The 143,543-nt window shown below is 39.4% G+C and overlaps 7 protein-coding genes across 8 annotated transcripts; 4 read left to right on the top strand and 3 right to left on the bottom strand.

The window, feature by feature from the left end:
• Positions 1-18,843: 18,843 nt before the first annotated feature.
• P2RY8 (P2Y receptor family member 8) lies at positions 18,844-19,917 on the top strand. Its single transcript, XM_066571560.1, has one exon. The coding sequence runs from the start codon at positions 18,844-18,846 to the stop codon at positions 19,915-19,917; it is 1,074 nt and encodes a 357-aa protein (XP_066427657.1).
• A 14,351-nt stretch (positions 19,918-34,268) lies between these two features.
• Positions 34,269-59,713, top strand: ASMTL (acetylserotonin O-methyltransferase like). Of its 2 annotated transcripts, none has more exons than XM_066545174.1 (13): positions 34,269-34,390; positions 35,391-35,522; positions 37,303-37,350; positions 37,983-38,047; positions 39,046-39,107; positions 41,029-41,137; positions 44,966-45,386; positions 48,320-48,482; positions 50,232-50,416; positions 52,123-52,252; positions 53,330-53,473; positions 53,980-54,102; positions 59,389-59,713. In XM_066545174.1, the coding sequence occupies exons 1-13, from the start codon at positions 34,298-34,300 to the stop codon at positions 59,601-59,603; spliced, it is 1,890 nt and encodes a 629-aa protein (XP_066401271.1). In that variant the 5' UTR covers positions 34,269-34,297; the 3' UTR covers positions 59,604-59,713. The 2 variants fall into 2 exon arrangements, with proteins under 2 accessions (XP_066401271.1, XP_066401270.1); XM_066545173.1 differs by lacking the exon at positions 59,389-59,713 and adding an exon at positions 56,285-57,470.
• A 3,179-nt stretch (positions 59,714-62,892) lies between these two features.
• SLC25A6 (solute carrier family 25 member 6) lies at positions 62,893-68,293 on the top strand. Its single transcript, XM_066545175.1, has 4 exons — positions 62,893-63,078; positions 64,247-64,733; positions 65,434-65,574; positions 65,988-68,293. The coding sequence occupies exons 1-4, from the start codon at positions 62,968-62,970 to the stop codon at positions 66,143-66,145; spliced, it is 897 nt and encodes a 298-aa protein (XP_066401272.1). The 5' UTR covers positions 62,893-62,967; the 3' UTR covers positions 66,146-68,293.
• Positions 68,294-69,202: 909 nt separating this feature from the next.
• On the bottom strand, positions 69,203-84,992 carry LOC136571225 (granulocyte-macrophage colony-stimulating factor receptor subunit alpha-like). Its single transcript, XM_066571561.1, has 12 exons — positions 84,969-84,992; positions 80,290-80,407; positions 79,982-80,118; positions 78,837-78,957; positions 77,424-77,553; positions 77,157-77,332; positions 76,086-76,225; positions 74,366-74,398; positions 73,369-73,498; positions 72,681-72,774; positions 71,957-72,038; positions 69,203-69,299 (listed from the first exon to the last, which is right to left on the bottom strand). Exons 1-12 carry the CDS (start codon positions 84,990-84,992, stop codon positions 69,237-69,239), a joined length of 1,248 nt encoding a protein of 415 aa, XP_066427658.1. The 3' UTR covers positions 69,203-69,236.
• Positions 84,993-88,741: 3,749 nt separating this feature from the next.
• Positions 88,742-97,554, bottom strand: LOC136571407 (granulocyte-macrophage colony-stimulating factor receptor subunit alpha-like). The gene is made up of 8 exons (XM_066571784.1): positions 97,403-97,554; positions 97,136-97,311; positions 95,653-95,792; positions 92,766-92,804; positions 91,656-91,785; positions 90,319-90,415; positions 89,752-89,833; positions 88,742-88,952 (listed from the first exon to the last, which is right to left on the bottom strand). The coding sequence occupies exons 1-8, from the start codon at positions 97,552-97,554 to the stop codon at positions 88,878-88,880; spliced, it is 891 nt and encodes a 296-aa protein (XP_066427881.1). The 3' UTR covers positions 88,742-88,877.
• Positions 97,555-104,045: 6,491 nt separating this feature from the next.
• Positions 104,046-109,208, bottom strand: LOC136571226 (granulocyte-macrophage colony-stimulating factor receptor subunit alpha-like). The gene is made up of 8 exons (XM_066571563.1): positions 109,076-109,208; positions 108,808-108,983; positions 107,943-108,082; positions 107,294-107,332; positions 106,425-106,566; positions 105,790-105,880; positions 105,132-105,213; positions 104,046-104,234 (listed from the first exon to the last, which is right to left on the bottom strand). The coding sequence occupies exons 1-8, from the start codon at positions 109,201-109,203 to the stop codon at positions 104,157-104,159; spliced, it is 876 nt and encodes a 291-aa protein (XP_066427660.1). The 5' UTR covers positions 109,204-109,208; the 3' UTR covers positions 104,046-104,156.
• Positions 109,209-129,847: 20,639 nt separating this feature from the next.
• On the top strand, positions 129,848-142,920 carry LOC136571227 (interleukin-5 receptor subunit alpha-like). Its single transcript, XM_066571564.1, has 10 exons — positions 129,848-129,950; positions 130,276-130,430; positions 130,565-130,712; positions 131,264-131,372; positions 131,461-131,648; positions 133,669-133,805; positions 135,316-135,460; positions 139,294-139,381; positions 140,553-140,640; positions 142,840-142,920. The coding sequence occupies exons 1-10, from the start codon at positions 129,848-129,850 to the stop codon at positions 142,918-142,920; spliced, it is 1,242 nt and encodes a 413-aa protein (XP_066427661.1).
• The last annotated feature ends 623 nt before the right edge of the window (positions 142,921-143,543 follow it).

The following is a 143,543-nucleotide window of genomic DNA, read 5'->3' on the forward strand; positions in this document are numbered from 1 at the left end:
TAAATTAAATAACTAGATGGAAAAAATTGTGCTACTCTACACTGAAAGAGTTTGGAAACCAGCCTCTCTTCTCCTTATTAGAAATAATCTCTTCATGTTTCAGTCTAGTGGGTGAGAAAACTGTGCTTGTTTTTTTGGCTAAAAGTGTAGTGTTTCCAATTCTGAAGTTCTCATTGCAGTTTCCACCAGTTATGAACACCCACATCCCCAGGAAAAAAAAAGGAAAACACCTAGTCTGGGGTCTTCTGTGTTGTTTATACACCGTTTAAAATGTTATCAAGTATTTCTTAACCTTTCTCTTTGCTTAAAAGCAGATTGTTTCAACCACTACTTCCTTATTTCTCCTCCCTTCCTCTTAACTCTTTAATAGAGGATCTCTATGTGTGCTTTTCTTCTTCATTTCCAGTCTATGAATAAGTTGATCTGTGCATCCTTCCAACCAACTGGGATTATGAAAACCAAACAAACTTTAGGGTAGCTTTTCATCAGAACAGCAAGATAGAGTTGAAGAGTTTGCTGGGAGTGGGGGGAGAGGTGGTGTCAGTCTTTTACCACTGAAAATCTTGTAGTCTTCCCATTCATCCTTCTGACAGTTTTATTTTGACAGCCTGCATCACAGATAGCATCGTATTGTCACCACACCATGCTGAAAATGACTTGATCATCTGCTGCTTTCCTCAAACCTTGTCCTTCACAGTGATGTACCCCCATAGCCACTGATAGGAGTTAGTCATGCCAGCAATGACAGGATGTCACAAGAGATAGCTGAGGTCTCATGCTGGCACAAGAAGGTGTGTGCGATCTTCTCCATGTATGTCCTGTGAGCCTTGTTCTGTTAAAAAAATATTGGGTTGATCTTTGCTCTGAGGCCAGCCTGAGCCTTGTTGTAGCTCCATGAGCACAGCTTTCATTCTCATTGGAGTCCCTTTCTCTGGCCTGGCTTCCTAGGTATTTCCCGAGTAATTGCCACCCTTGGCAGAAAATGAAGTCAGTGTAAGTATGGGATCTTTTTACTGTTCTTCTCCAATTCCATCCAGGAAGTGGGAATGTGTAAAGGATCATAGCAAAATGTAGAGCAAGTTATACCCCTGTAGGCTGAAACTCATCATCATGAGATCATCCATCTAAACAATGCAGGAATTCACAAATTTTTGTTCAACTGGAAACAGCTCTACTTCACCCCTGCCTGTCACAGGGGGAAAAGATACACGCACACTCAGCCAGGTGATTTGCAGTGAAAGCATCACACACACCTACCAAACTCACCCTCACACACTTCCACAAGCACCTTATATCTGCCTGGGGAATGGTGCTAAAACATGGAGTTGAGCCAGGCAGCTTTTCTATGCTGAATGTCTTTCTTAGTCTGCTGGGACAGGATATCCGTTCTCAAAGAGTTTAGCAAGACATTTTACCGTCATGATCTAGAAGACTGATTGAGTGGCAGTACATTCTGGAAGATCTGCTAGAGTTCTTGAACTAGAGAAAAGCAATTGGCACTGCAACAAAAGCAGAAAAAGGAAGTATTTTTATTTGACTGCCACTGATTCTTACAATAGAGGATGAAGACCATTCATCCACTGTGGCACTATGCTCAACAACACATGATTTAGATAGGAGCATAAGAGATTCTTCTGCAAAAAGGGCAAAATCCCAGGAGGCAGAGCAAAGCAAATGTGCATTTGTGACTCACATTATGCCTAGCATCAATCCTCTGCCTGTTCATGTGCCTGACTTACTTGCTGGGATCCACTGAAATCCAACACTGAAGGAGAAAATTTCCATCGCAGGTGGAATTTCCAATTTCTGATCTTTATGCTAGCACTGACAAAGGCTTTAGGAGCCTAAATAACCTTTTGTTGTCACTCAGTGCTAAGTCTCAAGACTGAGATCTTCAGCTGCACACCTTTTGCTAAAGGTGCCATTATAAAAGCTGTGAATCCCAAAGACTGAGTCCTCAGAAGCCCATATATCCTAATAGCCAGCCCAGGCTGCAGGCCTGAAATCACAGTTGTTGAATGGGGGGAAGACTTTTCCTTATGCTGCATCAGTTTGAGAACCTAGTAAACCATAAACTGCCAAAACACTCTTTGGAGTACGTCCTCCATGGGATACAGAAGGAAGCAAGATGTCAATGCCATGTGCCCTTTAGTCCTGTGGATACTTAGGGCACTCCCTACAGACTATGGATGTTTACCTGGCCTAATTGGAGCCAAGCATTCTTGCAGAAATGCATTAATCATAATGTTATTTATCTACAAGTTGTCTTTACTCCTGCAGCTGAATTTGTTCCAGGTTGTATGGTACCACTGTGACATAAATTCCATAGGTGAGAAAAACAAACTCTAGTGTTTGTTTAGTACTAGAGAGGAGAAGACATCCAAAATGCAGTTCCTATTTCAATGTAATTTATATATTTTCTGTGAATCAACTAATAGAAAATCCTATTGCTTAATGGGGAGGTGGGGGGGAGAGTAGATTTAAATCTCCTCACTCTGATGAGAGAAATAAATTCATATCTCCCACTTCCCCATTGTGTGATATGTAGGAAGTGTAAATAGTACTCTTTTTGCTGGTTTGGATACTTCTGGGTTTTATGAGATAAGACAGAGGCAAACATCTCCCTGCAGGAAAAATTTCAGGGTTAATACATGGTTGTATCTAGAGATCTCCTTGAAATCCTCCACAAAGGGTGTGGAGGGTTTCACACACTTCCTCTGAAGCTTTCTCAGAGACTAAGGTGTTTCTGTCTAGTTTTCTTGCTGCTCGGTATCCTGGTTTTCTGTATTTCATGGTAAAATGCCTAACTATGAGCTGATGAGGTGGGGACATCTCAGACCAGGCCATGGAAACTCCTTGGCAGTGGCAGGCAGGTGTAAAAACTTACATTTCTACAACCCAAGGCAGAGTAGGTGTGGATGATGGTGCACTGGGCTCTCTCTGTGGGTTTACACTCTGTTATAACTCCTCTAGGTACTTGCTGCTCTCCTGTGTCTCTCTTTTTCTTTTTTCTTTTTTTTTTCTTTCTTGTGATTGAGCAAATCTAACCACAATCTCTTTTTACACCCAGTTTCTAAAGAAAGTCTTTTGCCTGGTTTTCAGCTGAACTTTTGCTTCAGTAGTAACAAGAACGAGACATCAGAAAACCAGTATACAAAATAATACATTGATTCTGTAATATGAGGCATTCAGTCATTTGAGAACCAGAGAATCCTACAGTACCCTGCAGTTTGTGGAGATTTTTCCTCTTAGAATATTATTATATTATTATAATTCATGCAAAAAAAAAATCCACTACCTCTAAAGAAATACTTATTTTATTTTGATTATTGATTTAGGAAGTCTCATTATATCATCAATTAAAGTTCGAGGAAGTGCTCAATTTCAAAAGCCACTTTAAATGTTCTCCTTATGACTCTTGTAACATTTACAAAGCAAGACACTAATATGCCTTGAGCCATCAGCAGCAAGGTAACTGAGTTGTGCAAAAAATGTTAGTTATTTAAAGAAAAAAAAAATATGAGATTAGGAAAGTGACTTTTTAGAAGGCATTGAGCAAGTGAGAGAGAGCACTGGAATTTAAGATGTTCTGCTTATCATCCTCAAGAACATACCTACAGTCTTGCCAACTCTTGCCAATGTGGTCAGCCCTCAGAAGAGACCTGATTCTTAATCATCTACCTCTCGTAATTGCAAGGAGGCTTTTTCACAAAGAGATGCAAAGTAGTCATTAACATTTTCATCTCCTTATTGACATGGCTCTCTGCAGCAACAGTAATGAGGAAGCTCACTGTGAGCGCTGCCTTCAGTCCACTTCATCCCAGCACTTTAGAAGTGGTTTTGGAGTGCCAGATCCTTTTACACAGTTCAGTAAGGAGGCTCCTGGCTCTAATCTAGAAAGTCATATTGCTTTGGATATTGTGGCATCGTGGGGAGGCACTGACATACTGGTCAAAGTATTGCTGCTACATTCTCATTGATGGTTTTGGCAGGAGACAAACTGTGTTGTTTGTGTTTGCTTTTGCTTTGGCAGAGGCATACAGGGAAACTAGTCAGGAATGCCACTGCTAAGGACTGATTCATAAAATATTTGGATGCCTTCTGAGGACTTAAGGCAAAATTAGCATATTTTTCAAATATTGCTTTGCATCAGGTGTGTAAAGAAATGGGGGGAGAAAAAAACCCCAGAAAAAACTAGTATTAATACAAATGGCAATGGCAATGAGTTGGAATGTGATGCGACTTAAAAATAGGGGACTAATATAAACACCTGTTCAGACGAAAAAGTACTCTGTCTTGTGATTGATGTGACCATTTCAAAATATTTCCTGTTGTGATTGTATAACCTTAAAAAGAAAGGATAAGTTTGACCTGGTGAATGCCTAGGTCTTCTCTTTCTGCTGGTCTTGGTAAAGGGATTTCTTTTACCTTAAAGAAACTGGAACAAAAGTAAAAGACAAGCCTTGAGGGTTTTGTGTAGGTTAGTTTACATCATGCTGTAACAGAATGCTCTAAAAACTATCAACCTACGCAGTACAAACACAAGTAACTTTTATATGTACTTAATAGTACATCTAAGAAGCATCTGTAGAAATGGTGTGGGAGCGAAGGAGGGCTGAACTGAGGAAACTGCTTTTGAAAGTTGTTTTTTTGTGTGTGTGCAATTTTTTTTTTAAAGAATTTCAGAGAATGGAAAGAGGAACCTACACTGAGAAGCTAGGCCCAACTTGTCAAAAACTTTCCCCACAGCCTGTGGTGAAACATCTTTTATCACTTCACTCTTATCTTTAGTATGTTGGCACTATGGTTTGCTCGCCTGCATGGACAGATGGATGGATGGGGCTAGAAGGGATTCTGAGAATTTATTTTGTTTTTCCAGGCTCTTTTATGAAAATTTAATGCACAACCTTTATTAAACCACTATCCTCAAGAAAATGGATCTATTTTAAAGCTTAAAACTCCTTTCCTTTTCTTTCTCTCTCTTTCTCTGTATATTTGTATGATGATTAGGCAATATAAGAGAGAGAAACACACAGAGAAGAAGAAAGGAAACTAAAGTTGCTCTCCTGAAAAGTATTGCCATTAGGTTTTTATAAAAGTCTTTCTCAGATGTTGAAATAAAAAGGACTCAGGTCTGTTTCTTTCAGTTCCCTGAAAAAGCTTCAAATCACTGGCATTTTCCTTCATTTGCTTGCCAAACCACATTTAACCCTGCCACAGTGCTCCGTGGCTGTCACAAGCACGGGTGACTTCATCTGTCATGACCCACCAGGCTCCCCTCTGCTGAGCTGATGCCACACAGAGATGCTGGCTGGATACCACGTGCACATGCAAAAAGTGGCCCAAGGTCCCAGGGCATTTCAGCAGGGCTGGGGAGAACATGGAGTCTTGGCAGCTCTGTGGGAAAATCCCATGAAGGCTCTGAGCCCCTGATCTTCTCAAGAGCAAGCAACAAGTCCCAAAACAGAGCTGAGAACTAAGCAGTAGTAAAAAATAGATCACTCCACTGTTCTCAGAAAGAGAAGTGAGAAAGTAGTTGGTGCTGATGTTTCTTTACTGTGAGCTGGGGAGCAGGCTGCGTTTTCAAAAGGCCTATCCTATCTCTACTCCCACGTAGCTGAGGGCAACCTTGGGGTTTCAGAAGAAAAGGTGGCACACATCCCAGCTGTGATGGCTGGGATCACACCTCAGCCACTGCCAAAGCATCAGGTGTCTGCCAGCAAAGAAGCTTCCAGCAGCAATTCTCCTTCACGATCTGTGGCACCACAACAGAGTGAAAAAGAGAACCAAAACCTTTTGATAGGGAAGCCCTCATGAGAATACAGGTTTCAAGATTGCCATTTGCTAAAAATTCTCAGTTAAAGAGTTCAAGTTGTAGAAATTTATCTGCAATAGTCTATAGGCCAAAGCTCTTTGGTGCCTCGATTGGGAAGGGGAGACCCCAGGTGAGTGCTCCTGCTGCTGTGGACACTCAGGATAGCCAAGACCTGAGCCAAAAGCTGCTAATCCTCATCTTCTGAGGGCCTCCTCACTAGGTCTTGAACAGATGATTTCCACAAGAAATCATATTTGATGTGCCTGAAGACACACATTGCCAGAGTGCATTTTCCTAGTTTGGTTAGGGGTACTTGAAAGGTTTTGTTATTTCCATATTGTTTGCTCTCACAGCTGATTTTTCTATCCCAAGCACATTGCTACCACATTTACCATCCTCGTTATGTGATTAATGATGCAGTCATCCAGTCACAGCCTTCAGCCCATGGAAATTCTGTCTTGTGTAACAATCCTGAAGCAACATGGCCCATTTTGGAAGCGCTGTATCAGTGTGTGCCTTAGCCATACCATTCCTAACAATCACTTTCTGTCATCAGACTTCTCAGATGCCTAAATTAGGTCAGATTCCCAGCTGAAAACCAGGGCAATCTGCCTCAGCATTTTTACACCTTTCATTTAACTGTTTTTTTATGTATCTGGGTTTTTTTGTGGCTCACTGTTTTATGTGATGTGCTTCACACACTTGACACGTAGCAACTGTTTGTCTGGTTCCTTCCTGGACTTTATTGACACCTTTTCCTGTCCTTTTTACTAAGATTGCAGGGGATTTAATAACATTCCCACCACTAAATATGTGCCATCCTGAACTCTACACTTTTCTGTGTCACTTGGCTCTCTCTAATTTTTAGTTTAAAAGCTATAACATTCATTTTCAGTAACAGAAAATTGCCCTATTTTAGTTTAGGTCAAACCATATTTTCTTGATGGCACCATCTGCACCAAACATTTCCTTTATTCTTAAGTGCATCTATATCATTTTTCTATGCATCTGCTGTCAAGTTACACACTGAAAGTTCAGGAATGTGGTAATATTTCAGAGCACATCACTTAGAGATCTCTAGGTCTCTTAACAGCCCAAATTTTGTCTCCAAAGAACTCTCTCCTAGTGCTCTAGTGTTATATGTATCTTATTGAAGCATAACGGTACCAGTCATCACAATTGCCTTAGAGCAGAGTCTAGCTGGGGTGCTTGATGGTGATACAGAACTGTGAGGAGTTTGATAGTGAAACAGAAAGGGGAGGAGTGGCTGATAACACCAGGGTGCTGAGCTGTCAGCCTGCAAGACCTGGACTGGCTCCCCACACAAACCAGGTGCAGAACACTTGACTTCTGCCTGTGATTATTTCATAGGTAGCATTCATTACAGTAATGTATCAGCATATATCTGGCTATAGTTAGGGCACTTGCGTGTTTCTCCAAGCAAAAAGAGTATGTTAGACAAGGATAGAATCCTATTTCTCTCTTATTTATGTGTTTGAGTTAATTAAGTGCAGAGAGGATGGGAGAGAAGACCGAACCCTGAATACCATGGCACTTGCAGTCAGGTTCAGCTGAAAAGCTGAACTTTTGACTTCCTGTCTTGCCTGTACTTGAGGATATCAAGAGGAGTGAAGCAGATGTAGTTTCAGGGTGCTATTCCTGTTGTAGCTATTTGTATTAGTGTGGTCACAAAGATACTGGACTAAAGGTGAAGCTTTTCTCAGAAATCTTTTTCCTTTTTTTTCCCCATTTTATAATCTCTGCTTCTTGCAAGTTACCAGTCATACCTCTAACTGGTATCAGATTGCCAAGCTGAGGAGAAATCAAGAAAAAAGTGTTAAGTCACAAAGAAATAATTGTGTTGACTCTTTGCTCCTCCTTTTGTGCATTTATGATGCTGCTTTTAAAACTAGGTCATATCTGCTCCTGTAGTCTGTTGTTTCTGAGGTTCCTGTTACCTGTGCACTTTGCCTTTGGGCAGCTGAGCTCTGCACTGTTCAGGCATTTGTGAGTCCATTTTGTGCCCTGCTCCAGCCACAAGCAGCGCAGCTGTTATTGATACTCAACATAAGCTGTGAGCTTTTGCAGAGAAGACAAATTTCAGGTCTTTCCACATGTGAACAAAGTGATTTTGCACAAGCTGAAAAACAATGATCTTGCTTCTACCTACGAAGCAAAGACCTCCGAGGTGCTGTGCATACAACACACAGAGCTGCCTCAGACTTCTCTGTGAGCTGCATGAATACCAGACCTACAGGACTGCTCTGAGAGAAATGCTTCCTGGTCATGCCATTGGGCCTCCAGAGATGATATCATCACAATTAAAGGCAGAATCAGCCATTGTAGGATTGACAGGGGTAGCACGGTCAGGACGGACAGAAACGAGAGATCTCTGAAGCCAGGTCGTGGAACTTGGGGTTTATTGCAAAGGGTCTGGGTGCAGGGCCCTGCTGGGAGCTGCCAGCCACAGCTCGGAGCAGGCCCGAGAGAAGAGAGGGGTAGAGAGAGGATGAGAGGGTAAGAGAGTAAAAGCATAAGAGAGTAAAAGGGTAGGAGCGTAAAAGGCAAGAGCTAAGAGACAAGAGGTAAGAGTAAGAGCATAGAAAAGTAAGAGCTAAGAGGCAAGAGCTAAGCGAGAAAAGTTCTTGTTACAATACAATAAATCATCTTCTGTGTTGAATATTCTGATTCTCACTAACCAATCTAGTACAATATACAAATCTTATAGCATTTCCATACAGCCTATAAGAATCACTACATTACTATACTGTGCTACATTCTAAACTCTAAAAACTACTCTTTGGACCCCTTCTGCCAAGCTGGCAGGGTATGCTCGGACTCTTGGACTTGCCTGCAAGCAGAGGGTCTTGTTTCATCAAAAGGGGATTACCTTCAGTCCGGCCACACCATTGTTTTCCAGTTGTTCAGTAGCTAAGGTATCTCAAAGCTTGCTTTCATTTCAATCTCGCTTATAGTTTCTATATTCTCAAAATCTTTTGCCAGGCAATCATATTTATAAGGCTTTCCTGTTTCATCTTCCCCGACAAGCCATGACTGTAGCTTGAATACTACTGAATGGTGATGATATTTTGTTTCAAAAATGAAGACATTTTCTCTAGCAGAGAACCACAACCACATATGTGACCATATACACGAGCAACTGAACATCACTCTGGAAAAATACAGCTCATCTATAGCTCAGTAGTACAATTCACGGTTCACATTTTGATCTGTGACGATAAGCAGTAAAAGAAACTGGGCAAAGGAAAGAGTGACTGTGCAAGGTTCCTCATGGAGATGACCTGAGGTGTGCCCCAACCACCAGTCCCTTCAGGCCAAGCTGGAAAGGAAGCATTGTCCAAAGTCCTAGGGAATGAGCTCACATTTCCCACTGCCTTGGATTGCCTGCATTTCTGCCTCCTAGTCATTTGTCAGCCCAGGCACACCTCTCCTCCTGAATTACATGCAGTCATCTATTTTCAGTGGGTAGGACAAAAGGCACAGGAGAATGGCTGAATGCAATATCAGTTCCAGTCATACCAAAGTGCCTCCAGCAGCCTGGTTTTGTATCAAAGCCTTCCAGTAAGATGTGCAGTTTGACAGGAAGCAAGGCTCACTCTTTCTGTATATCTGGCTCCTCTTACCCTTTCGGGAGCAGAGAATAAGATATGCAAGAAGCTGCACAGAGCACATCAGTTTAGCTCCTACAGAGCCCCTGGTCTCATATTTTTCAGCCAAGACTGTTTTCACTAGCACTGATGAGGGAGCTACTCCAAACTGACATGAAAATCAGGAGAACACTGAGTCTGCAGGAGTTCACTGCCAGAACATTGCAGAAGGCACCTGGGGGGAGAGCAGTGGTCAGCCCATTCCATGGTCTGCCAGTAAGGGCTAAATGTCATGTGCTGATCAAGTACTGAAGTAGGAGCAGAAGACAAAATAATTTTTATTGTGAGTCTTTATGATCATGTAAAACTGACTTGTAGGCTTCAACACACAGGTGGAAGAAGATGGATACAGGTAAAACAATGTGTTTGATCTATTCTGTGCCAATTTATTTTTACACAAAAGCTGACCTGGTCATTTAAAAGTAGCAGCTGGGTGATCCAAGTGTGAAAGGGGTCAATTATGTTTTAGTGAACTAGCTCAGATTCTGACAGATTCCAGGCAACTGTGGGCGTCCAGGAAATCAGGATCTGAATCAACAGGATGTTTAAAACAGGCTGGAATCAGCTTCAAACACCTGCATTTACTGTGGAAGTGGCTACGTATGCAAATACTGCAGTCACTGGAGATCTGCCCAGTACAGTAAACACTTTCCAACTCACCCTAAAATAGATACTTAGATTTCTATGGATGATAAATCCATAGCTGTAGCAAAGACCAGGCAGGAATGGCCACCTATACCCAAATTCTGCCACTTAGTACTGCTGTGGAAAGAGTTTTGCCTATTCGTATAGATCTTAGTTAACAGGAGGAACAACAATTCATCCTGTGTTTTTACCAGTCACCTGTTGTAATGAATGGATCCAGTACAGGCTTATTGAAGACATCTATTTATTCAGGGGGTAGAAAGATGAATCTACTGAGACCAGGTAGTGGAAGCAGTGGAAAAAGACACATCTGCAGGCAGCTTACACTCTCAAACAAGTTATTTGATACACCCCTACAAATATTACTTACAATTTCTGGCCCCAATATTTATATGGCTGTTCGAATTACTCTACATTGTTTGCTCAAAACATTTCCCAAATACCACACCAAATTATCCTTTCAGGTACTCCTGCAAAAATTCATGAGCTGTCCTGTTTATGGGCTCAATCACAAGCTAAATCATTTAGCAGCTACAGACTGTCATATCCTTACTGCAAATATGAAAAAAAAACCCCATAATCTGAGGGTTTGTTTTTTTTTTTAAATTTTTATCTCTAAAGATAATCTTCAAGAGCACACAGCAACTCACCTCAATTCCTTTGTGGACTGATCAGGAGAGGAAACACTTGAAGAGAACTTCGCAGAAAAGAGAGGTGAAAAGATAGAAAGTAGAGATTTCAAACAGAATATATATACACATATATATGTGTATAGAATAAAACCATATGTGCTTTTACGTGTGTATACTTATATATATTTGTTTGCTGCAAAATGCCAGTTTGAGCACACAGATTCAGTGTAAGACCACCAAGTTTCTGAAGATTGAGGGATTCTCTATTAGGAATCTGTCAAATTGTCTACCACAACTGCCTTGTGCTGATAAACTGTTAAATTCTTTTCCTGGAATTTGAGGTTGGAAGGGAAATGATTGATTACACTTTTTCCTCTGACTCTCACAACAGCTATGTGAGGCAATTACTTGTAGAGGGAAGTAGTTGATGACCAGAAGCCATTGTCTGTCAATCCCGGATACAGACAATATTTAAAACTTAAAGTTATAAAGGAAACCAGTTCATGTGTTATTTAAAGTTCAACTAGATGAGGCAATTTCATCAAAGTTTTATAAAAACATGTGCCTTCATCTTGCCATAAGTCAAGGCCAAGGTACCTTCAGGCATGCCCTCTGGCACAGGATAACTCCACACTGTGCAGGATGTCTGCCAGAGGAGTTAAAGGAGGTTTACAAGCTGATTGTTCATAGCCCTGCACCATCTGACAAACTCTGTGGTGCGTTTAAGTGAAGGTTCCTTGCCAGGAATCAGCAGTTTCAGGAACTGCTTGCATGGCTCTTCCTCCCTGTGCAAGATAGCATGGTTTCACTCAGAGGAAAGTTACCTTGTGCTGTGGGGAAATACAAGTGTGCGTATGGGCAGTGATCACAGAGGCCTCTATATCCTACAGAATGAATTCTTGAGTTGATATGTTGAACTCTTCTGTTGCCTTAGCTTTGCTAATCTTTTTTAAAATATCAGTCTTCAAAAAAATTAAGCTTAAAAAGTCTGCTTATGTAGGAAAGATCAACATACACATAATATTCTAGCTATTAGCCCCTAAATTGGAACCTCTTCAAATCCAGTTTAGGATACTTATTCTTACTGAAATTTAAACCAGCATACAAAATTTATCAGTAGTTACACAACTTGGGTTTCAACTGATCTAAGGTTTTGTGCACAACATTTTTATAGGCTGACTTGTGCACTGGTAAAGAAAACTGCAAACTGATTTATTTTGTAATCTAAGTAGCACTTGAACTGTAAAATCATACTTCAGATGCTGAGAGGTTTTTGTCAATACTGGCCCACAGATTTACTATTTCCAAGAACCTGACTGCTACAGAAATAAAGTTTTTTCAAGACCACATTGATGAGTTTTGCTCTGAGCCAGCTCATAGACACAGATGACAGTGGCTGTGTTTATGCAAATCTTACCTAAATTAGGGTGAATGTTGCTAACACCAGCAGAGAATCCTGACCTTGCTGATTTATATTTCGAAAAGGTGAAGGTTCAAGTGAACTAAAATCAGCACAACTGCATAGTCCAGGACAGACACAGGAAATTTGAAAGTAGATAAGTACATTTAATTTTACTACTTAGCTAGTTCTGAAGATTCAGTGCAGTATTTGCTTGCGGAGTTTCTTTGCCTCTCATCTATATTTTTTAATTTCACGGAAACAAATTTTTGGTTCAATCTTGGAAAGTGCCTGCTTTTACTCTGTCAGGCTGGAGAACAGAAGCACTCCCTAGTAGGCAGAAATGACAGCATTATTTTTATTCACTTTTGAATAAAGCAGTTTTTCTCTAGAATGATACAGCTAACAAGCTCTAACACGTATGCACCCCTTTACTACATGAAAGCTGGTAATGTTTCTATATTTTCTTGCTGAAAAAAGAGAGGGGTTTTTACCTCTCAATGTGAAATCCTTGTGGAGAGAAGACACTCTTGTTTTACCTTGCCCTGATGGTTTGAGGTCAGAGCTATAACCACCATAGGGTTTACTTTGACTGTGTGTACTAAGATAAAGACTGACTGAAGGTAAGCTAAAACATCAAATACTCCCTTTGTGAAAACATAACTAAGGCTTGACAACAGTTTCTGACCTTTGTGATAATGATACTCAGAACAGAATAATAGGAAAACAAATCAGCTAAAAGAACAAAGAAGCCCAAATACAAAGAAATTTCTTAGAAGATTTAGGTTCACATCTTCACTGAGTGAACCAAACTCTTGGCTTTTAGAGATGTAGAGATGTAACACTGCCAGCTAAAATTTGCATGAAAGTTTTTTGCAAGGGTGAGAAAGAACCATCATTACAAAACCTGCAGCCCCTTTCGGTAAGGCCCATGTTCTGTTTAGGAAACATTCAGACAGCAATGGACTCATTTACATTGCTCAGTTTGGTGAACTTGAACATTTGCAGAAGTGTTTCTCTGAATCATATGAATGGTGCTTTAGGAACTGTACTTGAGAGGTGTTACAAAAGGGCACTTTTTCTTCTTGTTTTTCATAGTAAAACCCCTTACTTTATTTAAATATCAAAGTGTTTGTCACTTTTCCCACAGCTCAAGATTACTGAATCTTGGCTCTTTACTTTCCTGACTCCTTCTTCTCCTCACACTCAGTCTACAATAGAAATTAAGCATTTGTTTTACGGGCTTTTACTCATCTCAGTAGTAATTCACACAATCCAGGAGGGGTTGAAAACCCAGCAGAAACACTCCATACTGAGAACCCCCAAGGTGTCTGTAGTTTTATCTACCATTAGGTAGACATAAACTATCCTAGCCCTTTAGCTCTTGTTACTGCTTTTTAATCAAACCAAGTAAGCAAAAAATAATGTAAAATTAAAATATACTAAAACGCAGTCTTTTAAGAAAAAACAAAATACACTCTTCAGCTACACTTGCATTGATGAAAAACTATTAATAGGGGTTTTCTACGTACTTGCAATAAAATCTGTGCTTTTACTTTGCTTCATTCTAAATCTATTTGAAATTGAGTTGAAATTGCATTTTGGCTTGTTTTTCCAGTAAACATGCCATCCTGCATTCTTCAGCTAGAAGGGTGTCTTTCTAAAAGAGTAACAATATCAAAAAATTTATAAAATCGGAACTTTTTTCCCCTATGCAATAGTGCTTTGACAGGTAATGAACCAAAAATTATGAAACGCAATACGTTTTGAAAGGCTTTCTGCTGCGGGATATATTTTAAGAGGTATTTTTCCAGCTTAAATCACAAAGCAAATCTCATTTTTTTTTATAAATCAGCAATTTTCATTTTGACTTCACTCAAGGGCTTTTCAGTCTTCTTCACAGGTGTGCTTGACACTGAGAACAGGAAGATAATAGATGTAAGAGAGAAATCACATCAGCTTAATTTAGCAGTTCTCTAAAAATAGAGACATCTCTACTGTTCCTCTTCCACAGCAAAGAAGCAACACATATCTTGTGATTTTTTACTGTTTGATTTTCAGTACACCCTTAAATGTTTTATTTATCAACTTTTGTCAATTGAAGGGAATGAAATCCCTATTCCTGTCAGAAAAGCATTAAGCAGCTGTCACCTTAGCTTATGGTTGCAGTTTGGATGAAAACATGATGCCACTGAATTTCCAAGTAAGTTTTCTGTGCAGAGTGCCACGAGCCAGTGAGTACAAAGAGTAGCAAAAAAAATCCTACATGGATTTAGTGAGCATTACTCCAGAGGCTTAGTACTTAATATGAGACTAATATTCATCCATCGACTAAATGTTTCAGAAATCAGGCAAGCAGAAAAGCTTAACATTTCTCCTTCTATGTCACAAGCTTGAGGACTACTGTAAATGTCTCCAAGACTGGATCATGTCACTTGAAGAATCCTTATTTAGTTTTTGTCTCAGTATGTCCATTGGTCTGTCGTATTTTAAATATAGGTCTCCCAAAATTAAAGAAAAAGCATGTATTTCTAACAGGGAAATTTATGTAACAGAACTATATTTTGAAAAATTATGCATATGAAACCATAGCTTAGGGTGGATGTTTTAAAATCCGTGCAAGCTTAACTGATTTGAATTCTGTTGTAAAGCTGAAGTTGGATGGAAAAAGCTCATAAAATGTAAGAAGAGTCTAATTTTAAACCTCTAAAGAGGGATTCTTTTCTCTCTTGATGTATTACATTTACAAATTAAACCACAAGAGACAGACAGAGACTACGGGTGCAGTGGGGGAAGGACACAAGTTACCCTGAACCAGATGAAAATGTAAACACAGCATTAACTAAGCCCCAACAGACGCAGGAATGGGAGTGGTACATTGTGGTTCCAGCAACTTAACCTGCTGTGGTAGTTTCAGTCTAGCCAGCAGCCAAACACCACACAGTCACTTGTTCACCTTCCCCACTAGGCAGGGTTGGGGAGAGATTTGAAAGGGTAAAAGGAAGAAAAATTGTGGGTTGAGAAAAAGACAATTTAATAAGAAAAACAAAAGCCATGCACACAAACAAAGTAAAACAAGGAATTAATTTGCTGTTTCCCATGGGCTGACAGGTGTTCAGCCATCTCCAGAAAAGCAGGGCCCCATCACATGAAAGGCTTACTTGGGAAGACAATCACCATCACTGCAAATGGTCCCCCCTTCCTCCTTCTTCCCTCTACTTTGTATGCAGGTAATGGAATATCCCTTTGGTCAGTTTGGGCCCCTGTCTGTGTCTCCTCCCAGCCTCTCGTGTACCCCCAACCTCCTTGCCAGCATGGCACTACAAAAAGCAGTGTGGTGGCTCTGTGTAAGCACTGCACAGCAATAACAAAAATATCTCTCTATTGTCAACTCTGTGTTTAGCACAAATCCAAAAAACAGTCTCATACCAGCCACTGTGAAGAAAATTGGCTCTATTCCAGCCAAACCCCACACACCTGGGCATTTAAAAAGCAAATCATTACAAGTAAGGGTGAATTAGAGCAGGAATTTCTTCTAGTCCAGGCTTTCCTGACAAGGAATTCAGGATTAGTGTCAGAGAATCTGGCAAAAGGAAAGATGACATTAGGGGGAGGATTTTCTGTACTCCACATTTCCTGAAGAGGCTATCTGCCCTCACAAATGACATGCAACATCAGTCTTGTGCGCTTTGCATGCCCACTCTCCCCTGCAGAAGACTCTAATGGAACCACCCATCATTCTTCTGCTCATTGTGATGGACATCTTCATTACTAAAAACGATGTCAAGGAGACCTACCCTTTTTGGAAAGCTCTTGTATGCACATAATCAGTAAGTCTGGTGTCTTTCAACTCCAATTCAAGAGGTGCCCGCATTTGGAGGCACTTCTGTTTTACTGACAGTAGTGTTCCATGAGTGCATAAAATTCGCCTTTAGTCAGGCTGTGAATGCTGACACTGTTTTGCATTTGGCAGCATCTAGGCATGCATTTTTTATCTCCTTCTTATCAAGATGTTCTCTCAGAAAAAAAGCAAGTACAGAAGAAAATACATTTGAGATTAACACAAACCAAAATGTGAAACAGATAGCTTTATGACCAGTGTGATAGATTTAATGGAAATTTTTACCTATATTCCTACCTTCCCAAGTTCCTGTAATTTCTATAGGAATAGCATCTAGGGGCCAGTGATAGCAAATATCTTTCACTTGCTCTATATTATTAGAGCTCTGTGGTAACTCTGATATAGACAACAATTTTCTGTTTGTTTTGAGAAGTATAGAGTTGTTAGGCACAAAGGGATGCTACTTGAGCAGGATTTTTGAGGTAATAGACTTAATAAACATTTGCTATGCTAAGTCACAGACAGATGAGTTGAAATAGAGAGCATTAAGGCTTTCTTCCCAGAGTTATGTGACAGTGAGTGCTTTTTCAAGTTAGCCTGAAAAATGAAGAATTAGTTTCAATCTTGATAGATCTCCCCTGATAAGATTTGAATTTCATTTGCAACAGATTTGGCTCAAAGGGCTTTTTGCAATTGTGCCCATATGATGATCACTTCACTACCTGAAACATGCTTGCTCTGTGTCATGTGCATGATATATGTCCATCTCTGATTTCTTTGAAATTCCTATTATCTTGTTCCTTTATCTAGAATTCCAACAACTCAGCTGGAAGCAACATTAATCAATACAACTTTCTTGATACTGACTCTCACCACTTCTGAATATTTTTAGGTGACATTTAAAGCACTATTGTCAAATGTATCAGATCAAGAAATAACTTTAATAAGCCCTCACTGAGCTGCTTGCTGCTGTAGCTGTACCTTTTTCTGGATCTGCACTTGGGTTTTTCTCAGTTGATTATCTCTTTACTGCACTGCAGCCTTCAGTAAAGACTTCACATTTGCCAGGTCCCAGGAATCATCAATGGTTCAGAAAACAAGTTTTTCAGTTAAAGCCTCTCTTAGAAAGTACATTTTTTTTGTCAGAATTATTATTTCCAGAAACTATAGAGTTTCTCAGCACTGTGGGATGAGCTCTTTGAAGACTGACTGGTTGCACTGCTCATGGCCTATGAACACACAAACTAAAGCTCTTTTTAAACAAGATATCAGGTTAAGTGACACCAACATGTTTTTTTAATCTAACCTCCTACAGCAGGGCTGTCTTGCAACAAGATGCTTGGAATAAACCATGCAGGTGATGAGAGTCCACAAGCAGGAGTGTGTCTGAACCCACTCTCTGCCTGTAATTAAGAAGTAGAGATGTGCCCACAGTTATTGGCTGACTTGGCCTGTCACCTCTTCAGCCCTTATTGTAAGTCTTTGCAGAAACTACTGTAAATCTATCCTCTGCCTTTCTGGGTATTTGTTGCCATTTCTTCACTTTTTCAGTGTTGTACTTTTGTGAAATTGCCTCCCTGTACTCACAGTTTAAGGAAAGCAAGCACACACATTGAGGTGTGTGTTCTGTCCTGCAGCTGCTGAATGCTTCCATGCTGCTTAAAATAAATACACTAAACCATGAGCTATTGCATCTGCCAAGAAAGATCTATGAAAAGCAGACAGTGAAAGCATGGGTGTGCTTTGCAGACTGCAAAACTGAAAGTAATCTTGCAGAATTACAGATTATGCAAATAAAACAGCTACAAACAGAATATTTTTAACTAACTTACATTTTGCAGAAACTGAAGCTCAATAGTTTTTTTTTCTTGGTAGAAGAGGGCTTCTCCAGCCTGTAAACCAGTCCAAGCAATTGCAATCTGTCCCTGGTTCTCATGTTTCTTTCCTTATATTCTTTTTTTATTATAAATATAGCAAGAGTCATTGAATGCATGTTTTCCATTCCCTAAATTAAAAAAAAGCAAAAAGAAATTAAAATCCACACCTTATTTGAAATGGATCACAGTTTACTTGTGGGGAAAAAATGTCAGAAGATACTGTGCACTACAGAAATCAAGGTTATGACATCTAGAGTAGATGCAATGGATTTAGCTCACGGACAATCTATGGACTAGTGTTCTCATGCAGACATCAATTGAATGTCAACTTGTAATATGTGATTTTCCTTATGTTGCAGTCACATAGGAGGTGTGATAATGAATAGACTACAGAGCAATCCATGTGAGAGCGATTGATGGGCCAAGGTCAATGGTGTGAGGTTCAATAAGGCAAAATGCCAAGTCCTGCCCTTGGGTCAGAAGAACCCCACACAGCACTACAAGCTTGGGGCAGAGTGGCTGGGAAGTTGCCCAGTGGAGAAGAACCCAGGCGTTCTTCATAATCAGTGCTATGATCTAATTGACATGGTGATGTTTGCTCAAAGATGCCATGATCTTGGATGTCTTTTTCAAGTTTAATGATTCTGTGATTCTAAGTGTCAGAAAACCATTCACCAGGGAAAAGATAGCTGCTCCAAGATAGGAAGAAGTCAGATTGGCAAAACATTATGGTGATTTGAAGGGAGGCAAGACTTTTCAGAAAGTAATTTTAATGGATTGAGTGCATTCAAGGAAAATCTGTCAAACTAAAGAATTTTTTTAGTTGATTAATACATGATTCATGTCCTAAATTTCTGCTTTGACATATTGCTTTTCTCACTTGACATTTCTCCTCTAGGTTTTCAAGCCAAGTGTTCATGATATGATCCAGCTGGCTTACAGGGATCAACAACCTACTTATGAAAAATGGTTAAAAACGAATCCCACCTGGACGATTTGACACTGGCAATGCTCCAGAATAAAACAGTCTCCATCACCCTCCCAATTGTGTATACAGTAGTGGCTTTGGTCAGCATCCCTGGCAATTTGTTCTCCCTTTGGGTGCTCTGTTGGCGCATCAAACCCAAAACACCTTCTGTTATTTTCATGATCAACTTAAGCATCACGGACCTTATGCTAGCCTTATGTTTCCCCTTCCAGATTTATTATCACCTCCAAAGCAATCACTGGACATTTGGCAAGACTCTTTGCAGCCTTGTGACAGTGATGTTCTATTCCAACATGTATTCTTCCATACTGACCATGACCTTTATCAGCATGGAGCGGTACATGGGTGTGGTACACCCCTTGAAGTCAATCAAGTGGAGAAGAAAAAGATATGCCTTGGCTGCCTGCCTAGCTATGTGGTTTGCCTTGCTACTAGCCTTCTACCCACTAGAAACTACAGACCTGACCTATGAAGTGAAAGAATTAGGGATTATAACCTGTTTTGATGTCCTTAAATGGAATATGCTGCCCAATTTTGCAGCTTGGGTAGCCTTTCTCCTCACTTTATTTGTTGTGCTGTTCCTGATCCCTTTTGTTGTAACAGTTGGATGCTACATTGGTATCATTAGGAAGCTAATTCAGACATCAAGCAGATACGGCAATAAGCAAAAGACTAGATCCATATACCTGGCGATAATTGTCCTTCTATCCTTCATCACTTGCTTTGCCCCCAATAACTTTATCCTACTTGCACACATGATCAGCCGCCTATTTTACAACGGCAGTTTGTACCCTGCCTACAAGCTCACCTTGTGCCTCAGTTGCTTCAACAACTGCATAGATCCTTTCATTTATTATTTTGCATCAAAAGAATTTTACCAGAAATTCATGCAACTGTTTCACCCTACGGTACCGCTCAGCGACAGCTTGGAAAACAGAAGGGAAAGTTTATTCTCTGGCAGGACCATGTCAGCCAGATCGATGTCAAGTGGACCTATGGATGGGTTAGAGGGAGTAAGGATCAATTTGGAAAGGCAGGAAAGTGTTTTTTAGCTTTAGATATTCCCAGAAGAAAGACACCTGCAAAACTCACAAGTAGACACAGAAAACATTTCCTTTTGAAAGGCCATGCTCAAAATACCTTGCTCCAGTGACAGAACTCAAGCTGTATTTAAATTGCATTTCAGGATTTTCTGGTCATGGAAGTGCTAAAGGAACTGAATTTCTTCAAGAAGGCACTGAAGCAGGGTTAACCTGGAAATAGCCTTGCTGCATAAGACCAAGGGACAGGTTTAGAACAGTTACTCTCAGGTTGTACTATAGTTAACCAAAGACTTGCAATTCTCAGTGAATGTAAAACATTACTGTACATGAATTACAGCATACACCAAAGCTGGTTTGGGAGTAACACAGTTGTTTTTCTAAAGAATGTGCCAAGCTTTGTTTTTGTATATTTTGTTATATGTGCTTCTCTGTTGTTGTATTTTTATAAAAGAAAGAATAAAAGTAGCATGGTATTTTACCATTAATGCATAATGCAGAGCCACTGTGAAATCACCACAACACTCACCCAACTGGTTTTCAAAGTCAAACCAAACTGACACTTGAAAAGGTTAGGTTGACTCACATTATTTATTTATTTCAATCTTATACAGCAAAACGTCTCATACAATGAAAGGAAAGCTAACAATGTTTGCAAATACAGCTGCACTTCTTGAAGTTATTCATTTCTCAGGACTATGGGGAGCACTTTATTTAAAGTAACAGACCTTCCCACATTAACCTATTATAGTACCAATGCTGCTTGTATGGGGTTAGTATCAACTGGTCATTTTCACCAATGTGAAAAGGCTACACATAGAAGAACCATCCCCCTCAGCAGAATTTAGCTTTACATAGCGCCTGGGGAGTGATGTTTTCTTCCTTACAGAGATGGTGTAGATTATAAACCAGATTTTCAGCTGCATAAATGAAAATTCAACCACAGACTGGAGAGTCATTCTGTGCCAGCAGAAACCAGATGAAAACTTTTCCTGATGGCCAGATGTCAGAAACAGACTTCTTTCAGGCAGGCAAGAAGAAAGAAGAAAAGAAAGATGAAAATAAGGCTTGAGAATGGGAGTTGTACAAAACATCCTGAAAATAAGTTATGGCAGGTAGGTTGAGCAGTCCTGTGTTTGGAGCCCTCCTCTGAAATATCTTTCTACAGCTTGTTTGCATATTGTGTGCCATGTTTAATCCTTCTCACTTCGCAACAACTTCCTGCGTGCCTGGAAAGACAACTGCTACAGAACATGCACTGGGGACAGACAAAAGAGAATGTTTTCCTGTAGTATTTACAGCTTTTTACCTACATTTGACTCTCACTGACAGAGGAGAGACGCAAACCACCTGAGAAGACCAGACAAGACCCCCTCACAAGCAAGAAAAAAATACACCATATCCTTTTGCTGCGTTTTGACTTTTTGACTCCATCCAACCCTGAGGAGGAAACCGTCTGCAATGTTGTAGATAGTTGGTTGAGACATCTCATGCTGCACTGCTTCCGGAGCTCCTGTGCCTAATTAATAGGCAACGCCCAAGGCCCTTAAAATTTGCCATTTTTCTTTGGGTATCTCATGGTTCAAAACCAATTTTCCACCACTAATTACCATGAATTTCTTCACAGTGGAGGGTGGAAAACCACAACATGCACAGTGAGATATTTGAATGTCCTGTCTTCTGCTAAAGTATTATCAGTTTTTGGAGCAGAATAAATGTGAGTGGACCTAGTTTACAAGCAATGTGAACATTCAATGCTTTGTGGCATTTCACAGTGCTAGTTTTAATTGATCTGCACATTTCCTGTGTACAAGGCAAATCTTTGCCTGGAAGCTACCCTTCACTATTCACTTTCACATGATTCCAGCTTTCTCACTATCACAGTTGTTTAATTGTTTTCTGCATTTTGTTGTGGCAGAAAACTTTTTAAAGTTTATACTGAAATCTCCCTCCTTTTTTTTTAACATGGAAATACTTTTACATTGAAAACCTTTACTTCTCCTACATCTAATGCAGACTTTGACTCTGTTTTATCTTGAAAATGGTCCTCAAATGCATAGTCCCTCCTAAAATATGCTGCAAAGTGCCTGAACTATAACTGACACAAAATAGAGCCAAAAGGGCAGAAACCTTGCACTTTGGACATCAACTGCTATATTTTGAAAAATGGTGAATTGCTCCTTTTTCAAGTGAAAAAAGATGCTCACAATGGACTGAAAATGTTCTCTCCAAACTCATGCATCTCTTCATAACCCTTCATCTCTCTTCTGAAAATGTTTAAAAAGGAACAGGAAGGAAGCCTCATTTGAGTACACTTCATGCCATTTCACTAACTAGCTTCTAGTTAACTCCTGTTGGGTCAGTGAGATTGTTCCTTGAGAAAGGAATGTAAAAATGCACGCATTAACAATCCTTTGAGTCCGATGGCATATACTGTGAAGTCTTGGAGAGTTCTTATTTGAGAGGAAGAGAATAAATTATTATTAAAAGAGGCCCATCATGCTGTTCTTTCATCCTGGAAATATATCCTTCTGGAGCACCATAAGAATAATGGCTTCTACCATACTTGATCAGTAAGTTGAAAACCATATACATGTACACATATAAATATAAATTGCAATTTGTGAAGTTATTGAGAAGTTCATGTCCATATTATGTTCAATTTGGGGAATATGGGCCCTGGGCAACTTGCTTACTTGTAAGCATTACTATGTAGTTAATGTAATTTTACTGAAAAGAGAAGAATGTAAAGGCTTCTGTTTGTTTTCAAGGTTGGGAGGGAGTTTGTGTTTAGTGTTGTTTTTTAATTACAGTATATAAATTTAATCCATGAATGTGTTTGGACTTTTTTGTAATATAATGATAATAAAAAAGAAAAAGAAAAGTACATGATTTAAGATTCATTCCTGTGTTTTTACCTGCCATGCGTGAAAAACTTCCAAGCATAGAAGAGGGCAAGGAAACCAAGTTATGAAACAAAATTAATCTATTTCTCATTGTTATTGTGGATTTTTTCTTTTTTTTTCATATTTCTTTACAGAATATATATATTAGAAGTTGGCATTATCATAGACACTTCACACAAATTTGAAAAGTATCAATACTTTAATGAGATGTTGTCTAACTTGAATCCTTCTCCTTATGCAATAGGTGCACTGATACATATATCATATATTTTTTTAAAATTTCTATGCATTTCTGAAGGAGCCTAGCAGTCTGAGCCTGTCCCACCCCCAGTCTGCAGTAGGGCATTGGAGGAAACTGGGAACAGACAGTCAGAGTCAGTAGTCATGGAACCATAAAATATGTAAAGTTGGAAAGGACCCACAAGGATCATCAAGTCAAGCTCATGGCCCTGCACAGGACCATCCCTAAGAGTCACACCATGTGCCCAGGAGTATTGTCCAAACAATTCTTGAACTCTGTCTGGTGCTGTGATCATATCCCTGGGGAACCTGTTCCAGTGTCCAAATACCCCCAGGGTAAAGAATATTTTCCTGATATTCAACCTAAACCTCACCTGACACAACTTCAGGCCAAGCCCTTCAGTCCTATTCCTGGTCATCAGAGAGAAGAGATCAGTGCCTGCCCCTCTGCTTCCCCTCACAAGGAAGTTGTAACTGCAATGAGGTCTCCCCTCAGTCTCCTCTTCTCCAGGCTGAACAGCCCAAGTGGCCTCAGCTGCTCCTCATACAGCTTCCCCTCTACACATTTCACTATCTTTGTAGTGCTCCCTTGGATGTTCTCTAAGAACTTCATGTCTTATATTGTGGCACCCAGAATGCAAGGTAAGGCCACAGCAGCACAGAGAAAAGCAGGACAATTACCTTGCTCAACCAGGTCGTGATGCTGCGCTTTCATGAATGCTCCCTAGACTGACTATGTTCCATTTTGAGTTCATTATCTGTTTGGCTACATATATGCTGATACATGAGAGGGCCAGAGATTATCCTGAAGTCAACTCATCACTTTTTGTCATTTTTTCCAGTTCAAACAGTTTAATATAACATGAGGTGTTATCTAAATTGATACCCACCAGTGTGTTATTTCTCTAAGGTGATGGTTAGGGTATGTGCTTACCCAAAGATGGGAGGGATTGAACAAATGTTTGTGTGTGAAATTCAGTGTTGGTAAGTGTGAAGTAATGCACACAGGGAAACCCAGTCACAGCTTTGTGTATAAAATGATGTTGCTTGTCAGTGACTACAGTGGATCATAATCCATAAGTCCATTCATCAGCTCAGCATCATAGAAATCCACAGTTCACCCATTCCTAGTTTACTCTCTGCACTTCTGGCCTCTGGCACAGAGAAGATCAACAAGGACTAGGAAAGACCAAGGTAAGAGCACATGGTATCCTCTAAGAAATTAATTTAAAATCTTAGAAGTCAAATAGTTTGGGACTGCTCATCTCAGAAAAGAGACAATATAAGGTAGGTAGGAAAAAGGCCTCCAAAATCTTCAATGGAGTTGCCAAAGCTGATTTGGATGACTTACACTGCCTTTGTCCAATAATTGGTGAACAATATATTAAGCTAATGAGATCTAGGCTTAAAACCAGATCAAGTTCATATCTCTTCTTACAACACATAGTATAATTAAAAAACACTTTGCCAAGAATGATTTGGATGCACATAGTACACTGGTCCAGAGAAACTGGAAAAGAGCATGGAAAAGAAATCCATTGTAGGTTATTAAACAGGAAAACCACCACAGGCCCAGGAAGACCTCAAGGATTAAAATTGTCAAAAGCTGGAGGAGTAATAAGAGGAAGTCATAGTATGTGATTGCCCTGTTCTCCCTTCTCTTGAAATGCCAGTGTTTGAGACAGGACTCCATAAACAAGACAGCCCCTTGGCTCCCCTCTGGTCCATCTAACACTCCCAGTTAAGCCCTGCCAGAACTACCTTGGAGCCTGGCCTCTTCCACCCTGCCTGCTGGAGGGCTGCCAGGGGGATTCAGCAGGAAATTCAGCCTGCTACCATCGTGGAAGAGGCTATTCCATAGTCAGGAGAGCCTGGAGCACAAAACATCTGTCATTTAGTCCTTTTGACAAATCACAGAATCACAGGATGACTGAGGCTGGAAGAGACCTCTGGAAGTCACCTTGTCCAGCCCCCCTAACCGAGCGATCTCTCACAATCAGGTAAAGATGAACTTGTGTCTTGCTCTTCAAGAAATCTCTCCAGGTGCTTGTAACAGTTCATTCATTTTGCTTCAAAACACATAATTATTAATTCAATTTCTGACATATTGGTCTCATTTTTTCCATCACCTATCTCTCTCAAAGGCTGCTGCTGTTGAAGCTGACTACCAGCAGACCTGCTTGTGCATTTGAGGCGTGGCAATTCACTGTTGCTGGTTTTTTTTAACTTCTCAGGCAGCAGTCTAGTCTACTCTTTAACACTCACAGCTGTATTAGTGAAGAACACAATTCTCTGGCATAAATTGTCACAAATACATTAGCAAATACACTCTAGTGTACCTTTTCTGCAAAAAAAAAAAAAAAGGAAACAAAATCTTTTTCAATAACCTGATAAGTTCCTCTAAAAAAGCTAATTTAAGATGCTATGACCTGGAAAAGTCCATTAAAATAATCAGTTTTATTGGTAAAATTTTTAGATGTATCTAAAGTCACAGTTCTTTTAAGTGCCCCAAATGAAAATTCTAATAAAAAATAACTCTTACAAGAATGATTAGGATATAAGACTTGGTTATTGTTCTTAGCAATTAAATCCATCCTGGAGGAAAAAAAAAAACAACCTAGAATCTTTTATAGGAATAAATATACTTTCTTCATTTATGCCACAGTTCATAGTTTCAAAAGGAGTTACTGAGAGCAAAATTTCAGTCATACTATTAATTTTGATATATTTGGATTACTTTCATTCTGGATTAAGTTTTTGCAAGTAATTGTTTTCTTCTTGAACATATAAAGTGTATTTATGTAGTGCATAATCGAGTACAGCATAATGCTTAGTTGAAATATCTTTTTTAAGCTTTCTTTTTTATTTGACAAAGAAACCACAACCCTGCATAACTGAAGTCTGGACTGCCACTGAACTCCTGGTCTTTCATGACTTAGTTGCAAGTCTTCTAGCATTTTTCCTTAAAGTCTAAACAGCTGGAATATATTATCAAATAAGGACACTCTCAAGCATCTTTAATTATAAAACACGAAGTTCAGAGCTGCCAGACAAATTACCTTTCTAGCTTTTAGCATAAATAAATACCTCAACTCCTTTCTCGACTATCTTATCTCAGGATGATGTCTTGCAGTCGGACTTTTTCTTCTGCGGAGATTTTCAGCACAGGGACACTGATGGTTCTCTTTCCCCAGTTTCTGCACCACTGCCCACATGACCTGGCTCTGGCATGCCCCAGTTTGCAGAAAGAAAAGTGCCGTTGTCCTACTGAGAGCTTCCCAGGCTAATTGTCCTTTGGAGCTTTTCCTAGTATGTTCCACAATCTTAACTGCTGCTGTTGGGTATGGTGAAGTACCAGGAAAATGGAGATATGTTTTGTTGAGTGCCTTAAATCTGAGGAAATTTAAAGGTTTTTCTCCTCTGCTGTGTAGCTGAGAAGCTTTATCAAAGGAGAAAGGACAACAGACTTCTATGAAGTATAAGTAGAAAATGGAAGAAGGGTTAAAGAAGTAACTTCTGTGGCAGCTGAGCAGAGAAATACTTTAAGTGTCTGCAGAGAGACACAGGAAGTCAGTTTCTGCACTAGGCTATCTGCAGTTAGAGAATGTCTGTAAATAGTTCTTTCATAAACAGCCACTTTCATTTTAGAAACATGGCGCCTTTTCAGCAGAAAAGCTGGGAGCAGCAGTAAATCTCCAGATCTCTACTGCAAGGAAAGAAATGTGATTAACAGACATACAAACACTATCAAGATACTGAACAAACATCTCACAGAGTGACTCGAACCTCTGGAAATGTGGGCTTGCCATGCACAAAGGTGTAACTTACCTGATCAAGTGTTGCCTTAAGCGTCTTATTGTTTGGAAGCATTCATGATGACTGGTGACTGTCTCCTTCATTTCCTAAACAATACCAGCTTTGGTTTTTGATTGCATTCAGACATCCGATGTCAGCAGATCTCTCTGTAGACAAACACTACAAAAGAAATAGTGGTATCCCACAGCTGTTACCATCTTCTTCTTGACAGCTGTTTTTGAATTTTGACATCTTCATGCTTGTAACAGCAGGTTACAATAATATTCCTGAGGATCCCTGCAAACACTCAAATAGGCTCTGGGTCTTTCTTATCTCGCCAAACTCGCACAACTCCAGAAAATAAAGGAAAATATATAATTTAATGTATAAAATAAAGTATCTTCCTGTTATTTACCTCTGAAAAGAGTCTGTCCATCTTCTCAATTAGAAACTCTCTATGAAGTACAATGGCTTTTTCTCTCTCAAAAAGTTTCAGCACCACACGTCTGACTTGGTTTCTTCAGTTCCTTATTATTGTCAACATGCTGGTATTTTTTTCTTTTCCCTATTTCATCTTACATTCCATAGTATATGCAGAACTCATTGGTATCCCACCCCATTCTGATGAGTAATGGAAATTTCTCTGTACGCTTTCACATTGTGTCCATAATTTGAGCTTTTTTAAACTCCTAAATGAGTACAAAAATAAGTTAAAATACAACATCTAATTGTTCTTCACTTGATTCATCTGATAAAATTGAGGTGATAGAAGACAGAAGTCTGACTGTGTTCATTTCAATATTCAATAAAGGTATTTGTTTCATAGGGCAGAATTATTCCTGTTCTTAAAACCATGAAAATTTGCTGAAGGAGCCTTAAGATCTGTGGCAATCATATCTTAGCACTTCTTGGCGTGCTTATGATATCTCTTTATCCCTCCAATCTCAATGCATCTCTTTCAAGATATTGCTAGACATATTGCCATTCACATCAGCTTTTACTGTCCCTAAAAGTACACATCTGCACACACACAAAGGATCCATTGCTCAGCCTGGAGAAGAGGACGCTGAGGGGAGACCTCATGGAGGTTCTGAGGTCCTCTTGCCTTCCTCTTGAGATCAAGAGGAGGGACAGGTAACTGACCTCTTCTCTGTGGTCACCAGTGACAGGGCCCGAGGGAATGGCCTGAAGCTGTTCTGTTATGTAATCCTTAAAATTAAAATTAGGAATGTGAGCGTTTGGGGTGTGTGGCCTTTAGTTACTAGAAGTTACAGCATTTTGGAGGTACTTGAAAGTTCGGGTTCATGATCAGATACGTAGGGAAAAGACAGGACGCACTGCCCTCCGGTGGAGACTCAGATAATATATAAGAGCTCCAAGATGCTCTTCACCTCGGAGCCTTGGAAGTTTTTTTCTGGAAAAACTGGGATTACAGTGAGCCAATTAATATTCTCTTTTCACCTTATTTTAAGTTTCCCTAATTTCATGCCGTTTTCTTTGCAGCTGTCATTATACTGTACAAGACAGAAGACTTATTTTCCAGTCCTAGGCAACTATATATTTGTATCTTACATCACATTTGTGTACATATATTTTTTTTAATAAGCACACACACATAGATAACATGCTCATAATGCATTTATAATAGGTATATTAGGTATATGCAATTTCCCCAAAAATATTTTATGTACTTGTTTATGTATTTTTCAAATTTAAATAATACAGAACCAGTGTTTTTTATAGTCTGATACATAGCTTCTATTTGTCTAGAGGCTATGTAAGTGTTAATTGAAGTGAGATTGGGGAAATGCTGAGATTAGATTTGCATGTGCAGCAAAAACCAGACATATGACTTCAAGAGAGGCTCATGGATTCAATATAATCCACTGGCTGTCAAACATACACAAACACACAGATATCTAGGGATGCTGTCAACAAACACTTATCCTCCTGTCCCAGGGACTACAGGGTTATTAGACTCTGCCTAGTCTTCCCTTCTGAGGCTGCTTGTTGGCCTCAAGCTCACAGCATGGAGAAAGAAAGCTGCAGAGCAGAAGCTGCTCTCTGCAGCAGACATTGGCTGTGGCAACGGCTGGGGAAGTCAGCACTGGCACTGTGTGTAACTGTAATGCTGTTTCTATGTCGTGTAAATCAGGATGTGCTTGCAGCACTCCACTTTATACTGGAGGAGGATATAGCACTTATTTGATATCAGGTAGAAACTAGCCACACTATCTTGTGTGGCTGCTGTAGACTTGGCAGCTCACCCTCTTGGCCAGCACAGGCAAAAAATCTGTCATACTCTGCTCCTCTTATGAGGATTTAGTTGTCTTCACATTGAAATTTTTTTCAAGGCTTTAGGTTTCTCCAATTTACAATATGTTTTCTGTGGCAGAGGCCAAAAGCAAAGTAGTTTGTTTGAATTCCTAACATTCTTTCTTCAATTATTCTTGGAATGACACTTTTTACACTATTTAAATGTGCTGTCCAAGGATGACTCTTTGGGGCTTGGATAATGATTTCTGTAGTTAAAAGTTGCTTTGTGAATGGCCATGTCCTCCCCCTGGGCATTGCTATATCCATGTAGCAATGGATACAGCCTTTATCCTATAGTGTATTTAAATCTTATTTGATCTGACTTCCTGTGGTCTCCAAAAATGTCTCTATATGATTGTAGTACTACTCTACTTCAAATAGAAAGGAAATTCTGGAAAATGGTCACCTAAAGACATTGAGATATTACAGGCTTCCAAGCTGGACAGAAGAGGAGAAAGGAGTATTTGGACCTGAGCAGACAAATTGATAGGGATTCTTAAAATTGGCCTATGAGAACACAGAGCTAAGCAATAAGACTGTGAAAGAAATCTAGGGCATCTGCTCTGAAAGTACTCCCTGAGTCTGGAAAAATCTAGAATACCCCTTCATAAACCAAAGATCTAGTTGAACATGTAAAACTATCTTAAATATACAAAGCAGGTAACTCTGCTCAGAAGGCTACTGGCTAAATACAAGCTGTATATAAAAAGACAAAAACAAAACATAGGACGGGGATTGTTAAATGACACCATGATTTTAAACAGAGTTACTGATGATTAGCTGATGAAATCCATCTGCAAACAACTAAAGATCTTTTCCCCTACAGTAACAGAAACAAGATGTATTAATTACTTCACAAGTTACGCAGACACATTATACTATGGCAAGGATTTCACTGGCAGAAAAAGGTCCATTGAAAAATGTAAGTGTGAGCTTTTTGAATTGATGAGATTATCCTAGAAAAGTCAAGCTGCCCTGTGAAAGGTGAAATGCTCATTCCCTTTATAGCAACTTTATAGCTAAGCCCAGAGGGTTCACTAATTTCCTCACAATGGTAATGCATTGTTCCCCAAACAAGATGATCCTGTGCTTGCACAGGTGGCCTAGGCAAATAATACATCTGGGTTGAAATACATACACTCATCACAATACACACAAAAGTAGGCATAAGAACTTAATCATCACAGTGCTTTTTACATGCTTGAAGGTGTTATTGTCATAGCCACCAAGTAAATGCATAGACAGAAAAGCAGAGAAGTCCAGAATGAAAGTATTGAGGTCTCTGCAGTTCAGAGCTTTAACTGCTGTTTTGCTTCTGCTCAAAATACTTTGGATATTTGAAAAAGTCAATAGTTTCATAACCAACCTTGGACAAGCTTAATCTTTGACTAGCACAGTCAGCCACGACACAAACTTTTCTGATAACTGCTGGTGTCATTGATCTTCCCCTTGGTCAGCTCACTGCAGCCTCACACTCGCTGTGCCTGGCTCGCGAGGCCGGAGGGGAGCAGTTAACACCTCTCTGCCAAACCTCTCCTAGCTGTGGCAGCTTATGTGATGTGGTTTAGCTTTTCTCACAGGGTTCTTTAGTTTGACATTTGGAACAGCAGAAATAACACATAAAGATGGCAAATGAAAATATGTATTTCAGCAGGTTTGTGGTTTTGTCTTGTAAATAAACAAAATCACCATTTGCCATGTAAGTTTAACAGAATGACAGATTTAATAATTACCACTCCTTAAAAATAATAATCCAAGGGCCACATCTCATTTTCTTCAAGTAAAAAACTATTTTGGTGGTCTCTAGTTTTGGGCATTTTCTTAACTTTCATGGAAAACATATAGAAAATCCACATATTTCCCATTTATTTGTTTAAGTTTCAAAAGGTCTGTTGTGCAAAGCAGAATTCAGTTAAGGGAAACATATTAGGCTTGTTTTACTCTTGAGTTAATGGGATGCCACACCTAAGAAAGAGGAATTATGTTGGGTGCATCTCTAAAGACTCTACAGGTGTCTAGAGACAGATCTGTCTTTGTTCCTCTCTCTCAAAAGAAGCTGCCAGGAACAACTGTTCTTTCATCTCAAGTCTTTCCTTTGCTTATGCACACAGATTGGGATGGAGTCACAGCTTCCCTGCTCTGTTGCTGTGATAGCCAAACTATATTGGAAGACTGAATAAAATGAGGAAAAGAAAATTTGGCTTGTTAATTTGATATATAAACCTTTGCCTTATCATCTTAGTCCTCTGGAGGGTCTGATTTTAGTTTATTATGCTTGCTTATATTCAGCACAAAGCAAGGCATAATATAGAAAGACAACTAGATAAGAAATATGTCCCAGGTTCTAGGAACACCCATAAAATTGCAATTTCCCTTTTTTGGTTAGTAATGCAGTCACATTAGAGATGTACATATATTAGGATTTACATTTACTTTAAACTTGCAGAGTTGTAATATTTTTTCCCAGAAGAATAACTCTTTTCCAGTGTGTGCCAAGAAACATAAGCTTCTGCAATCCTTTTCCTTTTATTCCATCAAAAATTATATTGCTATCATAAGAAAGATACTATGGCTTTCATTTCTGCAATATCTTTCAGACCTGTCATTTGCAAGGAGCAGTGTCACACTTCACAGCCCTGAAAAAGGAATAGTGAATTTGTTCTGACAAGCATACACTATTCCTTTTTCACGCAGACCCTATTTTCCTTGCTGACTCTCCAGATATCTCATAACTATATTCAATAGTATGGATATGCAGAACACAGCTGTTTACATTCACAGGTGTACTTAATCTAATTTTTTTTTATTTCTGTTTTCAATTCAGCATAATTTCCCTAGGTTCATTGTATTTTGTAATAACTTGAGAAAAAATGTCTTTAAATTTTCAATTCTGCTCTCAAGTCACCATCACCACTTTAAAAAAAAATTAAAAATTGAAGTTCAAACCTTAAATCCTGGTAGCTAGGATGATATACAACCTGTCAGGTTATGGTGACAAATGGCTGATACCCATGCACCAGGACAGGAGCAGAAGGCCCAAGCCTGAGGGGAGCCCCAGCAGCTCCATGAGCCCAACAGAGTCCCCTGTCCCAACCCCTCCAGGTGCCACAGGAGCCCTGTCATAAGTTGTGCTACTGGGGGATCAACATATATGATAGGTAGGTAGGGGAATGTGTGTGCATACAAAAAAGTTTTTCATCCTGATCAGCCAGAGGCGAGCAAAGAGACTCCTGGTGGTGTTTGTGCCTGTGTGAGCTCTTAGTGTCCCTGTCCGTGTTGCTCCAGGAGGTTTCCATGTCTCCAAGTAGACGTGCCATCCAGTGTGTGCATGTCAGCCTGCTGGCAATGGAACTCACGCTCAGCCCTGCTGCTGGGGGCACCTGGGGCATGGGGCTGTGGCAGTCTCACCTCCACTGGGCTGTCAGATTTGGCAACCCTTAACACAAACCATGGAACAGAATGGGAGAGGTTGGAAGGGATCATCTGGTCCAACTTCCTTGTTCAAACAGGGCCACCCTAAAGCACATTGCACTGGATTGTGCCTAGATGGCTCTTGAATATCTCCAGTGTGGGAGACACAACAATCTCTCTGGGCAGCCTGTCTCAGTGCATGGTCAACTGCACATTAAACTTCTTCCCCATACTGAGGTGAAAATTCCTGAGCATCAGTTTCTGCCTATTGCTTCTTGTCTAGTGCTTGGTACCACTGAGAAGAGCCTGGCTCCAAAAATGAGACACATGGTCCATGAGACAGGTGTCAAAAGATCCAAATATGCAATGCAAACTGCTGTTTTAATGACTTCACTTTCTTCCGAGCCAACTGAGAAAGCATGCAGCATCACACTTTTTGACAGTAATCTGAGTTTTTATGTTCTTTTTCTACTACTTTTTCACTTAAAAGGCCAAATAGGGGACATTTAAAGTTTGATGAAAATGCAAAAGGTGATGATGAAAATAGAGTCACAGCATCATAAATGGTATGGGTTGGAAGGGAACCTCAAAGATTCTTCCGAATGTCTAATCTAAATTTTCCTTCTCTCAGTTTGTATCCATTATGTCCCATCCTATCACTACATGCCCTTGTGAAAAGTCCCTCTCTGGCTTCCCTGTTTTCACTTTTCAGGTGCTAAAAGATTGTTATGAGGTCTCCATGAAACTTTCTCCAGGCAGAACAACCTCAGCTTTCCCAGCCCTCTTCATAGCAGAGGTGCTCCATCTCTGATCGACTTCATGGCCTCCTCTGGACTTGCTCCAACACTTTCATGTCCTTCTTATGTTAGGGTTCCTTCTGAGCTAAGAAAAAGTGATAGCACCTCTTTTCCAAACACTTCATGCCAGCATTAGTGGAGCAGAAGGGATGGGATGTTAAGCATTTTGTGAGCACTGGTGAGGCCACCTCTCGAGTACTGTGTCCAGTTCTATGCCCCTCCATTCAGGAAGGACACTGAGGTGATGGAGTGGATCCAGATAAGGGCAATGGTGAAGGGTCTGGAGGACAAGTCCTGTGAGGAGCGGCTGAGGGAGCTGGGGTAGTTAAGCCTGGAAAAAAAAGGAGGCTCAGGGGGGACTTTATCACTCCCTGGAAGCACCTGAAAGGAGGCATTAGCCAGGCAGTGGTCGGCCTCTTCTCCCAGGCAACCAGCAGCAGGACAAGAGGAAATGGCCTAAAGCTGTGCCAGGGAAGGTTTAGGTTAGACAGAGGGAAGAATCTCTTCACAGATGGGGTGATTGGATACTGGAATGGAATGCCCAAGGAGGATTTGGAGTCACTATCCCTTGAGGTATTTAAGGAAAAGCTGGACCAGTGCCATGGTCTGTTGGTGGTGTTCAGTCATAAGTTGGACTCGATCTCAGAGGTCCTTTCCAATCTGACCGATTCTGCATTTCAAGGCTGCTGTCAGCTGGTGCGCAGGGGATGACCGGGACAGCTCTAACCCTTCCCTCACGGCAGGTTAGTCTCGGCGCCACTTTCCCCACACGCGGCCGCCCCGTGCCGCAGCAATCTGGCCCCGAGCTTCTCCGCCCCGGCCCGGCCCAGCTCCGCCCCGCGGCCCCGCCGCCACATAAAGCAGCCGCCGCCGCTTCCCCGCCCCCGCGCAGCGCGGAGCAAGGGCTGGGAGCTGCCGTCCGCCGCCATGGTGTTGAACCCGGTGCTGGGGAAGCTGGTTAGCAAGCGGGTGGTGCTGGCTAGCGCCTCGCCGCGCCGGCGGGAGATCCTCACCAACGTGGTGAGTGCGGCCGGCGGCCGCTGGCCTCGCACGGGCCGGGGGCTGCGGGCGGCGGCGGCCGCCAGCGCCGGCCGGGCCTGCGGGGCCCGACGCCTCCCGGCCCGCCCGCTCCGTGAGAGCAGTGGGAGGGGAGCGGGCAATAAAGGAGAGAGATGTGTCCTTTCTGAAATGCACTTGTGCAGGGCAAAGAAGGCCGTAACCTGTCATTGAGACTGTTCAGCCCCTGCGGAGGAACGTGTGAACCTCGCTGGGCGGGCTGCAGTAGACTTTTGAATAGCCCTTGGGTATTACCTGTCGAACTTAGTTTGCTTAGTATTACTGTTCTTAATAATTCTCCCGATACATTGAACTTCAGCGGAAGAAAAAAAACTTCAAAATTCGGATGTGTGGAAAAGCACCGGGGTTCAGTTGTGCACTAAGTTATTAGAAACATAGCATGCCTGCTGAGTGCAGTAAATGTACAAGTGTAGCCTAGAGGCAAAAAGTTGGAAGAATAGTTGGGCATTGTTTGATGACACCAAGCAAAAATTGTCCGATTTTGTTTTCTTTTTTCATGTGTGTAAGGGCACATGAACTGCAGTAAAGCTCCTGTAAGAATGTGCACTGCTGTTGCATGGGTAAAGTGCTGTGCAATTCAATTATAAAAATCCAGTAGTATGTTTTTTATTCTGTTTATGAAGTGTGTAAGCTTATACTGTTAGGTTTTATATTAAAAGAATAATGAAATTACAAATGTGATTAGATTCTAATAAATAAGGGCAAAATCAAATATACACACCAATTTCAAAGTTCTGATTGTTTTGTTTTAAATTCCTTCTAAGAGATATGTATGCACTAAACACTGGTAGAAGCACTGGGGGTTTTTTCCGTGTATTTTTGGGGGAGGGAGGTGTGTTAACATGTAAAAAGCAGATGTCAAATTTGGTATTCGCTTAATATGCCTTGGGGGCAATGTTTAATAATGAGGTCAGATTGACTGCATCACTTTCCTGTGTTACAGGGCCTGCGGTTTGAGGTGGTTCCATCCTGGTTTAAGGAGACACTAGAAAAGTCATCTTTTACAGCCCCTTACGAGTATGCTGTGGAAACAGCAAAACAGAAAGCTCTTGAAGTAGCAAACAGAATGCATGTAGTAAGTTACTAACTATTGCTGCAACGATCTTTTTGTCTTTAAGTGGTGCATGTTACTTGTTACTGTGACTTAATTTGCTTGCACTGCTTAAGTGATCCCTGAGGTTTGTTTTTTTCTCCACTGAAGGCTAATGGATGTTTTCCTGTCATTTGTGAAAGATGGTGTCTTGAAATTGCCTAATCAGAAGTCTAATGCCTGCAGTTCAGGCTTTCCACAAACTGAAGTGGCCTGCATCTTTTGTCAGCATCATACCTATTCTTGTGTGTGATGCATATTCCATTTTTTTTTTGAACAGTCAGGTGTGTGGCTGACCTCATTCCACGTATTTGATGTATTTGTTGATTGTGGAGACAGACTCCACAGAAAAACACTGATGTGCTTCCAGTGCTTTCACTGAAGGAGTGACAAGAATAGCTCAGGAGTTGTGAGTATAGAGGTACTGGAGGAAAGCAGAAAAAAATACTATTCTTTCTTTGCCCAGAGTGTTTTAAAACAGAATTGGCCCATCTAATTTTAAGAAGGGAGAAGTTGATATAGAGTCTGTTAGACAAGGCATCCATTTTGTATCCTAAATTTTATCGAAACCAGTGGTGCAACTTATACTTTTGGTGGTGTTTGACTTATGCCCTTGGCTGTGATCACTGTTTGAACACATAAGGCTCACCAGAGGCTTGCTATATAAGGCTTGCTACCAGAACCTATTTAAAAGTTGAGCAGATTAAATCTCACAAAACGGACCATAATATTTTCTTAATAATATAGCTCTGAAAGAGAGAGGTGTTTGCTGATCCTATTCTAGCAGCAGAAAAGGAATGTTGAACACTTTAACAATGTTGCCAGATGTCACCATTCTTCAAAGCAAATATTGCATGATCTCCAGTGTAAATCGTTACCCAGTTTTCTGTTAACTACCTTCCAGACAATGGTACAGCATAGGAGAATGGATTTTAAACCCAACCTCAGTAAATTACTTACTTTGGGCTTTCATTGCAAAACACTGTACTGGTGATAATGCTGGTTCAATGGATTTCAAAATGCTTCTTCATACAGGAATTAGTAGAACTAATTCTAGATATCATTAAACAATTTAGAGCACATCAAGTCTTTGTCTAGAAGAATTGCTTCTCTCTAAATGTTTTATTATAATGGTCACACAGATGGATTTCATGTCATGCTATGGTAAGTAACAGCAGTATGCCTTATAATATGCAGGTAAATCAAAACTTAGCTATAAGGACAAGTACTGTTTAAAGCAAAGAAAGGTTTACAAGGAATTTTTATATATCGCTACCTCTCATATTTTAAAAAGTAGATTGTGTTCCCTTATAAGAGAAAAACACTGTTGCTAAAAAAAAGGGATTTACTTTTCAGTAAAATTTTGCTTGGAGAAATGATCCTCGAGGGCTGTATTCTCTGGCTTCCATGTACTAGGCACTTTAAAGGAATTGTTTGCCACCTCGAAGACCAGATTGACTTTTGAGAATGCACTTTATTTCCTAGATGCATTTAATCATCAATAACATATATTGATGCATTTATTCATCAATAACATATTTGGGCAAATCCGTTGCTTGAGAATGGTGTGCTCAAGCCTCATTTTTATGGTGATATAAATATTTACTATTTTGCAAACAGTGCAAAAGGAGAAATTAACATCTTGTTTTCAGGGCAGTGTAGAGCCCTACTTCTAAACCAGTCAACTGCTATTGTCTCACCTTATGTCTTAAAAGATTTTGTTCTCTTTGTATCTTCTGACAAATGCCTTCTTATGCTTTTGCAGAAGCATATGAGAACACCTGATATTGTCATAGGAGCAGACACTATTGTGGTAAGAAGTCTTTAGTAATTTAGCATTATTTTAATTTATGACAAGTGTAGAAAATCCTTGTATCTTTAGGTTTAAGTTTGAAAACTGCCTTCACTGTGAAGTTATACGTGCATTATGATACATGTTTTTGGGATGTGTTGATGTGGCTTTTAGGGCTTTTTTTCCCCAACAAGGTAATTTTTGAACTCTTGAGAGCTAGAAGCCTTGCTGCTGGTTTTGGGGACACTAATACTGCCATAAATATTGCCTTGGATCTTCTAATATGTAATGGAAATTCTGTTCTCAGGTGACTTGTCTGTCAGGAAGTCCAGATCATGTGAACAGTTCTGTGCTGTGCCTTGTAGGAGGAGGTCACTTTGTATCTGACCTCTTCACAGAGACAGTGAACTGTTAAGGGCAGAAAAAGTTGAATTATCCTTTTGTTTGAGAGGTGCAGCCATTGGAGGGTAGAGTATGGCACTCATATGCTTGACACTAAATTACCTGTTCTACCAAAGTATTTGTGCTTCTTTCTCTACTACATAGACTCAAGTTTGAAGCCCTGGCTGAAATAATTATATGAATATCATTTCTGACCTCAGTTTCTGAAAAGTGAGAAAAAGCAGCACACTCATTCTGTTTTTCTCTTTTAGTCTGTGGATGAGCAGATCCTGGAGAAACCAGTTGATAAGCAAGATGCCTACAAGATGCTATCAAGGTCTGTAGTTTTAAGTAAGATACGAAATTTGAAGACGCAGTTTTTCTCCATCACTTAGATTCTTAAAAGGGTTCCACAGAAGGGATACAAGCAAATTTTTTTGGGTTTTGTTTTGTTTGTTGTAAGTTTAGTAGGTCAATCTCTTAATTAGGGATATGAAAAGCACTTAATATTTAGCTTTTTAGAACTCCAGAAAAAAAGGCAGGCAAGATGATGCATCTTTGCACACATCCAAGGTGTCAAGTGAAAATTTTCACAGTTTCACCTTACAGTTTGATGTGGAATCTCGTGGGGGACAGAGCATGTGAGATGCATCTGATCTCATCCAAAAGTATCCTGGCTAATCTTTACAAGATTATTCCTTAAATAGTCTCTTCAAAGATTCTCAATCCCTTGCTATTATACATCTGTTGCTCACACAGCAGATAATAAAGTCCTCAGAACTAATTGGCCACAGCGTGGCACTCTGGAGCCACTACAGGAGAGAGCCAGGAGTAAGGGAATCTGGGCTCTTCCTCTGCACTCTGCTTGCCATGGGATCTCTGAGGACCAGTCTGGATGAAATGAGAACATATGCATTAGTTCCCTATTACATGTTTAGTCTGAGTTACATCACCTAGCTATTTATTGCCAGCTTTCAGTGAAGAAGGCCCTAACAGTAGGATTTATGCTAACTGGGCTTTTCTAATGCATTTGAAATAGTCACTTTTCTAAAGTACACTGAATGAGCTGATACCATGGACTACTCTTATACAAGTGGTATTTTGGAGACTTGAAATGACTGCAGCTTTTGGTAGTGGTTTTTTATGTGGTTATTTCTTTGTGTGTTCTGCCATTATATTTTCAGCAATACTGAAATAAAATTTATTTCTTTAGGATGCATGTCAGATCCATTGAGTGATACATTAATGTAATGGTCTGCATCTCAGGCTGTAGCAATATGATCATGTAGAATATTTCATAAGACTGTTGCTTAATGGACATTTTTTGCCTGACAGGTTAAATGGGAAAGAGCACAGTGTTTTCACAGGTGTGGCTATTATACACTGCCACAGTAAAGGTATGTGTCATTTTATTACAACCCAATATTAGTATTAAAAATTACTCTCATGATAGCTTTTACAAGTAAAGAAACAGGATGAAAATGTTTTGTATACAGTCAGAATTGGTTTTCTGCTCAAGAACTACCTTATCAAAATATAAATTAAAGTCTCCCCACAAAAGCCAACCTTCTTCCTGTACTCAGTTCTCACACAGAAGGGAAAGTGACAAGACAATGGAGTTCAGAAATACTGTCTCTGAAAGCTGTGAGACTAATTGAAAGGCCAGTGTAAGTGGTGGAATATTCTAAATTAAATTCAAGTAAGGTACTACAGACTGTGAGACTGAGCTCAGTGTGATCCATATCAGCTTCATTCTGTGTTGTGCTTAGACCAGTTGAGGCTTAATGCCTCAGGCTGCTAAGAAGCTGTAGGGAGCGATACACCAATGTTCCTTATCACATAATTTATAGAGAAAGTGAGTCATTTTTATGGAAACTGTACCATTAATAGTGTTTGAAGGGCATTGTCTGATAATTGTGCCAATAATCTTTTAGTAGAGCTTTTGCAGACATTTCACTGGACATAGTCTTTCTGTACACAAATTAACAGTTTTTAATCTTTTCTGGTGTGGTTGCTCTTAACTCCTGTAAGATGGAATTAAAGTTAGTGATGCAGTACTGCTAATATGCTAGAGGGAGAGCTGCTGCAAAAGAAGTAAAACATGATACCAAGGGCGTGTTCCTGTGAGCAACCCAGCAATGTAATTAACGCCTTTAACTGTTTACTCTAGGAAGAATGTTAAGTGCACCCAGCTGTAGTAGTGATACTATAACAGCACATCTCATTTGAAGTGTACAAATTTGAAATGCATCACAGTCAGATGAATAGCAATATACCTTTAGTCTGCAGATTCCCCAAGAGATGCAATTAATACAACAATTCTGTAGAATTACTATAAACTGTATTTACAGTTTATATTTATATTGTGGTTTTTAACTTGCTAAAGATGAAATTTTTTACTAGAATTTGTTATCAATACTGAAAGACATGGTAGTCTGTCTTCATATGCACCAATTTTCTTATTTTGTTTGGGCTTCACACTATCACTGTTAGAAATTGGTTAGCATTCTTCCTTTGGCCTGTACTGTAGATATTTCTTACTCCTCCTCCAGCATTGCCACTGCTACCAGAACTGTGGTAGCGGGAGATGCTTGGTGTTTATAGAAAAGAGTAGAGAGAGCTAATAATCTGCAATGTGCACACTCATCTGTGCAAGGCTGTTACCTTTTGAACATGTTTTGGAAAAGCTTCTGTCTGCAGTGACAGCAGGGTCACAGTGTACCACATGCAGCAGGGTCCATACCAGGTTTGCAGTACTGTATTGCACCTTCCCTCATCCACTTCCAGCTACTGAAGTCTGAAATAATATTGTCATCTCTTCAGAGATGGTAGGAAGATGACAGTGGTGGTTCTTGATGGGACTGCTGGATACCAGGTCTGAAGTGCAGGTGCAGTTGCACGTACCCACTTTTATGACTGCTACATGTTGAACTCTGGTATGTTGTTAAGAGTTCTTTGACAACACTCATAAAGTTGGAAGGGTGGCTGTAACCTTCTTTGTACTCAGTGCTGGATATGTGTGCCAGCATCCATAAATAGCTTTGTGTAAGCATTGGTAATTTAAGAGTATATTCCACACAGGAAGAGCAGTCTGTTATCGCTGAGACAGGACTGCAGAGGTTGAAAATGCAAACTCTTACTGTTTTGGGAAAGTTGAGTCCACTTACCCTGAAGAACATTATTAGTCATTTCATACATCTGTGCAATATATTTAATTTTTCTCAAGCAAAATTGTCAAATGATTAAGAAATGCAACCTAGATGTTATGCTCTCTAAACTACAATTCCTGTTTCTAATAAGACCCTTTTCTTTCTGTAGACAATCAGCTAGAGATGGAAATCACTGATTTTTATGAAGAGACTAAAGTAAAATTTTCTGAGCTGTCTGAAGAGCTCTTATGGGAGTACATTCACAGTGGGGAGCCAATGTAAGTAAGACCTTGATGCCGCCACACAACACTTGAGAATAGGCCTTAGGGTACATTACTAAGCCAGTGTAAAACATTGTCCCATGTTCTGTGAAATTTGTTCTATGTGTATGAGAAATTATAGTATTGGTAATGCAGGGCACTTACTCTTTTGTTCTTGTGTAAAGCTGTCATTTGTCCAGTGAAAGTGAGCTACCTTTTTAGAACCCTAATGAATTTGAAAAGTGAAGACTTGAAATACTCTGGATTAAGCAAGCACTTGTGCAATATACAATTATCTTTCTGTTAGCAGAGGCATTCAGGGATCATCAATGCCCAAGACAATGCATAGTTCATTACAAACAGGTGAAAAGAGTGTTGGATAATCAGGGCATCATTGAACTGTGTTGGGAGAAAGCTAGAACTTGGTGTATTTAGTTTATCAAAATCACTGCTCTAATGCAAGGAGCACCAGCTTAGTTTTTACTTATCCTTGTGAAAAGTGAAATTGCAGTTTGTGTGTTGCTGTGTCAAAATTGCAGTTTGTGTTTCTGCTACACTGGTAATTTAGTTACTGATCTATACAGGCAACATCAATACAGGCAAAACAATACACCAGACAGCAGTTATTCAATGGAAGAAATAGGATGAGAACAGAATGCCTAGTTACTAGTCCTAAGATGAAGTTCACTAGATTGCTTAAAAAAAAAAATTACTTATTTGGAGACAACAAGGGAAAGGAATTTGTCTTCTTTTTGTGTTAGCTGGGCCTGCCTGAAGGCATAGTTAGCACTATGGACTGCATATCAGGTGATCTGATGTGAACTTTTGTCCCTGTAGCTTCAATTCTGACCATGTAAGAAATTGTGGTGGTTTTTACTCATTTGTGCTGTAAAACAATAAAGACAAGTTTACTGGGGAAAAGAAAGCACTGTGGACTTTGGATATACTTCAATGCTTATGTGCAAATGAGGTGTACTTTGTGAACATGTAAGGTTCACACCTTATTGAATAGACTGATTTTTAAATTGGATTATATGGAGAGAATGTTTTGGCAAGACTGCAGCTTGTAATAAATTCCAACATGGATTTTTGGAAGGTGATGTTTACTATGCTGGTTAGTCTGATCTTTAGATTTAGTGGGCCATAAAGTTGCAGTTTGGAGGAGAAATGACCATGGATTTTTCGGAAGAATATGAGGTTGAAAATTATATTGGAACATTCTGAATATTTCCTCTGGAAGCAAATAGCTTTAGCAGTACTTCGCTGCACCAAAACGGGTCACAAGCAGTGCTGGATTGTTCTGTGCATTCTCCTAAAAAAGGAGTGTGACGTCAAGGGTTTCTCAAGGACCAAAGGTTCAGAGAATGTGTTTTATTGTTCTCTGAGGCTGAAGCAAAATTGATCTTTGTTTATATAATCCTGTTTATATATGTTCCCGGTATGTTTATATAATAGGAAGCACTTGTTCCGACTTTGCAAAGGAACTACTAAACACAGTGTCCTATAAATTTTGCAAAATTCAGTAAGGAGAAGTATGTCACATTTCTTTTGGTTATTTTTGTTCCCTCCTCCATGTCCACCCATACAGTTACACGATTCTATGCATATAGGTTTTTCTAAACAAAAAGTGATCATTCCTTTTTTTTAATTTACATGGCAAAATAATTTTCTGAAATAATGCAAGACTTAATAATCACATGAAAAAATAAAAGAAAAATGACTAGTTCTCTTGTGGGATAAATGGAGTTCTTTTTCTAGCAAGAAAAAGTGTACCAAATGCAGTTGAGTCCATACCTAGATATGCAATACTTTATTGAACCTTCCTTCATCCACTTCCAGCTGCAGGAGTCTGAAATAATCTTATCATCTCTTGAGAGGTGACAGGAAGATGACAGCGATGGTTCTTGATGGGACTGAAGAAGAAAATTGGCATATAGTATTTAAGTCAATCTCTGGTGACAGAGAGTAATACTAGAAATACATAGCTGATGTAAAGTATGGGTAAGGAAGGAGGTGAAATTGCTGTCTCAAGGTAGTCTGTGATGAGGCTATAAAAACCTCAACTTTTGGCTTCAGAAAGTTGTTTTCCTTTTGGTTTTATTCCTGTTCCTCTTTCTAACCAAGGATTTTCTCCTTGCAGGCACTGTCTCTTTCCTTCTTTTTCTGTGTATCTGTAGAAAGAAGGCTGTACCACAGTAATCCTCACTGTTTTGGGCTTGTATAATGAGTAGACTTTGACCCAGCTTTTTATTTTGTAATCTTTCCCTTATGAACAACTTTATCTGTCTCTGTTTACAACTGCTAGCCTGAAAACTGCTGTGATTTTAGTAGCTCTCCTCTGATGGCACTGAAACCAAAGGACTCTACTGCAGTCTGGGAAGGAGGTGATGACAGAGCCTTCAACTCTACAGTTTCACATTTTACTGTGAAGGAATAAAATACAGAATATAAATACTCTTTTCAGGATCCAATCCCAGAACACAAAGTGTTGTAGAAAAATAAATGTGTAGCCATTTCTGTTAATCTTCTTGCTGGGAGTATGATACTGCTGCTTTTGATGGTTGTAATGTTTTTTGCCTACCTGTAAGTATGTACCAATACTATAGCTTCATTGAAAAATGAGAGGACATTTTAGTCATTATAATATTCCTAATGAAGTTGATGTAAATCATAAGAATGTTATAAAAGAAAAAATAATTTAAACAATGACAAAGTTATAAGGTAGTGCTGACAATGCAAGATTAAAGGAAAATCCCTATTCACAATTTATAGCAATTCAGAAAATCCTACTTGCTGGTATACTGATTCTTTTGATTGTTTTAGTATGCTATTAGAAAGGGAATCCGGAGGCAAGTACTAAAAATAAAGAGCTGTTTCTGATCAAATCTAAGATGAAAAAATTAGCAATAATTTTTTTGTGTAGTAATCTTCTTTCTCAAGCAGTTTGTGTAATTCCATACTACCTTAAGTTAATAGATCTGAGACTGACTGACCTTTGGTTTCTAAGCTTGCTGAGGTAGGCTTTCAGATTCTGCTGTTATGTAGGAAACGTACTTTTAACTGCCTTCTTCCTTGTATGAGAACAGTAAAATTGTTATTTCCATTCCAATCTGTGGAATTTGCATAATTACACCTAAAGACAAATTAGATTTCCAGGGTTAGTTTCTGTGCCTGTACATTCCTGTGCCAAATTGCCAGTATTACCATGACATCCAAGAGCAGAGTGTTGTGAACCACAACTCTATTCTGTCTCAGATGGTTGCACAAGAGATGGATGGATAGGGCTAAATAGAGTAGTGGATCTTATTTGAATGGGTTGCTCTTTTCCAAGGAAGTCCTGTCTTCCCAATCCCCACTTTAGGTATTCCTATGACTGAGATCTGCAAGATGCTTTCTGTAATAATTTGAGTTCTAAAAGGTCATCTTCATTGAGCCTAAAGGCTTTCCAGCCTCTTGTGGAATTGGGTGAGGGTCATTATGCATCTGGTGACCCGGTGGCAGTGTTGCTCTTGGTAACACTGTTACCTTTTTGGTATCCACGACTTGGTAACCTATGACAACACACTGACTGCAGTCACCTGCTGCTTAGGTGACTGCTTCCGACAGTGCCAGTGCAACATCAGGACCTTTGGCTCCTCACCCTTAGTAGGAATACTGATCCTTATAATTATCTTGTGATTTATAAATTGAAGTGTTGAGCCTACCTAGTAGATTTAATCTGCCTGTAACTTAGGTACACTAGTCTTTATTCCAGCCTCTGCAGTTCTGGTGTATTATTAGTGTTCTGTGATATCTCTGCTCTTAACTTTAATTAGATCTTTGTTGGTTTTGCTTTCTCTTCCTCAGGGACAAGGCTGGTGGATATGGTATCCAGGCCCTTGGTGGGATGTTAGTTGAGTATGTCCATGGAGACTTCTTGAATGTGGTGGGATTTCCTCTGAATCACTTCTGCAAAAAGCTAGCAGAATTGTACTATCCGCCCGCTAAACATGATGTACAACATAAAAAGTATGACTCTATCCCTTCTGTGGACACTTTTGAGAACCTAAGTGATGGAGAATCTTCAAATTTCACAGAGCACAAAGTTGCTAGTAAGTTGGACCACAGTGGGATGTGTTCCTCAGGAGCTGCTTACACTTCTGAAAATACTTCTGCTGTCAGAACTGGTTTTACAGTACCTTTGGAAAATCAGAATGGAGTGTCACAGAGTGCATCAAAACTTCCATCCAAAATTCTAGAGCTGATGGATGGTTTTAGAGCTTCAAAGGTAAGGGAAAAAAAACTACTCATTACATGGTTGTCTGATACATTTGTTTCACTGGACTTCAGTATGTAACAGGTATTGTGAAATATTTCAGCTGGGGGAGGAATGTATTAATAATTAGTAAAAAAGGACCACTGACTTCTAGAGAATCTTAAGATAGCTGAAATTTCTGGTGCTGTGCAAACGTTGTTGGGTTTGTCTTTTTGTATTTGTTTTTATGCGTTCTATGAAATTTCAGTTGCCTATTGGATAATTTTATCCTTTGAGTTGAGAGGGAAAAGAAGTTGCAGATTTTTCTTTTTTTACTGATCAGAAGAGCACAACCAAGCTGGAATTATATACTCTTCAAAAAAAAAAAAAAACAAAAAAACAAAAAAAAAACATTTAATGTGATTAACTCACCTAACTTAAAACTGTGACAAGATTTGTATATATTATATTTCCTTTGTAACTTTTAAGGCTTTGCATTAGAATTCTGTGGAAGATCTTAATTTTTTATTGCCTCTTCAGAATATTGTTTTTAATAACCTGTTTCATGTTCTGGATGTGTTTAACTGATAATATCCATGCTGTATCTGATGGAGGCATACTCATAACAGCTCACAAACAAGGTCACATGCTCTGTGTTTCAGCCAGGCATGATGAGAAATGCATAACTGGACATTTTAAGTACTCACAGATTTTCTACATAGTTCCAGTGTGGCAAAGATAATAGTGAAGAAGAGGAAGAAGAAATGAACAGTGATCATTCTAATAGATTACTGGTCTCCAAGTTATTTGTGTTTTAGAAAGATGTGGGAAAAAAGTGCTAAAGTGGCAGTGAAATGCAAACTTGGAGCTAAAGATCCAGCAACTCGGAGGTGAATGGAGGTGGGCACACCAGACAGTGAACAATAGTTTTGCTGAAACAGTGGAGAGTTGTGCTCAGCTCTGAAGGAAGACTGTAGTGTGATCATGTGGTTCTGTGGGTGTGCTGCTTGTAGGCATACAAAGCTGTCCTGAGAGGTTTGGAATAAAGTGGCTTTGAGGGTGCTGCATTTGTGAACTTCTTGTGTATGTATGGGGAGTGACATATTTGAATGGGTGAGATGATGCTTAGCATTTCTTCCATTTAAGTAAAAACAAATATGAATAATCATCAGCATGTGGCTGTACATTACTTTTACTGTTTACAGTGATGTGATTCTGAATAGTTTTGTGCAGTGAAAGACAGTGGAAGCTGAAAATAAAAGAAACAACTCTACTTTCTCACTACTCCTGTGTAAAGTCATAGTATGAGGTACTGAATCACATGTTGAACTAGTGGGATTTTTTTTCCCACTAAATGGATCTTTGTAAAATTAATTACCAGTAGCAATGAATTGCAATCTGACAAAACTCATCATGTTTCCATTTGCAGAATAGGTATAAGTACACAAAAGCATTTATTTCCACAAAAACTCAAGTTTTTTTCATCTTGATTCTTGGATGTTGCTTCAAGAACTTTTTATAAAGCAGAGTAAAATCTCCCACAGGTGAAGGCATTGCTGCCTATTTTCCTGTGAACTGCTCTGTTGCAGAAAGGAGGAGATCGGGGTTAAATACTTGCAAGTTAAAAATCTTTGAAGTTTACTATGTTCAAAATTTACATGGTCTGATCTGTACTCACATCTTTTACATTTTTTCTTCTTTAATTCTTTTTTTTTTTTTTTGAACTGAGAATTACTGGATGGGTTGGTCAGCCAAGTTTTCTGCCTTATCTTCTCACCTTCTTTTTCCTGTTCTAATGGTTTCCAGTTGGTATGAGTCCAAAGACTGGGCAAATCTCAGAAGCCATCTGGTTGTAAACTAGGTGTAATTGGCTCAGTATTGTGAAAGCCTGAATTATAATAAATCCCAGCAATATGTTCTTATTAAAGTTGTTATAAAATAGAATAAAAAGATGTGAAGATTATAGAATATAAATACATGCAGTAGCAGACCTACGTCTCAAAGTTAATCTTTTTCTCTCTTTGATTTTTATTAAACAGAATGTCAAGGCGCTTCTTTCCTTAATTACCTTTAGATTTAAATTGCATTATAGTTGCTTGCAATTGTAAAGAAATGGATTCTGTGATTGCTGCATTTGCCTCCACTGTTGTGCTCTCCACAAGTTCCTTGATTTTAGGTATTTTACCTGCTTCAGAATACAGAAACTGTAGAATTGCAAATTAATTTTGAATGGAGAGGTATATATTACTATATTTAATTAACTTTAGTCTCTGGTTTGGTTAGCATATCTTGAAAAAAGTTCAGCTAAGGATTTCAATTTAAGGCAGCCATTGCCCATGACCTTTTCTTCACCATGAAGCACTAGCTGTTCTTTTTTCCCCATCTGTACACATCCTGTTAAGATGTGCTTGTAGTACAGTTGTCCTATGAAGTCTTATTCTTTCTGTTCTTAGTCTTTTTGGGTTTTTTCCTTAATTTTGATAAAATAAAGACCTGTATTTTAGTAACTGAAGCTGTTGCACTATCTTAGTGGAGACTTTTGAGTTCCTTATGCTTTGGGTCTATCAAATTTAATTTTTCATTATTTAATAATAATTTTTATTATCAAAATTTGGTATTGGTTCATATGCTTAAGAATGTTCCATTATGTCAAACAGCCATATAGATGGGCAAGTGCTAAATATATAAATAAAGTGGGTCTTCATACACAATATTTAGGCTGCATTCCAGAATACTGTGAGTTCCCTTCTCTCCCAAACACCATTGTTAAAAGTTCTGTTACTTAGCCAAGATACTGAAACCCCTCTGAGAAGGAAGGGAGCAATTTTTAGGAGGTTTTTGAAATTGTGTTGCAGTAGTTTAACGGTAGTTGTGTAGAATAATTGTAGGCAAACAATATAATTCTTCTGTTTTCTGATTGCAGTCTTTTAAACACAGCATGATAACAATTTCTTACCTACACATAGGCTCTGTTTGTAGCCTCTAAGCTGAAGATATTTGATCATCTGAAAGATAAAGGTCCAACAAAGGCTGTGGATATTGCAAATGATGTTGGAACCTCTCTATGTGGAACTGAAAGACTCCTTGATGCATGTGCTTCTCTTGGATTACTGGAGAAAACACCACAAGGTGATTAATTTACCCTCTGTGCAACTGTATATACTACTGGACTGGAAGAGATGCTTTTAAGGTCACGGGTTCTGACTTGATTTTGTGGGTAACTTGGATTTGGGGCAGAGGGAAATGGATTCCTTTGCTTTCATTATTAGTAGCTGGAATTGTTTCATGTGGTGGAAGGCTTTATGTAATGAACACATTCAAGTCTCCTTTATGGAAACCTTAGATTGTTTTTGCTCTCTGGACATAATACTGACCAAATTTCTAAGAAAAGATTGCATGGACAGTCCCAGGGAACAGTGTAATAGCTCAGATCTGTCATCTGTACTTGAGTCACACCAACCCCATGCAGCACTACAGGCTGGGGGGAAGGTGGCTGGAAAGCTGCCCCAGGAGAAGGACCTGGAGGTGTTCAAGAGCAGCTGAACATGAGCCAGTGTGTGCCCAGGTGCCCAGTGAGCATCCTGGCCTATGTCAGCAGTAATGTGGCCAGCAGGAGCAGGGCAGTGACTGTGCCCCTGTGCTCAGCACTGGTGAGGCCACAGCTTGAAGCCTGTGTTCAGTTTTGAGCCCCTCATGACTAGAGACACTGTGGTGCTGCAGCGTGTCCAGAGAAGGGTAATGGAGCTGATGAAGGGTCTGCAGTGTAAGTCTGGTGAGGAGTGGCTGAGGAAGCTGGGGCTGTTAAACATAAAGCAAAGGAGAGTCAGAAGAGACCTTATTGTTCTCCACAACTGCGTGTGAGGATGTAGTCAGGTGGGAGATGGTCTCTTTTTAAAAGTAACTAACAGCAGGATAAGAGGAAATAGCCTCAAGTTATGCCAGGGGAGATTTACATTGAATATTAGGAAGAATTTCTTCCCTGAAAGGATGGCCAAGCATTGGAACAGGCTGCCCAGGGAAGTGGCTGCCTCACCATCCCTGGAGGTATTTAAAAGGTGTGTAGATGTGGTACTTGGGAACCTGGTTAAGTGGTGGACTTAACAGTGCTGGGTTAAAGGTTGTACTTGATAACCTTAAAAGGCTTTTCCATTGAAGTGATTCTGTGTTTCTATCTAAAATGATTGTCAAATTCCATTTCCTGCTGCATCAGTGCCGTCAGTCTTCAGCAGAGGGATCAGGCTTTTAAGGGGGAGAGTTCTGCAATCTGTCCCTCTTTGTGGACAACAACTTAAATTTTAATGCTCCTCGTTGGAACAGCTCATGAATGTGTATGTAAAGGAGGGAGTCAGTATTAGGATTAACTTTTTCAATCAACACTATGTGGTTCTAAGTTTCCATGTGTATCATTTACATAGTAGGACTTGAAATAATTAGGTGTAAAGAAAAGAAAATAAAGGAGTCTTTTTAACTCTGTTAGAGGACAAGACAAATGAAAAAGACCCAAAGACAAAATGGAGAAAGCTTAAATTCAGGAAAGAAGCAGTCATAATCTAAACAAAAATAGTCAAGAATGAGGAACTTCTAATACTATCCCTTGAATATTAGGTATCTAACTGAGGTGCTCGGGTTTAAAATAAAAAAAATAAATCAGTGTGTAGCTATATTTTCCAGCATCTGAATTCTTTTTTGAAACTAAGTACTTGCTGCTTTAAGAATGACAAGACTTTGAGAATTACTTTTTGTGCAAAAATTTTAGTAATAGATCATAAGATCATCAGGATTACTAGTTATTTATGAAGGAAAACATGCCTTCAGATTTTAAACAACAGTTGCAAAGTACTGAAACAAAGCTGGTTACAACTGTGTTCTTCCCATAAGGTTACAGTAATACAGACTCAGCGAATACCTACCTGACCTCAGATGGTAAATACTCACTTCATGGCTACATTATCCATTCTAATGACCACCTTTGGCCTCTCTTCACAAACTTGGAGTCTGCTGTCAAAGAAGGGAGCAGGCAGCATCATCGAGCCTTTGGAAAGAAAGCAGATGACCTGTTTAAGGTAATATAAACTCTTACTAGTATCAAAATCAGCTGTCTGGAGCCCAGAACTGATCTAGGAACAAATGGAGATAGAGCTATCTGAAGAAAGTTTGTTAGTCTCAGAAATGGTAGAAACACAATGCAATTCACCAGTCCCAGGCTTCTGTTCCCTTTAGGCTGTGAAGTAGTGGAGCAATCACAGAGTATATTGGGAAATTTGAGTGCTGACAAGAATTCTCCAGATGAAGTGTTGCCCATCCCATGGACACACTCTCAGAACAACCTCTGGGCCTGATTAATTTAAGTTTGTGTCCCTTTTATAACACCAGATAGTACCTTACCACACATGTACTCCTTCCATATTGCATGCCAGTCATAGTGATAGTGATGTGCATCCAGTTTAGGTTGTGCTGCTTAGTCAAAGCTTGTTTGTGTTGATGCAGTGGACAAGGGATCTAATTTCCTTTATGATGTTGTGTAGTTTTGTATAAGCTTCAAGCTGATATCTATTACTGATAAAATTGTAATCCTTCTGCCTTCTGTTTCAATCTGTGGTATTCCTTTCCCAATGCTAGTCCAAGTGGATGTGATCAGACTGGAGAATCACTTAGGGGTGTAACTAGCCTAACTTGTCAGTTACCCATGTGGTGAAGCAGGTTGACAGGCATAAATATTTGTGCCTGTGTAAGCAGAGAGCTGCTAGTGTGAGCAGGAGAATGTCATTGCCAGCACTGCTGGCTTAAATTGTACTTCAGACTACATTCTGAGGTCCTTAATTTGTATTAAACGTCAATAGTGATGGTGATGAAGGTGGTCTCCTGAAGGACATGTCTACATCCCTCATGTATTGTCAATGGAACAAAATAAGGACTTCTGGAGACTTAAAAGCTCTGCTAGCTTCATGTTAGTACTTAAATAACTGGAGGACAAAAACTCCATTGGAAATCATTCAAAGGGTCTTTAAAAGGGAGTCAAGATACTTTTTTTAGGACAGTTGTTGGAGTAGATGTCTAAATTTGTATACAAATTAAGTGGTTTAATTAACCACTGGAGCTCATCCTTTGTTAAACATCTGGGTTATCAACTTTGCTTGGGTGATGCTTGTGTCCAGTTTGGACCTGAGCTCCATATGTGTACAGGATGGTGTGCCTGAGCAGAATCTTTGGGCTGCCTGTGGCACTATGCACACCACAACCTGGAGATTCTGCCACTTCATGGTAGTTGCAAAGCCAGCCATAACTGGTGAAATCTGTACAAAGGTGAAAGGTAAAGGGATTTGTGTGTTTGTGTCCTTGAAAAGGTAAAGGTATGAGTTTCTGCTCCTGAATGCTTGCTTGTTCCCTAATCAAAAAAAACCCAGAATGATCTTTAACGTTTCTGTTTTATGGTATAGTCCAATTATCTAGTTATTTTTCCATCATAGGAGAATACATGTTTGAGTGAAATGAAAGCAATTTTTGAGGATATCAAGAAGGAGCACTAGAATTTTTCTTTCATTCTCCTAAATCTGTCCTTTCAAGGTGTCTGTGTGATCAGAATTCTTGAGAGGATGCAAAAATCTGCTTATTACTACAGCAAAGGATTTGGATGAGCAAATAGTCAGTGGCACTTTTAATGGACCTTTTCATTTTGGGAATTCTGATGTTCACCTACTGCCTTGCTTGTACATAGTTTTAATTAACTCTGAAAATAAACTTTAATTATGCTGCTTTTCCCCCTTTTTAGGATTATTATCACAGCCAGGAGGTAAAGCAACGTTTTATGGCTGCCATGCACAGCATTGCTCACCTGACAGCAAGAGATGTGGCTACAGCATTTGATCTTTCACAGTTTAAATCTGCTTGTGATTTAGGAGGTATTGCTTGTAATTGAACTTGTATACAGATTAAAGGGAAGTGCTTGATTTCAGTTCTGCATTTTATTACTTAAAAGACATGTATATTTTTACTAGAACTGCAGTAATATTATCTGTTGTTTTTCTGATACTGCAATGTCAGTGCAGCTAATTGAAAGCAGAGTTACCTGAATGGTATTAGAATAGCTTAAGATTAGTGAATGTTTGTCTCAATCAGTTACACAGTTCAAGGCAGAAAATAAGATAGTGGCTCAGATGATACAGCATTGAGGTGGGAGTGTAATTTTCAGCAGTGTTGTTGCTCTCCTTAGGCACATCCAAGATCTTCAAAAGTAATGCAAGTAGTGAGCTACCACTATTGCGGTGTCAAACTTGAAACACTGCACTGCTAAAACAAAAGTTTTGATTCTTTTCTAGTGGGTTTATTTTGTGTATTGTTGTAGTTATTAATATCTAATATATCCATCAAAATGTTGAAGACCAGTGATATATCTGAAGAAACTCTGCTTTTTAGCACTCCTTTTTTTTTTATAGGAAACCCTGTGCTTGGACCTGCACAGAGGAAGTGTTATTGTATAGGGAAAGATCCACTGAAGGAAGAATAATTTATTTAGTGCCTGAGGAGGTGGACAGTATCTTAGAGGAATTAACCCAAAACTGGTACAACCGTTGCCACTTGTGCAGAGACTTCAGAACCTCACAATCTTTACTATGCTGGAGAGTGTCAAATTTCATCTATCAGTGCTTTGTAAATGCTAAACAGTTAGAGGTGTTCTTCTTCAGCAAATAGAAGTATTTGCCTTTTCATTTACATTTTGATACTCCCCAGAAAAACCCTGAGGTACTGATATCAAAGGTCACATTTGCAATTCTGTGTCAGTAAGGAGTCATGCCTGCATTCCACAGGCTTTAAAACCTTGCTCTATCAACCAGGAAGTCTTGTTCATTGTTGAGCTGTCTACCTCTGGTTCTGATTGGATGTCTCTATTTCACAATGTTATATACAGCCTTGTCTTTAAAAATGTCTGTAAATTCTGGGAGAAAATAATTGAATTGACTTCTTTAAACTCCTAACAGGTTGCACTGGAGCTCTGGCTTATGAATTAGTACAAGTATACCCAAATCTCAAGGTCACAGTATTTGACCTTCCAGAAGTCATTGCAAACACCTCTTACTTTCAGCCTTCAGGACAGCACACTGCTCCAGTGACATTTGTGTCAGGTAAATGTAGCACATGATCATTTTTTCTGGTTTCTCTTGTTTTTGAGCACAAACAGGCTCTTTTGCTGCTGCTCCAACCCCAAACATATCTTAGTACAAGTCAATATAGGTTCCTCCAGGCTAAATGGGGACATAGTATTTTTCAAGTCTGTGGGGATAAAAAATGCTTGGAGAATGTGGCTAAGTAGGTATGAATTAGTAATTTTTTGAGTACCACTGGAAGCAGAGGCTGCATGTGCTTGTCTGAGGTATTTCATTTCTAGACAAGATCAAAATGGTGACTACAAAGAACTTTGTCTCCTTCCTTGCTTTATGTTTGCTCTCTATTTTTTTGTTAGACAACTCTTGCCTATGATCTGCTCTTTAACTACACTTCCTTTATCTGCAAATCAGGGCATACTGTACCTGTTCATTCTTGTTACTGTTGTACTCTGCTGAAGTGCCTTGTTTTTGCAGTATGTACTCTGTGGTTTCTGTAGGAATGTACTAACTCTGTTTTCCAACAGGTGACTTCTTCAAGGATAATCTTCCAGAAGCAGATCTTTACATCCTTTCACGTGTTCTTCATGACTGGCCTGATGAAAAGATACACGTGCTGTTAAGCAAGATATCAGCTGTTTGCAGACCAGGTATGTTTTATTCATCTTGTGAACTTACAGGTGCATGTTAATGTACCTTTAATAAGCACTGACTAATGCTTTTCTAGTATGAACTTAGGATATTTTTTGTTCAATCATAGTAGCTTTTGCCTGAATGTGTAGGATTGCATTATGATAATACCTACTAAGAAAAAGAAGAAAACAAAGCTGCAAATAAAACTATATATAATAAACTTTTACTATAGCTGCAGGCTTGACGTACGACTCTATCATATCCCCAGTCTCTGTAATGCCCAGTCTTTCTTTCTAAGCCCTGTATCATCAATTAAGTAAGCATGTGCCTATTTCTGTACATAAAATTAGCCTAAATAAAGTTCCTTTGGGTAAATCAAGAAGCAGCAGTTTGTTTTGCTGTTGTTTTGCTATCTCAGTAGTGTGCAGAATATGGTAAACTGGCTGAAGTTCAGTACTACTTTATGCACACATAAAGTAGAAATATGCAGCCTGAGAAATATGCAGCCCCTTTGACTTTCTACTACATTTGAATCATGGAATCATCAGAGTATCTCAAGATGGAAGTGACCCTTAAGGATCATCAAATTGAACTCCTTGCTTCTTGAAGGCTTAACTAAAACTAGTTGATATGACTAAGAATGTCATCCAGATGGTCCTTGAACTCCAGCAGGTTTGGTGCTGTGACCACTTCCCTGGGGAGCCTCTTTCAGTGCCTGCCACCCTCTGGGTGAAAAATCTTTTCCAAATGTCTAGTCTGAACTTTCCCTGATGCTTCATTGCATTTCCTTGTGTCCTGTCACTGGTTCACCAGAGAGAGGAGATCAGCACCTTCCCCTCTACTGCTCACTTTGAGGAAGTTGTACATGGTGATGAAGTCACACCTCAGCCTTCTGTTCTCCAGTCTGAACAGATCAGGGGACCTCAGCTGCCCCTCATGAATTTTGGCCTCATGGCCCTTCACCATCTTGGTCACATAAACTGAGGCATCCAAAATTACCCACAGAATCAAAGAATATGCTGGGTTGAAAGGGACCCATCAGAATCCTCAAGTCCAACCTCTAGCCCTATGCAGGATGCCCCAGGGGTCACACTGTGTGCCTGAGAACATTGTCCAAACACCCCTTGAACTCAGACAGTCTTGGTGCTGTGATCACTTCTCTGGGGAGCCTGTTCCAGTGCCCACCCATCCTCTGGGTGCAAAGCCTTTTCCTGATACCCAAACTAAACCTCCCCTGACCCAGCTTCATGCTGTTTCCTTGAGTTGTGTCACTGGTCATGAGAATGAAAAGATCAGTACTTGTCCTCCATTACCCCTTGTGAGGATGTTGAGGACCACAAAGAGGTCTTCCATCAATCTTCTCCAGGCTGAACAAAGCAAGTGACCTCAGCTGCTCCTTATAAGGCTTTCCCTTGAGACCCTTTACTGTCTTTGTGGCCCTCCTTTGGATGGTCTCTATTAGCCTAATATATAGATATATATATAGATATAAATGAGAGAGATGGATATATATATTTAGATATATAGATAGCTATATCTATACGTTGTATATTGTGGTGCCCAAAACTGCACACAGTACTCAAGGCAAGGCTGTACGGGCACTGAGTAAAGTGAGACAATCACCTGTTTAGTGATCATCTCTCTAAATCACAGAATTTAGTGATCCTGTGCTTGGATGCACCCCAGAACACAGCTGTCCCTTTAGACTGCCAAGGCACACTGCTGACTCATACTCAGGCAGTATTAAAGATCAAAGAAGACAAAAAGCAGAAAAGCCTGATTCCTTGATGCAAGTGTAGGTCTGACATTTGTTTCAGAGGAGACAATGCAAAATAAGACTTAGCCCATAAACTATAATCCTGATTATAAATTATGAAAGAAAATTTTGGGTGACTATCTTAATCTTATGCAAAGTTTAGGTTATGACAGATGCTTACAGGAATTGTTTGGTTCAAATGAAAGCAAGGCAGAGTTTAAGAGCATAGGCAGGAAGTGATCTGAACTTCTGGAGACAGTGCTCTAAACTCTCCCTTCTTTTTAACAATTAAATGGTTGCATCCAGGAAGAGATTGCTAAAAGTAAATTTTCACTGAAGACCATTAAAAAGGTCAGTCTGAGGGGATCTCTGTAATTGTCTCTGAAAAAGCACTTTAAAGTTGAACTTACACAGAACCCCTTTTGGTTGTTTTGGAAATGCAGGAAGTGCCTTGCTAGTGGCAGAAACTGTGCTTGATGAACAGAAGACACACCCTTCAGTAGCTGTGCTACAATCCCTCAGTATGACTGAAGGCAAGCAGAGAAGCAGCTCAGAATATAAACAGCTACTGGAGAAATATGGATTCACAGATGTACAAATTAAGATCACAGGAAACTTATTAGATGCTGTTCTGTGCTTCAAGAAGAATCTGTCACTGTAGAGTGCCTACAACCAATCTGGGATGCTGAATTTTCACCCCTTGTGCAATATACCCATCATCAACCAGCTCCTATTGGCAGTTGAGGATCATTTTGGCCCTTTGTCTGAAGCACAGCTGTTACAGGCCTTGGATACAAGTTGGAATGCAGCTTCTGCCAGAGTGGATTCTGTGCATTTTAAAAAGTGTCTGGGGCAGGCTGAAACTCCTGCATGTGAAATACCTTAATGTCCAGTTCTTCTGCATTCTGTATTAAGCTTAGACTTGGCATAGCTATAGCTGTGTATACCATGTCAGGTTAAAACGGCAAGCTTGTACTGAGGAACAATAGTATCTTAGTTTTCTTGGGCCATAAAATTAAAGAGAGTTCTCCCTCTGCAGTGTATTCAGTGGTTACTGAAATAAAAAAAAATAATATTGTATGATCTGCCTGAATTTGCGCATGATAGTCCTCTTTTTTCACTGCTGTGTGGGACTTTACTCAAAAACAACTCATATATAGTCTTTCAAAGCACTTTTACAAGCAAAGGTGAAAACAGAACAAACCTCAAACATGCTCCTACAATAGCTGTAGTGTCACAGAGGAACTTCAGCAGCCTCTGGCCTCCAGCCACAGTATGTACCTGCACAGGCTGTAGCTGAGAGCTGTTCATATTGCTTGCTGTCACTTCTGGGGTTTTCTGAATATGGTTGAATGGCCATATATAGTTTCTGTCTCATTAATTGAGATGAGTTTTAGGATTTATGTATAAAACGTTGTATGAAAATTTCAAAAAATAAAAGTTTCTTCATGCTTCAGTCTTTAATTGGAGAACTGCATACTGTATCCCATCTCTTCAAGTAATTTGTCACAAATGTCACCTCTCCTAATGTTTATTTCTCTCCTGATACTTCATTGATATTTATTTTTTCTTTTCTAAGTGTGATGGAAGCCTTTTTGGAAATTAAAGTTAATTACACGTTCAAACTAGCTTTCTTTCTATCATTTGTGAGGTTTTTGCCTGTTGCTTGTACAGCAGTAGTCCAAATAAACCAGGGTGCAAGAGGCTGTACCAGTACTGAATTACCAACCACAGCAAATTAGAGAGAGTTAATGAGGAAGGTTAAGAGTGCATCTGCCTGGATGTTAGTTAATCAGGAGTTACTTTGCTCCTTGACCAATGGGTAAAGAAAAAGTACCACAGTGGCTCAACTCATTAGGAGAAACAGGTTTCCTACAGAGCATTTCAGGTGTACAAAATCAGGGAAATGTCAGACTTTACCACATTGGGGTTTTTAATTCTTAGCAGAAGGTTTCTATGAATGGAATTTTCACTGATCTTATCTGTACAGACATTTAAAATGGATAAGGCGGATTATTCAAATGAATAAATTTAAAATGTTTCTTTTCCACATTGACATGAAGCTTGCTTTTAGCTTAACAGGTTTGTATGTTGAGAGAGACTCATTCTGGCAATCACATGTGTCTCATCTCATAGTTACTCATGAAGTTCATAATGCTGTTCCTTAAGCTGCTTTAAGCTCTTTGAGTCAGAAACAATCAAATTCTAACACTGGCACACCTGTAACTGTTACAGACTTTAAAACTGTGCCCCTAAGTACTATGTCTCTGACTGTAAAATTAGAATAGAATGTGTTTGGCTAGCACCCAGCCTTCATTTACTCTGTGATTAATGCACAACACTAAGCATTAGTCCCTTGGGCATGCTGTCTTGGTCATGTACCACAGCTTTGCACTCTCAGGATAATTAAGTGTTGGAGCAGATGATCCAGGCAGGTTGTGGAATCTCTGTCCTTGGAGGCTTCCATGTGTGAAGCCAGTCCTGAAGAAGCTGAGCTGATTGCAGAGCTGCCCTGCTCTGAGTGGGAGGCTGAACTAGAGATCTCCTGTGGTCTGTTTCAGGCTCAGGTGCTCTACAATCATGTGATGCAGCCTGGTCACCTGAGGAATTATAAGCTCATCTTACTAATACACAAAGTTCTTCAGTTGCTCTGAATATCTTTTGCTGACTGGTAGAAGGAGTGGATTTAATAGTCTAACACTGAAAAGATTCTAAGCAATGTACATAACTGAGGAAAATTTTCCTGACATAAAGAATGAGGAGGGTTAAGTTTTAAAAATTTTTGATGATTATTTAATGTCTGAGCTGTACAAGTTGGAATGGCTCTGAGGAGATTGTCTTAAAGGTCAGAAAGGTATGAATGTTATGCTGCACTTCATAATAAAATCACTCTGAACTTCTGCTATTTTGATCTGAGTTGGTGTCAGGCCAAAAGGCAAGTATGTATTGCAATGCTTTTGTCAGTAGCCCTCTCTTGGCTTCCCTTCCCCCTCACAGGTCTGAATATGGAGAAGACGACTCTGTAAATCACATCATTTAAGTTCTGCTTTCATCTTTAGGTCAGTCCCACCGCAAAGAATTGGGGTTCTACAGAAAAAAATGTACAGAATGTATTGAACAGAAATATTGACTTCTCCTCTACTTCTGTAATGCTTGCCATCCACTCTTCTCTCTGCTTGGCATCATTTCAACCTGAATGTGAAGCAGCAGTATATCCCAAAGAGATGCAACTCTATTCCTGTCTTACTGTTTTCTATAGTCCTCATGCCAAGTCTACATAAGTCATCCCCCTTTCCCCTGAAAACAGAGACGTGACTTGACTTGTGAGTGTTTGATCACTCCATGCTGGGAAAGGGAATTTCCTGGGGTTTGTGAGAGGAGTGGATTATTCCTTTAATAGTGGATTAGTCATTTAATAGGAGAGAAAATCCATAAATGATAAAGGAAATCACCCACATCTTGTAGTTTGCACCCCTCTATATGGCAACAGAAATTTTCTTGTCTGATAATGGATTAGAATTGTTGCATGTGTTTGTTTTTAAATTAGGCTGTGCAATTTTGCTGGCTGAAATGGTGTTGGATGATGAAAAGAAGAACAGGAGCACAGCTCTGCTGCAGTCTTTGAACATGCTTGTGCAGACAGAGGGAAAGGAGAGAAGTGGCTCTGAATATCAAGCTTTGCTGGAACAACATGGATTCAAAAATGTCAAAATCAGAATAACAGGAAATTTGTTAGATGTCATTCTCTGTGTTAAGACTTAGAAAAAATGTATTAAGCAGTAGTCTGGATGTCTTGTGTTTGATGTTTTGTAATTATCCAAATACACTCTCAACTTCCCATCAATACCATAAACGAGAAATGTAATAAGAAATGCCAGCTTTGTGGTATTACTTTTATAAAGTTTATTTCATTTAGTTTAGACTTCAACAGAATGATGCCAGGAGATTCTGTGGCTGCACAACACGCGTAGTACACAAATGGTGTCATCAGCCCAAGGGCAGCATTCACACTGCTGAGAAGTCACTTTCTTCATACTTGGTGCAATTAGAATAGTAGAGTTTTTAGACCAGCACACATTGCTTTGCCCCTGTTCCAGGAGGTTAATGTTGGTATCATTTTAATGCTCCATCACTATCCATTTTAATATCATTTTATGTTACGCCCTTTACTGTAAATAAACACACTCCAATCAACTCTGGAAACTGCTACAGCAATGGTGTAAGATTGGAAACAAGAACTGGAGCAGCAGCTTCCTGAGAGAGTCAAGACAGGCTGCTCTGCATTAAGAGAGGCTTCCAAAAAAAAGGCAATTATATAAAAGTACAAGTTTCCTCTGTGATTGTAATTTGAGATTAAATGTGAGGGCATCAAGTTTGTTTCAAGAACATCATCCTATACCTTTTTAGCCCTACTTAATTTGTGAGCTCCTATAAAAGTGGATAGCAGAATATGAGATAGAGGAAAAAAAAGTGAAGAAACAGAAGAAAAAGCATGGTGATGGAGAAAAAAGGATTTCCCCCAGTCATATGCAGGTGAGCTCCCAAGCTGAACAGAACATGACAACTACAGACTGAAAAAGTTCCCCATTACAAGTTCTGTGCCTTTTACCTTCATTTTTTGCACTGATGATACTCTAAAGTCTTAGAATATGAAGTTCTTTTTGAATCAATAGAAAATTTTATGGTGAAAAAAATCTCAGTCTCGCAGACAAGGTATTGTGCTAAGAGAGTATTAACATTCAGTTTTGAGCTTCTTTTAAAGGAAGAGGCACACTGTGTGTGCCTCCCTGAATGAATGTACCACATCATTTCATAAATTACATTCAGAATATGGCCTTCTAACACCCTATGTGCATAAACCTCTGTGAGCACAGGAGTCACTTCAGTCTGTCTGTATTATGCTTCAGGAGAGCACACAGTTTATTTTTGGTCTTCTGGTGTGCATAAAAAAAGTATAGTGACATATCTTGTACTAGAGCAGAAACAAAGGCTGTGCCTAGCACCTTTTCTTCTCACAGCATGCCCTCTTGAGAGACATGCTCATTTTGAAATCCTGCAAAGTACATACATGTGTAAGCAGTGGTTGCTGGCACCTCAGCTACTGCAGCTTTGTGGTTCACCAGTGATCTGTTTAAAAAGAAGGTTTGGCCTTATTGACTTTGGTTGGAAACACCCACAAAAAGTGAAAGCAGGTGATGTGAACTAATGCACTCCAGCTAGAACAATTTCAATGCTTTTAGAAAGAATAGGTATCATTTCAGACAGAAGTTTGACAGGTTCAAAATATCAATTTCAGCATACAGTAAAATAAGCAAAGTTACTGATGGAAACCAGGCCTGTCTTGGTAGGGCCTGAGTCCCTGCCATGAGTGCTTGCTGTGACAGCTTGCAGGGGAGGTTTTCACAGCATCTAACTTCAAGTGCCCATACAAGAAGCTGGAATTACCCTGTCCTATTGTCCCTCTGTTGTCCCACAGGAAACTGCAGCTAAGTCCATTGTCTTGGATCAGTTCAGTGACATACAGAAAAGTCCAGTGATGTGACCCTTGGCACTGGCAGTGCTAAGAAGGAGGTGTGAACAGAACCTGGGAAGAAGGATATGTCATGGATCAGCATTACCCAGAGGGTGGTGAGCATGGAGCAAAACTGACAGTGCCTGGACAGTGCCTGAAATCTGCTCCCCTCCACCTGACAGCTGCTGCTGCCCCATGGGGACCCCATGCAGTAAGCTGTGTCTCCCTCCTAGACTGGCTTCCAGCAGTTGCTGCAGAAAGAGCCTCCTAGTTCACTTGCTTGTGCTGCTCATTGACTCTGCCTGGGCCCACAGACCCATACCCCAAAGTCAGTGCTCCAGCAGCTCACACTCAACAGAATCAGAATCACAGAATCAGTTATGTAGGAACAGAAATCTCAGATCATCAAGTACAAGCTCTGACCCAAAACCAGGTCAGCAGATCATGGCACCAAGTGCCACATCTACTCTTTCCTTAGATACACCAAGGGACTTTGACCACACCACTTCCCTGGATGGTCCATTCCAATGTCTCACCACTCCTGTGAAAAAAATCCGCCTAACATTCAACCTAACCCTCCCCTGGCACAGCTCAATATTGTTTCCTCTTCTGTTGCTGGTTGCCTGGGAGAAGAGGCCAACTCTCACCTGGCTATAGCCTGCTTTTGGGTGGTTCTAGAGAGCAATAAGGTCACCCCCGAGCCTCCTTTTCTCCTGGCTAACCAGCCCCAGCTCCCTCAGTCGCTTCTCACAGGACTTGTGCTTCAGACCCTTCACCAGCACTATTGCCCTTATCTGGATCCGCTCCACCACCTCACTGTCTTTCCTGGATTAAAGGGCTCAGAACTGGGCACAGTACTCGAGGAGTGGCTACACCAGTGCTGAGTGCCGGGGCAGGATTACTGCCCTGCTCCTCTTAGCCAGGATGCCACTGGCTTTCTGGCCTCCTGGGCACACGCTGGTTCATTTTCCGATGCTGTCACCAGCACCCCCGTCCCTTTTACGCGGGACAGTTTTCCAGCCAGTCTGCCACGGGGTTGTTGTCACTCAAGTGCATTTGACATTTGCTCTTGTAGAACCTCATACAAGTAACGCCCATCGGTCCAGCCCGTCCAGACCCCTCTGCAGAGCGTGCGTGCGGGGCGATACGGGGGCTGTGCAGGCTGGGGCGGGCGCTACTGGCAGCGGCACAAAGCGATCGCGGAGAGCGCTTGGGAAGGCGACCGTGTGCGGACAATTGTGTGGGCAGCGGCGGACCCGCAGGCTGCCCCGCGGGGGCCGGGCCGGAGCGCTGGCGGTGCCGGGCCGGTGGCGGGGCCGGTGGCGGGGCCGGGGCGGTGCCGGGGCGGTGCCGGGGCGGTGGCGGTAGCGGGCCAGGCCGGCCCGGGTGACGCGGCGCTGCGACACTGGCGCCGCAGCGGGGCGGAGGGCGAGGGGAGGGGCGGGGGCGGGGCCCTTTCCTCGAAAGCCCCGCCCCCCACTGCGGGCTGGCCAATGGGGCGGGGGGGCGTGGCCTGCACGGCCCGGCATTAAGCCCTTGCGCGGGGCCGCTCCCGCCCTTTCGGCTTGAGCGGCACCAGCGTTTCCCTCCCGGCGGCTCCGGCGCGGCGCGAACATGGCGGACCAGGCCATCTCCTTCCTCAAGGACTTTCTGGCGGGCGGCGTCGCCGCCGCCATCAGCAAGACGGCGGTGGCGCCCATCGAGCGGGTCAAGCTCTTGCTCCAGGTCAGCGGCGTCGGCGAGAACGGGGGGCGTGGGCAGCGCCCCTCTCTGCCCCCGCGGGTGCCGGGCCGGGCGAGGACAGAGGGACGGGCGTGGGCGCGAGCCGGGGCCGCGGCCAGCGGGGACAAAGGGCGCGAGCGAGGCGACGGCGGCTGGCGGGAAGGTCACGTGAGCGACGGCGGGGAAGCCGAAGCCGGTTCCGCCATGCGGGGCGGGGAGGGGAAGGAGGGCCGGGCCGGGCCGAGGGGGGCGGCCGCCGCTGGTGTCACTTCCTGCCGCCCCCGCTGCCGGCGCCGAGGGCACGGCAGGGAGGAGAGGGCGGCCGCTCTCCGCCGCCATCTTGGTGGCCTTCACGTGATGCGCGCCCGGGCCGGGATTGGGCCGCGGGCGGGGCGGAGCCGGGGCGCGGCCGGCGCGCGCGGCCCGGCGTGACCCGGTGGCGCCCCAAGGTGACTCGAGTGACCTTCGCGCCGGCCCCGGCCGTGGGGCTGGCCGCTCCTCACTCGCCTCCAGCCCCTGTCCCTCTGGCTGGCACCTCTGTGCCTAACGCGGCTCTTCCTGGCGATTCCCACCACAGGCCTGTCTTTGTCAGTAAAGGCTCTCACCTCTACGTATGCTCGATGTATTTGTCTTATGCTTGCCCTTGTACCTCACAGAATCAGTTTGGTAAAGACCTCGGGGAGATCATGGAGCCCAACCTAATGCCACGTAGTCTAATTTAAAGTAGACTGTGGTACTAAGTGCCACATCCAGTCTTAAACACCTCTAGGAATGGCTGCTTCACCAGTCCCTAGGCAGTCCATTCCAAAGTCTAATCACTTTTTGTCTGAAGAAATTCCTCCCCTAGTTCCCCCTAAACCTTCCGTGGCACAGCTTGAGTCTGTGTTCTCTTGTCCTGTCACTAATTGCCTGGGAGAAGAGGCTGGCCCCCACCTTGCTGCAGTCTCCTTTCAGGAAGTTATAGAGGAATTGCTAGCAGTTTTATATTCTTGTTTTGTAAAGTCCTGATTTCTGAGAAAGCTTGGAAGCAATTTTAAGTCTTTTTCTTTAAAATAACAACAATGGCCACTCAGAACTAACAACTTTTGTTTTATAGTGTAAGCAGGTTTAAGCCTAGCTGCAGCATAGACCTCTCGAGGCAAGTGATCAATGTTTGTGATTTTATTTGCAGGTGCAACATGCGAGTAAACAGATTGCTGCTGATAAGCAGTACAAGGGTATCATCGATTGTGTAGTGCGTATTCCAAAGGAACAAGGAGTGCTGTCCTTCTGGCGAGGAAACCTGGCAAATGTCATCAGATACTTCCCAACTCAAGCTCTTAATTTTGCCTTCAAGGATAAGTATAAGCAGGTGTTTTTGGGAGGTGTAGACAAGCACACTCAGTTCTGGAGGTATTTTGCTGGTAACCTGGCATCTGGTGGTGCAGCTGGAGCCACTTCCCTCTGCTTTGTCTACCCCTTGGATTTTGCAAGAACCCGTCTGGCTGCTGATGTTGGAAAAGCTGGTGCAGACAGAGAATTCTCTGGTCTTGGGGACTGTCTAGTCAAAATCACCAAGTCTGATGGTGTGCGTGGCTTGTACCAAGGGTTCAATGTCTCTGTCCAAGGCATCATCATCTATAGAGCTGCCTACTTTGGGATCTATGATACAGCAAAAGGTAATATTTCAGAGGGGACCTGAAAAGCCTGTTTTTAGAATTGTATTGTCTGTTTTGGATATGTGAAGGGGCATATTAGTGCTACATTTGTGACACTGCTGTATACAAGGGAAAACCATTGTTAAAGGCAGCAGTGTACCTGCAAGTACTGGTTTTGTACTTCAGGCAGTTGCTCCTAAGGCCAGGAGAGTATGTTGGTGACCAGACACAATTAGAATAATTTCTTTTTTGTTTGGTACATACTGAAGTTACACTGGACCAGTCCAAGTGTGTTTAGCAGAATGGGATTGAGCAGTGGTTTTGCAAAGTAATTTTTAAGCTTGACATTTGGGGAAATAAACCATTGATGCTAGTTTGTAATGTAAAAATATCCACAGGGACAGCAACTTTAGTGATGTTTCTTTAATAAAAGCAGAGTGAATAGTCAAGTCTTCTCATGCCAGTCTAAAAAGAATGCTTGTGCTTAAATTGTAACCTACTGTGGTTATTGAGAAAAAAGTCTTGCAAGTACAGCTTCAGTATGTTTAAAGTTTGTGAAGTGTTATGCTGCAATTTTATTTAGAGTATGGGTCTACAGTGTTTCATACTAGTTCATTTAGTAAAATAGCTAGATGAACTAGTAGCTAGCTGTCATGCAGGAAGTGAACCAGAGGAGGATGTGCAAGGTGAAAAGCTAATTGCTGTTTTTGTTTTACTGCAGGCATGCTCCCAGATCCCAGGAATACTCACATTGTTATCAGCTGGATGATTGCCCAGACAGTGACTGCTGTGGCTGGCGTGGTCTCCTACCCTTTCGATACAGTGCGGCGTAGGATGATGATGCAGTCAGGACGCAAAGGAGGTAAGCTGCAGATCCACAGAGCTGTCAATGCTGTGTGAAACAGCATTAACAAGATGGAGTTGTTTTTTTACTAGTAGCTATCCTCAGAGTTGCAGTTCATTGTTCCATAAATCTGGTTTATTATATTGTACTCCAATGAGGAAATGCAGTAAGGCTCAACCTGAGATTATCAGGATTTATGCTGAGGATTTTTCATTATGGAACATGAAATTAAAAAAAATGGACTGCCTGTTTGAATTGCTAGATTAAATGAAGATATTAAAAAGGGGGCAAAATATTTTTAGTAAGTATTGTGTTACAGTTTTAAATTGTGGTTTGGGACATCACAAAGCAGTTAAGTGAAACGGGGCAGTTGTTAAAATTACCTGAGATGAAATAGGAATTAAGAATAACTCTTTGCTCTTTTCCTGCAGCTGATATCATGTACTCTGGAACAATTGACTGCTGGCGGAAGATTGCAAGGGATGAAGGAGGAAAGGCCTTCTTCAAGGGTGCATGGTCTAATGTTCTCAGAGGCATGGGGGGTGCTTTCGTGCTTGTGCTGTATGATGAGTTCAAGAAAGTAATTTAAACAGCCTAAATAGAATTGGAAATCAAGTTGAGCAGATCATGTAGAATAACTACCATTATGGACCATTGACCTTCAAGAAATTCCTGTGAGTCTTATTTATCGGAGCCAGATGATACTTGTAGATGGGGCTAGAAACTGACATAGAGGGCTGATCCACTTCTCTGTAACATGCATGAAAACACTGAATCTGGCAATTCAGTGTGACAGTTTTTCTTTACAGCAGTAAGGAATGAGTTGCGTTGGTTCTGGGTCCAAAGTTGTTAGGTCCAATTTAGGCAGAAAAACTATCATTTGCCTGTGGATCAGTCTTCAGTTTCAAGTCCTATCTTATAGGACCATAAAATTGTATTTGAAAGCATTTGCTAACAAATCATGGTTTTTTCCACTTGTACTGAAGCACTATGTACCATTTTGCACAGCTGAACATCTAGCAACTTTGTTCTTAAATTGGGGCATTCTGCTGTAAAACAATAAACATACTTACTCGGTCTGTGTTGAAATTATTACATAAAAGCCTTTGAAAAGCCTCTTGTATTTCAAAACATGTTTCAGATAATGGGTCCTCTGATACCTTTACACAAGTAAGCTTTTTAAAAAAATTATTAAATGCGAGATCTTTAGAGAGGAGGGGTGGGCAAGCATGGGTTATACTAATAGAAACCATTCCCATTCTTTGTGCCTGATAGTGTATGATGGGCTGCTGCAAGTGGCTTTTTGCATGATTCTTAGAAATTGATTTACACCTTCTATGATTTAAAGTTACGGGGTTGGGGGTTGTAGTGCTAGGAAAACCCAAAGTACCAAGGACTGTTGAAAAGTAACGCTCTTGCCCTTGGTAAAGCAGCCTAAAATAAATATTTTTTTGGTCAAATCAGTATGGAAAGCATCATGGCATTCATGCAAAAACCCAGGAACCCAGTAAATGCCTTCAACTTCTGAGTGACCTATGTATTGTATTGTTGCTGCGGGTTGGAAATATTGATAGTGCCATTCAGGCACTGTTTGGCCTCATCTGTAGCAGTGGTCAGTAGCTCTGTGGAAGGTTGAATTTAATCTGAAATGAGTTGCAGCCTAATAGGTGAAGTTCAAGGGTTGTGGGGGAAGGAATGTGTGTGCTTCTATGTAGCTGTAAGATAATAGATCAAAGTAGGTCAGCCTTCAGTATTAACTGACTGATGTTTAGGGATGGTCAGAAGACCAGATTGAGTAATTTCTCATAACTGCTCTTTGAGATGTAATACCTATGTGCTGTTCTTCATATGTATATAATCTTTTGTACTTTGTAATCTGCAAAGACATCCTAGAGGGACCAGTAGAGGAAAACAAGGTGTTAATCTTCATGTTTTAAGAGCTCTCCCTATATCTTGAGAAAGAAAAAGTGTCACTGTATGACTCATTGAAGGCTGACTGAGCTGTCTTGAGTTCTTCTGTGTGCCTTCTGAGATTGCTATTCAAGATGAAGTATTTAAATTACCTGCTTGGCTTTGGCTGGTTATTACCTTCCTCCTGAGTGTACTTTTTCCTTTCACTGTTGCACAAGCACTGCTTTCAACATCTGTATGTGAATGTAAGGACATTACACAGCTACTTTGTACACAGGCTACTGGCAAACTTCATGTACCTACTGCAAGTGGTTCTTACATCCTGTGTGGCAGTAGCAGCTCCCTCTCATGCAGGCAGGTGATTAGGTGTTAACCCTACCAGTCAGTTCTCTGGGGGAGCAGGGGAAGACATTTTGTCTATAAAAAGCATTAATCAGGTTTCTTTCTGTATCAGTGCCTTGCAAGGGTAGAGATGATGATGGGATACCTCCCTGTGAGAGAGTCCAGGCTTTGTGAGAGAAGCCAAATGTGGTTACTTCAGCAGCCCCTGACAGGGACAGGACTTTCACACCCAATCTCTCCTTCAGAACAAGGTTTAACCAAAAGAAATAGGAAAAGATACAAAACCTCCCAAATTTGCTCTAAACCAGGACACGAACTGCAATTTCCCTATGCTGTACATTGAATATGAACTAATTTGTGGTGTTCAGGTTTGTTTTTATTTTTAATATATGGCTTCCTTTAGTCATGCAGCAGCAATTTCCAGTGTGTGATGCAGTTTAGGGATGTAAGAGGCAAACAATAAATGAGTCTTTTAAAAAAACCATTTGTTCTCTGTCTTATTGAAACACTGAAATTCATTCATTTTGAATAGTATAAACAGGAAAACATCCAGCATTTGTAAAAGAAAGTACTGGCATCTAAAGCCTATATTATTTTTAAAAGGCATTGGAAGTAGCATTTGCACCCTTTGAAGGGAGAAACTAAAATGTGTTTGTGAGGAATTTTTACATTTAAGATCTAGCTATTAAATATTAGATTTTATTTCATTTCTTACAACTGTTGGATTTTTTTGAAGGCTTTCAATGCTATTTGTGTTACTGAAGTACATACTAAAACTGCACAGGATCACAGTGTTGCAGAGGTCTATTTACAGTTGCAATACTGAGCTCATGAAATGGCTGACTGAGACCAGTATAAGTAATTATATTTGACAAGTATAATTTTATTTTCTGTTCTTGCATAAACTTAATTGGGATAGCTTGGTGGTGCTGATTGGAAGACCAAAGAGCAAATTTTAACACATTCTAAATAGCTGGTTTGTGCTTTAGAAAATAACTGGGCATATAAAAATTACAGTATAATTGCTGTGGCATTATACAGCAAGGCTGTCAGCCTCCAGGAAATCATTATAATGAGAGGCAAGAAGCTTCATAGCAATGACAACAAAAAGTAACAGCTTCATTCTGGTTAAGAGGGCTTGTCTCACATTGTGAAGAACCTCTTAGCAAGGTTCAAGCACTTCTTCAAAGTAGGTGCTTGCAGAAAAGCTTAGTTGCCAGGCATTGTGGGTTTGAACAAGAGGAAAAGAACAAATTTCACTGATTTTTCTCCCTTTTTTTTTATCCGCTCCATTTAAGTAGATTTTAAGGAGGCAAACAGTTCTATAGGTGATTATATTCTTTTATAGATTGGTTTGAAGTACTTGTCAGCAGGATCCGTAATTTTCTTTCATGTTGGGGAATCAGGTGTGTTTTTGGAAAGTCGGATCATTCCTCAACTGTAGTTATTTTCTCAGTGTGACTTTTCGTTGGTAGATTTACATATTCTGTCTAAAGGGAAAGAAAATTTTGTATCATGCAGTAGGCTACAAGTTGGTATCATTCTGAACATTAGTTTCAGCAGTACCAAAGGCATCCCATCTTGGTCTTTTAATACTTAATAAATGATTGCAAGGCAGGAGAAAACAGTTTTAAGGACAGTTAAGGAATGTTTCAATATATCTGAGCAGTACTTGCTGTCAGCAGGAGGAAGAACAGAAGCTGGTTTAGACACTGGACAGCCTTGGCTGAGAAAATAGAAGGAATTTATTCAGAGTTTTCCATACGTAGGCATTTGCTTGGCATGCAGGTAAAATATGTTGGTTGCTATCACACATTTTTACATTGGCTAACCTAGAGTTCTAGGAGAGTACCTGCTGCTAGGTAAGATTGTAGTACTCATAGAGCACTTGGAGTTTAAAGTTTTGAGGAAGATAAATAATTAAAAAAATGGGAGGGATAGTACTGATGGGGAAAACAGGTTAAAAAAGCAAGCTTGCTGTTGTACTGAGGGTATGTTGTGGAACATCAAACCAGGGTGTTCTGGAAACTTCTTTTCTAGGAAAGCTGAAGAATGGGTAAAGCACTGCAGGGCTTTGTGGTCATGGTGTTTTGGGCTACTTTACTGTTCTCCAAGGAAAATGCACAAAGAGTGTATTTTGCAAGTTCTTGGAATATATTTAACTCCAAGCAAGAGGCGATAAAATTCGGTAATGGTGAGGAAAGCATATGGGGAGAGTGACTAGAAAGTCATTGGTTTGTAGTAAGATGAGTAAAATAGAATGGATTAGAAGAGTGCAAGTTGTGTGATGCACTAAATGATTTGGTTGGTAGGATCTTAAAGCAAAATTGGCAGTTCTTTAACGTGACTGTTTTAAGGATGCAGTGCAGAGAGTTAGGTTTTTTTAATCATGAGCTTTTCCAGCTATCTCAGAAAAAGTATTGTGTAATAGGATAAAAGAATTAGAAAATGTGAAAGGTCGTTGAGCAAACGGAGGGAAAATGAGGAAATGCAAACTTTAAATAGGTGTGATTACCAAAGGATATTGCAGGTTTCAAAACAGCTCAAAAACCCATTAGCACTAAATGTCAGGGAGAGTGTTGGGTATTCAGTGGAGGAGAGCTTTTGAAAATGTACTTTTTGTACTGTGTTATTTTAATAACTTTGAAGAATTACAACATTCAATCAGTGTTAAAGGTACTGAGTTTGGAGAGAAGAGGTAAAATAAAATTAGATTTTAAGAGTAGATCAAACTGTTTAAACATGTCAAAATCATATGAATTATCTTCACAGCAGTGGTTGGCAAGTGTTAGGTAATGTGAGGGCTTCATTTAACTCTGGCAGCTGCTGCTGCATTGCTCCCTGCATGGATGTGCCTGAGCCACAGTTTGCAGACCTCATCCACAAAGGCCTCTGGGTTGTAGTGAGTGATTTGAGTGTGTTTGGTAGTGTCTGTGCACAGGAATTTGGAAGCCACTCAAGTTCAGGAAAGGCAAGCAATCACTATTCAATTTTCAATTTTACAAAAACAGCTTGTTACTTTCCTAGCTATATTATTTAATGTGATGGACTGCGGACTGCTGCTGCTCTGTAGCCTTAGCTCGGCTGCCTGGTAGGAAGAGAGAAACCGGGTATTTATGACTTAAGGTGCATGAAGAAACCTATCTAAGTCACAGTCCTACCTACTTTCTGTGAAAGGCAAAGGTGGTAGGACCAAGCACAAATTAAACAGGACAGCAAGCTGGTATATAGTTACCAAAACTGGAGAGTTTTAGTAGTCAGAGATTTGGGGATTCTTTGTAAACGATTGAAGGAAAATATATGTGTCACTTTTGGAATCCTCATTGGAATGCATGGTGTTGCTCACTGAATTTTAGGCAATTAATGACTAACCTGATTTACTTACTTCAAGAATGTCTTTGCTTTAGCCAAGCATGAATGGCTTGAAGCCTGGTTGTCATCATGTGTGTAGAAAGAGAGAAGAGTTACTTGCTATTGACAGTGTGCAAGTGTGTAAGATACTGTAAACAGGAAAGGAATAAGGGTAAAAAGTAATGGATTTTAGGTGCATTAAACCAAGCTATTAAAAAGGCTTTTTAAAAGTAAGGTTAAATAAATACACAGAATAGGCTGCACAGGGATGCTACAGTGTACTGGTCAAATACAATTTGCACAAAACACTGAAATTGCAAATCCTGTGTTGAAGCAAGAGGAAGTTTAACTGTTAAGCATTTCCAGCCTTATTGATTTACACTAAGTGTGACGGGATTTTTACATGGGTATAGGTCAGGCTTATGAAACACATATTCACATTATATTATGACCATTGGTGGTTGAAAATGCTAATAGAAAACGCATCCTCACTTTGGGTATTTTTAAAGTATGAACAGCAACCTTGCAAAGCTGGTACACACAGAAATTACAGTAAATTTACACTCAGTAAAGGTGTAAATTCTGGTCTTAAAATATGTCTGCAAATATCTTCAGGACAATCTTTTGTTTCAGTGTTGGCATAGAGCATTTCAGGTTTCAAAGCAGAATAGCTGGCATGACAGGAATTAATTTTGGACCGAATGTTAACATTTATTTTTATAAGTCAGTCCTTCTAGTCTTTGGCCTGTTGTGGTTTGTAGTTAACAAATTTGACTGAATTGAGAAGAAATCATACCTGGATATCTTCATCAGTTAATGCACTGAATTTGTCTCTTGGTTGTGGTATGGGAGGAAATAGGTTCTTGAAACTGCAGTACCTTTGGGTAAAAAATGGGATTGTGGAGAAATTGAAAATACCGCTAATATAATTCACACAAACATTTTGTGGTGTAACTTAAGGACATTTTTTACTTTCAAGATTGAGTATCTATTGCTCTACAAATTAAATGAGAAATAAAATATTTTCAGTGGGGTAACTGGTGGGTAACTATTATTACACTTAACATTTGGGTGATTAAAATTTATTTTGTGATTAAAATCACAGTAAATAAGTTATTAATAAATTACTTTGAATAAATCAAGTGACATAACTTTCACCCCTGAGTGAGAAGTTTTCTCACAATAAGAATATGTTAATTTGGGTTCCCTTTTGTCTGGTACTGTATATAGCCAATGGCTTCAAAGCTACCTGGATGTTAAATGCTTAAAAATAAGGAAAAAAAAGCTTTTGTAGGATCTGGTAGAATCAATCACTTAATAACTTCAACATCCTTTCCCCCTTTTCCACTTAGTGATTTTGCATGCCAAAGGGCCATTCACAGAAATCCTGGTGGTAATAGTTCATGGCATTGATAATCAGATTATTTTAATTTGCAGGTAGGAAAGTAGGAGGTTGTAGGAATGTGTTTCATTTGGACAATACTTTGTCATTAGTGTTTACAGAAAAAAAGTTGATTTACCTTTTGAGAAGACAATACAGGAGAAGTGTAATTGAGATTGTTCCAAGTGCAATCAGAAATAAAATCACAAAAATAAAGTAATCTTTCCCTTGACCTGATACAGGCAAGAGAGAGAAATATTTTAGCATGGTAAAAAGCTGTCTTTGTGACTGTACGATGTAAGGAATGAGAATTTCATTACATTTTTTTAATGTTTTGAAGGACTTCAACTTGACTTCATTATAGAATTTCGTCCAAAAATGCAGAGGGATTTAATACATTTTAAACCTTTTCAGATATTTAAAATTAGAGATTTATTTTTTTTTTAGTTCTGCAAAAAGAGAATAAACTGACTTACAGAACAATTAATAGAGCAAAATTAGTGAAGAGAAAGATGCAGAAGGAAGAGGATGATATTCATATAAAAACTTAAGAGAACAGAGAGGCAGCCTCATCACAGCAGACCAAAGACAAGAGTGGGTCTGTCTCTGTTTCTGTGGCCCTGGCATCTGAGTAACTGCTGCCTTCACAATCCCAGCTAATCAAAGGCTCTGCTGCCAGACTATTGGAGCTACTCCTCCCATTAATAAAATCCATCCAGTTCCTTCCATTTAATTGGGTAAAAATTAAGATTTTATTAATTTATGTGACTATAAGGAAGAAAAGGAAGCAAACAAGTTAATACTGAAAAAAATATTCGTGGTCTTACCAAACTCAATGGGTTCACTCCATTCCCCCCAGTTTGAGCTTACAAGACAGTTTTTCCCACGTGCTCTGATTTTCAGAGTGTATCTTTTTTTCTCATTGTAATTTTGGAATTCATATCTATCATTCCTTACCTAAAAGGAAAGTGATTAGACTCTGCAATTCACCTCATAGTCAAATATTAACAAAGTTTGTGGGTAAATTTTCTGGTACAATTTCTAAAAAAAGATTTGTATTATTTTTTTTTTAGGTATGCACTATCTTGCCTGCAAAACTATCTCATTTTTGAAGGTAAAAATTTTTGTAAGTTTATTTTGTCTTTGATTTCTTTTATTATGCTTTATGGACACTTTTTTTTGTGTCCTTGTTTGTGGACCCTAAAGAAATCTGAAAGACACAAAGCAGAAATTGGAGAAGCACCCTGTAAACTGCCCTTGCAATCTTAATGGGGTTTAAAATGTATGGATGGTGTCGCTCATTGCTAAATAGATTTAATGTTCTTGAGACAATACAATAACAGATAAGTTATATTTGGCCTCATGTTGCTTTATACAAAGTCTGGAATCTTTCAAGCCCTTCCAAGGCTTAGAAGACCTCTCATTTTTTGAGGGAAGACTGACAGTATTTATTAAATTCCCCAGGTTTTGAAGATTGTTGTGGTCCCTTTGCCTAGCTGTCCTGAGCTATCAGTGGTATTACTCCAATGAGAAAGAGTATTTCAGGTTTTTAGTAAGCAAAATGTCACATCTGTCAGGAACAAAATCTATTTGTGCAATAGATGGAATGTATGAAGTTTTGTGAAATGCATGGAAAATTTTGCCTACCCCATCCAAAGTGGATATATTCAGTTTACATTTAAAGATATCACAGGAACATATTTTTCTGAATTCTCATTGCTACATTGATACAAAATCTGTAGTTCTATAAGTGTATTTTCTGTAATGGTATTTATATGCCTAAGGAGGCAAAAGTATAAATTCATATGTGACAAGAATACTTACACGAGGAAGCTTTTTCTCTTCTGTGGGCTCATCCTGCAAAACAAAGACAAATCTTAATTTTTATTATTTTTTTATCAATCAAATGTTTCTCTTGATTGTTCTCATTTTCTTGCTTTTGAAGATCATAAGTTATTTTAAACTGAAAAATCAATCAGATATAATTCTCCAGTAATCTCCCAGAATAACTGCATTTTATTCAGTTTTGTTTTCCTACACTTCCTTTTAGGAAAGGAAGGAAATATTAATTATTTATCAGTAGATGTGAGAAGATGTATTTACCACGAAGGGTATTTTTATACACACTGTGCATTCTCATCCATATCCAAATTATGCAAGCAATCACATCATCCTACAAACACAGCAGATCTGGAAGCCGTGATTTCACAATAGTTTGTGAAAACTGACGTGAATAGCGAATTTACCCTCCTTCCTGTCAAAGTCTCTGTTAGACTTATCCATGCTCAGAGGCTTTCTGTAAAGAGCTGCTTACACATCCTATGCAATCAAAACTTAATTAACTGGAAACAAACATTGACCTGGATCAAAGAACCTGAACATTTTGAAGAAAGGGATAGGTTCAAAAATGAGTGAACAAATTCAACAGCAGTGACTTTTAGCAATGACTTCAGAAAGCATCAAAAAGCTGAGGTCCTGGAAACATCTATCACATGTAATATCAGGATAGCCAGCATTATGGAAAAGTCAGAAAGGTATAACTGGAAGGGATGTCTCATTACAGAAAACACACCCACAGTGTGTCTTTGATTGTAAAGAAGACTAGCATTTCCCCATCACTCACTGTCAGCTGAGTGCTTTCAGCTTAGGAGGTGAAGGAAGTCATCAGCCTGTGCTGGGAATGAGCAGGGTGCAAATGAGTTGCCTAAACCTTAGTTGTGTAGTGCTGCTTTAGCTGTCTTACCTCTGTTGGTCTCTCCTGGAAGGTGTGAGTTCTAGCTGCCATCTCCATGTCAGTACTGCTGGGACCTTCAGCACCTCGAGGGCTGTGAGGCACCTACTGCTCCACAGCAGGGAGCCCCGGTGGGCAGTGACCCCCAGGAGATATTCGTGCTCCTGTGCAGACACCTGCATTAAGGTGTCTCAGCCTAGGAGATGAATTTCCTACTCAAATGTAGAAATCTACACTGAACCCCACCCATTCTGATTGTGGCACAGGAAACAAGAGTTAACATGTATTTCTTTCAAATAAATGTTTTGACTATATTGTTATATTGTGATCTATATCTTTATGTAAAACTTCATAAACATTTCACACAAGATCTTACTGTCAAATTATTCCAACCAGCTGGAAAGCAGCATTGCTGCAACTGCTCCTTGTACCAATAGGTACCAAGGTAGATACTATTAATGTGTGAAAGATACAAAATCCAGATAATCCGAACAGCCTGCAAGCTGTTGATCTTGTTTTTAATAAACAAATGAGATTTAAGGATGTATTGCTTTATTGTAGTTGTAGATTTATGTTTAACCCTTAGCTGATCTTTCCTGTAATGGTCTTGTGGCTGAGCAGTTACTACCATGGTAAGCCTCTGAGCTGCAGAAGTTGATGACAGCTAGGATATGAGACCAGGAAAACTGTAGCCGGAGGACACTACAGCTTATGAGAGACAAATTAACAAATAAAGAAGTCAGAAATGTACATATTATAGATATGCATGAGCATAGGTACGGTACCATACAAAAACCAAGAAATTGTTTTTACCTTATTTTGTATGCTAATTTCATACTGAAAACACTTTGTGTTTTCCACATGACTTGTAAGGGGTGGATGCCATGTAATTATGCAACTCATAGGATCTCTGGTACAATGGGCAGTGACATTTAATGGAGCAGTGAGTATTTCTGGGGAAAAAAGGGAATAATTAATATAGGCATGGTTAGTAAACAGTCACAACTCCTGCCTTCACAGCAAAATGCATGTGAAGGTGGGGCAGCTGATGTACAACTGTGGGCTGCTGGTGCTAACTGAAGTTATCTGGTAAATAGCAGTAAAATACCTAACCAAAACTTGAGATTATATCACTGCAGTTTTTGGACAACTGAAGTAAATGAAGTTCATGTAAAGAAAAGGTATGAAAGATTTTGTGTAATTCACTAGTGCAATCAGCAGAGTGCCATTTTCTTCTACATCTGTTTTCCAACCTCACATTGACAATGCAAGTTTCCATAGGAAAAAGGAAGGAAGTTTTTGTGTTTGTGGTATTATTCATGATGCATTCAAGACATCTGAATTGGAGTGCCTATTATAGTTGACTCAGTGTGACCTGATTTCTCTTGGGGCTTAAATACCCAATTCACAGAGGTACCCACATATTTAACTAACGCCGTCCTAATTTGGAAGCTGAACCTCACTCTGGTTTTAGGACATGTAGCTCTTGTGGCTCTCAGAGAGGTGTGAAGTTAAGGGATGGAAAAATAAGCCCTTAGGAAAGGTGGCCTTGAAAAACATCTGACCATTGAAAATCAACCCATCAGGGCTCCCTGCTGTGAAGCAGTAGGTGCCTCTCAGCCCTTGAGGTGCTGAAGGTACCAGCATTACTTGGAATCCATGACTATGTCCACACCTCTTGTCTCAGCAGTTTTCTTCAGGCTGCCTCTGCTTGTTTTAGTCAAGTTTTGGAGCTGTATTCTGTCAGCTGTTGGAAGCTAAGTCTGCCCTGCAGTGCAGGATCCTGCAACAGCTACAGACTTTGTTTTAATATGCTTTTCAAGAAAAATTCCCCACTTCCTTATTTTATAAAACAGTAATAAAGTAAAATGCTCAATTACTTACCAATTTTATACAGGTCAATGTACTCATCATAGAACTGGATCAGAGAGTCTTTGCTAGACCCATTCACCAGGAAGTAAGCTTTTTCAATCCCTATGCTCACGTTTTGGAAGATGCATCCCACATTTCTGCAATTTTCATCTTTAATGTAAAGTTCACATTCCATCTCCTCTTCATCTCTGCATACAGCAAGGTATTTTAGTTAAACATGGGCACTGTGATGTGCTGAATGAGAATTCAGACTTTCCTGTCTCAAGCAGACCTACTTACCTTGACTTCTGCCAGTAGAGAAAATACTGTGTGTCTGCTGGAGCATCCCTTCCTGCCTGCCAAGTGCAGTTCATGAGGAAGATGTTATAAATCACACAGGAGAAGTTTTCAATGGCTGAGCCCTTCATGCCTGCAAACACAGGAATATCCATGGTGAGGAAAAATCATGTGACTCCTCCAAGCTGGAGGATCACAGCACACACTTAGCTGTGTTAGACACCTGCAAGCCCAGCTAGTTGTTGCTTGGGTTAGGAATGACAACTGAGAGAAAACTCTACTCTCACTCCACTTTAACTGCCTCTGAACTGTGAAACTTGTCAGTGAAGCATTCCACATGTAAAAGAAGGCACATTGCCTTTTAATACCATCCATGCTGCTACAAAGATAAGTATTTCTTCTTTTGCAATTAACATCCAGGAAACTACTCCTGATGTGTTTACACAGAAGATTTAAAAAGCTGAGACTTTTAAAGTGAGGTTGGACTTTTTCCTGCTCTCCAATCAAGCAGGCTCATCCTTAGATCTTTCCACCTTCATGTGGGTGACAGTGACATGTTCTTTTGCTTTTCTGGAGCACATTGAAACAGGAACCTCGTTGGTTTTGGAGGTTCCTCATGGCTGGGCTGTGCAGGCATGCTCAGCCTCTTCCTCTCTTCTTCAACCACTTTTCTGCTTCTTACTGTGCTATGTCCTAAATTCAGTGAAAGCCTGGAGGCTTCCTGTGCTACTGACTCCATCCCTCTCCAGTGCCCAATAAAGAGGGCAACCTTATGGGAGAACAGGGGAATCCTCTGAGGAAGCTGCGCACTTGGAAGGTAGCACCAGCCGGGGAGACACACTGAAGTTTTGGGTGTTCTGGCTTATATTTTGAGAGTCACCATGAATGTTTCCACTGACAAATCTACAGGAAGAGAAGAGCAGCAAGCATTTTCCGTGCTCAGACATGAGAAAGCTGCTGATCCATCACCTCTGTCCTGTCTGAAATACCTCAGTTACACACAACTGCTGCACCCCTGGTGGCTAGGGAATTTTAATGGAGAACTCTGAGCTGAGAAGGAACAAACTCATCAACAGCCCAGTAGAAAGGCATTCAATAAATAAGTACTAACATCTTAATTTGTAACAGCCAGAAGTGTTATTTGACTCCACCCTTAAACCACTGTAATTTATTAGCATTTTGGACCCTTAGTATAAAAGAGAATAATGAACTTATGGATACATTTGTTGTAATACATCACTTGCAGAATGATGGAGACATTTATTACCGAGCAAATAATTTTAACAGATCTGGGAAAAAAAGCTTTTAATAGAAAATATAGCAGTTGCCTACTATGTAAGTAACTGTTTTCTAAGGCAGTGTTTACCTTTAAAAGATTGCAAATGCATAAAACCTTAGCCAGATCATATACATTACCTCCAGGGAGAAAGCTGCATTGTTTTGAGATGTTTGTGTTTGGCACTTCAATGACAAAGGTTAGCCCTTTGTGCATAGGCATGTGTAGTTCCACTGGAAAGCTGCATAGTGGACTATCCACCTGTAAAGAGAACATGGTATTTTATTTCTCTGCTTTTCCTCTTCTGATGTTAGTTGAGGCGGGCTATGGAAGTGCAACTCAGGACTGCAATTCCATCTATATGCATGTTTTTGGTTCAAAAACTAGCTCTCTCCTTTAGCACTCAAGGGTGATATAGAATGGAACTGAGGGATCAAAGACATAACTTTGATTAACTGAGGGACAAAGACATAACTGAGGGATCAATGACATACACGAAAAGCTTTGCGGCTCAGGAGTTGGATACTACACTAGTGTGCAACTATTTTAGGAAACTAATAGTAGCCCAGGGGGATAACAGAAGATGGCTAATACATAGGGGAGCCACAAAGGAATTTAATCGAAGGATTAAGCAAAACAAAAGTCCTCATCTGACCTGCTCAGGGGTTAAAAACTGTCTGTGCTGTTATACATATAATCCTCAAAAAAGATGTGATGTATTTTGTACTGTGTATTTCTAAGGCACCTACTTTGCTAGGCTAAATAAGCCATCTTTATCTCTGTTGAGCTTCCTATTTTCCTCTTTTGATAATGTGGGTTTATAACATAGCCTGTGTTACAGGCATGATCCTATTTACTGGGAAACAAGTGAAAAATTTAGGATTACCATAATCCATGGCAGTGTGGCAGTGTTTCTGGGATTTTTTTTTTTTTTTTGTGGGGGGGTCTCTTGCTATGTCTCTTTAAAGTCTCTAGAAGTCTCAATCTCACAGCCCCTTTTTTTCAGCAGCTGCATCCCTGCTCATGATTCAACATAGCTGCAGTTCAGGCTATCACTTTCTTTCTACTTTGGTGTCAGAATTTCAATTCTTTAGTATGCATTGGGTGCTCATCTCACAGTAAATGCACCCTGGCATTGCTGATGGCTTTCCACAGCCCCTAAGAGATCAAGCTGTAGACTGCTAACAGCCACATGTCAGATGTTATCTGTGACATTCATTTTTTTTCAAAGTAAATGAAATTGATAAAAGGTACAATTATTTCTCTCAATGAATAGCAAGTTTACCTCTGTGTCTATATATTCCATGCCTCTGTCCATGATGATACATTTGTACTTGGAGAAATTCCTGCTGCTCTCCCAGGACAGTCCCATTTTTCTCCAGTCCACATTCACATTTGTAATAGGTGATTCTTGTGTGTCTGCTGAAAGTGTTGCAGCATAAGTTCAGTAAGGATATGCTATTGCTTTTGTTGGATACAGAGGATGGTATCTGTCAGGTTTAAGATAGCAATTGCCAGTTTCATTGCAAGTATCTCTGATAAATGAAGAGTTAAACCTTGTTTCTCAGATTATATCTGCAAAAACGTACTTACACTCCATACACTGGATGTCAGCATGCAAGGGATGAAATAGCATCATATACCACAAAATCATACAAATGAGTCCAGGAGTATCAAACATATTTCCTTCTCTGGAAAGAGATAATGAAACCTTCAGAAAGAAAAAGGAGAATATTAAAAAAAATTAAAGGAAAATCACGTTGAAGTGTACTTTGGTCTTGCAAAACTTAATTTTAAAAAATATTCTTTAGAAAAGCCAAACAGAGGAGGTGCTTCAGGCACCTCTTCTTTGAACTAACTGAATAGCCATGATACTGCCTATAACAAAATAGGTTGAGATAAAGAGGCCATGGACTCTCATGATGATAAATACACTCACTGTATTCAGTGCAGAGACCATGACTGACAATTACTTTTTTCCACATATCTATCCTAACTGTACCATCAGAAAGTCAGGTTTTCTTGCTTTCTGATCCTGTGAGATCACAATGCTGTGCTGTTTATTAGCAGCTAGAATGGCGTTGATAACACACCAGTGTTTTGGCTGCTGCTGAGCGCTGCTGGCACAGCACCAGGGTTGTCTCTCCAACCCCATCCCACCAACTCTGCAGAGTCCAGTGGGACAGGGGTGAGCCAGAGGCTGGGAGGGAACATGGCCAGGACAGCTGACCCCAGCTTAGAGGGATATCCCATATCATATGGCATATCATATCGTATCATATCGTATCATATCATATCATATCATATCATATCATATCATATCATATCATATCATGTTCCCATGATATCATATCATGTTCCCATCATAACATATCATATCATATCATGTTCAGCAATAAAACCTGGGAGGAAGGAGGATTGAGATGGGATGAGGCATTTCTTGTGCAGACATTTGACTTCTAAAGCAACTGCCATGTGTACTGCAGCTCCTATTCCCAGGGAATGACTGGATATTGTCTGCTGAGGGGAAGTAGAGAATAAGGAAGAGGGGGGGAGTGAGAGAGCAGCTTGGTGAGCAGCTGGTGGCCAACCAAGGTCAGGGCACCACAGTATTTATTCCTGTCACAAATGAGTCTCCACTTTTCAAATGACATAACTCCCACTGGTCTTAGAGGTTTCCATCCATACAGAATAGTCTGCTTCAAATTTTATCTTGCTTCAGTGTCAGAAACCAAGGAGTCAGATGTTCCAGATCACTGTGGGCAATTTAAATTTCTAAGGAAGTGTGAGCACCTGCAAAGGGTGACTCTACATTCGTTCATGTGGTATGGAGGACTGAGCAAAGTTAATCAAACACTGATGTCAGCTCTTGTCAAACATTTCTCATGGCATCAGCTCTTGTCAAACATTTCTCATCTTATGTACAATTTCCCTTTTCTCCAAGGAGGTTAAAACTCTTTGGAAAAGATTTCTCTATTCCCAGCTTTTTTTTTTTTCTACATGAAGAAGCAACTCTGGTTAAATTTTCATTTGCTTTAGCACTGCCTAGCAGTGCAACTTTGTAGCAGCAATTTTCTTGATTAGATAGTACTAAGAATAATTTTAAAACTGAATTAAATTCTTACAAACTCAAGAAAAAGAGAAACGTGGTAATATTTTGTTACTAATCAGCCCTTCTATATTAATTTTTATGGTCATCTCAGGATGCTGATTTCAAACTGACTCCACTTGTGGTGAAAGCAAAAACCCACCCTGATGTTCCAAGTCATTCTGTAATCTTGAATATTTTCAGAAGGCGTGTCACATTTCCTGGAAATTGGCTTGATGTGACATTTCCGTCACGTCCCCAGGATTGAAGCTGGGCCTTGGGGTTGCAACAGAGACAGACTCTTCACTGTAACCTGCTTATCTCTTGCAGCATCCATATTTGTAAATCATCATGCTACAGTAAGAATGTGGCCAAGGCTGCTGGGAAGCGATACTGAAGAATCTCAAGTACAAACAGTATGGAGGACTGGCCATTGAATTCTCTGTGAGATATTGTCTCAACAGTTATTTCCACTTTCCCATGCTCCCAGGGACCACCCCAGCAATGCACATGAGAACCTTGAGACCTGTTGTCCTTCCAGTTAGCCTCTTAATCATATTTTCTCTGTTTTGGCCCTTCTGTTCAGTCACTCAACACTTTCCCCTTCCTTTCCTCATGTTCCTTTTCTAGGCATTTGTTTTCCTTTTCTTTGGCAACTGTCTGCTCTCCTTTCCTTTATTTTCTTTGTTTCATTTTTCTTGAGATCTCCCTCTCTGTTCTGATTACTCCTGTTCTTTCAAAATCTCCCTCAGGTTTCCTACACATGAGTGCAGCCCCATCTTGCAGGTACCCTTCATGCTTTCTCATGGAAATGCTCATCTGGGACACTGCCATAGGAATCATCCACAGCCCTGCTTAGAGGAGTGTTTGCTGCCATCATTGTCTCCACACTCTGGACATTTCATTGGACATGCAGTGGGAATAGCAGGGCCTGTAAGCATTCCCTTTCCTCATAAGAAATGATCACTCCAGCTGAATGCCCCAACACATAGCCAGGTGCTCTGTTTTTTCTCTGCTTGGAGGCAGGATGGGCAATGTAGGAGCTGTGGTGAGCCCTGAACCATTCAGCTGAGCAATCCAGACCTTCTGTACAGTGTCCAAACAAGTGGCTCCAATCATATTTTTAGGAATTTCCAATCGTATTTTTAGGAATTTTCTGCCTCCAGGACCTCCATTCTCTCCCAGACTGGTCTTCTTCAGACAGGTGTGGTAAAGCTCTCTCTGGTCTGGAGTCACCTTAGTACTGAAGGTGCCAGAAAGAACACTCATGTCAAAATGATTGTGTGTTATTTGGAGGATTAGACCAGAAGAACCATACATATTCTGCTGTCATCAATATTTCCTCATATTTCATCAAAATAGATTTTATTGGAATGAAAATGCCCAAACTGGATGATTTTTTTCTGCCTTTCTTCTTTCCTCTTTCTCCCCTGGCCAGCCTCAGAAGTGTGTGTCTATCCTGCTACACAGGGGAGAGCCCCAAGGGTACTCAAGCACCTGTTTTCCAGACTCCTCAACTCTTAGCTCACTCCCTAGCTCTCTCCAGGGCAGTTTGTAATAAGCCCAGTCTATCCACCTTATCAATGTGTCAGAAGTGAAATACTGTCAGGTAACCTGTAGTGGTTTCTACAGAAAGCAGGCACTAAATACTGACTTAAGCGCTCTCAATTCTTACCCTCTCAGTCCATTGTCTTTGCTCTTAGGCTGTGAGTACAGGATGGCACCAGAAAATGTCACCTGAGAGCAGTGACTTACTTGCTTCAGTGTCCCTGGGAAAATTACACCTGCCCATGACACTCTTCCAGAAATGAAACTTTGTATTTTACTCATATGGTAATGTGAGGATAAATGGATACTTATACATTGCCAAGATATTGGAAATATCATACACTGGCTAAACCTTCCTGGAAGCATTGAAATAGGAATAGAAGTCTTACAATGCCTACCAAGCAATATTATTATCAAATTGCTGCCTAAATGCAACTATTTCAGTTTTTAGATCAGTATTCTGATTCCTGTAGATGATACAAAACTGGGAGAAGTGGGTGCTATGCAACTATCTTTGCTTCAGAGGGACCTGGAGAAGCTGGAGAAATGGGATGACAAGAATCTTTTGGGATTCAGCAAAGGAAGGTGCTGAGTCCTCTGCTTGGGGAGGAATACCCCCTGGCACCAGCAGAGGCTGAGATCCACCTGGAAAGCATTTTGCAAAGAGCACAGGCTGACCATGGGCCAATGGTGTGCCCTTGCAGAACAGAAGATCAAAGGCACCCTGGCCTGTACGAGGCAGAGTGCTGCCAGCAGGTCAAGGGAGGTGTTCCTGGAGTGCCCTGTCTTGTTCTGGGACCCCCAGGAGAAGATATGGAGCTGCAGGAGGGAGTCCAGCAAAAGGGCTCTGGACACATGAGAAGAGGCTGAGAAAACTAGGGTTGTTCATCCCAGAGAGATGAAGACTCAGCAAGATGATATCCATGTGTACAAATACCCAGCTGTGGGGAATGAGGAAGAGCCAGGCTCTGCTGAGTGGTGACAACTGACTGGACAAGAAGCAATGGGCAAAAACTGAAATCATGGAAATTCCATTTAAACACAAGAAAACACCCTTTAACTGTGAGGTAGTCAACTGCTTGAACAGGTTTTCCAGGAAAGCTTTGAAGTCCCCATTGCTGGAGTTACTGGCTGGACAAAGCCCTGAGCAACCTGCTGTAGCTGACCCTGCTCTAAGCAGGGTTTGGGATAGGACAATTTCCAGAAGTGCCTTCCAGCCTCATCCATCCCATGATTTTGTTATCTACTTTTTTTTCCCCCTAAGAAATAGAAATCTACCTATTTCTAGTTAATTTATAGAAAGGGTACAGAAAATAGCATTTCTTTCACTTATTGAAAAATAGATGTCAGATAAAAAATGTCAAATAGTGCAATATATATCACAGACATTTCATAGTCTTCCTTGGATCTTGCAGAAATCTTTACAAATTTTGTATTTACACATTTCTACTTTTAATCAAATCAGTAAAAGAATCCTCAAAATATTCTATAGAATTCCTTAAACTCAAAAGACACTAATCCATATTTTGTACATATGCAAATATGACTGTACATAACAATCCCTGGAAAATATTTGTATCCTGCAAAAAATCTTCTGTGGCATAAAAAAATCAACACAGAACATAGAGAGACATACCTCCTCTTGAAAAACTCTCTTCATTTATCTTGTTTGATTTTGGTTCGCAGCAACAAGGACACTTTAACGTGTAGTTGTAGTCACATACAGGAATCTGTAAATGTTTTGCTCTGCCAGTTTGCTTTGTTTTACTGCATGACAGTATTAAGTAACAAATGCTGCAAGTTAGAAAGCTGGTCACTTTATCATTTCCCTTACTGCTTTTGAGCTTCCTTAAGTTTCCTGATTGGCAGATGATAACAATTTCACACGAAGAGATCATGCAACTAACTCTTCCTTCCTCTTATATCTGATGAACTAAGCATTAATAGTCACAATATGCAAACACATTACCAAAAATACATAAATACTCAGCAGGGTCACAGTATATCAACATGCTCATAGAAATAGCACCTCTGTATATGAACAGATTTTCATAAATAATGTGTTCTGGGGATAACAGCAGTTGTGTGTGACTGGTCCATGTTTAAAGTGACTGCCTGCCTATGCTGGTAATGGCCCCTGCAGAAGCCCAGGTTCTCCTTTGAGGAAGATCAGTCCTTAGCAGGTATATACAAACAGCCAAGTATACCAAAAGTATCAAGACACTCAAGAGATGGCATGGGGGTCTTGTTAAGTAGAGCCTAAACAAACTTCTCATGTCTTGCATATTTGCAGGCAAAGAAATGCCAAGGAAAATACCAGACCCAAATTTCTGAACTTTCTCACTGCTGACTATGGGTTGCTTTTGTTTAGTTCATCTTAGGCTACAATATCATGTTAGGTGAAAAGGTGCCTGACTGCAGAAATTAAAAGAAAATGTCCAAAGCATTTACTGAATAGCATAATGCTACATTTGCAAAAATCTTTGCAGTCATGTAAGTATGAGAGGCATAATCCATTTTATTTGCTTTAACTTTCAACAACTTCAGATGTGGCTCTGACTGTTAGCCACTTCCCCATTTGTTTTACATGACATCTGACATGCAGTTATGTAATCTGCATGTAACGGAATTTTTTTTTTATTTTCCTGCTGTTCTTGGATGCTTTTAGCAAACAGGAGTTCATTTAACCCCTGCCTTCCACTCCCAACACAGGCACAATAGCAGGAAGGTGAAGAATTCCCTAGGCTTCTAAGGTGTGAGGGAGGATCCTTAGTAGTTTGTCTGCTAAAGGAAGAACTATATTTAACCCTGGTATCATTGAACCAAAATTGTAGGGTAGGTTTGTTTGTTTGTTTTGCTAGTGTACACGCCCTACAGACTTCAAATTTTAAACTTCTTTGCCTTTCAGTTCACACTGCTCAGTTTTGCCCACCTTTACCAAGTGGTTCCCACTAGAAGGACATGTTAATAGTATTTTCCTTTTCAAATCCTTGGGTGAAAACACCTAGGTAAGTGGAATGAGTATCAGTTTATATGGAATATTAATCCCAATATTTCTGGGTGGGACGTGCCTGGGCTCGTCTGACCCTTGCTGCTGGGCCAAAGGTGGCAGCTGTGGTGTTTCACCCCAGAGATACCTTTGGCTGGCTGGATGCTGCAGCTGGGCACTCAGAACAAATCCAGGCAAAGTAGGAACTCAGTTTACCTCTGGTGGAAAAGGTTCAGGCAACGGTGAAGAGAAACAGGAGAGGATTCTATCGTGGAGTTTTAATCCAGAGTTTTATTCCAGGATGACAGACCTCTGAATGTCGTAACAGCTCCCAACAGAATCCTGACTGCATGGTCCCGTCTCCTTTTAAGCCCGGGGACAAGGGGAGGGGAAAGGAGAGGTTGGCACACCTGGAGGGTTGGGATAGGTGAAACAGGAAATGGCATCACATTGCAACAAGTTTAGTCACAGCATGTGTGAGGCAGGGCCCAGCTGCAGAATTTTGTCTCTGGAACCACATACTGGCATTGGCTCAGTCCTTGTCAGCTTTTTCAGTACCTTGGGGACAGGACATGCATGTTTCAAATCTTCTACTCACTAAAGGATTTAATTTACTTATTTTATGCAGCCTAAAAGAAGCACATCCGGTACATGTAGTCCCAGTACATGCAGCACATCCAGTGTAGTCCCAGTTCAATGTGATCTGAAATTGTCTATTCATCAACTATGCTCTACTTGGGTACCACCACTCTCCTCAGTGACCACTGCAAACTTGAATAACTTTTCTGAAGCATCATCCTTCCATGTCACACATATTTGTGATGCAATGTGTGTGTCTGTGTGCCTGATTAATTTTGGAGAGGGGATTTGCATGCTGTTGTGTCTGGTGAGGTTTTAGGGTGATGTGAAGATGGTATTACAGTATCACCTGACCAGTACCTTCAGGCTGCCCAAACAGTGGCTGAATAGTTTTATCTGATCCATTTGTAAGCCGTATGAGGAGTGGCTCACCATCCCTGGAAGTGTTCAAGAAATGACTGGATGTGGCACTGAGTTGCATGGCTTTGTTGAAAAGGTGGTGGTGTTAGGTCAAGCGTTGGACTCAATGATCTTGGAGGGCTTTTTCAACCTTGATCATTCTGTGATTCAAGGATTTTGCATTGTAGCCTAGACTACTTCATCAGGGTTCTATCTGTAACACCTTTCCTGAATCAGTTGAATATGTTATCCATCTCCAGGAGAAAAAAGAAAACAAATTAGAAGTTTGTTTAGGCTCTACTTAACAAGACCCCCATGCCATCTCTTGAGTGTCTTGATACTTTTGGTATACTTTACTATTCCCTTCCGCAGGCTGAGCCACTGAATGGTTGTTCATAGATCATGGCTAGGTTTTGGTGGACTGGAGCCAAACTATGCCTCACTCTGGCAATTTTGCCCAAGAGGAGAGTTGCTGTGCAAGGTTATATAAATCAGTGCAGCCTGTTACAGCCCCACCACCCTTTTAGCAAGTTACTGTGAGCATTTCCACTCTGACCACTGCTGCATACTGGGAAAAATACATAAATGGTTTGCAAGTGTGACCATCATGAATTCAGCCTCTTTTAGAAATTTGTTTTGTTGTTCTGACCTGCTGCAAAAAGCTTCCCAGGTGAGTCTTTGACCAGAATGTAATCATTAACTGTGTCAAAGGCAATAGGTGTGCCAAGAGCTGTTTGTGTTCAGCCACGGTATAAGCTGGAGAAAGTACGGCATTGGAAGGCTCCCCAGCACTGAAACATGTCCAGGAACAACTGTTCCCAGCATTAGTTCAGCCAGGATTTACAAGTAATGTCCTGAACAGCTCCTGGACATAGTCCAAAGGTTAGCTCAGGCCAGGGCTAATTTCTAAAGGTAGTTTGCATGTGTTCACTTCATTTAGGGTTTTAAGTGTGTGTCTGGACTCTTATATATAAATTGGCCCCTGTGCAAGAAAATAGTCCCAGGAATGTTTAGTCTAATAATAAAACATCTAGTACCATTATAAAATTAGTCTAATAATCCAATAGCAATGTTCAAATGTCTAATGTAAAAATCTGAATGAATCTCATTTTTCTAGTTGCCCATGTGTACTTGAAGAACTCCAAAGAAACTTCTAGTATGAACTGACCCATTTTTGACAGTAGAACAATGAAATTCAGGCATCAGAATTTAAAAAAAATTATTAATCTCAATAAATTAATCATTAATCTTTTTAATATGAGACAGAAAGACAATTATTTTTCCTTAAGATTAAAACATAACTAAAACTTGCTGAATAAAATATTCCATTCATATTTACAAAATAGAAGATATCCAATAAGTGCAACTTACCCAAACAGTTAAAATTAGCCAAAACTAAAAGCAAATACAATGGCATTTAAACAGATTGCATATAAGGTATCATTCTATCTTGACTGCATCATGCTTTTATACAAGAAAAAGGAGAAAGTAAAGAAAGCCTATATATTATTGCAGACTTTCCACAGGGATATACAATTGTCTAAGAAATGCACTTTCAGACTCCTCCATTTTTCTTGGTTATCTCACGATGTCAGTAACTAATACTATCTCTTCATTTTCAGATGTTGTTGACTGTATTTTGCTCTCCATCAGCTGAAAGGAAAATAAAAACTTCCATCAGTTTTATACCAAATGTTAGGTTAGCCTCTACTTAAGCACAATTCTGAGAGTATTTCACCTGTTTTCGCTGTGTGTCCACAAAGTCTGTCCTGTTTCCTTACAAAATCCTATTTGGAACTGTTTTCTGTGTCACCTTCTTTTCTTTCCTGCACATGTAACTTGCTAGTGGGTAAGTAGGCAAGGTGTGCACCTGGAGGGATTCAAGGGGACAGCTTGGAGAGGGTGACCTGGGGGGACACAGGGCTCAGACACTGGGATCAGATGTGAGGAACTTTATGGTGGTTGTAGATGAAGAGAGCCAGGAGATGTGCTAATCTCACTGGCAAATTCAGCCCTGCTCGGCTGGGCAGTAGCAAGGGGACTGTGATGTCCAGGACCCTATTTTAGAGACTGCTGCTGGTGCTGATGAGGTGCTGGTAGAGGCAGCTGTGCTGGTTTTGTTTCTGGCTGCCTCACTGTGCCCTGTTGTGTCATTGTCCATGTTCTTTGTTTTGGGAAAGTGAACAGCCCCTCCTGCTGCCTGGATCTACCAATGGGAGCATCAGCCTGTGCACCTCTGAGACTGGAATGGGAGAAACCCCGTGGTTCTGGAGGAGCACTGCATTTGACTTCCCTTAAAAAACTCTCCTGCTGATTTTCTTTTATTTTTCTTCAGAATATGGCAAAGAGAAGAGCGATCCTCTGTAATAAGTTCCTTATCATTTAAAAATTCAGCCAGTAGAGTCTTGTATGTATTTCACACATTTAATATAAAAATAGAAAGAGAACATACCTCTGGATTTGTATCAGCCAGTGTGAAAAAAGCAGGTTTTGGTCCTGGGATCTGTGGAAATACTGCCTTCCAACAGCCAGTCCTGGAAATCAAAACGTATTGAATACAAAATCAAAATTGTATAACCATTATGTGACAACACCATTGCATCCTTGAAACTGCTCTTATCTTCCTCTTCACTCTTAGAAGTAAACTGAAAAATACACATAATCTCAATACAGAATGAACGTATATCAGGAAAACATTAAGAATTTAGAAGGTAATAGATAAATTTTTTGATTGAAGATTTACTAGTAGTAAATTTCCTTCTTAGACAGAGAAAGAAATTTGTCCTGCTATTTCACTACAAACAGTGAAAAGTGGGGGTAAAAGTTTTGACAAGTTGAGAGAGCATATTTCTATGCAAAGTGCATCATACAGGAGAATATACTTTTTCTTTCCATTTCTGTTTCACTTATGGGGTTTATTTTACCTATCCTACAGAGACACCTCCACCTTATTTGTAAAAAAACTTTAGGTCTTACACATACACAGAGAAAATAAAATAAATGCATAAATTAAGTTAACCTTTTGCAGAAAAAAAATGTGATGATTGCCATTAAGAGTGTTGCAACTCCTACCCCAAGTAAAATCCATACTGAAGAAGATATAATTTCCTCATTTCCTGAAAGAGAAACATTCATAAATTAGTAGCAATAGTAGTAGTAGTAGTAGTATTAGCAGTCGTAATATGAGGCATAGATCATAGAATTACAGAACATTGAATAGTTTGGGTTGGAAGTGACCTTTAGAGATCACCTAATTCCAGCCACTCTCTCACAGGCAGGGATGCCTTCCACTAGAGCAGATTGCTTAGAGACCCAGCCTAGCTATGAACACTTTCAGGGATGGGGCATCCACAGCTCTCTGGGCAACTTGTGCCAATGCCTCATCACCCCTATGGGGAAGAATTTTTTCCTAAAATCTAACCTAAATCTACACTCTTTCAGTTTAAAGCCATTCCCCCTTGAATTATAACTACATGTCCTTGCACAGTCCCTCTCCAGCTCTCTTGTAACCCCTTTAGGTACTGGATAAGTGTAAGAGGGTGTCTCTGGAGCCTTCTCTTTCCCAGGTAGAGCAAACCAAACTTTCTCAGACTGTGAGAGGTGCTCCAGCCCTCTGATCCTTCTTGTGACCCTCCTCTGGACTTGCTCCAACAGGTCCATGTCCCTCCTGTGATGGGGACCCCAGAGCTGGGTGCAGCCCTGCAGGTGGGGTCTCACCAGAGCAGAGCAGAGGGGCAGAATCCCCTCCCTGGCCCTGCTGCCCACGCTGCTCTGGATGCAGCCCAGGACACGTTTGGCTTTCTGGGCTGTGAGTGCACATGGCTGGGTCATGTCCAGCCTCTCACCCATCCAGACCCCCAAGTCCTTCTCAGCAAAGCTTCTGTCAATTCCTTCATCCCCCAGACTGTATTGGCAGCAGCAGCTGCCCTGAGCCAGGTGCAGCACCTTGAACTTGGTCTTGTTGGACTTCATGCTGTGTCAAACATCTGCTGTGGGGACTGACTGTGGTGAATGTCAGTCTGAAGGGTTTCACTTGGTATAAAAATGAATTCTGTCATTTACCACTTTAGCAGAAATGTCTGATGGGAAGAATTAACATTGATCCTATTTGTCCACCCCCTGGAGTAAGCAGGAGCTCACTACAGCTGCAAAGGTGTAATTTTTAATGTTATTTCCAGTGTTAGAATGTTAAGAAATTGATTAAGTCTCTTCCCACTCTTCTCTGTAGTGCAGTGTGAAACAAAACGTTTGCCAATCCTTTTTACATGTGTGTGTGTCCACAGGTGTGTGACAATGTGTGAGGTAGGCAGGACATCCCTGGGGGAAGAGTAGCCCAGGGCTTGGGTTTGTTCTTACCAAACTCAACAGGTGCACTCCATTCCCCCCAGGCTGGGCTCACAAGGCAGGCACTGCCAGCTGCTCTCATTTTCAAGACGTACTTCTTTCCTCTATTTGATCTTAGAAATATGTTACTGTTTCCCGCTTCCTAAAAAACACCCAAAAAACTCAGTTGCTTTTCTTTGTTCCATGCCTGTGTTGGCAATATGTATGTGCCATTTACCAGTGGAACTTTAAAGAGGCTATGAAAGCATTGTTATTAAAGAAGACTGCTGTTACAGAGAAAAAAAAAATCATTATTATTATTTATATAATATATAAACAAATATTTATCTCAAAAATAACCTGACATTCTTGCAACTTTTTACATTTAGAAGCATTTCATCTTTTACACTATAAAAGTATAACCTGTGATTTCTTATTAGATGGTTTGATTTATTGATAACTTCCCATAGCAAATAGAGAGGCAGAAAATTCTCTTTAGCCATCTAATTTTAGTGCTTGAACTGAGTGATTTGAGGAATAAGGTGTCTGTGCACCTGCCTCAGTCTCTGCATTATGAATTTTCAGAAAAAAGCTTAACTTTCCAGCCAAACCTGTAAAATAAGTAGATGATGGCAATACTCAGTGTTACCAGAATTTAATGTAATACTCTTGCTCTTGGTGGCTTTTGCATAGAGGTGGGATGTGCAAGCTGCACTGATTAAAAGGAGGTGCAGCATACCTGGATGACAGCCTCCATCCAAAAAGGACTTTTGTGGTCTATGTTTTTCATAATCAAAATTGAATTTCTAGGAGATACTTTATCTTTTCTCTGTAGTCAGTGATGTGTAACTTCAAAGTCTGTTCCAAATATTTGAGAAGGAGAGTGGACAATAAAATGTAAAATTGGAGATTTTTCAAAATACTGACAGAAAAGCAATAAAGTTCTGCCCCTGAATGTATAATAAATTGCATATGTCATGATGATTTAGCAGTTTGATGTATTCATGATATCCATTGAAAAGGTTCCCATAAAGCATAGGATACTGAGCACATATTGATTTAAAGGTATTTCCATACTATTTACTTTTCACAGTTGACAATGAAATGAACATTTATTGCTGATTAATAAACAAACAGACTCACTTGTATGGATGTATATATGGGTTTTCTTTTAGGATTATCCTGTAAATTGAAAGAAAAAGAAAAGCAACTAACTTTATTTCTATCATTGTTTTATGTTTCAATAATAATTAATTTTTATCTCCTGTTCCATTTTTCTGCATTCTAAAACTAGCGATTTGTCTAACATTTAGTATCTAATATCTAATTCATCTACAATGCCAACTTTACATATAATTAATTCTGCTACTGAAAGATATTTGTTTTCCTTTTCATCACAGTAGAGATATAAATTTAATTTCAGATTGAAACACAAAGCAAACCAGACCTAAATGAAAACTATAAGTTTATTCTTATAGACACCAGGAAAAAAAAAGAAGTAATCTATAACATAAACCTTTTCTTTTACATCTAATGTTTTAATATTACAATAAATGTCACGGTATGTAATTGCAAATATTATATAAATATTTGGTTTTCTTTCAGATGAAAATATTTGGGACTGGCATGGATTCACATATATTTTAGGTTGTCCTCCACTACATTTTTGATAGGTAGAATAAAATTTGCTCATGTTGTTTGAATAGCCATAATAACTACCACAAAATGTACTGACCACACACAACTAATGACTGCAGACTATATCCTCTCCATTAGACAACTTGTTAGGTATTTTTGTAATTATTTTGTAATACACCATTTTAGAGCAAAACTCAATCAATCCAGACTTATTTTTTCAAATAATTGCACACGTGCTCATGTGGCACCTGGAAATGAGGCTGTTCAGCCTGGAGAAGAAAAGGCTCTGGCGAGAGCTTCCAGCACCTTCCAGCACCTAAAGGGTCCTACAGGAAGGCTGAAGAGGGAATTTTCACAAGGGTATGTACTGATAGCACTTGGGGGATGGCCTTAAGATGAAGGAGGGTAGGTTTAGATTAGATATTAGGAAGAAATTCTTTACTGCGCTGGTGGTGAGGCACTGGGACAGAGTGCCCAGAGAAGCTGTGGGTGTCCCTGGAAGAGTTCAAGGCCAGGCTGAATGGGGCTCTGAGTAACTTGGTCCAGTGGAAGGTGTCCCTGCCATGGCAGGGGGATTGAATTAGATGGTCTTTGAGGTCACTTCCAACCCAAGCCATTCTAAGTTGTATAAAGCAAGCTGTTGTCCAGGATGCCTTCTTCGAGCTAAATTATGCACGGGGGTCAATCTAGGGCAAATATCTGGCCAATGAACGCCTTGTTCTTCTTTATTGGTGCAGGGGTAACCTGAAAGTTTTGATTGAAGTGATTACAGAGCACTGGGGGGAAAGGTGAAGGACAGGAAGTCCAGATGGTGTCTCCTCAGGCCTTCCAGTGAGAGGGAAAGGCTTGAGCAGAATCGCAGTCATCCAGCAGGTCAATGCCTGGCTGAATAACTGCTGTCACAGGCAGGGCTTTGTCTGCTGTGACCTTGGGATCCTTTTTGATAAAGAGGGGCTACTGGGCAGGAATGGGATACATCTCACCAAGGAAGGGAGAGGATTGCGTCCTTGCAAACAGATTTGGGCAACTGGGCCTTCTACTGTGTATAAAGGAGTGCCTTGTATGCACAGAGCTCTGTCTTGGGATAAATAATGAACCAGTAAGAGAACTTGTGTGTAGGCATCAGAGGACAGATCAGCAGAGTTGTCAGTGATAAAGCAATAAATTTGGCAGAAGAAATTTTTATGGGTAAATCTTCCAAAGATATGATTATAGCTGTATCTGATAAATGTCACAGGAGCCTACAGTGCTCAATTGGTGGAATAATTGCTGTACCTTGACATAATTAGCTTGGTGAAAACTGCTAATGATGATGAAAAATAGCTAGAAAATTCAGACAAAGTATGAATTGAGTATTCTTTATAAAATGAATGTTACATATATTAAAGGTTATTAAAAAGTATGTATTGCTTTACTGCAATAGATTTTATTCCAATGTCAGGCAGATTTTTCAATAATGTTTCTTTGTTACAACAGCCAAGTGATTCAGAGAAGTAATGCTGTTTCACAGCAGTTAGCTGGGCTTGCAAAAAGATTCGTCTGTGAAATAGTAAACTCAACCCAGACTAAGAAATTCCAAATTCCAGAACACCTTCAATCAGCCACTAAGTAGGCGGCCCAATCTGGTTGTAGCTCAGGAAGATTTTTCCTTTGTAGTCTCTGCCTGCCACCCTGTGGCGTTTCGGTGCAGTTCTGCCGCAGTGGTTACACCTGCCCTTGCAGCGGAGCACAGCAATCTCATTGCCTCCCTGCTGCTGCCAAAAAACTTGCAAAGCCAAGGTCACCCCCCACTAACCTGTCCTTAATCACACTGCCTTTCTGCTTCCTCTCACATTTATTTACCTTTTGTTCATCATTATAAACCTTCAACTTTTGGACCAACAGGTGTGGTGCATATATCTGGGTAAGCATTTCATACATGGAGAAATTAATTCATTTCTATTAACTCAAAATTGTTGTGTTAATGCACATTTCCCTTTTCACTCTTTAAAGCTCAGCTCTGGCCTTCCACAGAGATCCAGTTTCCACTGGAAATACTCCCAATCCAGGGCAACTCCAACAAGTGTTAGTGAAAGAAGTGCCTTTTCTAAATGCTGTCACAGACAAAGCTGTAATGTGTTGAATCTTGATTAACATGCTTCACCTCTAGGACTGTCCCAGACATCCAGTGTATCTCCAGCAGTGTCTTACTCAAGGAGGCAGGGATTAAAAAAAAACAAACAATGGGGCAGTATGGCAGAGCAGGATTTGGTATGGACCTGAAAAGTGCAGTCACAAAAGAATAAGGTGCTATATATGGGGAAGGCTACATCACAGAGAGCCTTTTCACTCATGTATATTGATAAATGCAAATATATGAATTAATGTTAAGTGTAAGTGAAGACATTCTTACCTTATACTTTATGTTAATTTCATATTTAAAACACGTGTCCTTGTTAGAATGACTTATCTGGGGTCGTTGCCATTGAATTATGCAATCATTTTTAATTTCATCACAGTTGACTGTGATATTTGATGGAGGCATGAGCTTTTCTGAAATGATATAACCAAGAATTCAAATAATTAAAATCACTTGATCTCTTTTTTATTTGATGAAAGAGAGTGAAATTGCAGATAACACCTCTATGAACAAAGATACTTGTTTATATCTATTTTCCTTAGGACCTATTAGAAATAGTTTAAAGACCAATATTTTCTAAATCATGTACACAGGATCATAGAAAAAAATAAAAGGGACTAAGACAGCAAACATGATATAGGAGCATACAAAGACACAATCCCCTCTTTTTCTAGAGGAGTAAGGTAAAATACTGTCTTCCTTTTAAGAGAATTTATTACTGTGGATGAACTAGCTCCTGCTATCCCTAAAGTAAGACATTTAAAGATCTTTTTTTCTCTAGGTCTCCTCACAATGCTTGTGACATGAAGGTTTTGCCTTCAATCTGTTGTGAACTATGCAGTTTATTCCCCCCTTTCAAGAGAAATAGCCATACAAAATTTAAGAAATACACTCAATTTTTAATAGTCTAGCCAGTTTCTTCATGTATTGTCCCTCACTTCACAGATGTAAGCAGAAGTATGAGCACCTTTATATTTTGATCATTGCCAATGACTTGATTATTGGAACAGCAGAAAACAGCCACTCATGGCAGAAAGGGTGACAAAATGGAAGAAAGTTTAATATGAGCTAGAATACTACTTTACCTCAGTCTTTAGGGACAGGCCTGACCTGTTTGTGATGGGCTAGTTGGTCAAAGAACAATCTTGTTTTATCTGCCATGAGTGACATTACAGCTCAGTTTCTTCTTCTGGAACAAAACCTTTTCTGTTCAATCTTTTAGCACAATACCAGAATCAGTGCAACATTTCCAGTGAGATTTTGCTGCAGAAACAGTGACTGCACAGGATGCTTTCAAGTACAGCACCCATGCCTAAGGTATGTTGTACATGTCGTAATTCATTTACACCAGGATACAGTGTCCTGTATGTCATCCCCACTGGCAAAGAAAAGCAGAAATTAGTGCTCAGATAAACTTCTAGAAAGTCTTCTCTCTCTTCTTCTGAGAGGTGTTTGGCCATCACTGACAGGGCAGCAAGGGAAAGTACAGTTTTTTAAGTCTTGTGGACTTTGCTTGAGAAAAACCTAAAACTTATAAGGGTAGATTGCTAAAGAACCTGGGAGATAATGCAGCTGTGAGCTTTCCTGTTTGATTCCCCTCTTTGTCTTTTGCTTGGGGAATAGGTTTTCTTGAGGAAGCCACAGTGTCTTACTCTCAACTCTAGGTGAGACAGGGTACATGGTTCCTTCTCAGGGATAAGTGCCTTAGAAGGAAATACAATAATTAAAATAAAGCTGAAATAAATTATTGACTTACCAATTTTATACAGGTCAATGTACTCATCATAGAACTGGATCAGAGAGTCTTTGCTAGACCCATTCACCAGGAAGTAAGCTTTTTCAATCCCTATGCTCACGTTTTGGAAGATGCATCCCACATTTCTGCAATTTTCATCTTTAATGTAAAGCTCACATTCCATCTCCTCTTCATCTCTGCATACAGCAAAGTATTTTAGTTAAACATGGGCACTGTGATGTGCTGAATGAGAATTCAGACTTTCCTGTCTCAAGCAGACCTACTTACCTTGACTTCTGCCAGTAGAGAAAATACTGTGTGTCTGCTGGAGCATCCCTTCCTGCCTGCCAAGTGCAGTTCATGAGGAAGATGTTATAAATCACACAGGAGAAGTTTTCAATGGCTGAGCCCTTCATGCCTGCAAACACAGGAATATCCATGGTGAGGAAAAATCATGTGACTCCTCCAAGCTGGAGGATCATGGCACACACTTAGCTGTGTTAGACTCCAGCTGGTTATTGCTTGGTTTGAATGGAATGACTTGGTTTGAAAGGAATCACTTATTTCATTTTGTTTTCTAACACTGAAAGATATTTGCCCTGATAGATTCAATGAAGAATTTTTTTTATGGATAAATCCCCCCAAAATGTGATTATAGCTGCAACAAAACAATGTGTGTGGAAAAAAGAGCCGGTGATCTTAGGAGCACTGCATAAACTTTATAGACTTACATTGGATGGCTGCTATTTTAAGGTCTAAAGATTTTTCTGCTATATACAAAGTCAAGGGTGAATAGATGTCAGGCAGGTGGGTAAAAAGCTGCAAGCAGAAAATATCAAAATAGGTCACAGCAATATCCATCAACTGAAGTTACCCAATGCTGAATGTGGTAAGTTTGCTGAGGGTGTTAGTTCATGTGCTTTCAAGGATGTAGATCAGATACAAGAAAGAAAACCTTTCATGTGAGGGCAGTGAGGCAATGGAACAGGTTGCCCAGAGAAGCTTGGATGCACCATCTTTGGAGGTATTTGAGGCTGGGTTTGTTGAGACAGTGAGCATTCAGGTGTACTGGAACACATCCTGAAGGGGCTGGAACAAAGTGATCTTCAAGGTCCTCTCCAACCCAAATCATTCAGTGAATATGATTCTATGACTGAGGAACAGTGTCTCACTTCTAAAAATTCAGTATCAAACCCAGTAAAGTTCAAAATTGTGTCTAGGATCTTTCTTAGCATGCAGCAGGTACTTTATTTGTAAAAAAACTTCATTTAACTTAGTTCTGTATATTCCTCTGACAGCTTTTTAGATTTTGTCTCAGACATCCAGACACCCCTCCAGTCTTGGACTTCCTAGAGACTCAGTAAATACCTCAGAAAACAAAACAGTTGGAAAGAAAAAGATGGACCTACCTTTTATTTCAAAATGTCTTTACCTCGTTTATCTTTCTATTACAATCTTCAGGTTCAGAGAAGATGAAAAGACTACATTTTAAAAGGCTGTATAACTATAAATAGGTCTGTCTCCCTTGCTGCTTGTGCTTTGGGGAACCATCTTAGCGTAGGAAGTGTTGCAAAATAAATGTTCATCACTTCCCCCCTGATTCATAGCAAATTTTGTAATTGCCCAACTCAGGATTTCTTATAACGTGAACAAGAAGTTAGCTGGTTAAATTTCCCCTTCTGTTGCACCAGAGTATGGTCGTGTTTGGGTATCCAGAAAGTGCTTAAATTTACAGGTATTTGTCTCTAGCTCTAAACAATACTGAGGAGTGAAAAGCATCTCTCCATACAAACCATCTCTGGGGGATGGAAGATTGGAGTTCTCCATGGAGGGCATCAGGGTGAGGCCTGGCAGTCCCAGCCCACCCCACCTCCAGCCCAGATCAGGGGCAGCTGTGGACCCAGGGCAGCCCCAGCCCTGACCACCAGGCATGTCCTGGGGGACTGGGATGGGCCATGGGCATGAGGGTGGGCCCAGCTTGGCAGGGGCCATGTCCAGGCAGGGCAGGGCTGGGGGAACCTGGAGACCAGCCCTGCTGTGGCACCACTGGGCAGGGGCTGATGGATCCAAGGGGCTGATGTGGGGTCCTGGGCTCTGGGCATGGTGGGGGAAGCTCCAGGGACTGGGCAGGGACAACCAGGTGAGTGGGGGTTCCCAGGGAAATGAGAATATAAACTGTAAATGTTCTTTAAGCAGATGGAAAAAGGGGATTTCAAATCTTGGATATGATATCTTCAGATAAGATATACCACTACTAGAAAGTGTGACATGTGTTTGTCCTCATTTCATTTCTCCTGATGTGAAAACAGCCAAACTACAGACTGCCACTGAAACAGAAAAAAATTGCAGGTAATAAGCATCCAACTACAAACAGCCACTCCAGGCCCTGCTCTTATTACCTTCTTGGGTCACAGTCATGCATTTTCTAAAGAGAGTTATTGCAAAAACTATAAAACATCAAAAGCTCCTTTAAACCCTGAAAGGCTTTGTTTCACAGAAGGCAATGTAATTTGCTTAATATGGAGATTTAAAATCCATGTAAAGTAATTTCATTTCTTCACATTGAAATTGAAGCATCACTAGAAAATATGACATTTTTCAAACATCAAGATATGTCAACATTTTCCTCTTTAAAACATGCAGATCCTTTCTTCTTGGAGTTAAAAACTTGTGTGAAAGAGCAGTCCATGTACTTCTCTAACACTTCCATTTCTTGGCTACTATATATGGCCTTTATATTATATAATATATATAATATATAATATATATAATATATATAAAATTATATATATATATATATATAAATTGCCTTTATCAAAATGCTGAGGTCATTCTAATCCTATAGCTTCTTTATTGACATATGGAATGATTTAACCATATCAGCAGTAGTTCTTATGTATCAGCTATTCACAGATGACTAGGAGGATATAGTTATGTCCAAGAGAGGAAGCCAAAGGTAGCTCAGTGCTGTCTTCCCTAGAGACAAAGAGAGCTTCCTTTCTAGAGACCCAGAAATGCCCAGGCTCATGAGTATTTCTTCTTTCTGGATTCTGGCTAAAGTATGAGATTGGTGACTGATGAGCTAGAAGTGGGCAGTCATTTTCTGGGTTCATTGTCTCATGTTGATTGTAAATATTAGTTATACTGAGTTGTTGCTGAGGCCAGCCAGCACCACCAAGAGGATATCTGACTTGGTTTCTTCTCCTCAACACATGTAGTGTAAAGTGAACAGGTGTAGTGAAGCAAGTCTACTCATCATGTTGGAAACTTTTTAACTGCAAAATTATTTTCTACCACAAAAAAAAAACAAAAAAAAAACAAAAAAAAACCAAAACAAAACCTACCTCACTTCTGCTCACATGCAGTACTAAAAGCATAGAGCAAGGCATGAAAAAAGAATTGATGTTCATGCATTTAATCACATCTGTTAATAACTCGGTGTTAACTAAGGAGATGAACAACTCACTTTGAGCATCCAGAACTTCAGTCATCCACAGAATCAATAATCATGAGAGAATCAAGAGAGCTTTGCCTGGTCTTTTGTGGTTTGAGAGGTAATGATCTAAGGCAATGTTGGCTCTATAAGGACCTATTCATGGACGTTCACTCTCTTCATATGCTAGTAGAGAACAAAAATGTGACAAAGTTTTTCTGAAGCATATCTTAGAGACAAAGGGTGGGAATGACAAGCATGTATATATAGATGGATATTCTACCAAAAAGCAGATTTAGTCAAATAAGCAGGTCATTTTGGTGAGAATCACTATGACTACTCCTATCACTTTATAAAGGTCAACAGATAAAGCAAGTGAAAGCTTGGACATCAGGTCTGAGCCCATGATAGTTGTTCAGAGGTAAAAGCTGCCCATTTTCAGAAGTTTCACTGTACTTCCAGGTTAAATAAATTCCATACATAATCATGCATGTATTTTTTTGAACACTGACTGTACTGTAAAGACAGAAGAAAGGACTTTGGATCACAAAAACTGTAAAACCCCACAGTTTAATGTGTCCTCATCTTTGGAAGAAAGCACTCAATTTTGTGGCAGTAACATACTGCATTTCGTGGAGAAGGGGAGTGACAAGTATCCAAGTAGTAAAATCAGAGCCATAAGAAATGTCATGGAGAGTCAAATGGGACTCTGGAAAATAAAGGAAGTCAGAATTTTTGTTTGCCTGCTTTTCCATGCTCCCACTCTGAAGATCCCTTGAGCCTGCAGAGAAAGCAAGCAGGGAAGCATTGTGTTTTTGTGTGCTCTCTCAGATTATGTATCTCTGAAACACAGTGAGGAAGAGTGGAGTTTGAGGTTTTGATTTGGCTACTTTGTCTTTAAACTGGAATTACTGCAGCAGAACAATCCAAACAGCCCAGAAGGACAGTGGCGTTTTTGCAGAAAAGGGAACTGTTCTACCCAGGGGATTTCTTTTCTTGTCTATATTTAAGCAAACTCCTTAGCTAAGGCTTTCAAAAGTGCAAACAAATTAAACAAATTTTAAAAATTTCCAAGCAAAAAGGGTGCTACTAAGGGTGCTACCAAAGTCTGTCACCTTTCAGAGACCAGACAACTTGAGTGGCCTTGATATCACCCAGGAGTTGAAAGCAAAATGAGAAGAAGAGAAAGAGGAAAAAGAATAAAGGAGAGAAGAAAAATGTGGGCAGAGACACTAGGGCTGTTTACAGACTTTTGGCTCGACAGGGAGTGAAGTCATTGCAGAAACAGTATCAAACCAAACATTTCTTAGAACTCAGATAAACTTGAAGAATAATTTATTGCTCCAACAAAACCAGGAGTGTTCACAAGAGCTGCCTGGTGTTTTGCTGTACTGGTGTGTTGCAGCTTTTGCATATGTCACAGCAATACAAATGGTAGACAAGACCTTTAATTTTTTCCTTGCATCAAGAACTTTCTAGTTTTTAGCACAGAACAGAGGAATAGCCATAGGAGACCAGAATAAAGGACTTGTTCCTGTGTGAGCATCCAAGGAACTTAGTTAAAAGATTCTAAAGCCTGACCATCCTTTCCCACTGATTTTGGGGTCTTTGCCCAGGGATGGGAAAGTGATACCTTAGTCCCACACCTACTACCACCTCCACTGTTTCATGGATATGGTTTATGGTTTTCTTATTAGTGTGCTGGTCGTGAACAAGTTTTCTTAATGACTTTTCCATCTCAGCAGCTCTCACAGTGAAAGCAGTGGGGATGTAAGGGGTGCACCTATGGCCATGATCAATTCTGTGTGAAGCAAGATGGAGAGGATCCAGTAGACTGTATCTGTTTAATTGTCCTTAGATTACAGTGAGTGTTTGCTTTAGTTTTCCCATTTAATGCAATGCTTTTATCTTTTGGCAATTTGTCTTAAGGATCCTAAGTAGAAGGATCCTTTTCTGGTTCTGTTTTAAAAGGACATTAAAAATATTTTTTTATTTAAAGCTCCTTTAGAAACATAGAACCATCGAAAAATTTAGTTCCAAAGATCGTCTCTTGAGAGTAACCCGGTCTAGTGGAATTTTATCACTGAAAGGACTTTATTTTCCATTCTAGGATTTCAGCTACTTGAGATGACTTTAACCGTCTTGAGACTTGATGGAATTATAGAATCACAGAATACCCTGAGTTGGAAATGACCCACAAAAATCATTGAGTTCAACTCTTGGCACTGCTCAGGACTGCCCCAAGAGTCACACCATGTGCCTGATAGTGTTGTCCAAATGCTTCTTTGAACTCTGTCAGGCTGCTGCTGTGACCACTGCCCTGGGGAACTGTTCCAGTGCCCAAACACCCTCTGGGTGAGGAACATTTTCCTGATACCCAACATAAGCCTCTCCCAACACAGCTTCCATCCATTCCCTGGGTGCTGTCACTGGTCACCAGAGAGAATAGATCAGTACCCATCCTTCTGCTTTCCCTCACAAGGAAGCTGTGACTGCAATGAGGTCTCCCCTCAGTCTCCTGCAGGCTGAGCAGAACAAATGACCTCAGCCACTTCTCATACAGCTTCTCCTTAAGGCCCTTCACCATCTTTGCAGCCCTTCTTTGGACCCTCTCTAATGGCTTTTTATCTTTATTTTGTTGTGGCACCCAAAACTGCCCCCAGCACTTGAGGTGAGGCTGCCCCAGTGCAGAGCAGAGCAGGACAATCCCCTCCCTTACCTGGCTGGCCACACTGTGCCTGATGTAGCCCAGGACAAGGTTGGCCCTCCTGGCTGCCAGGGCAGGACTGACTCATATTCAATTTCGTGCAAAATGGAAAGTCAAAATATGTGATTAGCACCCAAATTGAGGGTTTTCTCTCTTACCTCCTTATTAGCTGAAGGATTCAGGCTGTCATGCTTCTGTTTCATCCAGGTGTTATAAAAACACACAACTTTCCTGTACCACAATTAGCAAGTGACAAGCTTCTGCTGGAGACTTCGAATGCTCGATTTCCAACATTTCCCACTCAGTACATATACATATGAACATCTGCTACCTGTTAGCAATCATATATTCAGTAATTTTTTCATCTAACACAGATAGGAAGGGATGAAAAACGGGAGGCAACAAATATACTTATGGGAAGATTGTATCCAGAACTCTTTAACAGTACTCCTTTTTATGAGCAAGTAATCTTAAGAGGTTTGTTCTTGGCTTCATACAGCGAGCTTTCACACAGATGTCAAATTTCATTCCTGATCACAATCTCAGTATGGCTGTACCTTTTTTGAGACACTGAACCAATGGAGATCCTGAATAAAACCCTTAAGTTTAGTTGTTCTTAATTATTCTTTTGCATGTTGTTGAAAAACAGTAAAATAGCTTCCAAAGCAATACTGACATATTTTTTCCTGAAATACTGTAGTATTCATCATAATAAAAACCAGAAACTTTACTGTTCATAGAAAATGCAACCAAATACAAGGAGGCTTTTAGAGATAAGATCTTGGGGAATTGTCCTTATGGCCAATGCTCTTCTCCCTGCTTCCAGGAGTGAGAGAATATGAAAAACCTCTTGAATTTTGCCAATAAGGTATATATGCTTGAAAAAAATCAAGTCGCTCATTTCACTTGCATTCCAACACTTCTTCAATATTTGTTATTTCTTCAGTTCCTTGTTTTTTTAATAGATTCATAAATTCTGGCTATTAAAGGAAGAATATAATATTTTGTTAGTTTTTCATGCATGAGATTTGTCACAAGATTTATGAATCTCCTGTCATTAAAATTTGTTATTTATTGTATAAAACCTGTAGCAGGTTTTATACAATAAAATTAGAAGACCAAGGTACACATGTCTGGATGATCCCTCCATATAGTTCCCAAAGAGGAGCAAAGACTTTTCAACTAAAAAGCTGGAAAATTATCTTTTAAAATATAGAAAAGTTAACATGATGAAGGAAGAGAAAATAAAAGTGTTTATAAAGGCTCAGCAGTAATTCAGCATATCACTGCAGACAAATTTTTTCTTCCAGACCTGCCTGCAGCCAACCTAAAGACTTTGCAAATTGCAGCAAACTGCAACACGCTCTCTAGAAGGCCAGTTCCTGCAGTGTTTGTCTGTTTGTTGCTTCTCACAAGTCAATTCCAGCGTTCCACATAAGTTAGCACCTCTCAACATTCTGCTCTACTTTCTTGCTTACCATACCCTAGAAACTTTTACCTCCTTTAGCATCATTGCCAAGTACTAGCATGGCAAAACTAATGAAGATTTCTTTGTCCCTTCTCTCCCTGCCTGCTGCTGCAGTATTATTGTGCTGAGAAACTTATGCTCAGCATTGTTTTAGTGATAGCATATGGCTTATAGGGACAGCAGGGTGAAACTGCATTTTCCCCAATGCTCCAGGTAGACAGATGACAATTATTTCGTAATGGAAAAGGTAAAGCAGACAAGTTATTAGTGTGTGGACTTTCTTTGTCCATATCCCAAGAGCAATAAAGAGAAAGAAAGTTTATTCTTGCTTGCGTGCATCTTTCTGACAGTTAGGTCATACCCTTGACACTAAATTTTTAAATTTCAGGCAAATGGAAAGAAAGCATACCTGGAAGTCCATTGGAGAGGGCTCACGGAATGGGTCTCTTGGCTGTGGTACTGTAGCAGATGTTTTTTTGAAATAAACCCTTCTACAGTGACAAAAAGGTTTGGTAAAGAAAAGGCTTAGTTTGCAAACACATGAACACATACTATTTAATCATGCTCCTGAGGTACTATTTTATTTCTCTAAGAAATAAATAGTATTCTTCTAATTCAAAAGTAGCTAAAAATTACATAGGCTGAATACAATATTATAATTATTTGTTCAGAATTTGGATGACAATAATTTATTTTCTGACTTCCTAAGGCCTCATAGGAAAGTAGTTTTTTAAGTATGTGAAAAGGAAATGTTGTCAAAACATGAAAAAAATTTCATGTACCACCCCTCTACATTGCAGGGTCTGATGGTAGGAAGGAGGTACTGATATAAGGCCTTGGCCCAGTATTGGAAAGCATTGTTGTACATTAATCAAGTGGTTAAGAAAGTTGGGAATCAGAAGTATAGAGCATACTTGAGGAACATCCAGCAGATGATTCCTAGTATAGCTCACTGTTGATTTTCTCCCTTCCTTGTCTCCTTTAAAAAGAAGCCAGAAATTTTCTGTTGGAGGAAGAAGTATTATTTTAACTATAAAATAAAAATTTTGCACAAGAATAAGACTTACACTGTCATGCAAAGGAAAAATGTGAGACCTGCTGCCAGGCTTGGTATCAGAAACATCATATATGATGAGGTAGACGTAAGTTGTTGTGTTCCTGAAAACCAAGCAATCATCAAAGTGTTGGTTAGCATCGCAGGACACAAATGACTGCACAGCTGTGTGCAATCTGCTTTGCATCAGGGTGTCAAACACTCTATGAAGGGATGACTTCTTTAGCTCCGACCTCATTGCCCTGTAGCATGCAAAGGAGTAGAATGGCTGAACAGTACATGGAGTGTCCACAGTAACTGGAAACCAGAGGAACTGAGTCCTACAGAGTATTTAAATATCCAAGGTGGCAGAGAGCAATAGCAGGAAAAGGAGATCATAAAGTCAGGAGCAGAGATGGAACAAGTAAAACAGCTGGCAACAGACTTCAAAAAGGTCTGCTTCATTCACTATCCCTGTGCAAGAAGCACTGCCTCCCAAGAATGATTGGAGAACCCCCCAATAGTAAGCAACATGGCAATTCTTCAACTGGCTTTGTCCTACCAAATTAATGTGCAATTATCAATGTGTTTCCATCTGTAAGCATGAAGTAAAAATAAGGCAGACAGGTAACAACTGAACAAGGTCAAGAAAAGGATTTTTATTCTTACCAAACTCCACAGGTGTACTCCACTCTCCCCAGTTTGAGCTTACTCTACAAAAGCCTGCATCTGTTGCTCTGATTTTGACGCTGTACCTTTTTTCTGAGCTGAAGCTTTCATATAGGTAGGAGTCATTTTCAATAATTGCTGTCTAAATGCAAAATAAGTAGAATGAGATTTTTTGCATTATTTTTATATTATTATGACACAATTTTAAATTCTACATTTGTATAATGCTTCTGTGAACCGACTAGAATGAAATAATAAGTAGAAAAATATCCCTTAGTAAGTTAGATTGTTTCATCTTAGTTCCCCTTGTTTGAATATTTTTGTTATTGGGTAATACGAAGATGAAATTTGCTGTATGTTTCCTTGGCTCCTTAGACTCTGCTAAGCAATGAGACTTTAGGGATAAAAATTCTTTTACGATCTGGCAGTGGGTATTTTCAAAATTGAAGTAGAGTTTGATAGCCAGATTATATTTTTTTCTGCCATCTTTATATTGGCCTAATCTTTGAGGTAATATTTTCTTGCCTTTTACATCTCAATTATTTCCAGAAAGTATTATAAAAGAAAAAATCCCCACATTTTTTGTGTTACACAAAATCATGATCCATTTTTACATATATATGAATCTGTTAGGAAGTAAAAAAGAATGTAAAATGGAAGATTTTTGCGAAGTAATGTCAAAGTTCACATGTGCAGGTGTTTTTGTATCAAGTTTTATAAACAACAGTTTAAAACTTCAGATTTAGAAAACTTATCAAATATAAGCATGCGCAGTACATTGAAACAGGTAGTGTGAAACCAAACCAATTTGGTTGGGGGATGCTCTGATACAGAAGAAATTTCAATATCTTAGATTAATGCAGACTTACTATTTTAGATGCAGTTTTGGTGTTTTTCTCAGCATCAGCCTAGCAACAAGAGAAAAGTAATTTTTAAGATTATTCTTTTGTTACTATATAATAAAGGGTCTTCTCTCATGGATGTTTGATTTTCAGAAAGAAAAAATGTATGTAATATTTTAAGTGCCTTCTTTTAAAGAAGGCATTTAAACTGTGAAATTTAGGCTGTTCCTCCACTAAATGGTTTTTCCTCTCCACTGATGCTCTGAAATATTGCACCATTTCAATATGATTGCAGAATTGAGCATCAAAGCACTAAACAAAAGGAAAAAAGGCTCAGGTTGACAAAATGTTTACATTTTAATTGTTAAAACAAAGGATATAAAATTTACAAATCAACTCAAATGGTGTTTTTTCCATTTTTTTTTGCCTGTGTATATTTTGCATTCCTAAACATTTAATTTAGCTAAGTTATGTCTCCTTTCTTTTTTTTTTTAATTTTTTACTGTTGAAACACAATAAGCTCACAAATATTTTGAACTTTATTTTTGAAGGATGCAATATTACTTTCTATATTCATTCAAGCTTTCAAAAGGAGGGGATGAGAACAAGGTTGTATGGTATTAGGTGTGGAAATAGAGACAAACAAAATGCTGTTAAATGTCACAATTATTCTTACCTTGTTTTCTATGACAATTTCATATTTGAAACAACTCATGTTTTCCACATGACTTGTGCGAGGTGGCTGCCACCAAATACTACATCTACGAGAAGCTTCTGTACAGTTCACTGTGACATTTAATGGAGGGGTGAGTTTTTCTACAATAATATAACCAGAAATACTGTTGATTAGTAATAGCTCTCTTCACTCTGTCATTTTAAAAATATAGGTAGATGTTCAAGCAACTGATCTAAAAAGATGCAACTTTAGCAGAATTTCTATATTGTCCCCATATTCTTAAGCAGGACTCCTGATTTAACATTTCAATTGAGGTCTGGAGCACCAGCTGAAACAGTAAGGAAAACTAAAAACACAAGCCATTTATTACATTTTACTGAATTCAGCATATGATTTCAGAAGGTTTAGTTTTATTTCTTGGGTTTAAGGGCTTTTTTTAAATACTATATTCAAATTAAACAGATTTTTTTAAATTAACATTCTTCCATTAAAAAATGGGAGTTTTGCTCACAGCATTAAGGTAACTGTTTCTTTTCACTATGTGGATGAACAGCATTATGAGATAATAAGACCAACATCTAGACAGTCCCCCTCAGGGATCCTTAGCTAGTTCATTCTAAAAGACGACACCTTTCTCTCAGAATAAGTATTTGATAGAAATGTTCAAAATTTTCTGACCTATGATTCCAGATTTTTTCTGTATTTGTTAGTTTTTGTCCATTCTTATACTCTAGGGTTGAGAAAAAGTGAAAAAACCTCAAAACTATTATGGGGAGAACTATTTTTTAAATGTATGCTTTTTCCCAGAGATGAATTCTTAATTCTTTTAACATATAACTGGAAATTAAATTTAAAAAATGCTTACCAATTTCGTATAGCATTAGTCTCTTCTCAAATGACTGGATGCTTTGTCCGCTTCTGGACCCATTTACCAGGAAATAAGGAATGTTATTTTTTATTGTCACGTTTTGAAATCGACATCCTATGTGCCTTCCACAGGTATCTTTGATGTAATTTTGGCATTCTGTGACATTTTCATTCCTTTACATGAAATATTGAATCAATAAAACATTTACAATGTCACATGTCCAACCACAAATCAAAATTCCCAATATTCAAGCAGACCTACTTACTTCAAGGGCCCCCAGTACAGGAAATACTGGGTGTCTTCTGTAGCAGTCCTGCCCACATGCCAGGTGCAATTCATGAAGGAAACATTAAAAATGACACAGGCAAAGTCTGAAATGGCTGTTCCATTCATGCCTGCAAACACAGAAAGAATACCCCATGTCCACTCAGCAGAAAGACTGAATAACTCCTCAAATAACACAGACAGATCTTTGCATGCTCGTTTAGCAATTTTTTAGCTACCTGCTTGGCAAATCTGACTATACACAGTTTTGGTCTTGTAGTTTTGTCCTTACTTGAAGATGGCAATGATTTTATTTCTGTTGAGCCATAAGGATTATCTGTCATAGTTCCAGAAGCCATAGATGTGACTGGAATTTAACTGAGTCTTTAATCAACTCAAACAATGGGATTTAGTGGAAGTTAATAACAGAGACAGTCACCATGGTGTCCTTTGTTTAGACCCCCAGTTAAGCGAGGCCCAGTCTACAATGGAATGCAAATTCTACAACCATGAGCAGGGTGGCAAAATTCTCTCTGCTGCGCTTGTATTAAGTACTCTGACCCTTGGTTACAAAGCACTAAAAATTTAAATAAGATGTCCACCACTTTCTTCTGGGTGACAGCTGGCTGGTTACAATCTAACTCTGAGACTGTTTCCTGAAGATAATCCCTGCAGAATTGTTGCATGTTCGAAGAGAGAATGATGTATTTTTCAATTAGGAATTGAAACTGGCTATTAATCTCTTCCAGTACCTTGGATTCAAGGATAGGGAGAAGCTTATTAGCACTGAACGTGACAGAAACAGGTCTGAATATCTGTATAATTAGTGTAAAATCAAGACAAAGCTGAAGCAGAAGTTTTCACCTTGCTTAAGTTAAGTTACAATCTGAATTAATTCCTTGTGTGTTTCTCCCCCACCAAAAGGTGAGATCTCCAACAGGAAATGATGAACATTCAGTACCTCAACAGCTATCATTGTGTATTGAAGGATTGGTCCACAGCTTTCCAAGACTAATCCAACCACTGTTAATTGAGTTTAAGCACCACACACACAACATTTGCATTTACTTCTCTAGTTAGCCCTAAAACTCCACATCTGATTCTTACATCTTTGGAAATGAAGAGAAATTTTTAAAGATATGAAAAAGTTGTCAAAGTACTACTGGATTTCTGGAAATATTTCTCTCTTCCAAGAGAAATCTTGAAACTTTTTCAAGAGCTTTGTTCAGCAGCATTTTTATTTCAATGGCAGTGTTGGCCTAAGCATGCCCTGTCCTTTCCCATCCTTCATCGATCCTGCCTGATTCCATCCTGCCCCCCTGGCTGGGCTAATGCCACTTCTTGTGGGGCCCTGTAGTGAGTAGGTTTGAACAACTGATCATCATTACAACTAATGCAGTTTATTTCTTTTTGGTTTTTTTTTTTATCTTCTATCAGAAATAGTGGAACAAGCTCATCTGAGATGAGAGTGTGGGCTAGCAACTAAGAGAAAAGCTGTCTAAGCTATTTCCATATCTGTAATAAATACTGACCCATACTTAGTCACTAGAGGTATCAAAGCTCTCAGCAGGGAGCTGTTTACATCCAATTTATGTGTAAGTTTATATATATTTAACAAACTACTTTTGAGAGTCCAGTCATTACCGTACTTGATGAGGTGATGGAGAGTTTGGATCAGTTCTCTACTACAGATTCAGTTTATGACCCTGGGCCAACCAAGTCTGTGCACTTCACTCCCTCATTTAAAAAACTAATAGAGAAATTTTCTTCCCATGAAGAAATGGCTGAGTAAATGCAGCAGTCTGAAGTATGATCACAGGTGCCGTGCAAGGGTCTTAGCGAGATGGGCTTCCTCAAGCCTTTAGCAATGCTGTAAATCTAAAGAAAAAAAGGGTTATTCTGATTTTAAATCAGTTCACAACCTGGCTCTTGTGAGGGCCAACAAGCAGTTGAAGTGCTCAATGACAAAGGAAATATTCAGGCATATGCTGTGAATACATATGAGTCTCTCCATACCCATTGCTGACTGGACATTTTTTCCAAGGTTTTAGGGCTTTTTTTTTTCATTTTTTATTTATTCATATTTCTGTGGTTATGCCAAAGAGAATCTAGCAAAGTATATAAACACCACTACCCTTTCTGTAAGGTTTTTTTTTGAGCCTACTGTATTCATCCAACACTGTCAGCCATTACCTTTTTGTTTTTAGCAACATCTGGAATAGAGCTAAACCTTCATGAGAATTTTTACCCACATTATTTCAGAGACACTGATATTTTTCTGCCTCCAGTTTATACTGAGGACTAGCTAAATTTTTCTAGTGTCTTTTTGCTTAACCACACCTGTTTGAAACGCCCCATATTTGTCATTTGCATATGTTTATTTCCTTAAAAAACGGTAGGACCATATTCTTATTAGTCTTTTCTGTGAGCTGTGATGCAAAAACCATTTTAGTTTCTTTATATTGTACTCATCTTTCTGAACTGCCTCCTATATTATATGATGATGATAGTAAAATACATATGCAAGTATGTTATTATCCTCTGAAGCATACTTTATTTCAGACACAAATAACTCATTTTTACACATTTTACTGTCTTTAGATATATTTGAAATGTTTGAAATTCTTTTCATGAAAGAGGTAAGACACTTAACTGAGATGTGAAAATTATGATTGCATGCAAATGCATAACAATCCACTGTTTCAAATACCTAGAGTGTTTTTATTTATTTATTTGTTTGTTTATCTCTATTTTGTCAGCTTAGATTATCTCCATCTCTTGGGCAGACATCAGAAACAATGTAGGCACCTTAGCTTCAGAAAAATATCAGAGAGAAGAAAATTTGGCTCTGCAACCATTTGTGATTACCAACATTGCTAGCAGGGAAGGACAGGATCTCACCTTTGAGTCTTGAGCCCAAGAGAATTTTTACTTTTATTCAGTCATTCTTCAATTAAAAAATGCATAAACTGTTGAATCTTAGACATAATTGACCAGATACTTTATAAAAGATGTTAAATAACAAACTTGATACTGGAAATAAAAAATATTAAAAATTTTTAAAAAGTAATTAAATTACTTTAACCTTTCAATCTAACTCTGAAGATGCTGTTAGGTATGAGGTGGAGTTTGTCTTTCCTAAACCTACCAAAAAGCTGTATAGATGCTCACAAGGGAAACAGCAATTCTATACTGCCTTAACACTGCCTAGAAAAAAAACTCAAAAAACAGCTACTTTAGACCAGTTTATTCAATCTAGTCTGGGACAATATGAATGAAGGCTTCACCATATTTAATTTTTGCAATGAACCAAAAATATAGCCCACAGGAATCTCTCTAATTCTGAGCTATCCACCTTTGTCAGCTAAATCCAAGAGGATTCATTCCTTTCCTTTCTTACATCATCTGTAATTCACATGTAATTACTAAACAAAAATACTGCCACTATTATTTTCTCAACTGAAAATTTATTGTTAAAATGTCTTTTTCTCCTCATTCTTTCACCTGTGCAAGTATCAGTGCTGCTTCTCTTTAGAAAAATAGTTGCAGTAGAGCAGTACTATTTTCCCCAGAGAAATGTTTCAAACTTCCTTCTACAGCTCAAATAGGTCCTGTGCAGATTATTGATGAAATCCTTTAGGAAAATCAAAGTATTTCTATGTGAAGTTTGAAAATTGGCTAGTGCTATACTCTGTGCTACAGCACAAGTTATTTCTCAGAGAAGCCTGAACCCTAACACCCTTCCACAGGGGATAGTCATGTCAGGGATTCAAAAGCTGAAATGCTGCTGCAGTGTCTACTCTCATCTAGGCTGATTGGAAAGGTGATTAGATGAGAATAAAAACTGTCCAGTAACCTGCTGATTATGAGTAATGCAAAGCCATATATTTTGTCATATTTTGATCCCACTATGATTTTTATAGCCAATGAAAAGGAAGGTTTGTAACTTAAAAAAAAAACCAAAAAACCAAAGCTTATACTTTGTTTTAATATGACTATGTTTTGTTAAGGGAAAGTCTGTGTTGAGTATAGTACATTAAACTCAACCTCTGAGATTCATTTCCCAGCTTTTCTCCTGAAAGGTTTTGAAAGACATTTTTATCAGCTGGAAAATAGGAAATGGAATTACTGCTTCCATGTTGGATGTGATATGAGGGTAAGATTATGCCTGAGTTCCTGCATCATTTTCAGGCCATTGTGTATATAAAATCTTCTAAAGTATTAAAATCATGAAAGAGAAAAGACACTGACATACTTCATTCTACTGGTGCCTAAATGCAGTACTTCTAAAAGAGTTCACTCCATTTAGTGATTTTACTCTGTGGATGCAAAGACCTAAAATCCAAACATTTCCAATTTGACTGTGTTTTCAAGAGAAAGTAACACAGGCTCTCCAATTCTGTAATTCAAGTTTAACTTAACAATCAAAATACTGCTATGTGGATGACACCAGTAACCCTGGAAACTGCAAATTTTAAAATATAATCATACAATTATTTTCACATTATAGAAAAAATATGCCGTCAAAATATTAGCTAAGACATTCATCAGAGGAAAGCAGGCCTTTGTTATGAGGTAGTTTATATCCAACCCTCACAGTTATTTTAACATTAAAACTGGCAGAAATTACAAAATTCAATATTTCTTTCCAAGCTGCTTTGGAGTACAATAAAGGAGAAACAGAAAAGAAATTAGAAAAGAAAACCAGACAATACTAAACCTACCTTGTCCTTGAAAACCTATTTCCCTCTGGTGCTTACAGTAATGCAGAACAAGAAGGATAGAAACTATGACTTTGCCTTGGTGTATTTTTGCATGTTTTGACAATGTGATTTCATTGCCTCATTTCCCTTATCCTCACTTCCGTTAAACCATGGGGAGCAGCAGGGTCCCTCTCGGCCTTGGGACAAAGGTCAGAATAGAGGGACACTCTCTTCACTACTTGATTCATAGAATTTCCAGTAATTTGTCACACATTTTTCATCTAAATGTTTGCACAAGTCACCACCTGAAAGATAGATGAACATGGGTCTTCCTTCTGGCTCGGGTGTAGGTCAGCTGTGATTGCTTCAAGCCATGCCACTGTTTTCTGCTTCTTGCTTAGGGATGCTGCCCGGTACAGGAGTATCAGCCCTCTGCTCTGGCCTGCAGAAGAGTTGCTCCCAGCTTTGCCCTAGCCAGCCTCATTCCCTCTAGGTGGGTAACAAACCATCTCACTGGTCTTTACAGCCTTCCTGCTTTGTGTCCACATTTTTCTGGGTTGGGTAAATTCAATGCACAGATCAGGAAAAGTTTCTGTGTGTATGAAATGTCCTGAGTGTACCAAAGCAACAGTATGTCGCTTGTCTGTGCTGGTGTCCTGGAACTGAGAAGCATAGAACCTGCATCTTCATGTACCCCACAGTACAGTCTGAGTACAGAGCCCCCTGTCTTCTTCATCTTTAATATTTTTACAGAAAAATGAATTTATTAAAGTAGACAACAACATTTAAATCTCATTATTTATAATGTTCACTGAGTGCACTGCTTTTCAGTGTTATATCTCACTCGAAGACTGGTAAATCATATCAAATCAGTGTCCTCCTTCTATTTGTCTGTGTGTTGTACATCTTCACTCCCATCAGTCTTTGTTCTTGTTGTTCTTCTGGGCAGAGAAGGAATAGGTAGGGGATGATTCTTGAGATATTTCCTCTTCTTTACATCTCAATTCCTCAATTTTATTCACAGAGTAAACAGCAAGACACTATCATGTACCCTGCTATGACATTTCATTTCAGGACCTGCAGAAATAAGGACTTCTGATTACTGCTCTGTAGAGGAATTGAAAAAAGTCTGCTGGAGGACTGCAATAATGCCGAGACTTTTGTAACTACTCAGTTTCTGTAATTCTTGAAACTGGACCCTGTTCTGTTCTCAGAACAGAATTATTCTTGGAACTCTGAGTCCCAGTACTAGAGAAGTTGGGTGATGGTGTAACTGCTACAGTGAATTAGGTTATTGGAAGCTGAGCTGGAATGAAAGTCGTAATTTTTCTTAATAAATTCTTTCATACAGATTAGAAAAGTTGGAATCTTCAGTATTTATACAGAGCAAACAACATTTTATCAGTTTCAGTGTAGGCAATTTAATTAATTTTATGGAATGTAAGACTTCATGATTATACCCAAGATTACCTCTGCAGAGGATTTGGGGTACGACACAAGCATCCCAGTCTTGTCAATTAGAGTTTCATAGCAGTGTTTGACCTAGACATGGATGACTTCACCTAGCCAGGCAACCTGATGATGAAGTTCTCCTCAGCTGCTATGCAGTCTGAAGGATGATTTGATTTGATTTGATTTGATTTGATTTGCTCAATGAAAGGGAGGGGAGTTGCATGCCAGGGTAATCTAAAGGCCTCAAGACCAGCACATTTTACCACAGACTTTTTGGGTCAATCTGTATTCTTTTAAAAACCAGAATAACTGTACAACTTTAATATTGAATAGCTTTGTAGCCTTTAATTTAAAACATAAGAATTCCACAATTTGCATTTAGTCTTCTTCATAGCTAATGGCAAGAGTGAATATTGCAGTTCTAGTAATGAAGAGGTTAATAATCAAAATAGTATATTTGCTTAATTTCTGATTTCTTTGCTCTGGTTTAATCTATTTTAAACCAGTCACCTTTTATGTGAGGTATCTAGAAACAGGAAGGAAAATGTAAGCAGAAGTTTGCTAGATATGAATTTGTCTATAAAAGGACCAAAGAGCTCCAAACACAGCGCCTCTCAGGACAGGGCTATCCATTAGGTACACTTGGCAGCTCTGTTCTGGATATTACAATACCTGAAAGCTGAATTGAAGCTCAGGTCCTCACTGTGTGGGGATGATGCATCCAGACATTTGTTTTAGTTTACAAGTATTAGTTTTCCTCCCTATTTCCTTTACTTTCTTGATTTAGCATGTTTGTACTTGATCCTAGGCTACCATCATGTGGCCACTTTGAGAAGCTTCCCAAGTAACAGAAACAAAGGCTGCTTACTCACTGAGCCCGGAAAGCAGCAGGGCACTGCCTGCACACAAGATGAAGGCCACTTGGAGATTTCTGAGGGCATAATTTTCCTTCTTGATGACACTCAGTCATCCTTTATTTAGACATTCTGTTCTTTGGTTTGTGTCTGTTTTACTCTGCTTTTATTCTTCCCCCCTGTAAACACTGAAAAAACACACTCTAATTTCAGAAGGAAAATTTTTCTGTAAGTAGCAGCTTTGGGTCACTCCATGCATTAAACTCTAAACCACATTTCTACCCAAACATTTCATAAACTCAGTTTCAAATCATCCCCATGTAAATCCCTTCTGTAAGTCCTCTGATATGGTCCCCCTCAGCAGCCTTGCCTCTAGGCTGGAGAGACATCACTTTGACATATGGATGGTTAGATGGTTGGATGGACTCATCCGAAGACTTAGAGTCAGTGCCTCAATGCCCAAATGGAAATCAGTAACAAGTGCTGTCTCAAAAAGGTCCATGCTTGGTTGAGCACTATTTTACCTCTTCAGCAGTGCCACAGCCAGTGGGATCAAGGGCACCCTTCAGTGAGTTTGTGGATGGCACCAGGCTGAGTGGTGCAGTTGTTGCATTAGAGGGAAGAGATGTTGCCCAGAGGGAGACTTGAGACTTGACAGCCTTGAGGCTTGACAGCCTTGAGGAGCAGGCTCATGTAAACTTTACAGAATTAATAATGTCCTGCTCCTGAGCTGGGGCAATCCCCAGCTCTGTGAACAGTTTCCTTAGAGAAGCTGTGGATGCTCCTTCATTGGAAGTGTTCAAGATCAGGTTGGGGGCAGGGTTGGACTAGACAGTGTTTGAATATCTCTTCTAATCCAAAGAATTCTTAGATTTTGGTATTTTATAGAATATGATTGCAGTAAACACTCTCCAAAGCATCTGAGTTAGTATTTCAGACTGTGACTCAGATATGGAAACACCTGTTTCTATATATTTGCAGCTGTCAGAGTAGGAACAGAGATGTCCAGGTCACACAAGGCTATACTGTGAAGGAAAACTTTGCACCAAGTAAAGGTACTTATGGTAGACTCATTTTTATTCATGCAATGATAGAAATAGAAATTTTAAAGAAACGACGTGGTTGATATATTCATTGCAGAACCAAACTGGTTTATTTGTCAGAGCACTTTATCAGGCAATAATCCACATTGGAGTTGGAGTCTACCACAACGTGAAAGCCAAATCCAGTCTCCAGCCAAAGTGGATATTTATTGTGGTGTTAACATTTCACTTTAGGCTTTTTCTTGATGTACATCAAATTGTTTAAAAAGTGGAAAATTGGAAATCCTTTTGATAAGGACCGTAGGGCAGAACAGCATTTTCCTCACTTGATAAGGACAGTAGAACAGAATAACATCTTACTCTTATCAAGGACAGTAGAACAGAAAAACACAGCCTTGAAGAAATAGATAAAGGGTATAACTTAGGCAGGCAGAAATCATGCAAAATGCAAGCAGGGTGCTAGCTCAGCTCTGCAAGGCTGACAAAGCAGAAGTTATGCAAGGCAATGATATTGTGCTTGCTCAAACGTGGGGATTGAGGAGCAGCCACCTAAAAAGGACACCAGGCATTGAAGACAGAGCCCAAAGAACAACATAAGGGGTGTGATTATGTAAAATAAAATCAAGAAGGTAGGGACATCTAATGAATATGTAATCAGTGTGCATGGTACAATCTCTGTTCAGCTGATGCTCAGCACACTTGATTAGAGGAAATATCCTCGGGGTGACCAGCATGCTGCAATATAGAATGCCTGCTTTCTAATACTCAAAACTGTGCTAGAAGGTTTCTATCCAGTCAATTTCTTTATCAGATTAAATAAAGGTTTTTAGTTACAGATATCGCTCGTTCCTAGTCCTAGATTTTATTTTAGTAATTTATTTCATTTATTTCATTTTAATATTTAGTATTATTTTTCCAGAATTAAAGCTCCATACAGTGGATGTTAAACAAGACTTCAAAGATGGGATTAATTTCTAAAGTGTAGATTAAAGCTGCATATTGTATTCACCTATAATTTAGTTACAAGATTCCATGCTAATTTTAAACTGTGAACAGAAATGGATTCTTTCTGGGTGAAAATGAACAGGGTGAGGAGGGTGCTGTATTTATTTTAATTAAAAATAATGATAGCTGAATTTGTGTAGATAAAAATATCCTTATGGAAAAGATTGAAAATTCTTTATTACAGAATTTCTTTGCCTTTCAAGTTACAATGACATTTACCTGATGATCTTTCCTAGAAAGATGATATGCATCAGTCTGAAATTGTGGTTCTACAGCACATAAATACTTGCATTTATTTCCCACGCAGTACTGTACTCTCTCACAGAGAGAATTGTGCTAAAGTGACTTCCAGTCTAGGCAACTCTGAGTTTTGTGTGAGAAAATATTAAGGAAGTAAATAAATTATGTGCTTCCTCTGCCTTTCTGTATTTCGTAGAAGACGTGGGCTTATCATGTTCTAGTAGTGAAGATTTGCATTTGAGCTATTTTATTCTTAGATGTACCTCATTCATTGATTGTCAAAGTTTGTGAGATACACTATCCAAGAAAATTCTGCTTTTCTTTTTTTTCAAGTCTTTTTAGCAACTATTTGCCCTGCTTTTTTCAATCTGTTCTAATTCCTATGAGATTTTTAGAGAATATACAGTGCTCTTAAAACCCTAAATATTGAATAGCTCTTAGCATGCTTTCCACCCATATGGAGGGCAGTCACTCTATTAAAGCATCTCTGGTTTTAGCTGTAAAGGGAGCAGAAAAGATCCCTGTCTGCAGTCAATCTTTGCCACATTGACATGTCCTTTTCAGGTTTAGCAGCCTTTTTTACTGACCTGTTGACGACAATTTTTCCTAATTTGGCTAATCTCTTTGTTCAAAGGACATGTACAAAACTCAGCCATGTTATCATAGGTCTGATCTAATGGGAGATAATCATTGTTAGTATCTCACCCAGCAGAAGGGATGGCTCTGAGAGAAAAACACCTCTTTAGCAAATTCTCCTGAAGGTACTGGTAAACCTACGTGAGATAAGGCAATGGCTTTAAATTGAAAGATGGCAGATTTAGATTGGGTACGTTTGAAGAAATTCTTTCCTGAGAGAGTGGTGATCACTGGAACAGGCTGTCCATAGAGGTTGTGGGCTCACCACTCCTGGAAATGTTCAAGGCCATTTTGGTTGAAGCTTGAAGCAACCTGGTGTAGGGGAAAGTGTTCCTGCCCATGGCAGGGGGAGGAACAAGATGATCTTTGAGGTCCCTTCCAACCCAAACCATCCTATGATTCTATCATTCCTCAGAAACAAAATCTTGTGAAACTAAGGAGCAATGGTTTAAAAGCAACACACAACTTGCCAGATAAAAATGAAGTGGAAGTGGCAAAATTAGTATGACTCAGCCTAATGCAAGGAACAGTTTAAAGAGTGATGACAATCCTGAATCAGCAGGGCAGACATGAGACCTCTGATGTCAATAGAGCTGGTGGAACTACTAGCATGATAAAGTGCACTGGTAAGGGTTGGGGGAAAAAAAAGTGATCTCTGCCCTTTCAGTCACAGTGATCAGTCAGATCTCTGTGACTGAAAGGGCAGAGATCTGAGTGATTTACCAGTTAGCTGATCTGATTGCACACAGAGAGGTGAGTAAACTGATCTGTGGGAAAAGGGAAGTAACATTGGACAGAATGCGAGAAAAGTTTTGAAAATGTTAAGGCAAGCTTGATCCATAGTGGAAGCTAGAGTTTTGAGAAATCATCTCAGAGTGAAGAGTATGTCACACTGGGACTCCCCAGAACACTAAATGGGGAATTATATAAGCTTCACAGTTGAAGTAGCATCATAGAGGGTTTCATTCTCTCATCTTCTCCGTCAGAAAAGCATGTGTCCTTCCTGGGGCACTGAAAACCATGGATGGACTGAAACCACTGTGAACCTCTTCCATAGGTAAGTCCTAACAACATTCCTTTTTAAAATGTCTGCATAATTCACCCGCTTCTCTCAAGTTTTCAGAGGCAGGAACCCTCCCTCATTTCTCTGTGCTGGAGCAGCCTTCCTCTGTCTGACAGACTTAAACCAAGCTTCTCCTCCACCTTCATTGTTTTTTATCAATCCTCAAGCAAAAAATTATATTATAGTCAGAAAAATCAAGTACCCTCCACTGGGCTACTAAAAAATATCTTCCACTCTGCACTCTTAAGTTATTTTGAAGCACAGGTATGGATTTCAGATGGCTCTCATTACAAATCTTTTTAAAATTTAGAATAAACCTGATTTATTAACTATGTAACATTTTAGGACTTTATCAAAATATTTCCTGGCTATTTTTTTTTTTTTTTACTGATGACAAACAACAGTGTCTGTAGATAGGTCAATCTTTTAGGTGAGAATATAGTTGTTTCAAAGCTCATTGCTGTTACAACCCACCCCAGAAGATGAGGGTAAGCCAGGGTTCTTTGTGGGGGACCGATTAGCATGAAGTGACACTGACTGATAGATAAATATAAATACAAATACAGATATAAATATAAATATAAATATAAATATAAATATAAATATAAATATAAATATAAATATAAATATAAATATAAATATAAATATAAATTAAATACAAATACAAATATAACTTAAATATAAATATAACTTAAGTATAAATATAACTTAAGTATAAATATAACTTAAATATAAACATACAGGGTTTGTTTTAGAACAATTTGGTTGCAATGGAAAGCAGGTGTGTACATGTTTTGGTTATTATCCATAGTAATATAAAAGCATTAAAAAACACTTAAGAAAATGTATAGAGCAAGGAAAGAAAGAAAGAAAGGATAAGAGTAGAAAGATATCACCACCCATTGATCCCAAAACTAGACTTGATTTTTGCAGTTTCAGTATCCTTGATGCCCATTGGTCGAAGTGATAGCCATGGTCTTGATCCATTGGGGATGGGGGAAACCAGAAAACCACAAAGCTCAGTGCATTAATATATGCTCAGGCTTGGTGAGGATGCTGAGACACCACCCATGGGGCAGAGTGTGTTCTACTGTCTGAGGCAAGACCGTGGATCACAAGGCAGTAAGGGGTCTTTGATGGTTTATGACACATTGTAAGACATTTCACTGCCTCCCTCTTCACCTTAGTTGAGCCAATTATGGCCCTTCAGAAGGGATGAATATCTTAAGGCCACATCTGAATGCCCCAGTACCTGGGAGGGAGTTTTCACTCCTGAGTCCTTTGTGTAAGGGAGAACACAGGACATGGCAAAAGCACTACCCCACCTCACACCATCTGCTTCTTATAGGCCTCTTCCCTGACCTGGCTCAAACCCCAGCTTGCAGCCTCTGGTGGTAGTGGTGCACCCTCTCTGCACCTGGATGATTACTTTGAGCATGGTCAGTAAAGCACCTGAAGCTTTTGCAAATGACCAGTTTTTTGAGTCATTAACCATTTTAACATTCCATTCTCTCAAATCTGCCTTTCAGTGGGCTTTCTTTCTCAGTGTATTGGCCCTGAGCAGAGGCTGATGCACCACAAGACCTCAATGGAAGAATTTGTATTAATGAGGTCCAGGTTAGTAATAAGGAATTTGAGCAAGCACAATTATCAATGTTGACCGATAATTAATAGTTGAGAAGAGTGCCTAAAAATGTATCATTCTCTAATACAGAATGAATTTCTGAATATCTCTCTGGGTGAAGTTACTAAGAGGAATTATTTTCTTAGATGGCTCAGTTGTGAAGAAGCTGACATGTTTTGAAACTGAGCAAAAGCTGTTCCACAAACAAGCAGTTTACTTACTTTCACTTAGCAGATGGATGGACATTTCCCCTCTGCCTGTCTCTGATGAATTTTATACCACCAGACTGTTTGGCTGAGAGTCAATTTTTTTTCAACTGAGTGTTAAATGCTGCTCTTCACTGCTGTGCTCTTGGGCAGATAGAGTTTGGTAGGGAGGAATGTTACAAGGGTAAGAAAATTTTTCCTAGAATGATGGCTATGGCAGGTGGAAAGCCTTTTTTCTTCTCCATGTTTGGTTCTATAATGGACATTGACATACTTGTCTTCACTGAGAATGCCATCTGCTCATATAAGTTGTCATATTTGTTTAGGCCATAAGCACCCTATATGAGCACTAGAAGATGTTTTGTTTAATATCAGAAATATAGACAGGAAGCAGATTTTTAGTAACTACTTGTAAATCAATAGACACTTTGCCAGTGCCAGTCCTAGTTCTTGATGGTGGCATTATTAGGAAAATTAGAACCTGAAGTTTAAAAATGTTGTAGGGAGTTTTTTTTGAGTACCTGAAATGTTTTCTGCATACCAGCAGGGGAGGGAAATAGAATGAATAATTCTGAAGGACCTTCTTCTATTAATTGTATAGAAGCAGCATGGAGATAATTTAACATTGATTCATGAAAGGAGTAGAATGGAGAAATTTTTTCTTGTTTAGCATCTCTTGTTTTTTTAAATTGGCTTGGTTTTAAAGGTTTTATCCAAACAGGGGGAGATGACATTAACTATTCTGCTATCAGCACTTGAATATCTGATCAGGAATAGTTGCACAAATTAATAATCAGGTGATGATATATATGTTCTGAAGTGCCTGGGAATTTACTCTGTATTAGGCTATGTTTCACCAGTTCCCTTGAAATAATACAGAAGGATCTCTTCCTAGAAATATTCAGGATGCATAACTATTGTTCCAATGATAAAAGATAAATAATTCTTTCAAGCCTTATTCTCTTAGGCTGCTTGTAGTCACAACTATTGTGATGCATCAGTAATCTGACCATCACCCCAGAGGAAATCTGTGCGCATAATGAGACATCAGCTTCTGACCAGTGTTGAGTTTTTTTATGTAGCTCATTAAATTTAAAATGGAAATGACAGAATAGTAGCAATTAGCTATTTCAGATATATCTGGTGTTTTATAGGACTCTTTCTCATCCCAATGCAAGGTTGCCATACCCTACAGTGTACCCAAAACCTGCACATTGCTCTCTCATAAATCTCTGCCTGTAGGATTCGAGAGAAACTGGAACAGAGGCATTGTATCTAAGGCTGACTTTCACTGTCAACAGCTGGCTATTTGTTGCAGCTGATCATTTTCAGAAAACAAAGAGATGTCTCCTCCAGAAGATCTCTTCTCAAGCCTCACTTTGGTGTATGTACATACACATAGTTTGAAAAGTATTACAAAATAATCCATGACAAAAGAAATGTTACGTTTTGAGACTGCAGAGGCAGAGTAGAAGGCTGCATGACAACTGCCATCCCTATTACATGAAACAGAAACATGAGATCAGATTTAAAACAGAACTAAGATACCCAGATGGTGGAAATTTAGTCATTGCAATAGAAAGCTGTGATTTCAAAGTTCCCTTCTCTTAACAATCAAGTATCACTTTCAGGACACTCCCTGCTATCCTTCAAGCCTGCCTCACTGCTCCTTTGCAGTGAAATGTGCTACTAACAGCCCAAATTTCCGAAACTTCATTTTCACCTCAGTACAAAGCAAAAGATGAGGTTTTCCCTCTTCTTCCCTTGGTGTAAACAGAGGTGGAACTCAAGAGCACCTCAAATATCCCCAGCACGTGATTGCAAAAGCTAGCTGTGTTGACATAACAAACTAGACTGCAGGGACTGTGACAAGGGAAAGACCTTGTCCTTTAGTCACAAAGACCTTGTCCTTTAGTCACAAGCTTGGGACTTCACTGGCCCCACACAGGGTTCAGAGGACTGAGACAGAAAGGGCTGTCAAGTACTAAACACTGCTTAGAGCACAGGCTTTATGGAGTGTGAGCAGTCCTTCCTTTCCACAGGCACCTAAACCCTGCTGAGGCAACTGCAGAGTGCACTGGCTTTATGGATATTTTTAATTACATAATTTGCTGTTTTGATCAGCCCAAATCCACACATGGTTCCAATGCATCGCTTTGACTGAAACTGTAACACAACTCAGTGTGAGAGTCTATTAAGGATGGAAAAAAGGTGCTGAGTTCCTACCATTCCTACTTTCCTGAATAAAATAACAACATATGAAGATTTGAAAAATAAAATAAAAATCTTTATTTATTTAAAATTTTAAGAGAGCTCCAAAGAATGTGTGCAAAGTACTTAACTTCTTTTCTCTGAAGTCAGTAATGGAAGTGAGTTATGGTGTAAAAGAAGAGGAAGAAACATATTGCAATTGTTGAGGTGCTGCCATTAATTCAAAGTACAAACCACACCTTAACCAGACAAAATTGGCATGGTTTTCTAATAAACAGGAGACACAAGGGGAATGAAGTTTTCTATATTTTAAAAATTGAGTACTGGGCTTTTGGTCAGGTTTGCCACTATTACCATTGGATTTGAGATTCCAAGTCACACTCCTCTCACGTAAATAAAACACACTTCTAAATATAGCCAGAGTTCTCCAGAAACATTTACTTTCCTTAATCTCAGTTCATCATTAGAAAAATGTGGGTTTTGTACATCCCCACCATAAGATCATGTCTGATTAACACCAGAACAAGGAAGCAATTGGCTTAAAGCACTTGGGGTAAAGTTGGTTTAGCCTTACCTTGAATTGTACTATCTAGCTTTAACAAAAAACAAAACAAAAACAAACAAACAAACAAACAAAATCAAAAAACACACAGACCTAAATATAGCCTTTTCTAATCTAAAATGAAGATTAGCTTATTGAATCTATGTATCAGGAAAATCTAGATATAATTCAGAGTAATCACTGCCAAAAATATTTTATTGAAAGAAAGAGGCACTCAAAAGACAAAGCAGCTGTTTTTAAGACTTTACTATTAACAACCCAAAACATGTCGTTGATCTTCTCTACAACATTTCTATAGCTGGATTTTTTTGTTTGTTTGTTCATTTGTTTATGTTTTCTTTGAAACATGTAATTTTAACACACATACTGAAAGAATAAAACTATTTCCATACATAACTGTAACAGCCTCTGCCTGGGACGAGAATGAAGATCTTCAGGTTTCTAGCACTTCACTGAACAAGCACTGAAGGTGTTTTATGGGATTCTTCATTTTTCAGCATTTCTCTGCTGTGTCCAGTACCCAAAGATGGGGAAAAGCAAAGAAGAAGAGCTAGTTTCCATGCTCTGGAAAAGATCACACCAGCCAGCAAATGATAAAAACTATATTACTTTACCTCTCAGCCCTTTATAGAAAGGATTGTGAAATATTTTTTCCAAATTTGGCAGTTTTTGAAAAGGCAATAAATAATGCAGTCTTGACACCTTAAGTTCATTTTTGCACCAAAACCTGGGGTCAGATCCTTTAGTGAATAAACTTTTTAATGTGAACAATGTGTCATATCTGTTCCAAGACAAAATACAAAAAACAAAAATCCCCCCCAAGCAAATAAAAAACCCAGAAAAATCACCACAATTTTTATTCATTATTGCCCCTCCAAATTCAGCTTAACATGGAAAGCTGGAATGCAAAATATCAGTGTGTATGAACAAAATTGTTGATTTCAAGCTCACTTATTATCAAGTCAGTCAACTCCCCCAAGAATGACATTCATAAGTTGTCTGTGTGTCTTGCAATTGCATTTGTGATAACTGCAAATTAACTTTATAAAGGAAGCCAGTTAAAAGGACAATTTCAGGCTGGGCAACCCTTCAGACATGAAGAGTTAAACAGATAGTCCTACCTGTTCAAGATGCAACATTTATTTGTTCTTTGTCCTTATTAGTTCTGTGACTTTTTTTTTTTCCTAATTTGGTGCACACTGAAAGATGCATATTAGCCACTAAAAACCAGCAGAACAATTTTGAGTAGGATAAGATCTTTCTGGGATTTTAATTTCATAGGTCACACTTGAACTGTGTGATTTAATTTCTTCTTTAATCTGACTTCTTCTTAAAAGATAAAAGCTTATTAAAATACATTAAAAAGTTTTGAAACCTTTCTCTTCCATATACAAAAAGGGGAAAGTAGTAACAGCTTTGACTTCTGAGTTAGTCATGCAGACATGTGTCTCCTTAGAGGTCCAAAGGCCTTGGGGAAGGTTCCAGGCAGTGTTTGTTTTATTCAGAGGTGTGCTTCAGCCCCTCAGTGGGAAGTGGCCCTTGCAATGGGCTTTTCTGAGGGAGTGCCTTGTGAAAAGGGAAGTCTCCTGAATCAATTTCTCACTGTAGTCCTAAACCAAGACATTCTCCAGGGTCGATCTGTCCCACTTCTCAGCCCAAATGATGCATAGGTACCCAGGGTTTAACAAGCATTAAAATTAAGGTAAGTTTTGAAAAAAATAATGTAAATGGTACATTTGACTCTTCAGCAGCTACCAAGAGATTTAAACTTTATTTGACCTATATTGCTTATTTCATCATTCATTGATCAATTTTTACATTTTTGACTATTAAATACAGGTTGGGGGTGGGGAGTGTTGAAAACCTGAAAACCTTTAATTAAGTCTAAGTTTTAGGTAGTCTTAATCAGACAAACAGTCCCAGTGATTCCCTTCATCTAAAACTGTGCATTAGAACAATGAATAAAAGATTTCATTGTTCAATGATTGAATTTACTTTCCAAATTTGGCATAATATAAATTTCAAGACCACCTGAAACTGTCTTTTTTGAAAATTTTACAATTTCTTTTTCAAATAAAACATATGTATATAAAAACTATTTCTTAAAAAATTAACTTTTATATTTTGGAGGATATAATAATCAGCCCCAGAAACTCTTCAAAAATAGCTTTATTCAAACACATGTATAATGCAGATTTAGAATTTAATAGTTTCATGTTCTGCCACTTGAACTAACAGCTCTTAAGTTTTATGAAACTTGTTTTAGCTATTTTAATTTTTCTTTCTCTGTCTGCTTCCCAAATTCAGCAGGTGGGTTTTGTACAAACAGCCTCTGCAGCTGCAGTAGTGGATGAGCTGGCAGCTCCTGTCAGTTCTATTCCCTTTCTCTTACTCCAGCAATGCACTACTGTAACCCAGACGTTGCTGGGCACCAACCAACAGGTATTAGCTGTAGCTGAAGCTCAGAAGTGAAAGAGATGGGACAAATAAAATAAAAAAAAGAAGTGGTAAAATATGTATAGTTGTTTGGGGTGTTTTTTAAGCCCCATTTTTGACAGGATATGACTTGGAAAGAATTTGGGGTTTTTTGTGGGGTTTTTTTGTTTGTTTGGTTGGTTTTTTTATTATTGTTATTTTTTAGATGATTTAGATTGTTGAGATAATTTCTGTCCCACTATATTAACTGGACTGTATGCAAGTATATTTGGCTAGTATGCATTTTTTTTCAAGACAAAAGAGCAGAGAATCTTATTAGAAAAAAATTGTCAGGCAATGAATTTTATTTTGCACATCATGGACTGAATTTCAGCACCATATGCTAACTCAAACCTCTTTGTAACACAGGATGAGGAGCACAGAGTCCTGTCTGAGAAGAAATGTTCTGTCTTTCAACTCATCTATGCTGGCATAAATGAAAATGCATGTTCTTTGACAAGTTGTGATTCAAAAGCTTTTTATGTATGGACAGGTTTTGTTCCCTCCTGGTCACTTTGGGTGTAATTATGCTGCAGTGCTTTCACTTTACTGTTTTTTGTGGACTAATTAATTGTATATAAACATAAGAAATACCCTGTGGGGTCAGCCCAGCTGTCCTTCTGCTGTTCTGCCTGCAGCAGTGAGAACAGGAGATGTTACTCAGAAATAATCCCCAACTCTGGCCACCTCCTGCAGCCCATTCCCTAAGTATTCTCCCAGCACCTAGAGCTGCTGACTTAGGGATGTGAGCTTGTGCATGCCCTCTAATAGTTTTTCTGGTAGCTTTCCATGTACCTGATTTCCATGCATTTTCCTGGTCCTGTTTGCAGCCTGCTCGCCCTGTGCAGCCTCGCAGCGTTGGTGGGAGAAGGTGTCCATGTTCACTGCACACTGAGTGCAGAGGTGCCTCTCAGCCCTGCACAAGAGGTACTCCTCGGAGCAACTCACCTTGGGGAAACAGCACTGCTCTCACCTGAAATGCCTTTATTTGACTCAGGTTGGTTGGCTTTTTTCTAAGTTTGTTCAGACTTTAAAAGTCTTCGTTGTCTGCCCCTGTGTGTCCTGTCTCCAACTATAAATGCATTTATATTGCTGCACAAATTATGTCCATTTTTGTTTCTAACACCAAAAGTTGTTGCTACTGTAAGATTTATTTTGTTCCTTTTCCTGTTCCACATCCCCTTTTGACTTGTGTTTTTCAAAAAAAATCATGTTAATATTAGCCACAGGTATTTTAACTTGCTTAATGTTTTCCATCCTCATTTTTCCCTTTCTGCTAATTTAAATAAAGTACTTACATGTTCCTAGGACTGTTTTTCATTGCTCCATTCCATGGAGAGGGATGAGCCATTATGTGTTTAGTAAACCATCAAAATTTCCTTGTTTTTATTTTATATTTTCCTGACTTTTTCCTCTTACCACACACCATACTGTTCTAGGAGCACAATTAATGGCACAGCTCATGCCTTCCCTCTCCAGACAAGACATTGGAATTGGCTTCTTACCTGGGCACACCAAACAGAATTTACTCTTTTTTTGGCTGGCCATGTGCATAGTGTGACTAGCACAGTATAGCTGCTGCTGGTGCTACAGCTGAGATCACTCCAGAATGAACAGAATGGGGAAAACTCTGCCTCACAGCTTTCTGTTATGAATTTTTCACAGCACTTCATAAACAAGGGCAGCATTCCTTAAGGGGTCTCTTTTTCACTGCATTGTGATAAAAGATCATCATAAATTAATCTGTATATGTATGTAATTTTAAGTGTATGTGTATTTCTTTTTTTCCAGGAAATCTCATTGTAGATTTTTCTGATTTGCTGAACATTCACACATTTTCCTCTGCATGACCAGTGCCACTTATTAGTCAATGTATTGTGAACCTTTCGATATGGCTCCAGGTGCTGATCGCTGGACACAATATGTCTGAGAATTTAAAAGTGAAAACAATCAGAGCCAAGATAAATCAGTTGGTGAGCGAAAGTCTCTGAACATGGAGGCATATGAACACAGAGAGTATCAAATGTTGTTTTACATTAAAGCAACCTCTGAATGAGACCCTTCAGAGAAATAACAATGCTGTCTTGCTAAAACCAACTTTGATCCGTCTGAATCTGTTTGCTCACTGTATTCCAAATTTAGCAATCACCTGAAATTCTCTTGCTGATACTTTTTCAAATGGCAGGATTCATCTCTAATGGTTCATATCCTCCCAAACCAGGTAACACAAGTCACAGTCCAGAAATGACAGTTCTCTATGGTCACAAGAGGCCAGATAACACACACAAGGAGAGCTGCTGGGCTTAAATCAAGTCATGGTTATGTCAGGGGGGCCCTGCCTAAACACTTGCAGTGTCAGTAGTGTCATATCTGTGCTGTTGGCTTGCAATCAAAGCTGTGCTGTCACTCAGAACCAGTGCTCTATGGCACACATTCTCTCTGGCCCTGGCTCCCAGTCAAAGAGTGGGCTTGAGTACAAACATCCTGGCAACAGCAGGCACCAGTCAACAAGACCTGTCAAAGAGATGTCATTTCATATTTACCTTTTGTACTTTAGACACCTTTTAAGCATCTAGGTGACCCTTTCTTAATATTTCACAGGTGCAAAATGAAAACATCATGTTCTAACTACTTTTTCAACCAAGCCTATAACTAAAGAGTCTCCAGTTCCCTCAGACCTGTGGCCCAAAACATTTGCTATGGCACGTGTGACAGTCATTCGTGTCCTGCTGATATTAAGCTTTTTCCAACATAAGAAACTGTTTTCCACAATCCTGGCAAGTGGAAAAGAAGACATAAAGGGTAAGTAGGCTATTAACAGTTCATCCTGTGTTAACCTTCCCAGATCTCCAATCTGAACTTTCAATGGCCCATAGGGAGAAATAGAGACCTGCAGTAGGAGAGGTGTTCAAGACAGGCAAAAGTGAATCAATTAATTTTGAGAGCTGCAAAGAGCAGCATGATTCAAATTGCTGAAAGTCATATTCAGCCAAGCTCAGAAATTCCTGCTCCATGCAAGAACAGAAATCCTGGTAGAGCTACTGGGCATGCAAGCCTTGCTGAGAAACAATTCCTTCGTGTACACAGTGGGGGATCCTCTCTCTATGTAATATCATTGTAATTACAGATGCACTTAGGCTGCATAATGTTATGTGGGCCACCAAGGATGATTCAAGAGTTATTTTGTCCTGGGACAATAACCTGACAAAAGAAGAAACCAAGAAATACACCGTGAAGTATATTTTGAGTTATAAGTTCTTCAATACCACTAAGGAAAGGAAAGTAAGTCCTTCAGAGGTTGCACATAGTGTAAAGTGAAATAATATATCATATTATTCAGTAGATAAGTTTGCATAATTTCCCTTTCAATACTTAGAACTGTCTACCTTCACGGAGTTTCTTCTTCCTCCTCCTAGGAAAGACTGCAAGAGAAGGAAAAGAAAATACATCTTCAATTACACTCTGGTTTTAATGCTAAAGTTAAGACACAACTTTTTGCAAAAGAAACAGAAGACATAATTAAGGAGAGTGACTGGACAGAACTTACTTACAAGGCACCTCCAGGTCAGCTATTTCCTGCTTGTTGTTAGGATATCCAAGCATTTATGATAATTTCCTGTCTTGGAGAATTTCTGAAATCTCATCATTATCTTCTGCTACTTTTTATGTTTTTGTTCAGATATGTTAAGAATATGGTTCATAATACCTTGAGATAGTGCAGAATTATTTCCTTTATTAGATGTGTTCAGATTCAGAAAACTCCGGCTCTGCTGAGCAAGATGTCAGTATGACCCAAACACTCTTCTCATTTCCCTAGCAACTCATGTGTCATAAAGATTGCCTTCTGTATCACATGATTTCAGCAATTCTTAAAAGATCAGAGATTTTAATTTGTTTTTAAGTGGGTCAGTAAGGCTTTGGTGTCAGTAGTAGATGTGCTTCCCAATTTTCACAGTCTACAAAGCAGAAAGGCCTATTTTTTCTCAGATAGTACTTTTTCATGCTTCTAGAAATAAGCCAATATAATGGGTTTGTAAAGGCAACCATAATGTTGTTATTAGGAAATCAATGTACAATCAACATGACTCTTTCTTTTTACCATTTCTTTGTTGCAGTTTACATTCAGAATCTTTCATGCATCATATATAACATTTCTTTTTTCAATTGCACCTGGCACATCAAAGCAGAAGCTCCTGAAGATATCCAGATCTTTACCTCATACAGGTAAAGGATGTTTAGCAAAATAAGTATGAAACCATGATTTTGGACCTAAGTCTTTGATTTTAAAAAGTTTTATATTTCCTTCTCACAGACATGTAGGAAAGGTTTTTGCATGCCAGCAATATATAAAAAATGTAAGGAAGAAAAATATTGGATGCTATATGAAAGAAATACATTTCCAACCATCAAGGAAAATAAATTTAAACATAACTGTGAGAAATTTGAGAAATAGTTCAAGAGGACTGTCGTATTTCAAAGCTTTCACACCTCAGAAAATAGGTAAATATTGTCTATTATTGTATATTATGAAAATTTTATTTATTGGTTACTTCATGAAAAGCAAAAAAGGAAATAGGTGTGACATAGTCATAATATTAATTCTTACTATTTAGGCATTCATCTTAGTGTGAATGTTGCACAATGATAAAACAAAATGGATTAGGGCTGAAGTATTTTTAAATTTTTTTGTCTGATTTAATAACATTGTTTATCTATAATTTTAATTAAAAGAAAAGATAGGCTAATGTGAGGAAACAATTTATAAGCATTGCACCCTTGTTTCTCCATTTTTTTCTTTTCTATCCTTTTTTTATAATGCTGAGCAAGTGTGATTAAGAAAAAGAACAGAAATAATCACAAGTCTCACTTATAACCTGAATTTAAGAACATGAATATTCTCAAACATTAGTAGAATTTTTATTTATTTTTTAAGTTAAAAATATCTTGGCAGTTATTTTTAATTATCAACAGTTTTGAATGATCATATAAAATTACTTTTCCTAACTTCTCTGGGAAGTTTGAATTAATCTCATGGGTAAGAAATTCACCTGAAATTTAGCAAAGATTGCAGATTCAAATGCCTTTTAAGTCTTTAACATGTTGATTGTCTTCCAGACCTGTAACCTGGGAATCAGTCATAGCTCAAGGGATGATAAAAATTTAATTTAAAACTCTAAATATTTATTCTGAGTTAGATCTCATCTAACCTTTTCTAAGACATTAAAATTGTTTGCTTTACCTAAAGCTTTTCACTGCAATCAGAGCCAGCTATAATCTGACATATGACAAAAGGATGAAATGAAATTGCTGCCTATTCTTGACATCCTTACAGAAGGGAGAATGGTCTGGCAGCAGTATTTTAGAGACTAAACATAAAACCCCTGCTTCTTCCTCTTCTCATGGCTCATGTCTCTTTAGGGCTCATGGTGTGCCCCCACCCTCAAAGGCTGCTAGAGCAAGCACAGCAGCTGCAGGGACCCGTTCTGCTGCCACTCACCCTCTCTGGATTTTCTCAGAGTGCAGCCCTGTCATCCCCAGACCTCAGCGACCCTGTCTGCAGAAATTTGCCATGAACTTCTGCCTCTGCCGGGAGGGATTTTTCAGAAAACTCCAGCTGGAGTTCTTCCTTTCATAGAAATCCAGCAGCAGCTGAGAAGGACTGAGAATGCCTGGGTACTGAGAACACACTCAGCAGCCGTGCTCTAACACTTGCCATGCTAAAGAATAACTATAGACTTGCTTATATGAGTCCAGATATAAGGTGAATATATACATGAGCTGAAATCCTGGGGACTCAAATGTCCAATACTGTACTTCCTCCACAGCAAGTGCTTGCTTGCTCCTCTATAGGAGAGAGAAAGAGAGATATAAGCATCTGCAGAAATCTTCACGTATTGAATCAGACAATTCTCTGGGCAACAGGTTGTTCTGGGAAATTGTGGATGCCCCATCCCTGGAAGTGTTCAAGGACATGTTCAATGGAGGTTTGAGCGACCTGCTGTAATGGGAGGTGGCCCTGTCCATGCAGGGGGTTTGGAACTAGGTAGTCCTTAAGGCCCCTTAAAACCCAAACCCTTCTAAGATCCTATGAAGCCTTTATAAGTGTCCCCTCTGTAACCCCTCTCTGAGACATGAAATTCCATTTTTTAAAAGTAATAATACGAGGACTGAGGGTAGACAAAACACATGTATCCTACAAGACATGGAGCCAGTAGCAGCCTCAAGGTCTCCTCAACACCAACACTGACTCTGGAGAGGGCCTTCTTCTCCTTCCCTCTTTCTGCTTTTCCTAGAAAGATACATGGGAAACTCCAACTACGTCCCTTTATTTTGAGGTACTTACTGAACAGCAATTTCAAAGAAAATGTGTCACTCACTAGAATGTCTTTGGGCGTGGCAAACTCCAAAACACTCAGCTGTGTATTTTAAGGACTGATGTACTTTCATTTGTTTTACATCTGTATAAATTCAAGAAACAGCATGAGGTACAGAAGGTCTCTCTGCACTCTTTATTTTTCAGAGAAGCTGAACCCGCCAATCAACGTCTCAGTTTCCCTTGAAAACAAAAGTATTAAAATTCATTGGAAACCTCCACCTACTATTGGTTCAGCAAGGAAGAAGTGTTTTTTGTACCAAGTGAAAATAACAGATCATAAGGTAATCAGCTTCCCTGGTAGTACACTTAGTTTGTACAACATAACTTCCACAAAAACAAGGCATCCCTCAAACTTAACAGAATTTAATCTCAAACAAACTTTAAAGAAATCCCATTGTCTTTAATAAATAATACAATTTGTCTTTCTGAGAAAAATGAAAAATCAATACATTTTATGAAATCTTTCAGAGTCAGGCTTGCATTGAAATGAAGAAGTTTTTGTCTTCTATATTAAATTTGAATTGTACACTATTATCACATAGACTGTATTGACTTTTTTTGTTATAGAAAAAGAATATTGTCTGAAAGCTAGAAAAGGTTGTCAAGTAGCATGGAAAACAAGATTAGAATTTGAAATTCTGGTTAAGTCTGAAATCAACAAGCCAAAACTCAGTAATAAGGGAAATCTGATGATTAGGAAATTCAGGTCAAACACAAAATAAGGAATTAAATATATCAACACAAAATAAGGAATTAAAATATAGGAGTCATCACAGAAGAAAGAAGGCCTGTGGATTGCATTGAACCACAAACTAAGTCAACCATTTTGTGCTAGGCAAAGGTCAAATGTTATTTAAGTGTATATGACCAGCATGTCACATGTAAGATGCAGGTTGTGACTAACTTGCCCGTCTAGATGCTGGGTTTCCCCTGAAGTTTCATATTGTGCTTTGGGTACCACAAAATATTAATAGACACCAGAACTGGAAAAGCCTTAAAGGGAAGCGAAAGAACTGACACGGTGCACAGAGTCAAATCCACACCACATCAGTCAGTATGAAGAGAACAGCTCATGCTTTCCTAACAACAAGGAAGCAAAGATTCCATGTTTCTCCTTGTATGAGATTCATACTTTCTACTTCTTTGCAGCCTTTTAACATCACTTTTAACTTCTACAAGCAAGAGTTTTCTCTCTTTCTTATTACTTCTAAAATTTCTAACATTGTTTATTTATAGAAGTCTGCTTCAGTATTTAAAAGTGATTAGGGATTATTTAAAGATCCCTCTTCTTTAAATTCCACCACTCCATGTTTGGGCTTGATCTTTTGAAGTGATCTTTTTTTTTCATAGGCACAATTAAAGATATTTCAGGATAGCCACAAAAACAATGGATATTCTTCAGATGAAAAATGAAAGATTTTATTCTAACAGAGAAGCAAGTGTAGCAGACTACCCACACCAAAATCTTGAAACTTGCAGTTCCATAGTTACTGTGTTTATCCTATATGTGATGTGATAAAAAATGAAAGGGGAATCAGTGTTTTCAAATTCCTAATGTACTGCCATAAATGATACCTCCTTGTATCTTATCAGTTCCAGTCTCTTTTCATGTTCAGTTCTGAGTTTTAACACACATCAGATGAGAGTCAATTGTATCTGGACATAAGAACTTGTTCTGAAAATCTCTTCCTACTAGTTAGTTAAATAGTAGTATTTGACATCCCTAGTTTATATCTGTTTGAACTGCAATGTAAAATATTTTAAAACAATCCCCTAAACCTCTCTTGATAGATTGCAAATGTCACTGCAGAGAACTATAAGTATCCATTTCATAAGCCAGCAAAAAGATGTGCGGCACAAGTGAGGGTAAAGAAAGAGATTTGCATAGCAAACAAGATCTGGAGTGAGTGGAGTGAACCGGTGTTTATTCATGATGGTAAGTTATGTACTTACTACTCATTACTCTTTTCATGGGTTATGTTATTACCATTCAATATATTTACTTCATTATTGCCTCTTTTCTGCCCCAGGCTGGTGTTGGGGCAGAGACCTGGGGGTCCATGGCACACACCAGGCTCACACAGCTCTGCTGTAGGGAAGCAGAGTCCTTAGTCTGAGTTCTAATTCCCTGCTTTTTACGGAACTGTTGTCCTGACTCTTGACAGCCTTTAGGAAATAATAATGGTTAGCAGCTGACTAGGTCCTTACACCGTCATCCCTCCACCCTGTTGCCTTGCCCTGCAAAGGACAACCCACACATGTCTAAAAATACTTTCAACTGGAGTTAGTAAGCCAAGAAATCCACAAAAGTCCGACCATTCATCAAACCATATGGTCTTTAAGGACTAAGTCCAAAATGTCCCTTATTACACTGATGGAATAATTTCTTATCTGACAGTGATAGGAAATGGTTTAGCTCTTATTTAAATGTATGTGCTCTGGCCCCAACATTTCACTCGAGCACAAAGTAAACAAGAGCATTGCAAAAACAAAGTAAACAAAAGTATTGCAATACTTTTCCTTCAACCTCTATAAAGAAAACCCCTAACACTGGTGTACTTTCCATGATGAGAAAAATGTCTCCACATGCAGAAGCTTTCTACCATCAACGTAGGCAGAGGGGAAGTAGTACAGTGATGTGAGGCTGTATTTATAGAAAAAAACTTGTGTGTCAGCATGCAAAAAAAAAGCACAGTACTATGGGTAGTAAAACAAAACAAGGTAAGTGTCATTATTTAATAAAACAGACTGTATTTTGGAATATGTCCTATTGATCTTTGAGCTTCAAATCCCTATTTATCTGAGGACAGGAAATGCCAGGTGAGATGTTATTTTTTTGAAATGGGTTGAATGTAAATTCAGTTATAGAGTTTACTGGATACTGGATTCCTGCTCTATCAGATGCCTTATTGTATCCCACTGGTCTGCTGAAACCTTTTTTGACCTAAATTCGTCCATTTAATTTCAAAAGCATTCCACTTGGGAAATATCTGGAGAGAGAAACCTAATTGCCCTTCATTTTCAATGTGGTGAAGGAGAGAAATTTTCAGGCCATAAGAGTCTTGAATTCCTCTTTAGAGATTCCCCTTTCCTGTCACTAAAGACAGAGAGAGTCTAAGACCACTGCATGGCCTAGGAGGGGTCTGCCCAGTCTGTGTGCCTGGCATCAGGCTGCCACATCTGATGTGTAGATAGGGGAAATCAGAAGAGGGCCTCTGGGAGGAGGCATGTAGATTTATTTGTTCCCTGCCAGCCTTTCAGCAGAAGAAGGAAATGGAGTTGAGCAGTCACCCATTCTGGTTCCAGCTTACCAAACCTTTCTCTCAGCATCTGCAGTCTCCTTTAGCTGTTTTCCACACTGCTGCTTTCCCAGCTTCCTTTACAGCTGTTGCTGAGGTTTGAGAATCACAGCATGTTTTCTCCACTTCAGAAAAGTTTATGATGGACAAGACCCCCATGGCACATGAGCTGTAATATCTGCATGTGTTCAGTGCAGCAGGATGATTTACCCTGGAGCATACTGCACATGTGGTGCAGCAGTTCCCCTCCTTCCCTCCTTCCTACTCAGAAAGGATCAGTGGTTTTTATAAAATTAATATATGCAGTTATTCCATTGGAGGGTCAGGTGCTCAGCCAAATCTCTTTACATATCTCCTTTCATGCTGAGACAAATTTTTCTGTCCATTTTACTTTGTATTCTGTGGAAATTATTCTATCTGTTTCTAATTGGAAAGATGTATAAATGGACATTATGAAAGTAACCTGAAAAAACCACATCCATTCAATATTTTTGTTTTGAAATGTGTCTATTTTTCTGGTGTTACAATATCTCTTTCTACTGAAATTCTTGAAGAAGCATGGCATGACCTGCTTTCTGTTTGCTTCTCCTTGACATTCTACTGTTTCATCTAGGAAATGTGCAACATTTCTTTAAGAATGCATTTTAAAAAGGCATTTTAGCCTTAATTTAAAAAAAACCCCTTCATTTAAAAAAAAGCCGAAACATCAAAATGAAATAACATAATTCAAAACATAACTAAAATATTTGTTCTGAAATGTTCCTTTGACATGAAAAGAATTTGCTAATTTTCTCATGAGGAAAACATTAATTCTCCTTTGGAATTAGCATATGCCCTCAAAAAAAACCTTCACAATTTAACCTGAACTGAGCTGTTTACTATAAAAACTTTCTGCTAAAAAAAGAAATGTTTAATCAGCTTTATTCATATGTAGAAACTTGAAATAATTGGTCTAATTTTTAGAGCTGATGAGCATTCATAGATCACTTTGAAGTTTGTAGTAAATCAGAAGTGTTCTGCATTTTTGCAAACCAAGCCACTAGTTTTGGTTTCAAAGTTCTGTTATTTCTGTCAAACTTAAAGCATTTGCATCTGAAAAAAAACCCAAAAAACAAAACACCATGAAATGGTCTACCCAAAAGAATATATGTGCTTTTTCTTGCTGCTCTCCAAAAGGCAAGAAGTAAGAAAGCAGGAGAAGCAAACCCCTTTGTGGTTCAGCTGATGATAAGAACAGGACTTCCTCTTCTCCTGGGTGTGTGCACGATGTAGGGTTAGCAGAATGATGCAGAGAAATTACCACAAACTAAAAAAAATTCTACTACACAGTCCAGAGGTGGTTCAGAATAAGTTTTCTGAGCCTTCACCTCAGACAGCAAGAAGAAAGTAACTTCCTTTTCATCTTAAAGTGAATAAAGAGTAGTTTTGTACTTAAAGAAGATAAGGCATATTCTTATAAATTCTGCCCACAAGTTTCTGAGTGCTTTTCTTGGTTTCATATGAAATTTGTGGAAATAAATGGGTTCAAACTCAGAACTTTCATTCTTTTATACTTTGATTTTTAATCTAGATTGATCCTAACACCACTGGTTAACTGGCCTCAGACTATAAATATTTTAAGAACTGTCCTTGCCTGTTTTTCTTCAAAATACTTAGTTAAAACTAGTCCAAACTAATTGTGGTTCTGAAGCTAGATATTAAACAAGAAATAAAATTTCCCAGAAATAATTTCTGAGTCAACCAAATACATTGCTATTTTGGGTATTTTGGAGGAAGAAATGCCAGGTACAGAGTAGTAGTATTTGTTGAACAATAAAAATATGTATTGATGCCATTTCTTTAGGACTATGCCAAGCAGGGTTAAAAAGGTAAGTATAATAGAAACCAAATGCTGCTGCTTGAATCAAAAAGAATATTTTGCTTGAAAAAATGCTTTTATTTCTATCTTGCCTTAAATCAGTTACAGCTGTGAAGTGGTGAGGAGGCAGAAGAGGGGGACCCATGGTGTGTGGAGATGGGAGGTAGCAGCAGTAGGAGCTCAGGAGCAGCAGCAGAAACACCAAGAGCAGATGGACAGAGGGTTTCATCTCCAGAGGAGTCAAGGCTGTGTGGAAATATCCAGTGGCAGGACAGGCCATGCCCAGGATATGAGAGCAGAATTCCAGGAAAAGGAGGGAATGGAAGGAAGCAAGGGGAAGTGCTGGGCAAAGACAGCAGCAAGGCTGAGGGCTAGAAGGATGAAGGGGAGGAAGGAACAGTGCTGAAGTCAGAAGCCCTTTTCCCCTAAAAAAGTCTCCAGGAAATATTTCTTTAAATCTGTGACAGTTCAGGAATAGCAGAAATAGAGCAATATTTATCAGTCCATATGCAATTCATCAATTTATTAACTATCCTAGCCTCTCCCATATAATTAACATTACTTTTCCCTTTTTCTTTTTCTTTTTCCTTTTCCTTTTTTTTTTTTTTTAAGAAAAGACAGTGGATATCCTACTGTTAAGCCTCACATTATTTTGGCTTCTGGTTTTCCTTGGAGGTCTGCTGATATATGCATGTAGAAGGTAGTGTACATTTTTGATGATTGTATAAATTTCTGGTGGAAGAGGGGTCAGGATGAGAGTAAACCATACAATGGATAAAAGTCAAACACAGATTTTCTCAAGAAGCAGTTAATTGTTCCTTTCCAACTATTGTTCTAACAAACTAGTGCTTGATGCTATGACCTAGTGTAAGATACTGACACCTGTAATTCTTCTCTTACAGCTCCTACCACAGTCCCCACAGATCCAGTCTCACACTCTACTCTCTGATGTATTTCTGCAACTATAAATGACATTTTTAATCTTACTCTGCCACTCTATCTTCAATGTGACTCTACTCCATGCTTTCACAGATTCTGCATTCAAGGCCACCTCTATTAATCAGGCCAGAGATGAACTTCATGTCATGCTGTCCAATTTCATTTCATAATCCATGGGTGTTATGACAGTAGTCTTTCACTCTAAACTGGAGACTTTACTAGAAATAAAAAAGGGAAGTCAGGCTGGTGGAATGAATTTCCTTTGCTGTACTATTAATACCATTAGTAGAGCAAAGGGACAGTAGTGGCCCTGCACCCACCAGCAGTTAATGCTGCTAACTCTCTCTATGCCACTACTTTTCTGCCTGGCATCATAGGTCCCCTATTGACAGCTGCCTATGGCAGCAAAGGCTTTCTTGAACTGAGAAATAAACTTGTCCAGGATAGGATGATGACTCAAGATACCTTAGTATTTGGAAGGTGCAGTATGTAAGTAGAGCTTCTATTAAAAGTAAACTTATTATTTAATTAGTGACTAATCATTATTCCTGATTTGTATAAAAGAAATTATCAATTTTTAATTATGGAAAGAGTACATAGGAATAATTTTTTAAGCTACAGACACAGTAGCATGCCACAAGTTCTCACTTTGCTTGGAAATATTATTTATGTAGAAATCATAGGTTTTTTTATATATATCCAGTTCTTTTAAAACTCTTGCAGGTTAGAAACCAGTTAGGCTAAAGAAGAGCTAGTGAAAATGTTGAAAAAAGTGTCTACAGTGAAAAGAAAGAAAAAAAAGTTTTAATGGCTTTAGAAATAGCAGATGCCTGTCTTGGAACTGGAATATAAAGTACAAATATATATTATATTAACACCTGATCTGTTCCTGCAGACAAGAATAGTAGCGTGCCTGTATCACTGTCTTGCAGGTACAGATGCCTGGAAGTTTTAACCACACCTGTTCCGCATCCTTCAAATAATATCAAAGCGTGGTTAGCAGATGAGACTCACCACCAGGTAGTGTGTCTTGTTTCTCTTTTTTCTCTCACCACACTGACACGCATGACATTACTTGCAATTGGATGGTACAGCATTGCATTTGGAGCAGCATCTAATTAAAACAAAACAAAATAAAACAAAACAAAACAAGAAAACCAAAAAAAGAGGGAAAAGGTATGTACAGCATTTGTTGTGAGAACCGAATACCTTGTGGAGGTTACAGGACTGATGTCAGTAGACAGGATGGAGAAAATCCCCAGGGGACTAAAATGTCCCTTGTGCTCCAAGGTGTTTCAGCATATCCACACTCAGTGGAACAACATTTTAAGGAGTGATCACCCTGAGTCCCTGAGGAATAGTCATTATGGGATGTTATACATGTAAGCATGTCAGCCAGTTATCAAGGGGAACTTTTTGTGGTGATCTGCATGTCATTGGCTCTGCAGTAGCAAATGTGCAGATTCTTCTAGCAGGAAGGAGGAGGCTGCACAATGCACGCAATGTAATCTACCACAGCTGTGCCCCTGGTTCAGGACAAAGCCACAAGCAGAGGTGTTTACTTTGGAAGTGCTGATGCACTGTGAGCTCAGGTGCTTGTTTATCTCATGCCACATTACAAGTCTTTAGTCAACTTGGCAAAACAAGGACTAAATATTTACAGTATTTGGAGACTGTTGTTAATGGAGCTCCTTGGCTTGCACATTCAGTGTTTCTCATTGCTGTCATTGTGTGAGTTGCAAGGAAAAATGTGCTAGTCAGGCAGTAGTTTAGATCTGTGTAACTCCAGAAAAACCACACAGTGAACTGTGTGCTAGAAGGGACAGTAAGATTGCTTCTTACCTGGTTCTGCAACACATGAGAAGGCACAGGTGTGCCCAAATTATGATTTTTTGGTAGAAAGCACCACTGAAAAAGGAAACTGTAATGAGGGTTTCTCTGATCTGTGTGCTCAAAATATTTGTTCAGAGCCTCTGCAGGATTTCTGTAAATTTTACTCTATCCTGCCATATTATTATACTTACACTGCAATATCAAAATCTAGTAGAGCATTCAGCAATTTAACTAGTAATTTCCAGTGTGTTTTCTTATGCTGCTTTCTTTCCCAAGAGAAAGATGCATGCCTTCCAATATTGTGTTTTGGGGCATTTTTTAATAATATACCTACGTCGTTGACACTAACCACGATCATCTCAATCCAGGAATCATAATTTGAGTTGTGAGACAAGAGGAATGGGTTGTTTTGTTTAATCTTATCTTCTGAAAATGAATTTATGGGGAAAATTATGTGCATATTCTATATAATCAAATGACAAATTGAAAGATTGAAGTGTTTTGAACTTGCCCCTGGAGTTCATTCCACAAACCTTGGGCTGGGTCTCAGAGCAGACTGTGCTACTCCTCTTCACTGCACTCATCTTCTCAGAAAAGCTCAAGAGGTCCAGAACTGGCCTGAGGCCAAGTCTCATATTCTCAGGATTCAGAATAATTTCTATGGCACTTCTGGTCAATATAATTTGACCAAATTGGATGCTAAAAGTGCCATGTTGACCCTGAGCTCAGCTGGTTAAAGAGTATATTTATCACCTCTTCTGTGCTGAAGTCCTTCTCACCCATTTTTACCAGTAATTGCGAGCAAATTAATTGATAATACTCATTGTGGCTATGAATATGGACTAGAAGAACAAAGAATCATAACCAGCAGCTTTATATTCTGTATCACCCTTCGTGTTAGAACTGTGTAAACTGCTATGCAGGGGTCTTTGTATTCAAAATATAATCACAAAAAAACCTATATTTAATGTTGCTGACATTGAAAGAATTTATTTCTGCCCCTTAACTATTACAAACACTGAATAAACCTTTGACAGAAGACTTCAGCATAGCTGGGGAGTTACTGTCTGCATGATAGCAACAAATTACTGAGACAACACTGTGGTCTTTTGATTCAAGCAATTGTTGATGGCACAATGGTCATATCAGCCTGGAGAGTGACAAGAAATATAATTAAGGCTCAGAACAACTAAGTAAATTTGCCTGTGAGTAACTTGTAGATTGAGAGAGTAATTAATATAATCTTTGTATTCCAGTTGCAACAGAGTAAGCAATATGTCCTAATCCCAGATATATGCCAAATAAGTTGAGTGCTTGTAGAAATGCACAGAATTTTGAATACCAGTGAATGTGCATTTTATGCATAATGTAATTTTTATCCAACAGCAACATATGTCAATGCAAATGGAGATGAACTCAGAGGTTACTCTGGGAACACCAGAAGAGAAGAGAGATGAGAACATTTGACTGCAGAAATGTTTGAAGGAATACGTGTTTGAAGACCTATAGAGATGACATGCCTTTTTTATCTGTTGCAAGGTACCTTCCCATGAGGTGGACAATATTCCAACAGATCAAACAGCTGATATGGGAGTCTGTCTGAGCCAAATAACTTCTGCTCTGACAACATGCAACTCTTAAAATTAGCTTTGGATCGCAGACACAAAACACTATCTTGTAGTTTGTCTCTAAAAAAACTGATCTTCAGACCAGTAAAATTAGAGCATCTCAGAAAACATGAACTAATATTGAGGTCCACTTGGGTTAAAATGAAATTAGAGTTAATGTTTCATAATGCTACAATGGCTTCCAAGCCCTGTCTTCTAGATCAAGACTTTTTGAAGATTGGCTGTTCATAGAAATCTCATACTATCTATTCAACATCTGATTGAAGTGGTCATGAGAAATGGTGGAAGCAGAAAATGTTTCTGGAAACAGCAAGAGAATCTCACAAGCGATCTCTAAAACTCCAAACAAAACAAAATAAAATATTCCTTTCTGAGTCACTGCATTGTGTAAACAAGCATCAACCAGAAAGGAGAGATATGTCTGAAGACAAGGTCTTTTAATGTTGTGGACTTTGCAGTTGG

This window comes from Molothrus aeneus, chromosome 2 (genome assembly GCF_037042795.1).
Source record: "Molothrus aeneus isolate 106 chromosome 2, BPBGC_Maene_1.0, whole genome shotgun sequence".
In the NCBI taxonomy this organism is placed as follows: Eukaryota; Metazoa; Chordata; class Aves; order Passeriformes; family Icteridae; genus Molothrus; species Molothrus aeneus.

Coding starts and splice junctions, on each gene's coding strand:
- P2RY8 (XM_066571560.1), top strand. CDS start 18,844: ATGGTTAAAAACGAATCCCACCTGGACGATTTGACACTGGCAATGCTC.
- ASMTL (XM_066545173.1), top strand. CDS start 34,298: ATGGTGTTGAACCCGGTGCTGGGGAAGCTGGTTAGCAAGCGGGTGGTG. Junction 37,351..37,982: donor TAGGAGCAGACACTATTGTG/GTAAGAAGTCTT, acceptor TTTCTCTTTTAG/TCTGTGGATGAGCAGATCCT. Junction 38,048..39,045: donor GCCTACAAGATGCTATCAAG/GTCTGTAGTTTT, acceptor TTTGCCTGACAG/GTTAAATGGGAAAGAGCACA.
- SLC25A6 (XM_066545175.1), top strand. CDS start 62,968: ATGGCGGACCAGGCCATCTCCTTCCTCAAGGACTTTCTGGCGGGCGGC. Junction 64,734..65,433: donor GATCTATGATACAGCAAAAG/GTAATATTTCAG, acceptor GTTTTACTGCAG/GCATGCTCCCAGATCCCAGG. Junction 65,575..65,987: donor GCAGTCAGGACGCAAAGGAG/GTAAGCTGCAGA, acceptor CTTTTCCTGCAG/CTGATATCATGTACTCTGGA.
- LOC136571225 (XM_066571561.1), bottom strand. CDS start 84,992: ATGAAGAGAGTTTTTCAAGAGGAG. Junction 80,119..80,289: donor TGACATCCAGTGTATGGAGT/GTAAGTACGTTT, acceptor CAACACTTTCAG/CAGACACACAAGAATCACCT. Junction 72,039..72,680: donor CTGTATTGTCTTCTCAAAAG/GTAAATCAACTT, acceptor TTTTACCCAAAG/GTACTGCAGTTTCAAGAACC.
- LOC136571407 (XM_066571784.1), bottom strand. CDS start 97,554: ATGGATATTCCTGTGTTTGCAGGCATGAAGGGCTCAGCCATTGAAAAC. Junction 92,805..95,652: donor AAATTAACATAAAGTATAAG/GTAAGAATGTCT, acceptor TTCAATTTACAG/GATAATCCTAAAAGAAAACC. Junction 89,834..90,318: donor ACATTTTTTTTCTGCAAAAG/GTTAACTTAATT, acceptor TTTGATTTCCAG/GACTGGCTGTTGGAAGGCAG.
- LOC136571226 (XM_066571563.1), bottom strand. CDS start 109,203: ATGAATGGAACAGCCATTTCAGACTTTGCCTGTGTCATTTTTAATGTT. Junction 108,984..109,075: donor CTGTACTGGGGGCCCTTGAA/GTAAGTAGGTCT, acceptor TTTCATGTAAAG/GAATGAAAATGTCACAGAAT. Junction 104,235..105,131: donor CCTCTCCAATGGACTTCCAG/GTATGCTTTCTT, acceptor TTCCTTTAATAG/CCAGAATTTATGAATCTATT.
- LOC136571227 (XM_066571564.1), top strand. CDS start 129,848: ATGGCACGTGTGACAGTCATTCGTGTCCTGCTGATATTAAGCTTTTTC. Junction 130,713..131,263: donor TACTTACAAGGCACCTCCAG/GTCAGCTATTTC, acceptor TCTTTGTTGCAG/TTTACATTCAGAATCTTTCA. Junction 139,382..140,552: donor CTGATATATGCATGTAGAAG/GTAGTGTACATT, acceptor ACTGTCTTGCAG/GTACAGATGCCTGGAAGTTT.